General features: G+C 42.4%; 1 protein-coding gene and 1 long non-coding RNA gene across 3 annotated transcripts; one reads left to right on the top strand and one right to left on the bottom strand.

The window, feature by feature from the left end:
• The first annotated feature begins 37,766 nt into the window (after nucleotides 1-37,766).
• Nucleotides 37,767-90,827, top strand: PRIMA1 (proline rich membrane anchor 1). 2 transcript variants are annotated; one of them, XR_014693390.1, is made up of 5 exons: nucleotides 37,767-37,973; nucleotides 44,047-44,197; nucleotides 65,840-65,969; nucleotides 83,578-83,805; nucleotides 86,306-90,827. XR_014693390.1 is itself a non-coding variant. In XM_084520284.1 (4 exons), the coding sequence occupies exons 1-4, from the start codon at nucleotides 37,881-37,883 to the stop codon at nucleotides 86,403-86,405; spliced, it is 474 nt and encodes a 157-aa protein (XP_084376410.1). In that variant the 5' UTR covers nucleotides 37,767-37,880; the 3' UTR covers nucleotides 86,406-90,827. The 2 variants fall into 2 exon arrangements, 1 of the variants encoding a protein (XP_084376410.1); XM_084520284.1 differs by lacking the exon at nucleotides 83,578-83,805.
• On the bottom strand, nucleotides 66,373-86,295 carry LOC311437258. The gene is made up of 2 exons (XR_014693391.1): nucleotides 84,709-86,295; nucleotides 66,373-81,565 (listed from the first exon to the last, which is right to left on the bottom strand). It is a non-coding gene; the product is annotated as an uncharacterized lncRNA (long non-coding RNA).
• Nucleotides 90,828-107,228: the final 16,401 nt, after the last annotated feature.

The following is a 107,228-nucleotide window of genomic DNA, read 5'->3' as shown; positions in this document are numbered from 1 at the left end:
ATTTGCAGTCTTATACCTTCCTCTGGTTCAAAATCATCTTTGTTATAACTTCAGGAATGAGAAAAATTTCCCTTGTAGGGAAGCATCCCTGACTAATGGAGATATCCTAGGGATGAATTTGATGGCTAATGTGTAAGGGCCAGACCACTGTGCTTCCAGGAGGCTACTGCCCACCTGATGTAACATTTTTTCTTACTCACTGTTATCTTTAGCTTCCATTTCAGACAGAAAGTGCTGTAGATGTCTTGCTCATTACCAATGGAAATGTGATGGTATGTTCTCAGTAAGGCTCTGAGTGTGCTTATCTACAGCCATTTGAGGACACAATCCTATTGCTGGAGAAGGGCAATCCCTACACTAGACCACAGCTGCTCAGAGTGATAGAGTATCATAAAATGCAGACCACAGTAGTGACTGAGAAATTGCTATTCTTTACCCAGGCAAAAATCAGTCATTTTGGACCTTACTTTATACATGAAAAAGCTATTATGGAAAGCATCCTTTCCCTGTTTTCTAATAAATGGATACCAGAAGTATCAGGCAAGTATAAATCATGACAGGCAAGGAAAGCAGAAGGAATATTGTCCACAAAAGGAAGCACCCCATCCGTTTGCAGAACATTTCCAAAGATTTATTTTCCAGTGAAACCAGCAACATTCATTTCAAACATTAGAACCCACTTGCCATCTTTTCAGGCCTTGATAACCCACACGTTGTAAGTTCTCCTTCTAAACACACATTCATGTCTTTTTCTGTGGTGAACTGCAGCAGATCCTTGAAACAAATGTTTTAAGAGAGATAAATGGCTATGCAATGATACAGCTTTCTCTAAAACATAGAAAACCTAAATAAGTAAGTGATATCAATCAACCAATATGCACAAATTTAACATTTGGAAGACTGTCAGAACAGATGGAAATTTATCAACTGTTCTTCCAGGTATAAAAGTGTTGAGAAGTGACCAGCCAAGACCTGGTAAAAAGTCTGCAAATGGGAATTTTATTTCAGCAGAATCTTTATTTTCCATGGAATTTCCCATGCTCTTCAGGAATTTGCTTTACTTATAGTTTGTATAGATTTGCAATTACTATTGTTTTTTGTTTTCAGAATCAACAACATGATTGTCATTCTACAACATCACTCTGAGGGCAAAGCAGACATGGATTGATTTTTGACAGAGAAGATTGTTCTCGAGTTTTGCACACACCTGGTATTTTGTGTACTCTAGTTGTGATTGCATCCAGATACAAGCTCAGAAAAGCAGCACAGATACCCATGTGTCCCACACCAGCTGGGACTGCTTCACGTAAAGGTGGCTGTCTGCACCAGACCCTTGCCTAGACCCTGTTCTCCATGCAGGGTCTCTTCCAGTGTAAGCAACTCAATGAACAAAACTGGGGATACTGCTAAATGTGTGTTGAGGGAAGGTGTGACAGATCTGGAAAGGCTTATTATGTCATCTGAATTGACCTATAAGCATAGTGTTCTCCTACAGTATCTAGGAATAAAACTCCACAAACTACTTTGGTTGTTTAACTTCTGTATGCCACCTTGAGAACAAGATCAGCTGAATAAGGATTTCTAGCACAACAGTATCTGTGGCTTGATACAGATGCATTAGCCTCTCCCTTCTCTTCTTGCTATACTTTTAGATCATATTTATGCAAGTACACTTGTCAGAAATTCCTTGAAGACTAAAATAAAGCTATTTTTCCTTCTAAGAATTATTCATTACTTATCCAGCTATGATTTCCTGAAATGTTTAGGTAGCCTAGGCTCCAGCTACTGGGTTAATTCATTTTGTGTCAGTTCAGCTGGGTCACACCATGTCATCTTTGTTTCTTGATTGGGTGAATGAAACCTTTAAAATGGGATGTAGCAAGTAATGAATACCCTGTTCATACAGTAGAGTAATTCTCGGTTTTGTGTGTGACTGACTACGCAAACAAGATTACATCCAGGCCAGTGCAGCCAGCCACCACGGGGTGAATGCCGCACGCCAGCTGCACAGGCAATAAGTAGAGTTTGAAAATGCCACTGCAGACCTGGTCCAAATACTTTGAATAAAACGGTCCCCATTTACAAAGCTTTTCTAGGAAAAAAATATTAATAATAATAATAATAACTGTCCCTACAAAATGATCAGCACCATTATCTGTGGGGTTTTTTAAAATTATTATTATTATCTAACAGCGACTTTTAAAAAAAATTAATCACCTGTTATCACCACTGGAATAAGTAATTTTGTTATCCGAACCCATTTCCCAGAACTAGCTGTTGGTACAGAGAAAGAGAGAGAGAGAGAATAAAGAAAAACAGAAACATAGTCTAATCCAGCAAAATTTAAAAAATAAATAAATAAAAAAACAGGTTTTGTTTTTTTGTAAAATTGCCTTTGTATTTTAATGCACAAGCATGCCCATCAACAACTCAGCATTATTTTTGATACTGTAGTACACAGAAGCCTTAACATACCAGGATCTTATTGTCCTTTTCTTCAGGCTTCTGTGTGGAGTGAGTCTCAGTCACAAGCATCAATTTCTCCAATAATTATAAAGGCATAGGGAAAGCTTTCCAGCAATATATGAAATAGCAACTGATGTATGGCTCAGGAACATGGATCAATCCAACAGCATTTGGAGGTTCTCACAAATATTTACAAATGCTGTTTGTGGTGCGCAGGCAGCCCTAATCAGCAATACAAAAGCTGTATCAGCCTGGTGTTTAGAAACTGCAGTGAACATTAAGAGGCTGAATGCTTGTTGGCTCTGGAGAGATTGCTTGGTAGTGGAAATATCAATTTGCAGGAAGATGATTTAGATAATCCATTTCTAGGAAGGCTTGTAGGAAAAATAAGTTCTGATTGCTGTGTATTTTACATGAAAGAACACTGCACTTTGGTTAGTTGTATCTGCATTTTACACATCAGAAAGTGAATAGCTTTTTTCCTTAAGAACTACCATTTACCAGACTTCACACTGTTCTGCTTCAGGCAGATGGAAGCAAGGCAAAAGGTTGCAGAAATTTATTATATCAGTGCAACTGGTACTTTTGGGAAAAAAAAAAAAAAAAAAAAAAAAAAAAGTAAGCTTTTGAACACAAAAATCTTTTTTTTTAGGTCTGAAAAAAGGCATCAAGCTTCACACTGAGTTTAGTTTAGTTATGATAGTTATATAGTTATAGATAATCTAGTTGTTGATTTAAAAACTGTGCTAACTGATTATGAGCAAAGGATGCCCAGTACCCATGGAGCAGGTGAATGGAGAAAGCAAGAGGAGATATGAGGAAGTCCTGCAGCTACCACCTGATGACATTATTTTATACCACTGAAGTGATGTCTTTGTTCAGTTGGCAATACCTAGTGCCCAGTAGAGCTATGAATTTCTGAAGTAGGTGAGCTAACCTGTTGAGTACATATCTGCTGGTGATGAGGAAAAGGGAACAGATCCTTTGCAGTGCTCTATCAAGATTATATTAAGTGCACATGGTCAATGAAATACATCCAGACTGCCTGACAAATCTCTCAAATGCTGAGGTGTTTATTCAAAACAAGATTGTGGGGCAGAATGAAAGACCAGTGGGAAAGTATGTGGCTAATATTGATTGGGCTATGAGCTTTCTATAAAGCTAAACACAATAAGCTTCCAGTGAGTTCAGCTGTCTGCCTGCATGTCCCAGTCCCTCTGGTGCTGCTCTCCATTAGCGAGTCTCTTTTAGTGCAGGGTGGGGTGTTAAAAAGGCTTGACGCCCTCTGGGTCAGGGCTGCAGGTCCCTCTTTCTGAGCTCTCTCTGCTCTCTTGCACCAGAACCACTCTCTTTATGGGTCTTTCTTGTCTTTCTATTTTCATCTGTCACAGATTGATATTACTCTTATCATCATATTGCTAACAGCACTTATTTAGAGGTAGAGGAAAGTAGCATCTTTCACCCATGTGTTTATCTTGCTAATAGGAATTATCTGAATAGAAAATGAGCACAAGCAACACTCATTTACCATGAAAAAAGCAAGCTGGAAAGTGTCAGAGAGATGCAATGAATGAACTCCTCTTGCTAATGGCTGACTGGCCTTGTTATTAATATAGATATAATGATGTTAAGCTTCTCTATTAAGTCAGCAGACCGGGGCTATTGGTTACACTTCATTTCTAAGAAACAGACTCATTTTTCAATTACATTATAATTTACAGTGCCTTTAAGTGCCTGGAAAATGCAAGGAGTTCACGAACACCTTACAGAGGATTATGCAAAGTTTTGCTCAAACTGAAAATTCAGTACAGAAAGGCCACATCTGCTGGCTTGTGAGTCACTTCTTCCCTGTGCTCAGGTGAAAGGAAGAAAGGAGCTACAGTCATGCAGATCAGGGTCCAAGTTTATAATAAATAAAACTCCTTCCCTCTCCATGCCCTTGTCTTCATCCATTTGGTTTTGTGGTGTTTCAGTATCTCAGAGCTGGGAATCCCAGGGAATGCTGCTTTCTCTTGGCCGGAAAACTTGGTGCAAAGGAGGCAGTTCATGGCTGCCCAGAAGGGTGAAGCATGAAAGCTGGAGCAGCTGGCTGTGAAGACAAATGTAACAGTGGTTGGCAGGAGGAGACAGTTTCCCTTGCCAGCACCCTGCCTTTGCCAGTGCTCAGGGGCACCAGACCACACACGAGGCCTTGCTGGGCCTCCACGGACCTCTGTGAGAAGTGTGTTACCAGAGCACTGAGGGATGCCCTCCTCTCACTGCTGCTGGCAGAGAAGCCTGGCCCAGGCCCTCACAGTCATTGCCTTACTCCTGCTAAATTTCAGCAGCAGTACCTCTCCATGTACCATTTTCTAAATAGGTGCCTTTGCAGTCCCAGCATGCCAGGGCTATCACCTGGAAAGGTTTCTTCCTCTCCTGACCCATTTCATAGCCATTTCACCCTTCCTTCACGCAGCAAAGTGATGTCCTGTCCTGCTGCCCTTTGGCTACTCTGGGAAACTTCACCTTTCAGAGATAAAACACTTGTAAAAGTGCCCTGGCCACGGATCTACCATGTTCTCAAACAAGATCCTATTACCTGGTTTTCACAGGTTGTCCAGTTCAGGCCAGGCTAAGGTAAAAGACAAGTAATTTATTCATAGCCTCAAAATACAGCAGCACTGCTGTGAAAACTGGCATCTGCCAGCAGCACGGCCAGGGCAGCTGGTCTGCAGACCAAGCAGGAGAAATTTCAGGGCACCTGACTGACTTCCATGGCTTAGCATTTACATTTTAAGACCTGGGGCTCTTAGGAACATTGCAGATAGAGTACAGCAGCTTGAAGTGACAGACAATGGACATAAACAGGGAAGGTTATCAGCAACACAGCCAGGTGCAGCACTGCAGGCTGCCTCTTGCAGGCCAGCACAGCACCCAGGCCTCCTCATTGGGCCTGCGCCAGTGCTGCGGCATGGCTCCTGCCTGGTGTGGCAGATACTTGTCTTGAGGGCTTGGGTGAAGTGTGTGCGGCAAGGGAACTGCTTCTGTCTCAAACAGGGGGAGCAACTGTGTAAGATCAGCTCATCCCTGCAAAATTCAGATCCCCCTAACACTCCGAAGGCCAGAAAGACCTGCTAGGCTGGGCAAAGAACGGCCAGGTGTCTGAAAGGTGACACTGAGCACCGCTGAGTGCTGCACCCACTCTGCTTGCAAGGTCTGTCTGGCTGCACAGGGCCTGCTCCTCCAGGAAGCACCACAGCCCTAATGGTGAGGCTGCTTTTGTAACAGGATTGCTCCCTATTTCCCACTGGGACAAACCCTCTCCCAAGGGCCCTGTTGGAGGTGCTGAGCAATTGGGAATGAGCCCGCCTTGGGAACAGGGAGTGACCCCAGGGAAACAGTGGTTGAGCCAACATGCTCTGTGGATGGTCCCAGCATTTCTAGTCTGTGGAGCAGGGAAAAAAAAAAATAAAAATCTTTCAGTGTCCATTTTTCTGAGTCTCCTGCATCCCACCCTAGTTTCACAAGCAGGCTTTACTTTTGAGCTTTATCCCTGTTTCACCAAGACAGCTGTGTCCTTTGTAAAGCTAAAGCCATGGTTACACCCTCACAACACAGGGGGATGAGGCTGAACTTTGAGAAACTGTTGGACAAGGGGCAAGTTTAAACTTGAATTTGATCCAGTTGCACACCATATCCTTCCAAGTATTTATTCATTGCAAACATCTACTGCAAGCAGAAAATTAAGTACCCACTCTGTAACATGGGGGAGACCCAAGTGTAGGGTCTTCATCAAACCTTGGCTGCGGAACAAAGGCAGTTTAGGTTTTTTTAGCTTTAGCTCTTTCTTGCTCACTTTCTATCACTCTGGCAGAACAACTCAGCTCCTGCCAGCATGGCAGCAGTGATTTACTTCCCACAGTGTGGGTAGGGTCAGGGCCTGAGGTACATCCCTTATTCCCTTGTCTCTTGGTCTTTTATCTCCAGTGACTTGCGCCACACTGCAGACAAGTACAGGACAAGAACAGGCCTTTGCCTGGTGTCCAGCTCATGGGACTTCTAATAAGAGACCTGGCCCCAGATAGTGAACCCAGTTCATTTTGGGGGTGTGCATGATGACATTGGGCATCTCTGAGACCCCCAAAGCAAAGCACTAGATTCAGAGAACAAACAGAGACATTTCACCTTCCTGATTAGGAAGAAACAGCCATTTGAATTTGAGAGTGACTGATATTCATGACCTTTTCTTCCTAGAAATGAAAAACTGCCTTTAAAATGCACATTGTCTGTGTCTGGGGATGTGCCGTGAGCTGAGCTGCTCTTGAAAACAGGACTTGAAAGGACTTCCCTTCTCAGGGACTTGGTCCGAAACCAGGAACTTGTCCTACAAAGGGAGGGAGGTTGAGGGCACTCATTCAATGTCAGAAGCAATATGTGAGGGATCATGGTGAAGCAGTAGTGCATCCTGTCTTGCTCATCTGTGAGAGCTGGACTCCGAGCTGCAGGATACCCTGCAGCCCAGGCTGGTGATGGCAGAAGGATCGCTGGCTGGAGGAGACAGGCTGGAGCCCAAGTGCAGGTCCCACCATGGCCACCAGCTAGCTGTGGGGCCACAGGGAAGAACCTGTCTTTTTGCCAACTGGGTGACAATTGCTTGTTGCATCTTGTGCTCTGTGTTAGCTCTGGGAGGGTTTGAGAGCTAAAGCTGCAGACAGCTTGTCTTGCTAATGACCAGAGCTGCCAGGAGGGTTTGGAAAGCTAAAGCTAGGCTTTGTGGATTTGGCAAGCTGTTGCAGTCTGCAGCTTGCACCCTGCCTGAGACTGGAGAGGAACCTACAGTGTGGGAATGAAAATGCTTCCTTAGTAGCACAGGTGAAAAGTTAGATGAAGACATAAGTTATCTTCATGCACAAAAGTATAAAGACAATATGCACAACCAAACAACGGGGTGGAGATATTTAGATCACAGATACATGACTCTTTCTTGCTTTCCTACATACATATACATCACCAAATATCCAACAGACCAGGTTTTGATTCTGTTTCTTTGCCAGGATTGTTACCTGCAGTCTTATCAAAATCACAGCAAGATAAAATAATCCTCTACATGATCCCAAACCACAAAATAATAATAAAATAAAATAAAAAAATAAATAGATAAAGCCAGAGATTCAAACAAGATCATAACAGTCTTCTGAACATAGTGAACAATTTAAGCTTCAAAATTATGCTATATGGAAAGGTTATTTTCCATGCAACATAAGAATGTATGCTTATTGCTACAGCAATTTATTATTATAATCTTTTTCACTGGTAAGCACTAAGCCAAAGCATAGTTTGTTTCCTGTCTACAGAGTGGATAGGAAGTCCTGAGATTTGCAGACCCATAACTGAGAGTTAAATTAGGCTGAAAATATTTTTAGAGATTTTGGCTTCATTTAGCATACCTCATTTTGCATGGCTACGCATTACAATCTCAAGCTCTACAGCTGTAAGTAGGCACTGTGAAAAACCCAGGGAACTTTCTCAAATACATGCATCAGAAACCAGTCCTGAGGCTCACCCAAGGCTGCTGTACCTACTTAGGCAGTGTTTGAAGAGCTTTCAGATCATAATGAATTCATGCATCCTGCTTTATTTAAATACACATAGACAACATTTTTCAGTGCATAATCCTGAGTTCTCCCATTTCATTTTGCATATCAAACAGGGAGGTGTCTGGGATCAGTCTGGTCCCACTCTCATTGCCATTACCAGGGCTCTGCCTGCCAGCCCCCACCCTAGGTGGCACTGCAGCTCCCCGACACCCCCAGCCCAGCAGCTGAAGACTTTGAGCTGCATCCCACCCCTTTTGTTCACCCACTAACCTTATGCAAACAGAGATATAGATGTTAGACTGTTTCGTGCAGATAATGAAAGAGCTCTTCTTCAGAAGATTGAGGAAAAAAATAAGAAAGACTTTCTCAAGCGTGGAGGAGTGCGTGTGTACTGATAGATGCATTATTTGCCAAGATTCACTGCAAATAATGGCTCTTACTTCCTACAGGCTTTCCCTCTGGCTACTTTTTTAAGGTAAGTAAGTCAGCTCCATCACCACCATTTCTGGTGGTGGACCTTAACATGCCCCCATACAGTTTTGGGGCACACATTGCTCTACTGCTTTCATGGCAAGGAAGCTCTCCCTGCCTGTGCACAAAAGCCTCACACTAAGGCAGAAAGATAGAGTATACAGAGTATACTGTGCTTACTTATTTGCAGACCTAACCTTTTTTTCTGCCTTTAGTTAACACAGGGGCACCTCTACAACCACAGGGCTTCTTGTGCACACTCTGCTTGTGTCATGGGGCTTTCTGTATTATGGAACTGGCTATCTGTGATATAGAACTGGAATAGGAAAGGACAGAAGAAAAAAAAAAAAAAAAAAAAAAGAGAGAGAAGAAGAAAAAAGAAACCCAGGGAGAAGAGATGCCTAGCCCACATGCAGATGGCCATAGCAGAAAGAGAACTACAGATGTGGAATGAACCCTAGCTTGCACTAGCACTGCTCCTGCCCCTGGGGGGTGGTGAGTGTAGATGGTACCCAGTCCACCCTTGGTTCCAGGTGCCAAGCTTCCTACATCCAAAACACTTTCAAGACTCAAAATGCCCTTCACCAGACCTCCTTACTGTGAACACTGCAAGTGTTTCAGACTCACCATTACACCTTTACATCTTCTTCAGCATACCACCATGCCCCAGCCCATAGCCCCTTCTCTTCAGGACCTCAGCTCCAGCATGCTAGCCCTGCTCCCACCTCAGCTGGTGCTTACCAGCCACAGGTCTTGGGTCACAAGCTCCCTTCTGGAATGCTTCAGAAAAGGGAAAATGTGCTATGCCAGAGGTACCTGAGCAGGTCTAGCAGGGCTAATTAGCTCTGCCGGCACCACAATGGCTTTTTGTGACCCTTTCTGTGCAGCAGCTAATACACAGTGGGTAAGGCAGTTGTGGGTGATGGAGAGCTGACAGCACTGCTCTCTTCTGTGCTGGGGACATCATAGATGGTGAAAGGGCTGGCAGAAGCATCCCTAGAGCGGCGTCAGCAGGGCCCGTGCACACTGCTGTCAGCTAGGCCCTTTCTGATCACGTACAGCCTCCAGCTGTTTTGCAAGAGTATGCACAATGGATGCAGCTTGGAGTATGAATCACAAAACATGCCTTCTCCTCTAATTTTATCAGCCATAAATCATGAGTCACAGCCAGGTGTGCTAAGTAGTGAGTTCTCTGCAAGCCCTCATTGTCCACACCTGGGAGACCCTGGCTTTACAGCATTTTGAACACAGTGTAAGCCACATTGTCCATAGCGTTGTCTTTTTATTTCTCAGCAACCTGCTCTCAGAAGTAATCTCAAGCACAGAAGATTTGCCCTATTGCTCTCCTTCCAAACCAGCAGCATCCAAGCCCTTCCAGTGACTTTTCAAAACCCTTGTCCCATCACAAGCAAGAAGGATGGGAAAAAGGCTGTGGTATCCCTTTAGATTTTAAACAGAACATGTGCATCTCTCAGCCTCATGCAGACTGCAGTCACCATGCACATCAGGCGCCACTGTCAGTCTCACAGGTTGATGGATGCAGATGAAGCCTCTCCTGCAGAGCAGAGGCTGATGCCTGCCTTGAAATGTGAAAGGAGTGAGGCCGGGAGATCTCCTGCAACAGCAGCACCAGGACCTGGCAAAACAGCAGCAAAAAAGACTTGCACAGAAGTCTGTGCATGCTGACAAGCTTTCCTCAACGATCTGTTTGAAGCCACCTTGGCCATGCCTAAAGGACAGAGCAGGCAGTGGGCTGGGCATGTTGGGATCCTTCAACTTCCTCTGAATGTGTAGTGGTCCCATTTTGCCCTTCAGTCCATGCACTGGCTGCCTCCCAGACCAAATACAAAGTCCTTTCACAACCAGACTCTCCTTGCCACTGCCCCTTTCCCATAATTAAATAGCAGTGGTCTAATGGACCATGGCATGATGGCAAGTGCTTAAAAGAATTATCTTTGTATATTCATTTAAGACATTTTAGTATCAGACACTTACCAGCTGTCACGGTAATTTATTTAAATGATTTATATGGAAAACCAAGACATTCCCCAATACCTCTAAGATGGCTCCTGGAGCTGTTGCTGGCTAAGATGCTTCAGGACTACCAGCCAAGATGTTGCTAAAGTGCCTCCAGGAGCAACAGCTGTGGGTGTTGCAGGGTAACACTGCCTTTAGGAGTCCCAGGTACTCATTTACACCTTGTACTTCACATCTCTGTTGGGGTGGTGATTATCCCCTGATGACAACACCCCCTGCCAGGGATCTAAGCATTTAAATCATGAAAAAATGTGAAGCTTCATGGAGTAATTTCCAAAGCAGAGTGCACAGGAATGACATGGGAAATCTTTTTTTTTTTTTTTTTTTTTCAGTGCAAGATGCAAAACCTGCAAAATGGTACATCAGGAAAAGAAACAAATATTGTAAACCCCAGAAAAAGATTTCCCCAGAGTAAAACCAAAACATATGTAGGAAATTTAGAGTAAATTTTTTGGGGGTCTGATTAATCCATAGGAGTAGTCAGACACTAGCTAGACACTACAGCATTACAGATCTCATAAACGTTGACTGAGAACAGCTGCAGAAAGTACATTTTTTGTTCCATAAAACAGCAGAGAGCCACTTCACAAAAAAATAAACAACCAGTTTAAAGTGTAACCATTGCCTCCAGAGCTGCCTGGTTTATCCATTTGCAAAGAAATATTACCAGTTAAACAGAACTGATGTGTATTAAGGGCTGGCCTAAACCCGAGCTCAGGTCAATCACCATGCCATTTTTGAAGCCTCGAGTGAGAAGCCTGGCCCTGGCTCTTCCTCCCTGGCCTTGGAGGGAAGCTCCGTCAGGTCACCATGACTTGAAGCCCGGGACTCCATCCCCCATCAGCTTTGGCTTTACTGAAGATGCCTTCCCAATACCAAAGGACATGGTGTATGTGGTAAACATGTATTACTTCCTTGTCTACATGCATGGGGCTGTGACTCCTGCTGGTCATGAGACACTCATCCAAAATCAAATTGAGTGTTCATCAATTTCTGCCTTGCAGGGATGGGGAAGAGGAGTAGAGTGTGACAGAGGCTGGCTTGCCTGCACTCACAGAGAGGAGAAACTGTGCTAAGCCTGGGACAAGGCTCAATGGGGCTGGGAGGCTCAGCTCACCACAAAATGCCAGGGAGCTCTCCCACTCAGTTCCCCTTACGTGTGCTTCTAGCCTGGCATCAACCACCTGGCTGCAGCATCCAGCCTCCCTTTGCATTGGCAGCCTGAGGCAGCTAGCAAAGCAGGAGAACTAGTCAGAGGTCTTCCAAGTATTCAAAAGTTTTTCCACTTATTAAGTAGGAGTTTACATTAAACAGAAAGTTATTTTCTCCCGGTAACCTCAAGGCCAGCTAAGCACTACAAAGAGTGCAGCATGCAGAGTAAATCAGCAGACACTCTGTCTGGCCTCAGCCTGCATGTGAGCAGGGGATCTGCAGGCCGAGAACAGAGAGCACGGCCCAAGGGGACTGTCCTTGCTTCCTGCTGGTCTGATGGAACAGCCAAAGCTGCACTGCTATAACCCAAGCCCTGCTGGTGTTTTATAGGCATAAAAGGCCCTGAAACTGTGCTGCAAGCATCTGCTGTGTCTTTCCCCATGTTCCCCCAAGACCCACTTCCATTTCTCTCTCTCAGAGAAATTTAAACAAAAGCAATAGCAGTGACCTGGTTGGATAATATCCATTTCCCAAGCATAAATGTTTGAAGTGAAGGAAGTTAAATAACTTTACTTATGTCCTGGGGACCCTGCCTCCAAAACAATCAAGGTTCAGGCGTTTGTTTTCATTATGCTCAGTAACATATTTCACCAGTGAAGGTTTTCTCAAAAGCAGTAAGTTTTCATTAGACTTCTTGCTTTGAATAAGCTGTGTTTTTTGATAAATAATAAAAAACCTGACTAAGGAATAACTATTAATCATTCATTGGAACAGCAGCTACAGCCTCAGTTGTGTCATGTCCCAAGCCAATGCCCCTAAACAAGGTGGGGAAGAAGGGGGAAAAAAATAAATCATTTTGTTTCCCTCTTTGGCTCCACAAATTACCAAACCTGTGGTCTCACAGTACTGCTTCAACTCACTGGGAATAGATTTATGCATTTAGCTCTGTTACAACCCAATGAAGTGAACATGCTGTTACCAGGTTAAGCAAAATTAGTTTTGTCGCCATAGCGAATCAGCGCAGGTCCCTGGTGATTAAAAAGCCACACCAAGGTATATCAGTTGCAGTCCAGCCTATATTACCCATATGAGCTCTTGCAGGAAAGGAAAACTGAACAAGCTCTAAATTCCCTTACATAGACTGTGACCACAGCCAGGCTGCAGTGTTACTTGAGGCAAGTCAGCAAAAAAACATCAAAACACTCAAGATGAAGTACTAAGAGAGCAGAGGGACCTGACATTTCAGGAGCATTCAGCTCAGTGCACACCATAGGCATGAATGAGTGAGAAACCCCACACCCTGTACCTAGTTAAGTTCATCCTTATTTACAAAGTTAGGTTTTGCCTGCAAATTATCAAACTATGGTAGTGACAAGCAATATCTGCCACTAGGCATTGGCATTTTTTTAAAATATTTTTTTACATGACCTCTTCTGAATGAATTTTTATCCCTAGTCCAGAAATGGAGGATGAAGCACTATGAGGTGAAGTGATTTGTACAAATTATCTTCAACAAATGGAAACCACAGCATTTGGTTCCTAAGCTCAGCATGCCCATAGGTCTTTCTCATAAACATAGGAAAGGAAAAGGTGAGTGAGGTAGGAAGACCTATATTACCTTTTTTTATAAGTTCTTCCTAATACCAAGGGAAGTTTGTCCTATAAAGCAAGCTCTATCCTTAGTTATTGCTCAACAATTGCAAAGTTACATGACTGTAGAAGTGTTGCATTCTTCACTAGTGCAGGGAGTGGGCTGGAAAAAAGATTGTGTTTCTCTTTGCACAAAAGGCTTCTACTGGAACCAAATCTCCCAGTTTGGTCAGAGACAGCAGGTAAAACTGTACCTGGGCTCATATGGTGCTGCTGTAGAGGCAGCCAGCCACTGTGTCCTGGTTTCAGTTAGCACAGAATTAATTTTCTTCCTAGTAGCTGGTGGAATGCTGTGTTTTGGCTTAGAATGAGAAGAGTGCTGATAACACCCCGATGCTTTAATTGTTGCAGAGCAGTGCTTATACTAAGCCAAGGACATCTCAGCCTTTGCTCTGTCCTGCCAACGGGCAGGCTGGGGGGTGCAGTAAGAGCTGGGAGGGGACAGACCCAGGACAGGTGACCCAAACTAGCCAAAGGGGTATTCCATACCATCTGACGTCATGCTAAACAATATATAGGGGTGGCTAGCCGGGGGGAGGGGGCCGGACTGCTCGGGGTTAGGCTGGGCATCGGTCAGCGGGTGGTGAGCAATTGCATTGTGCATCACTTGTTTGTACATACTATTATTACTTTCGTATTATCACCATTGTATCATCATTATTATTATTGTTATTATTATTTTGTTATTTTTTTTTTCCCTGTCTTATTAAACTGTCTTTATCTCAACTCACGGGCTTCACTTTCCATTTCTCTCCCCCGTCCCAGAGAGGGAGGGGGGAGGGTGAGCGAACGGCTGCGTGGTGTTTAGCTGCCGGTCGGGTTAAACCACGACACACTGAAACACTGTTGATCTTTCCCAGCTTTGTTCCACCTCTAATATGTTAGAGTCAGATGTTTCTATGATATGTTTGAGCCAACTTATAAGTCTTCATTTGCACCAGTTGTTTCTCTTGAGAGGGTAGAGGGCTTTTACTGATTTAGGCCTTTGGGCTTAAAAATTCTTACAAGCCAGTGCTAGCAATATTAAAAACAGGTATATTTTTAGCATGTGGGACCAAGATGTTGAGATGTATGGCTGAGAGCCATTAATAAAAGAAAGCATAGAAAATAAAAATAAATCTTTATCAATCAGAAACCACAACACCATGCTCTCTGTAGTGCCTTACCTGTCTCAAGGAAATCCACTGAGTGGCCTGAGTCTTTCTCTCTGGAGTGTGATTTCCCTCTCATTTACACAGCTGTAAATCCAGACTGATTCCTTTGAAGTTAGAGGAATTTCAGGAGTTCAAAATACATGAAGTAAGAGAAGAATTGATCTCTGTATAAATACAGACTCCCCAGCTGCCTAGATCCTGATCCTGTTGATTTAGTGGGTGTTGCCTGTTGAGTTCAACAAGAGCAGGAAGAGCCATTTCATTCTGCACAGTAATACTTGTAGCTAAATCTTCTCCTGATTCCATGCACTCCACTCCATGGAAGTTATGTTAGTCTTTGGTGCCAGAAGACTTGGGATTTGATTTTGTGTGTGCTGGTGTAACTCAGAATAATCTAAATAAATAGCTGAAATCCCAGTTATGTCTGTTACTTCCAGTGGTAAACAACTGCTTTACTAGTCATCAGAACATTGATTACCATTTTATAGCTTGAATAGTGCGAACCACTAGCAATAAAATATCGATAGGCCTCCAGCTGAAACTTGATAGATGATAGGCAGTTCAGAAAATTAATTTGTACAAACAAAAGGTAAAGCATCCTTAGAGGGATTGTCCTAGGGACCAATCTGGCCAGGCACAGAAAAAAGTCTCTAAAGAGGTGTCATATAGATATGAAGCAGGAGAGGTAATTGGCCTTGCTATTAGCAAGTATGTTGATTCAGATGCAGTAATAATATGACAGTGTCAAGAAGCCAGATAAAAATCTGAAGTTCTAGAATATAGTTATTATAGGTATCAGAAGGGCTCATTGATTCCTGTAAATGTCATATCCATTTGCAAAATCTGTCATCTTTAAATTGTCATTTTTTAACAAACACAAAACCCTTTTTCTCTCTTTAAACAGAATTAATCTTTGGTCTTTAAAGACTAATAGCTGATGGAAACCTCAATAATCTTTTAGAGTCTGTCTGGACTGTGGTGAAGGTGCAAAGGTTGAATCCAAAAACATGATTTATAGAGCTGAAAGTGCTGAATTTTGTTCTTCTGTGTGAATGCATGGCAGCAACTAACTTTATCTTGCTTTAACACACCACAGCCTACAAGATATGACACTTTCCTCTCACCATGCTACCTCCTGAGCATAGGTAATAGTAGCAATGATGGCTCTTCTGACATAGTCTAACAACTGTGGCATATTGAAATATTGGCAAAAGGGGCAGAAAGTCAGGTATGAAACCAGCCACCATGCCCAGCCGGCTGTTCCTGCTGGTAGAGTGTGGACTGACACAACCACCATAGGGAAGACCAACTAAGAAGCATATGATGAATTCAAACACACAAAAATATTATAAAATACCAGCAACATTGACATGTTGTCCAGTCTGGAAGGAAATTCTACAGCCACAGACTTGATTGAGCTTCTGCTGGTAAATCACTGTAATCATCACCTTCAATAGCAGCTATGTTGTCTGTAAGGTCAATTGTCTGTAGAGGTAAATTGTTCAGCTTTGGGTAGTTCAATTTTTCTTATCTTTTTGAAAAGAAATTCCTGAGGGTGTGTTTTATCACTTTAATTCTTTCTATAGTGCTACAGAAGACATTTGACTACAGATCTTTTGAATCCCTGAGTTCACAAAGTTGTCTGTTCCAAACAGTAGGTCCGGGGCTCATTGTATGCCATATTACTCTACAAGGACCTTTGGAAGCTGGCTAGAGATGGGCCAACATGAAAAAAGGTGGCAGAGATCTGCAGGGTATCATTGGCTTCAGCTGTTTTATCATCATATGTTGTACAAAGCAGAACTTGTCTTTAATATTCTTTTGCTGTTCTCACATCAAAGGGCTAAATTATGCCCCCTAATACATGTAAGAGGCTTTTCAGTTATCTTTCTGATGCAAATTATATCATTTTGCATTATTCACTGATTATCTGCAGTTTGAAAAGTACAGCAGATGTTGTGCAAAGCCTATATGTCAGATCTCTCCTCCTTTGAGAACAGGATCCAAGTAAGCAAAATTGAAAGAGCCCCATGGTGAATTTGTGTTTAGTTGTAGCTCAAGAGTGGAATCGGTCTGGGCTTTCAAAAATTTGTCAGGTATTAAGGTTCAAATGAAATTGGGTATGCCCAGCTCAGCACCTGGAAGTATACACGTTCTTTTCCAGCACGTACATCTTCTCCCTTTGTTAAATGCCTACATTTAGAGTGGAATGTCATTACATTTAACAGGCGCTTCAGGTCCATTAGATGACAGCCCAGTATGAGATCTGCCCTTAGCTCTCATTGCACTACAAGGAGTAAGTTGAATTTGATTGTGGCATCATGCCGACAATGCCGAGATTAATGAATTAAAGATGTATAACAAAGAATGCTTAATGAAGTCAAATTATAAGAGATTGTTTTACAAGGTGGCATTTAGTATTAATAATAATCATTACAAAGTAATTCCTCTACCCACCTCTGACTGGGCTCTTGCAGTGGTGCATCACATTTCAAAACACAGTTGAGTTAAGAAAAAGCAAATATTAAAAAGGTTTGCAAAGCATTATCAATTAAATGTGGTGTTATTTATTGTCATAGAACTGTATGGGGAGAAAGAAGGAACAGTATCATGACTCCTTGCCTTATAAATGTTATTATCATAATGTGGATAGACCATCATTCTCTCTGTTTTTGCCTGTGTTAAATCTCAGCAAACTGGCTCCTTTGCCAGTTCAAGGTTTTGTATGTCTATGGCATAGCCTGGGACTGTAATCTACAATTACTAATTGAGTGGTGTTTCTAGACTATATCTTGTTATCTAGTCTGATACATTAAATTATGACAGAAGACCTCTCCAGAAGCCCACTGAGGGCATGTCTTCAAAATAAGAACACAGCCATATGGTAGAGCATCTGAGACAGAGCTGTTCCCCCAAGAAGGAATGAGAAGAGCCTTTTAACTCAGTCCCATCTATCCTTTTGAAAGTCTGAAGTCTTGTGAAACTCACCCAGTCCTTCACTCATGGATGTTAAGGAAGATGGGGCTCTGTAGGCTTACCCTTCTTCCTCCTATGGTCAACCTACAAAATTGTAATGGGACCACGACTTGGCTAAGATAGGCCTTGACAGAGGGCAGAGCATGAAAGGCAGCTGTTGGTGCTGGAGAAATCAATGTAGACTTTTTCTCTTTGCCAAAAAGACTATTGATTCTCTGTGCTTGCTTCTGTAACTTGGCTGACAGGTCTGTAGGATAGCAAGAATCTCAGCTAACAGCAGTGCTGCTTCAGCCAGTTGTTCTTAATAACCCTGCAGAGGAAGGAGGATTTATAGACAGGCACTGAACAAGGTAAGAGAGATTTTGTTTGTTTGTTTGTTGTTTGTTTAGTTTGTTCATTTGTTCATTTTCATGTAAGCATATATCTCAAGACAATTTGCTTGTGTGTTGGCTGTCTTACATTCTTTTCCATAAAGTTTCAAGAATGCAGCCTGTCTAGGGTGCTTGATGGGTAAGAGGTGATAGATGCAGACGGAGTGAGAGAGAATATCCGTAGAGCTGGTTGCTCTGTGTTCCCTCGTATAGGAGCAGCTGTACAATAACATGGATTCTTAAATCATGACCCTCGAAGCTAATTAGAAAACTCTTGTTGATCTGTATGGGGGTTAAATGTTTACCACAGTCAAAGTTTTGTCCTCAGTATGTCCTAAGGCCCTCAATTCATTTCATCATTATTGCTCTGTGCACACATTCTTCAAAATTAATAACCAAATCCTTCCAAATGACCTCTGTGCTTTGCCAGGTGTCTAAACTGCGACCTTCTGTTTCATCTACACTACAAAATCTGTCACAGTGCACTGGAAAATAAACAGAATACAATAAAAATAGGAATGCAGGTGATTGGTTGGATGCTTACTGCTGTGGTAGAATATACATCAAAAGAAGGACTATGTCATGCTGAATACAGGATAGCTCTGATTTAATATTCTTTCAAGTCACACCTTAAATAACCTGTGTTTCAAGGCACACTATGTATTTCTTTGGAATCTTGCTTTAATGCAGTCCCTCGTATCCATTATTTTTATGAACCCTCTGTCCCCAAAGAAATACCAAACAGCACAAAGTACCTTCCAGGCTTTGTAAAAGCTTTTATGGAACTATAAAGAAAACACCAAAAAAAAAAGAAAAAAGTTAGATATCTGAAATAATGTCTGCACATGCTTGATATGTGACTTTATGAGTGCAATGATGCCACAAGATGGAAATAAATGTTTGTCAAGATTTGCTCATCAAAAAGAAGCAGAGAGAAGCATGAGCTTCTTTCATTTTGTTCTGTTTTTCTTTTGTTTCTGTAGTTCACTTTTCAGTAAAACATATGGGTGAAAGTCATATTTATTTTGATCTTTAAGTCTTAGCTACTTGTTGGGCAACACGGAGGACTTTTGAGGACTGAAAGCCCCTCTCTTTGGTCTTCTAGAGAATATATTCAATAATGGAGCATAAAACCTCTGTCCTTGACACTAAAACATCTCAATCATCTTGTCAAAAACTTTACCCTTATTGAATTCTGGCAGTGCACTGAGCAGGGAGCGAGCTTTTAACCTTGAGACTGTGAAGCATGCCTGGTTAGTTTTACTGCCAGCATGAGGAAGTCCCCTGGAGACCTAGTATTGCAGTAGGAGAATTCAATCACTAAGGTGTATCCAGGCTGGATTAGGCTGAAATACATTCACAAAATGTGCTGACAGGTTTTCTCTGAGCAGGAACCAATTATAAAAGAAAAGCCATTTGTTTCTGTAAGTGCAAATCTAATTTCTGGTTATTCTCTTGTATGTGCAATGTAAAAATAATTCTACTTTAATAGATAGGGATAGCTCCTAAATTGAGCCTGAGCCTCACAGTACTAAGCAATTATTTCTCCCTTTTTCTCACTCAAAAGCCTTAGGCCAGTATATTAAAAATAACAATACTGTTCTAAGATTTGACTGTCACTTTGCTGAACAGTGGTTTCTAGCTAATAGGACACAGTTTGCTTTCAAGCTTAAGAGGCCTGTGGTAGAAACTATTAAGCTCACTGATTAGGAATGAGATGGAGCATTCCCCAAGGGACCTTTGCTCTCTGATGTTCTCATTGCCACTGGAAGAATAAATAAATAAAAACTGTCATCCTAGCTAATAACTCCCAGAGATAGAGGTTACAATTACGCAATGGGAGTTAGCCTATGTTTCAACAATGTTTTGGTATTAAATTTGCCTCCCTAAAAGGCTTTTTATGACTGTGAGAGAAAAAGAGGTGGCAGACACAAAGCATATGACCCAGCAGTCTGGGTTTCATGAGGGCCAGCATTGACCAGGCATAGAAGAATTTGTTATTTAGCCTGTATGGTACCTTTACTGTAGAGGAGAATATAAATCAGAAATGTCCAGTCTACATGGGTACAGATGTCCTGGATAAAGCAATGTCTTGGACTACACAGGACTCCAGGGAGTGATCAGGTCCCAGTAAGTTCAGCAAGGAGGAACCAGGACCAGGACAAGGATTCAGCAGTACTGTGCCTGTGGTGACAAACCTCACATGGGGCATTTGAACCCCTCCTCCTTCCACCTGGATGTTCTTAGTGTCACAGTTGTGTTGTACCACAGTTTTGGTCACTGTTTTATGAACACTCAGATAAATGCAAACATAAACTAGTGCTCCAGAGATTTCTTTGAAGTGGAACTAAATTTATCTAGGATTGTAGTGATAGGGCAAGGGGTAATGGCTTTAAACTAAAAAAGGGTAGATTTAGTTTAGATATAAGGAAGAAATTCTTTACTATGGGAGTGGTGAGGCACTGGAACAGGTTTCCTAGAGAAGCTGTGGATTCCCCATCCCTGGAAGTATTAAAGGCCAGGTTGGATGTGGCTTCAAGCAACCTGGTCTGGTGGGAGGTGTCCCTGTCTACGGCAAGGGGGTTGGAATTGAATGGTCTTTAAGGTCCCTTCCAACCCATTCTATGATTCTATGAAATTTTATATACATTAACAGAAGATAACATGGAACAATTTGGCTTCAGAGACAGAATGTTTAAGGTGGAAGTTTTGCTGATGCTAAAGGACATATTAAGCGTGACATATTAAAAATGTTTAATGCTTTTGAGGGTTGTATATATATGCACAAATCAAAGTCAATGAAGAAGACAACCTGCGTTAAAATCCTTAGTGTCAATTACTAGTTCAAGGAGTCAAGAAACAGCAACGGAAATGAATGATTCGGGGCTTTTCATAACACAACCAGAACAAGTGAGCCACAATGCTGGTTAGAGCAACCAGTATGATGGATACGCTGGGAGGTTAGTTTTATAGGAATGGAAAAACTCCGGTTTTCTTACAAACATTTTAATTCTTTACCTCCACCATATGTCTTCTATTAACTTTCAAGTGAAAAAGGAGCTGGATATTTCTGTATGGACCTAACTGCAAAAGAAATATATAGGATGGCAGTTTTACAGGGTGCAGGGGTCCCCACCAGCTGCACTGTGAGGGCAGATTTACAATCTCTTTACAACACAGAAGCAACCAAAAAGGCCAAATCTAGGAATCTGACCCCCACTTCAAATAACAATAATCATAATAATAATTAGAAATGATAGAAGTGAAGTTATAACATTTCTCTGGCACCTTTTCCATTTGCAAACCTCAAAGCACTTTGCAAATGTTAACTTAGTTCAGTCCCCAGGAGAGTTACACTACTTTTCCCCTTCTCTCTACTTTACAGGTGAAAAAACAGTGAGGAGGTGAAATGTCGTTCTCAAAGTCACATATGGCTTTCCTTGGAACCAGCAACTTCTACTCTCCTGTTCATACCACAAGACCACAATGCCTAGTTAACGTGATAGTTCCCAGTGTAAAATGGTCTCCTGAGAATTAAATGTGTAACCTGTAAAATATACAGCCTGCTTATGTTTGCTTACTTTTTAAAGTACATCCTTTAATAATGTTTTCAATGAGCAATTTAAATAATTCATAATTTATAACATTAAATTATGGCAAGGTGGGTTGTGTTTTTTTTGAAGTCAGACCTAATGAAATGACTTAACTTCAAACAAGAAGTTGAGCCAGTGATTCATTGAAAGGTTTATCTCTGTCAGATTTGCGGTTACACATATTAAAAATTGATCCACTTATATATATATATGTATATAGATGTATATATATATTGTTGTAGTTGAAGTTATCAGGGTTATAAATTCTGAGTAGTTCCCAAGCTTGCAGTGAGTATTACCAATTTTAGGAGGATAATATTTATAACCACCTTTCATTTTGCACTGAAATGCGTTTTCCCCTGAAGCCTGCCTCTTTAACCTCTGATATCTTTCCCTTTCACAAAACACAAACACTTCTGTTTTACTTGTGTGGTTTAGCAAGCACTCAGAAGTAGTATCTTTTCTTTTCTTCATAATGAATAGTTCTTCAACTATTGATTGCCTTTAAAATCACTTTAAGTACAAGGCATGTAATATTTCTTTGTTAGTTTACATATTTTTTCCAGAAGCAGTGGAAATGCCAGACCAACACATTAGGTGTCTGATTAGGTGTGTCTGAACAGAGCCTGATTCAAAAGACATTTTTTTCAGCTTTATACTTGCTCCAAAATATCGTGCATTTTTACATATGCAGTATGTGTGCCCATGTATTGTGTGCTCTGAGAGGGTAAATCTGGTTTCTGCTGAGCATGTCCCCCAGCCCTGCTGAATGGAATCAGAATCACAGATTCTAAGTCCTGAATTTTGGTGAGACGTGAGCTGAGGTGTCCCATGTCTTCTGGCCATCACAGTGTCTGTCTCACACCACTGGGTCACCTCCCAGTCCACAGCTTCTCCCATTCAGAAGAATCAGCATCTACTCGAGCATTCTCTGTGGGAACTGAGATTTTTCTCTCACTGCAAATTCCTCCCAGTCTTCTATCTCCTAACTGCTCATCACAAACCTTCAGATTCTTCTCACTTTTGAATTTATTTTTAAAGCCTTTTTTTTTTCCTCTGATATATAATCAGCACTCATCTGACAGGAGAGTGTACTCAAGACTTATGAAAAAGCTGCTTTAAAACCACATGATAATAAATTCCCCCTAATCCCAAATATATATGAAATACTGAGCAGGGACCACAACAAGTTTTATAGAAAGCATTAATGTCATCAGTTTAAAGAGAATTAAAAGGAAAAATAACATTCCATCCCTGAGGAAAAATCCAAGTGGTACATAAGACTAAAACAAGCATTTCTATAGGGAATTGCTCATGAAAGAGTTTTTTAGTTCAAAATAAGGAAATCACTAGGCACTGCAGAAGGATTACATTGATCAAAAATAGTCTTCTGAAATACCAGGATCCAAAGAACAGCTTAAGTAAAGCCACAAATGAATTGAAAGTGAGCAAGCTCACATGCAGGAGAAACTCCATATTTCATTTGCAGCAAGGGCTGTTTGTGATCAGACTCCTGAATAAGACAGATGCTACATGTGGTTGGGAACATTTGAAAACTGACTTATAGCTGTGATCCATAACAATGCTAGATTTATTGACCACCTGCTGTGGAAACACAGTTGTGTTTTTTTTTTTTTTGTTTTGTTTTGTTTTGTTTTTCCCAGAAAGACCTCAGCTTGCCATTTGTGAAGTATCTCCTGTGTCCTTTTCACAATTTCCTAGAAGATGTGATTAACCAAGATGTCAGTGCTGCTCCATTCCTGCACACTCACCAATCAGTGCAGTGTTAATAAGATGCCAGGTGAGACTGCTGAACCTCCTGTTGAGCTATTCAAAGGAAACTGAGCATGCTAAAAATATTTAGAGAGATTTATTTGATTTCTCCACATGATGTCCTCTATAATTTATCATTTCAGCTCCTACTTATTCTGTTTTCTGCTCTGTTTTATTTTAGAAGGGGACCTTTCTTTCCTACCTTTTACGGTAAGCACATAAGGGATTTGGATCAATGATGTTTACCAGTGCACTTTAATCTCTGTGTTTAGGCATTTGTTCTATTTGGTAAACTAGCAGACTTCTCCAGTTATTTTGCTGAGCACTGAGAGGCTGAAATGATATACATCTCAAATATGTATGTACTGAGCAACAAGGTTACAGCATTCTCATTTTCACAAGTATGTGTGGTGTCCATAAATACCCAGATATAAGAATGGGCATGGCACTGGGGTAAGCAGGGGATTGATTCCTATTCTGAGCTGCAGAAGAAGCCTGCTCAGCTTCACTAAATCACAGTGAAACAACCCCCTCATCTAATGGTTTTTAATTTAATACAACAGGTCCCCTTGGAGCAGACGGGTTTTCTGTGAGAAGCTGAAAGCAAAATCAAACATGACATTTTGGGGTGTTCATCAAAGGCAGTGGAATGAATGGATGTCTGAAAATAAACACCAGTTTTTCTCCAATATTTCAATACCCAGGATTAGAGACATGAAAAATTTTAGAAATAAAAAGACCATTGTGTTTCCATTGTGAGCTGCTGACAAATTAAAGTCATATGTTAGGTTTACTTGAAAACTTGTGTTTCCTTGGCGCTGTAATGGAAAGTCTTATAAGCATAGAAACAGCCCCATGGAGTTGATGGATACCTTGCATACAAGAAAAGCAACTCTTTTTTTGCATGAAGATATGTCACAATAAGTACGGGCTGCAAAGTGCAAAAGCAAAAGACATGAATGAGCACACAGGTAGGGGATGAAGTTGTCATTCTGGGTGGGTCTCTCAGTGTGTTTACTAAACAAGGTAACACAGCAAAATTGTTTCTAGCATTTCTAAATGGACACCAAAATTGACTACAGCACAAGCACTAGGATAGATTGGTTGATAATACAGAAAAAAAATATGTATATAATTAAATATATATATATATATATATATATATATATATATATATATATATATGTTTGTCCCTACCAAGCCCCAAGAAACAGCTTAAGAGCCTGTGGAAAGATGTAACAGGTGAGCACCCCTGGAAGAGGGAGGCAGCATGAAATCACTTCTTGTACTGCTGCCTGTCCTGTGTATTCCTTTCTGCGCTTTTTCTGGTCAGTCTTAGTTTCACAGGAATTAACCCCAGGCAGAGATTATATGGGAATTTTTTATGACTTTAGACAAACTCAATGAGTCCATAGCGAGCAACAGGACATTGTCTTTCCAATGTGATTTTTCTCCTCTACGTGGCTGGAGCAATAAATACCCTGCAAATGAACTTCTTCCTTGCTAATAAAATAAAATCCATATTAATCTCAACTATCAGAGACAACTGTAAATTGAATGAGAGTAAAACAGGATAAAGAGGGTTTGGAAACAACAGCTCTGTCACAGGCAACACAGACACCATGGCAAAGCTGGCTGACCAGCAGTCGAGGGGCCCCAAAGAGCTGACTTCTGGGTCAGTTTCAATAGGTTGACATGAAACTTCAGGTCTCCAGGAGCCACATGCAGGTTCTGGAGGCTGCTGCAGGGGATAATGATCTCTGCTGTGCTCCAGCAAGGACACCGGTAGGAAAACTGAACTTTTCATCACTGAGAGGGCACAGAAGGAAGTCGTCGGAGAGAGGGAAGAGGGACATGGTGAATGTACCAGAGGCTTTAAATTTTAAAACAAGGCATCATTGGTCCTCACAGGTCAACAGAATGGAGCAGGCTCACCTTGTCTAGTGGATGTGTACGAGTCACAGGTGTATATGTGGTATGTATGAGTTGTCCAAGCTCTGTCTTTCTGTAGCCAGTCTTCAAGAAGAATTGCATAATTTAAGCCTTCTATAAAGAACTGATTCTAAATGTTCTTTCTGGGGTTAGAGGTCAGTGCTGTTCTTTCAAGGTGACTCTCCAGCTGGGTATGACAAACCACCCACATAACTAAATACGCAGGGTTGCTTCAGAATTGAAGGTAAAACAAGGAGACGGAGGGCAGAAGTCATTGCTATTTCAGACTTTTGGGGTGACTTTTTTGTTTCTTTATTGTATTATAAAATGTGGTGAAATACCTATAGCTTTCTTAGCCTGCGCAAATGTATTCTTTAGGGCTCCTTTTCATCAAAGAATATTGTCTGCATTTATCTACAGGTGCATGATCCCCTAAGCCCTATAGATAATACACACATTCAGTGTTATATATACATATACTTATAAAGCCACTTAAATGAGCACCATGTGCTCTCAGATTTGCAGCACTCAGATATTCTGTGTTCCAAATGAGTCCTGGGCGAATTCCATTTCTACAGCTCACCCATTTTTCTATTACAGCAAATCCAATTACCTCAGTCTCTTATCTTCCTACCAGTGAGCACATATGTCATCTTCCTCATGCAAGTCATCCTGTAGAAAAGTTAATGAGCATATTGATGTGAGAGAAGTTATGAAACAAAGTGTTTATGGGCACAGGAGTTTATTACCTTTGTGACCAGCAATGCAACATGTTGGTGGGCAAGCAGATGAGTGCAATTTAAACAAATGAAAAGGAAGCATGAATGAGTATCTGAAAAAGGCTAAGCCTCACCCTCAGATCAGAAATAAAATAACACAAATAGAAACGTTCTTGAAAGCAAAAAGTCAACACAATGGCGAAAGCTTTCAGGCAAATGATCAAGCCAAAGCTACAACTTGCCTGAAAACTGGTTCTATCTAGAACTGGTTGTGAGGAGAGGAGAAACTGTCTTTTTTTTTATTTTTTTATTTTTTTTTTCCCATTCAAGCTGGCTAGAGAAGTGAGTTTGAACTGTGACAGATGGAGGATGTTAGCAGAGGTGAGAGTGCCTGCAAGCGTCTGCACACTGGTGGCAGACTGCAAGGAGGTCACCCCTAACATGTGAAAATGCACCCAGAGAATTTGCCAGCTTTCAGCAAGGAAAAATCATTCAGTTACAATTATTCTTTCTGCAGCTGTGTGGCAGCTTATTTACTAGTCTGGCCATGCAAGTTCAGTTTCCAGATTCAAACAGTGAAATGGGATCCAATAACTGCTTGTACAAGACACTTGGGAAGGAGCCCGATGACTATTACACTTGGAAAGATGATAAGGGTGAGACCTGTATTAACTGAGAGTTAACACTGTTCCAGCACCATAAAATAAGGACCAATGTGCACCCTGATCAGTGCTGCCAGAGCACACCAGAAATGGCTCAGGGGGCATGAACAAACTTTCTGGGACTCTGGAGTCAAACCTCAGCAAGTGCCTTGGTATCACCAACACCAGTAATGCAGGGCAGAGGGAAGGTCAGTACTGGGTTAACTTATAGGATGAAAAAGGAGGAAAGAAGTGGAAGAGAACCAGCCTATTTGCTCTGGGACCCAAACCAGCTCTTAGCAGCTCTAAATAGCTCTGTGTGGGTTTGTCAGTGTTGCTGATGCTGGGTTATTCCAGCAAAAAAGAGCGTTATGAGAGTATATTAAAGTGTGGGATAGGGATGGGGCAAACCAGCATCTGACAAAACACCTTTGTTGTGAGGCAGTTCTCTTACTCAGGTAGAAACATTTGTTCCCTCAAGAAAGAAATCATCCAAACTAAAATTCCCCATGGAAAATGGGGAGGAAGGAGCCATATGATGGAAGGAGCCATAGGATATACCATCTTCAGGATCCTATCTCCCTCCCACTGGGAGGACAAGTTGCAAAGACTTTCAAAGGGGCAGAGGGGTTGCATTATGGAAGGCAGCACAGAGGGCCTGAGGCTTTGCCTGGCCAGGAAAGTCCAATATCTGCTAAAGTCCTTTCCTGAAGGCAAAAAAAGACAGCAAGCTCCTGCTTGTACTCTACAGACATGGGCAACATGGGCATATGTGGGCATTTCAGTTAAAAAAAAAAAAAAAAAAAAAAAAGTTAAGGAGCTGGCTAGATAAACAGCATAGTATTCCAGGAAAAAACAAGCTGTCCTTTGCAAAAGAAGATACTTCAAAGACAGAGAATTGTTTATCACTTCCCATCATTAATGCTTGCATTTGATACCTTCTTGATGGATGCCTGTTCTGCTCCTTAAGCCCGTAAGAGCATTGGGGCAGCACTGCCTGTTCCTCAGCATTTGCACAGGGTCTTATTAAGTGAAACCCCAATCTGAGCTCATCCCTTGGTGCTGCAGTAATATGTACAAGGAAATGATATTCACGCTAGACAAATAGCTGCTATAGTTTTGGATACAAAGAAAGCAAAACACATGCAGTTGTTCATAAACAAAGAAATGATTCCTCTGATTATGGGCTTCCTCCCTGCTCATTACAAACACTTGTCAACTACCTACAGGTATATCAAAATCACTCATCACCAACTAAACAGCAAGGTGATCCACAGTAGCTTCTATAATTTAGGTTTAAAATTATTACAGCAGCATAAATCAGAAGGATTAAATGAGAAGGAGTGTATGCTGAATCCAGGAAAATATTATATGCAAATTGTGATTATTCATGACTGAGTCACAAAAAGTATGTATTCAAAATCCATCATGATTTAAAGTTTTAACAATGCAATGCTTTGCATTTATGTAATGACTTTCATCGGAGGATCCTGAAATGCTTAAGAGGTACTGAGTTGAATGCAAAATAATGTCAGTCTTAGAGGATGCATTTCTTCCCAAATCAGCAGCTAGTAGGGGGTGATGCACCTGGGAATTGCATTGAGGAGTAAGCTAGAGGACATAGGAAGAGTCACCAGAGGCCTAACAGTCAATAAAACAAATCTGGACCTTCAAACATGGGGACAGATAAAAGAGTACGAGGGGAAGTCAGAGGCATAAGTACTACATGTTACCACATTACCTCCTGGGGAGCGAGCAACCCCAGCCAGCATTTCAGAGGCTGTGTGTGTCTGCGTGCTTAGAAGGAGTGGAGCCAGGGTGAGCTGCCATGTGTCATCACTAGCACACATTGAGGCTGCTGCCTCAATCATCTCTCCGCAACACCTTGCACACCAGTTATCTCGCTTCACTGCAATGGACAAATGGATGGGAAGGTTCCCCAAAACAATGGCTCCTAGGGGTTTCCAAGACATAAGAAAAAAAAAAATTCAAACTTCAAAAAATCACACAAACATGGAAAGAAAAAATAAGAACATCAACATTCAAAACCTAGATTATTTTGAAATTGAAAGCTGTTGTGAAAAGATGGCACAAGACAATACTTGGTGGTCTGGGGAACAGAGATAGATATGATGCTTCCTCTTTTCCCCAAGGAATTTCAGCCTCCATTGATCCTGTCAGATGCATTTCTAATATCTTTAAAAACATCCAGTGACAGGGTACTTAAAATTAGATCCAAACTCTTTCTTCTGTCAATTATCTCACAGTGACATCTCTAATATAAAAGAGCTTACAGATTTATATCTATATTTAGATTGTATCTATATTTAGATATTTATTTTATTATTTTAATATAAGTAAATTTGTATTTATTTATATCTTTTTCTTAGAATTTTAATTTTCTTAACATTTTCCTTTGTGTCTAGCTGAGAAAATTCATTGAAATATTTACATCACTAGGCCTACCACTGTGGTGAGCCTTTCTCCCAGAAAAAAAATAATAATAATAAAAATAAAAATAAAAATAAAAATAAAAATAAAAATAAAAATACAAATACAAATAAAAATAAAATCTGATCCTAGAAAACAGCCGAAGTGGACAATAGAAACCCACTGGACACTGCTGGATAGGACTGCTTTAGGAACACAAACATGGCTGGTGCTGGGAAAAGTATAATGCTTTGTACTCTCTCAGTTCCTAAAATATTTTATAATGTTGACTGTTGAAATTCCACAGCAGTATGGTCTTCAAAGGCCAAGCAAGGACTAGTACAATAGCCAGTCCTGAAAGACCTATATGTTTTGCTCTCTTTTGCCCAAGGAAGGTGACAAGTTATCTCAGGCAATATGTGCATGTGGCTTTTTGATAGTCAGTCCAGGTCCCAAGGAGCCACGCTCCCAGATTCTCTGGGCCAGCCTAATCTAAGACATTATAACAATGTCTTACCAGACATGGAGATAACCTATCACCTATGGACAGCCAACAGCTCTCAGTATATCTTCTGCCTGCCAGAATGCATAGACACCACTTCAGATGTCTTTTGTCTCTTGCTTCAGATGCAGACCACACAGGAGCTAAGAAATGATGGCCGTGGGCAGCCAACTGGATTGTCATGCAGTCCTCATGGTGACTTCAGACACATGATGCAAAAGGCTTACAGAGATTTAACACACTGTAAAAGCCTAGAAACCACTGACAAACTGATGGATCTTCCTCCCTAGCTGCAGAAAGAACCACAGTAAATTTTCAGAGAGAACAGACATACTGGACAGTTTTGAATTAATACCTGATACAAAAGCTTGTATTACATACCAAATAGAGACTGCCAAGGAGAAGTGGGAGCTGCTACCAATAATGTCACCAAGATGTGTCAGTGCTTATCCCAGGGCAGAGTCTGATTCTCAGCAATCAGATGTTGGAGAGAAATTCTCCCCGTTAACCCCAGTGCTATGCAAATACAGCAGATCTCAGTGGTGAGCTCTGATGTCAGTGGTGTCTTTGTGATAGCTCCCTATTAGGTAAGACTAATAACCTGATCAATAGCCAATGTTGTGAGACAGATGGGCCCATTACAATCAGAGATGTTCAGCGTCTGGCTCTTAACTCTTAACCTCACCCAATATAAAATATTCACCAAAATTCTGTGTTAGACATTGGCACAACCCCATTTTTCTTTCCCTGCCATTAACAAATGTCAGGCTGCAATACTGTATACCACATCCATCTCACCACAATAGATGCCACATTTGTTGCATGTATTGTTAAAGAAACAGTATAATGGATCTCTTTACAAAAACCTGTTGTGGGGTTTAAGAGTAAGTGAAAAAATAATAATAACTTGGGATGTGTTTCTACCATATTTTGCTACAACAGTTAATATCTCTTTGTGATTTCCTCTTTAAACCAAGGTCAGGCACAACTCACACTGATGAAGTTTGTCAGAATTTAGCCTTGTTTTGCTAAATGACAAAGGGACCCCTGAGTCTTGCCCGCCCAAAGAAGTAAAGTTTTGCATGTTTGCTGCGGGCTGGTGTGGAGGAGGCCGCAAGCCTGACCCCCAGGGCCAAAAGTGGCACTGTAGTGATGGGAAGGGGAGGATGTTTGCAGGGCAGGGGGTCTTCTCAGGGTGCATAGTTTATGTGCACCTTCAAACCATGGTTCTACATGTACCGGAGTGAGTCAAACCTGAAAATCCTTTTATTTCAGCAGTCCACAAAGGCCACCCTGCTGCTCTTCCCTGGGTACAGGCTACACCTCACTGTGGGATCCAAGCATCTCCAAACCTTCCTGATGGAGCTTTCAGCAGGGGTGGGATGGGGAATAGTGAATATAAACATGGCATACACATCTCAAAAAAAAAAAAATCATCATTATAAAGTTACTTCTGTCCTTTCAGTGACCATTCATAGGTGCACACACAACCTGGTAACTCCTTCCTGTCTGCACATGGATATTCTTCTCACATCCCCTTGAACTATGGGGTAATTTTTCATGCCAGGGAATCATCCAGTGCAATTTGCATAGAATTTTTCACAATGCCATCTCCAACAAGATATAGGTCTGGCATACAGTAGCAGAAGAAGAGCTGCAGGAGGAGGACCACCAAGAACAATTTTCCATCTATTTCTTCCTAAGTCTGGTCTTGCACAGCAGTGAATACAGCAGCACCTGGTTGCTCACCTCCTCACGTAATGCAGTCCACCTTATTCCTTCAGTCTCCCCATATTATCTTGCTGGCTAAGTCATCTGCTTGGATTCCTGTGGCAGATTTCATTTTTTTCCACACACCTCTCACAGAAATAGCAATTGCCTGGCAATAAGCGAATCCCTCATGCCTATGTCTCCATACACAATAAAGGAAGAGGGCTGCTAAATCAAAATGGAGGGACTGTTGCCATTGGGTTTCAAATGTATCCCACTGACCAAAACAACAAGGAAAAATAAAATAATGATAAGAAAATATGCACAAATATAGTTTTCAATTATGTTTCTGATTACTTTTATTAATAATTGAATATTTTCATACATAATTCAAGCTTTGCCTACAGTTTATACTATCATCAAAAACCCTTATGGACTGGAATCAGGCAGCACGTTGTGTTCACACCTCCTGTGTAAGCATTGCGCATTCACATAGCTAGAGAGGGGACTGCTGGGCACCAGGACTTTGACCTGCTGGCTGCTGGTTCTCCTGATACTTTGTGTCTGGAGCAATCCTTTCTGAGAAGTTCGCCTTGGATTATTTCCAGTCACTTTCCAGATCTCATTCAGCAGCAGCATGTACTAAAACATAGAAGGTGTAGGTATGAACCAGCTCTGCTCTGCTGTCTTTCATTGCACCTCCTCCAGGGATTTTGTGCCATGTTCCCCAGCCTCACCTGAGTGCTGAGGTCAAGGCATCCCCATAGTTTGGAATCCAGATCTGAGTCCAGATGGTCTGTGTGGCTGCAGCCACAAGGACAGGCTGGATGAACCACACCTCACAGCTTTTCAAAATCAGGTTCCCAGTTCTTCAGACTGGGAATCATGTCAGTTAGAGACAGAGATAAGAGATGAGAGAGACAGGATAAAAAAGAGTAGTGCTCTGTGAAATGGAACGTCTTTCAAGTTTTTGTTTTTGTTTTTTTAATAAAATGTCCAATAAACATATGTATAGACAATGATTTTAGTCACCAGAGCAATTCAACCACATTTATGCTGGGGATAGGAGTTCTTAGACTTGTAGTTTTGGGGAAGATTATGGGGTTCACTCTAGAGACTGACAAAATAAGACCAGCTTTCTTCTAATGAGATCAGATAGAGAAAACAGATGAAAATATGTGCAGGTTTCTACTTGCCGGGGGAGTTAAAAAAAAGAAAAAAAAAAAAAAAGAGAGAGAAAATTGATAGGGTTTTTCTTAGAAATTGTGATTCCCTCTCCTTCTCTCCTTGCTCTTCAGCTGGAGCTACTTACACTTTTTTGTACATATACACAGCCCCATCCTTGTCATCTATCCATTTCTGTAACAGTCTGGGCAATCACAGTTCTGTTCTTATTTCATTCTTTGTCTATAACAACCTCAAGGATAGTAAAGAAACATATTCCTAATACTAGTATGGAGTAAACAAAGAGGTACGTTTTTAGGGCTTATTAAGGTTTGATGACTTTTTATCATCTAGCTAGACATTTTCCAGTGGAGCAGCTACAGATCACATTGTATTAGTCAATTGTACTGAATTTCTGCAGTAAAGTGGATAAGGAATTCCTCCTAGAAATGTGTAACCAACCCTGACATCCACAAGGGAGCCAAATGGAGTCCAAGAGTAAATCTGAAGGCAATGTTTTCATGCTGTTTTTTACACATTTGAATAATGAGTATTTAATCTTCTGTAAAAACAGATGAAACCTAAGCAGTAATGAATACTGAGTGTAAATCTGATACAGCACTTAAATGATTTCTGCAACCTGCAGTCCACTCAGGATGTAGAGACTTCATTATAATAGCCACAATGGACTTGGAATGTAATATCTGTAATGAGAAATAATGTGATTGATATAGCTGAAAAACAGATGTGTTTGGGGCATACATGCTCTTCCTCTCATCTGGGATTTTTCTGGACATTTTTAGTAGCTAATACTATGCATTTTACCTTTACATTTTTAAACAAAGAACTATGATGCTGCTGAGCAAATCCATTTTCTGAAGAGAAAAAAAAAAAGTGACCAGCTACTGAAAGTGAGTAAGCAGGAGGCCTTTATCACTTTAATGTATCACTGGATGCAACATTTCAGAGCTAGAAAACTGAAAAAGCAAGAACAGGCTTCCGTGACATACATGTATAGTCATAATAGAGAGCATTTCTGGTCATGAATACAGATCTGAGGTATCCTATAATTTAAGGTGCTGGAGCACAAGCTAAAGATTATATGATGCAGTTTTCCATGTTTGTCTTTTTCACCCCTCACTTGAACTAACATGGATTCACTGATTTTGTTGAAGGTATTCCTCTTCTGTACCAACTCATATTTTTCTAGGGTCGATCTAGGAGAAAACTTGAGCTGAAAGTCTGACACTTTTAATATTTAAAAAAACATTTAGAGTATTTTATAAACTTTTCATTTAATATAATGAAAATAAAAGAATCAGATGACTTTATATTTAGTCTAGATGTGCTCAATGTTGGGAATTCTGGTTTCCACAAACTGGAATTATCAAACAACTGAATGATCAAGTCTTCTGAAAACCAAATCTATGTGCAAATACAATTAAGAGTCCTAAAGTTTTTGTTTGTTTGTTTGTTTTATTTTGTTTTTGTATCCTTTGAAATAATTGGGATCATCAGGAACAATCCCCTCCACTCCCTGAGAGTTGATGGTGGTATTTGGAGAACTGTAAATTCTTCTACTGTTTTCACTGTTGTGAACTTTATTAATCTGTGAACCCATAAAAATTCATCAATAAGGTGTGGGATCCTGTGTAGAGTCTTCAAATCCTTGAACAATAAACTTACTTTCTACTACTGAAAGCACTGCCTTAGATACATGAAGCAATAAAAATATCTATAAAAGAATAACAAGAAAAATATTTTGAGTGTGATCCAACATTCAAAGTATATTGATGCTGTGCATTTACCAGCCTCTTGATGGTATTCTAGACTCAAAACTAAGAATTAGTCTGAAAGAGACAGTGCTTTCAGGCAGCAGGAGGCTTTGAGGTCTCAGTGCTGAAACATTTTCTGTTTATGTTTTGGCTAGTGTTTCTCCGTGTCTAAAACTTTTCTCAAGTTCATTGACTTGCATCCAAAAATGTCATTAGCAAAAAATGCTTAAAAGGATTCTTCCTAGGCCTTCTTCCTAGGCCTGGCTGACCACAAAGCCCTGCCTTGAGAAGTGGTCACCTTGACTTCCTCTCCTTCTGGCTCCAGCTAAAATCACATCCCAAGGTATCTGAAGATGTGGGAACAAATCCTACCTAAAGACAGATTGGTGAGTATCTGTCGATTTTGATGAGGTTTTGACAAGGCAGCCTGGAAGAGCTGCCTTCTCATATTCTCTCATGCCCTCTGAATACTTGTACACATGGTGTAAAATCAATCTATACAGACAAAATAAATAGCCTCTTCGAATCCATTATAACCATAATGGCTTCTTAGACTAAAAGAGTTTGATAATGTGTTTGTACAGCTAATCAGTGTAGCATTCCTTACTAATGTTTCCTGAGTAGTTACTGTATTGGAGTGTTAATCATGATTGTTCTGATTATCAGGAATTGTTCTTAAAAAAAAAAAAAAAAAAAAAAAAGGTAAGATAAATACTTTCTTCTAATAAACAGACCAAACATGAAAAGAGAAAAAGAAAAAAAAAAATACAAAATTTAATGCTTTTTATACTAACAAGTGTTCATATTTGCTTAAAATTTTTGAAAGACCACTTTTCTGAAAAAAAAAATATTTTCAAATAGGTTAACTCTGTATTTTGAGCAGTGGCATTTGCTCATATGGGACTCTTAATCTCCAGAGCACCAAGCCAGAAAACATGGAACTGTGTTGATCCCACCAGTGAAGGATCTGGACTTGTTCTTGATTTTTGTGCTGTGATAGATACACCTAGGAAGATAGGATCCCGTTCCTGCCTCAGCCATCAAACACGCTGCTGCCATTGGGTAGCTGGATTTAGATGTGCTGTTTTGGCAGGTGGGGAAACTGATGCAGGTCATTTTAAAAACATGTCCAAGGCAACAGAGAAGTTGCAGTAGGATCACAACTCAAGAAATCTTGATTATGGTTCAGGGGTTGTACCCCAGTTAATATCCATCTCAACCTTTAAGTAGTGTGGCTGCTGCAGACAGATCATCATATTCTTCCTCGCACCAGTCCTGGTGCTACAAAACACTTACTGTGTTATTAAGGAAAATGTATTTAAAGCCTGTCATTGATTCAAAGCCTGCAGTCTTATGGGCACTATGTCATTTATCTTCCTTGTAAGTGGGAAAAATTCCTGGACTCTATTTTTTCTCCATAGAAACTACAGAATAGAAGTCAATGAAATTAATGAAAAGCACTGGTATCATGTGGACAAGAGGGCATATATTCAGCTCTTTCTTCAGCCATTCAGTCTAATGGGAAATAAGCCTGCGTGTTGACTGCATACTGCATGACTGGGGCCAAAGCTGGAGATTGGTTTTAATGCATCCACAGCCCAATCATTTCACTCAGGGAGCTGTCAGTTACCAGAGCAAAATAGAAAAGATGCTGATTACCTGGACCAGACTCTGCTCTTATTTGTGTCCAGCAATCTCCCTGGTTGCACCTGCTTCTGTGCAACTGCGGGCAGAGCTTGGCCCTGTGTCCTCAGCTCCCTGGGTTGTCTTTGAACCAAAGGAACAACACTTAGAGATGGGCATTTGGAGAATTGCTAATGGCAGGAAATTCCACAGTTCTCCTGACATTAAGGCATTGTAAACACTGAAAGAAAAGAAATATGTGTTGTGTGGTTTGTGGTTCTTTTTTTTTTTTTTTTTTTTTTCTTTTGGCGTGCAATGCCTAAAGCCTTATCTCTCATTCTGTCAGGAACCAAGGACTATGTATACAGATGGTGCAATTTATTATGTTCTGTACTGTGACCAAGTGCTGAAATACCTTCAGGAAATCACCAGAAAGCCTGAAAAGCTTTGCTGTCTCTTGTGACTCCAGCTCCGTAAAACTATAATTGAATGAGCACAATATATTAAGCACTATATGTTACACAGTAGACTTACAGAAAAGGATGCCATCTTTTTCAGCAACATTACAGAAAATATATTTGCTCTACAATTACTGCTTGTACCCAATGTCATGTTGTCTCTCTTTCTCTATATTCGACCCTTAAAAACCCACAAGATAGGGATTTACAAATAAATGTCTAGCCACAATGGGACTAGTTCAAGTCAGGTGTAACTCCATTAAATTCCACTATATTGTCCTCATTTGTAAGATGTTGCTGAGCCCGATAGCCCTGACATTTAAACCAGCATCTGTTGGGATTGAAATGAATGGAGATACAGTAGCGTGAAAAGAGAATTTTAGCCCTGTATTGGCTGAGGGGTTAATGCATTTTCATTCTTGTTCCACTGAGCGGGTTTTTATGAAACAATTTATGAAACTTGTCTCAGCGGGTGCCAGAAATAGGGGGAAAAAAATAAAATGCATGTCCTGAAACCCAGACATATCTGGGTATGAAATATAAAACTTGAGCCCAACATCTTATTTGAACCCATTTGTTTACTTCATTCACTGAAATGGATTCATTTACTCATCCACACACTAAAAACAGGACCCCTGTGCCACTGACTCAACAACAGACAGTTATGGTCATTCTGGTGCACACCAAGCTCAACTTGCAGCAATGGCCACCATTCACAGAGCAGAGTTTTGCTCATAATCACTTCACTGCAAGCAAAACCATTTCCATCTTTGATTTTCCATCCTGTTACCTCCCTGTACGGCCATGATATTGGGGGATTCTTTATCTACATCCCCACAAGTGCTATTATTTCAGCGTGTTGTGCTATTATTTTTTATTTATTATTTAATTATTATTTATTGAAACACCAATGCCACGAAGCATCTTCCTTATGACATCCCAAACCGCAGGCAGGGACACAGAGCTGACACCTCGGGCCTGTCACAGGAGAAGACTTTGCAACACTTTGGGGGAAAAATAAAAAAAATAATAATAAAAAAAAAAAACATAAATAATTAAAATCAAAACACTTTTAAACATAAAAAAAAAATAAATAAAAAATAATTAAAAAAAAAAAGCAGCCCCCGGCCCGGTGCAGTCTTCGGCGGGCGGAGGCCGGGCGGGAAGGGAGGCCAGGAGGCCGGGAGGGAGGGAGGAGAGCCGCGGGGAGCCGGGCGCGCAAGGGACTGCCTCGGTGGGCTTGAAAAATCACTGCAGCAGCGGCGGCGGCGGGCAGGGGGGCAATGCAATCCCCGGGCTGCGCGCTGCCACGCCGCTCTGCCCGCCTCTCCGGCAGCTCCCGGCCCCTCTGCCCTCCAAAACTTTCCCCTCGCCCCTCCCCGGGGTGCGAGCTAGCCCCGGGCTGAGCGGTGAGCGCCGGCCCCGGGAGCTCCCGACGCGGGCGGGCGGCCGGCGGAGCATCCCGGCAGGGGGCGGGCGGGGAGGGGCGGAGGCACGGCTCCCCGCCGGGCGCTGGGTTTTCCCGACCACCCTTTCCCCTCCCCACCCGCCCACCTCCCTCCTTCCCTCCCTCCCTCCCCTCCAGAATTAAAGTTGGGACGGTGGCGCTCCGGGGATGGGTGCGAGCCAACGCCTCTGCCGCCGGCTCGCTCTGCTCCGTCCCCAGGTCGCCCGGAGCCCGCTCCCCCGCCCGCCCGCCCAGGAGGGATGCTGCTCCGGGAGCTTCTGGGACTGCTCCGCTGTTGCTGGCCCTCCCTGCTGCTGCACTGTGCTCTCCACCCGCTCTGGGGCTCCGTCCAGGTAGGGCCGCGCTGCTGGCACGGCAAGGGGCCGGGGGGCGGCAGCAGGCAGCAGGTAGAGCCCCCGGGCGGACCCGAGGCGGGGGCGGGCGGTGGGGGGCGCGGCGGGAGCCCCCGAGGCGGGGGAAGCCGCGGCTGGGCTCGACGCGGTCCCCCCGCTGCCCGCGATGCGGGACCGAGCGCGCCGGGCAGCCGCGCCCGGGTGCCGAGACCCCGCGGGCGACTCCGCGGTGCGGCCGGAGCCTGGCGGAGCGGGACTTTTCTCGGGCCACCGGCTCGGACAGCGCCTTGCGCTGGAGATGGAAGAGGCGGCCGAAGGAGGCGCGCACGGAGCCCAGCTCCGGAGGGCTGGTGGTGGTCGTGGTTTGCCGTGGGGGTTTAATGACGGTGGGGAATCGGGGATTCTCCGGGCAAAAGCAGCCTTTTGACAACTTGGACACGTGTGACCTTGGTCGTGGTGCACAGTGAGCAGGGAGATGGACTGAGAGTGGCCATCCAGTTTGGAGAGCCAGACCGGCTGCAAAGCTCAACTCAAATGCGTCACTTTGATATTTTAAACTTTATTTGTAATATATGTCTTCAGAGGAGTGATTGATGAGCCAGCCAAGTGCTGTTCAAGAACAGAAGGGTTGCAGTTTCTTGGAGAAAACACAGTGGAGACTCCACGTCTTTGACTCCCTGTTCTAAACTTAGTGGCTCCCAAGAGATTAAATAGAGATGTTTAAATATCTTGTCTCTTGCCGTGAATGACAGAGAGGATTTGTGATCCTTGCAGATTAAAATGAACAGAAATACAGCAAAAACAACATCTTTTAAACCAATGCCCCTGTTGTAAAAACCTCTTCCACCACTACCACTGCTGTCCTGCTCAAGTATTCAGCTAGCTGGCCATAAGTTAAAACTGTAACTGCATCTCTAAGGGAAGTGCAGTTGTATAGAGATGCCTTCTGAAACCTCTCTTCTGTAATCACTCAGTCAATCAAGCAGATGGGAAAAAAAATAAAAATAAAAAAAATACTAAAAAAAAAACTTGCATAAATATGTCTCTGCAAACTACTTAGGTGATCTAACCTAATCTTTCAGAAGTAATTATGTTTAGTTTATAACAATTGAAACAGGCTATGAGAAATGCAAAAGTCAAGGGGTCCTGCCTTTCCATGCAAAAATTTGGAAGTTTTGTTGTCCCATTCTTCATCCATACCTGTGTAACTGCCTACTGTTCTGTGTAAGGGCAATCAATAAACCTCCTCAGTCTCAAGCTTTTTGCCTGCCTCTCCCAAAACTCTGACATATCTAAGGATCCCAGTGGCATGTAGCGATGGAAAGGACAGGTGTGGAGCACTCACCAGCATGAAGACCTTCCTGTGACAAGAACTCCCTTGTCTTTGAATCCCTCCCATGACTTTCTTCCCCATGTTGAGTCATAATCCTTACTCTTATCTTAAAAGTTTCGCAAGCCGTACTCTTCTCAACTAATCTGTGAGTGTCCCATCTTGTCACTCTCTGTCCCTGCTCCATCTACAGCAGCCACTGTGTTTTGTCACTTCTCTTCTCCCAGCCCCTCTTTACCGGTTCGTCTGTGCTATGACCTACGTGGGGCACAGCCTTCCCTACCACATCTTGGCACTCCCTCTTCAAGCCCTGCCTTGGGACACTTTAGAGAATCTGTCAAATGCTAACCAGACAAGAAACATTTACCTTATTTAAAAAAAAAAAAAAAAAAAAAAAAAAAAAAAAAGAAAGAAAGAAAGAAAACATCTTTAACATATTTTTTTATTAGCCTAGTAGCCAGAACAATGACAGGAAGGAAGGGATGATTCTGTCTGAGGCTTTTGACATACTTTTTTTTTTTTTTTTTTTTTAATAAAGTGTTCTGATAAATAATGGTGTCACATTTTTTCTGGTTTCATAAACGTGGATTTGGATTAAATCTGATGTGAATTATGCAGAGCCATTCTGGGATATACACGGCAGCATCAAGAACTCTTCTCTGTAGACTGCTTCCAAGAGACAAATGCTCTTGCCACATCAGCAGGCTTTTAGAGGTCTCTGTGCTTTTTCAGTCAATTGCACTTTTCCTTTCAAGCTTTTCTCCTTTTACCTGATTCACAAAATAACAAGAGGACCATGCTGTGGGGACCATATTAATCCTCTTTCCCCATTCCACTCTGTAGATCATGCTTGTGAACTGCTGCAACCCCGTGGGACTCTACTGAAATACCAAACACTTATGAAATACCAAACACCACATGCAGATTTGTTTTTCCACTCCATGCAAAGCAGGAATAGGACCACTGTATCTGCAGGATATCTTGGATTAAAAAGATGTATCACAGATATGAACCTCAACTGAAAAACTATAGAGGGAAACCAATGTTTACAACTTTTTGCTTGCTTTTCCCTGGACATTTGTGGATCAGACTTCCACTTCGATGAATATGTAAAGATGTTTGTTTTTTGCAAAGCATGTTCATATCAAAGGCACAAATCCATAAAGTCAACTGTCTGTTTTCAGAGCAGGGAAAAAAATGAATCTCCTTGATGTCCAGGTAACACATGTCCAAACTGACAGACTTCTGAGTGTGTTTAGAAAGCCTCATGCCAAACAATGAACGATGTTTTAGAGAGGCCAAGGAGACACGTGTTCATGGCACTTACAACAGCTGGGCTGGAAGGTGCAGATGTAACATCTGGGGAGCAAGACCTGTTTGGTCCAGAGATGAACCCTCACCAAGACAACATCTGTGCCACGAGCTGACTGGCAGCCTGGCAGGTGTCTTCTTGGTCATCATCTACAAAGTGCATCCAAAGCCATTCCAGGGACATACTGGTGTCTGGCAAAACAAATAGGCAATAAAGTCTGAGGACAGGCTCTAATTAGCAGACTGGTCCAGAGAGAGATTAGGCTCTTTCAACATGCTTTTTTCTCCTGCCATCTCCTGTAAAAGCAGTTTACCTTGAACTGCAGACAGTAGGAAAGAAACATGGAGTAATTTATTTCATCATCCTCCGCCAGAGCAAGATTGTTCCCTCAAGCGTATTTTCTAGTGATTTGTTCTGCTTACCTTTAGAAGACACAAATAATAGCCTTCATTCCTTTCATAACAAGACTAATAGACATCAACAGTGGGATTTATTTTTTTTTTCTTGAAAATGAGCCAAATATCTTTTCCTTTTTCTTAATTCTATCTTTCTACTGTTAGTTAATCTTCCTGAAACAGTCCTCCACTACTTCTCTCCCCCTCAAACTCAATTTGTGTCTTTTCTTTTCTTGCCAGATTTCAGCCAGTTTACAATATCTTTGTTCTTGCATACTAACCCTCTAAGACAAACCCCTGGCAAGGTAAAATCTGTGTTCCCAGAAGTATCTTCTAGCAACCAGACATTCTACTGAGTGAGAAGGGAAGGAAAACAAACAATTTTGGTAAACGATCAGACTAAGGTATGGGGAGACCAAACAACTCTATTTTCAGGAAAAGTATGCAGAAGCAGAGAGCAGCTGGACATGTGTAGGGTTAATCTTGTCTGCAAAGTAATTGAGAAAAATATTCACTGGTTTCTGAGGACACTCTATTACCAGCCTAAGGTAGAAGAGCCTCCAGGGATTTAAAAGCAGTCAATAGTCTAAAAAAAGACCAAGCAAGCCTTTTGGTTCTGGTTGATATTAAGTTAGAGCAATAAGTCAGCATAGCTTTTCCATACCAGCACGGTGTTCAGACTCATATACACAAAGCTGTTTCTGGTCTGCATATGAGGTCGGCTCCAAGCCTGCTGAATGTTATTCTTCCTCGTGTCTGGTCTCTCCCACTTTTCTGGCTCCTGCAAGACTGCAGCGAGCCATAGCATTTAGCAACCAGAGAACCAGGTAGGGAGCAAAAATTAGAGCTGGGTGTTAATACTTGCTTCTTTATCAGTTGCTGGGGCCAGTGGAGAGATATTGCCCTACTTGCTCTGTGAGCACTGCAGGTGCTGTCCCATGGGTCCAAGCCAGGAGAAGTCCTGGGTGCTCTTCCAGCAGGGCTCCTCTGCTGGTAACGCCACAGCCTGACACACGAACAGCCTTGGAAGAGCTGAAACAGTGTAGAGGATATTTTGCTGCCTGTGATCACTTACTTTAAAGATAAATATACCTACTTAGCAGACAGATTTATTACCAGCTATGAGGGATTACAAAGCCCAGTCAGTTTGATTCATTAGAGCATTCAGAGAGTTTGTATAAGTTCCTGGAAGCTGCCTGAGATGATCTTTAGCCATCCTCTTGCTGTTACCTGATGGTGAAGGGGAAAGTTGGAAGGCACTTGCACTGAATTTGTTTTTCCCTATGTTTGGTAATAGATTTTGACATGCTGTTTAAAGAACTGAGCCTTCTGCCTTGTGCTGTGCCAAGCCGTCCTTCCAACTCAGTTGCGCGTAGCTCTTTCTATTCTTTTATTCCCTCTCTATAATATTTAATCAACAAAGCCCTACCGCCATTTCCCCGAGGCCAGAGTAATGCATCTTTCTGCATTTAGAAACCTCCTACGCATGTGAACATGTCTTTTGTGCTGTGATGCTGTTTTAATTAGCCACATCTCTCTTGTTGGCCAGAAATACATGAAAAGACTGCGTGCAGCTCTCCTGCAGTCAGGAGGTACCTAGCTGTGGGCCATGGGAGAGGCTTGCTGACCATGCTGGGGGCTAGGGGATGAAGGGGAGAGGAGATGGGCTCTGCATGCCTGGAGCTGGCAGGGGAAGGGAGGCAACCCTGGGTGGCTGTGGGGATAGATGAGGACGCAGAAGGGGCCTACCTAAAGCAGGTCGGAGGGGCAGGCATGAGACATCCTCTGTGTAACGACCAACGTGCTATGGAAAATAGATAATTCAAGAATATGATGTTAGCCTAAAACTGTTAGGACAATAGCCCTCCCAACACCAAACTGTACAAGGCAACAGCTGAATACTAGTGTCACTTCCCTGCGCTTCAGTGAGACATGGGTCCATCCCAGGCGGGCTCTTAACCCTACATTCAAAGTTCTTGTTAGATAACGTGCTGCTTCATCTTATAGGCTCTGTCTCCTTAAAAGAGTATCCTGAGACTCTGTTAGAGTCTCAGTCCTTTCAAAAAAGCTGGCTTAAATACCTCTGAAATTAACACCAGTCAGAGCTCCTGCAATGTTCCCCAAATTTACTTTTCATTAGGGACTTACTCCACTTCATTTTTTAGCATTAGATCAGGAATTTTACAGTCACTGAATATTCCTTAAGTCCCCAGTCATGTAAATATTATTGCCAGTAAGAAAAATATGCTGTTAATAAGTGCCGCTTTTCATGATGAGATCAAGATATTGAATACATTGAATACTGGCTAAATTGTTGTCCAGGGCTAACCCACTTGGGTTCAACAGTATTTACACTTGGGCTTTGCAATGCCCCCTCTTCAGCTTTATAACTAACCAATACTGCATGTTACGGAGGCTACAAGTCACAGTTTGTGGCATTTCCATTTTCACCATGCCATAGATGTGGCCTATAGATGGCTAAAATGTGGGTTCCCTCTCACCATAGTGGGAAGTGAAGTACTCTGTGAAATGCTCTCCAAACATCAGAGGGAGACTAGCAAAACAGAGATCTCATCTGGCTTTCAGTTCTGCCATAAGGAAAATGAACATAATCCTGACCCTAAATGTCTTGTAATTTTTTATTAGCTCTCTTTGGCTTGCAGCAATGACCCTGTGAATAATGCATGCTGCTAGATGGCTTTCCTAAGGAAAGAAGGCTTACGCAATCATATTGTCTGCCACTACCCGCCTTCTCCCTACCTCATAATAACTCAGAAACCAGCTGTCCAATTTCAACTGCATTTGACAGAGGGAAAGAGGTCTTGAAGATACTATGTTAAGTAAAAAATAAAATAAAATTGAGACCACATGGGGAAGAGACCTTGTAGTGGCCTCAGTGAAAAGCAGGCGGTGGCAGGAACTCAGTTCTCACCAGGGGATGAGGTGCCACTCGGGAGCTCAAGTCCAAGAAGCACATTCATGGAAAATAAGTTTTCACTCTTTCTGCTGTTCATGCAATGACTTGTTTCTTCACAGATCACTCAGGGCGAGCCCCAGAAGTCATGCCCCAAGCCTGTAGCAGACAAAGTGACAGAGAGCTGCCAGGAAGTTTGCCAGTGCAGACCACCTCCACCATTGCCACCACCCCCTCCACCTCCGCCGCCCCCTAGGTTGCTGGTGGTGCCGGGTAAGTAGCCACTGGTATGGCTGTGGTGCACTGAAGGGGTGCAAAGCGATGGGAATACCTGGATAGATGGAAGGAGAAAGGATGTGGGAGAGGGCACAGCTAGCTCATTTGTCATTTTCCACTTGGCAAATGGAGGAAAAAATGTTCTCAGTGGAGATGGAGATCTGTTTTCTGATCAATGAATAGTACTTGTCTTTTGGAGGAAAGCCAGAGAAATTCCCTCCTTTTGTTGTGTTATATATGATTCCCTGGCTTTAATTGGTTTGCTAATGTCCTAGTCCCGAGAAATGCTCTCCTACGCAAAGTGCTGTGCTTCCCCTTGATTTGTATGACCTACTGTTTCACCAGGTACACACCTTGGAGGTCCTCATGGTCTGAGGCAAATTAATTTACAAGCAGGCAAAATTTTCATCATTCTGTCTAGTCCAACCCAGGAGGGAAAGGTGGAATTGGCAAAGAGGCTGTGTGGGGTCTCCATCTTTGAAGGTCTTCAAAAGGCAGACAGGCAAGGGCTTCTTTGAGCAGAAGACTGGAGTTAGTTCGTCTCCAATTTACTTCCAAATCAGTACTTCTGTGATCTCTGATACATGAATCCTTTCCAGAGAGTGGAGAGTCGCCTCGTGCACAGATAGTTGTGTCAGCAGTCCCCAGAGAGGAGTTCCTTGGCAGTGCAATGGACCTTGCTGGCACTACATGTACTAACTGGTTGCAGGGACACGGGCTGAACCCTGTGCAGGTACCTTTAGATCCCAGCTGTTTGGTATTACAGCAAATTTCCTTAGCACTACTATATTATTGCAAATTTGTCTCTCCCTAAAAGGCTGCTTATTAATTCTTCTCCCTGCTAGATAAACTCCCCTGGAACAGGGTTGTAAAGTAAAATGGGAGAAGAATTCATTAGGTAGCATCATTTGGATGTTTGTCTTTATCAGCTCCATCCCCAGATTTGCAGAAGACATGAGGAAGGCTCCTGCACAGTTTTTAGCCTGCTAGAGGACAGGCAGAATTTTGCAGTGTTTTCTGCCAGCAGTATGCTTCGTATCTGTGCCAGGCTGCAGAAATTTAAGGCAGAGGCAGGAAAAAAAAAAAAAAAGAAAAAAAAAAAACAGTAATTTGAAACACTTGGAAAAGGAAGTACAAAGACAGCTTTAAAAGCAAAGATGAAGGTTTTTAGTAGCAGGAGAAATCTCTTTCAATATTCAAGAAAATGTTATGGGTATTAATAGTAGAAATTGCCTTGATCTTTGTCTCACAGTCAGAAACTAAAGTGTTTGCCACTCTGCTTTCTTGTACTTGGGCTACCCATTGCCTTGGGGAACCACTCTTACCTGTTTGCGAAGTGGCAGAGCAGTGCCAGCACTGGTCCTCGCCATGGTGCTCAGCCGTTCTGGGAGGACTCTGCTTTCTTTTTTCTGGGCTGCTGCCAGGCAGCTGCTCTGCATGCATGGATTTGTCTACTGTGAAGTGGGAGGAAATCATACCAGAAAAAAATAAGTCTGTCACACATTGCAAAAAGAGGAAACAGAAATCAAACGGGCCTGTGACTGGGATAGCCTGATGCTTACTCAGGCTGGATTGCCAGGTGCTAGCCCAGTTCTAAAAATGAGCTGTATAAATCCAGATGACTAATATTTAAACAAGCTATTTCATTTCAAATGCAATAAAAAAATAGATTACACATTCCTTTCACGAGTAAGCTTTAGAGTAGCAATCAAATGCCTCATCTTGAAAGATGCTTTCATTATTATCATCTGTCTAGGCACTGTGATTTAGCCCACATGTACAGCAATCCCCATCCTTGTGAGAATGAGCAAGCCTTGTGGTTAAATATTGATGTTATGGACACTGCTTTTAAGCAGCATTCGGAGGAGAGGGCAGTAAAGGGACAAGACAAGCTATAATTAAATGGTTGATGCTAGGTATGCACTTTGCACTTTTTCAGTGATTAAAGTGTTGGAAAGACCTCAGCAAAAAGAAGAAGCAGCCCAGGAGGCACAAGTTTTTTACTTTTACATCTTTGAGAAGACGCTGTCGTTGCTTTCAGAGCTTTGTCGGCCCCAAAATGCTGCAGCCTGCTAGGCACAGTCCTTAACAGCTATTTGTGCAATTGCACTGAAAGTTGTTGGAGGTATAGATGATCTCCACATGTTGTGGTTTGGACCTAATGATGAAAGCCAGTACGTATGTAACTCCTGTCCATCCAGCTACTACAGACATTGACAGCTCAGTTATCTGTTAAATGAAGCCATGTTAAATGAAGCACTCTTTGACATGTGCTTTTTGGTCTCCAGTTGCTGCTACAGAAAAGCGGAGGACCCTCTTTGTGTATTCTCCATCAATCACACGTCAATGTTTTGCAAGCCCTACTTGGATGTATAGAGTGTCATTGGATACCTGCATGTGAGCAGCTGAATCAGTTGCTGATAAGTTTTTATTGTGATTGAGAATCATAGAATCATCGAACGGCTTTAGTGGGAAGGGACCTTAAAGATTACCCAGTTCAAACCCCCCTGCAGTAGGCAGGGACAGCACCCACTAGATCAGATTGCTCAGGGCCTCATCCAACCTGGTCTTGAACACCTCCAGGGATGGGGTATCCACAACCTGTCTGGGCAACCTGTTCCAGTGCCTCACCACCCTCTGAGTGAAGAATTTCCTCCTCATCTCTAATCTAAACCTCTCCTCTTTTAGAATAATTTAGGACTTTCAGGAACAATAAGATTGCATTTAGTATCTCTTCAGGCTGGTCCATCCAGTGACAAATCCTCAGCTCTGCTTCCTACAGATAATATTTAACAGATTTATATAAAACTATGAATTCCAGAATTCGCATATAATTGCTCATAAATTCTGTGTTCACTCTGATGGATAATAAGCTAATTCCCTCCACAGAAAATAAACAGAATCACATACAACTTAGCAGTCTGACAAAACAAATGAGAGGTGACAAAAACACCAACTTGTGTGTATGAAATGTATGGGTTGTGCTTCAGTGCACCCTGTGGAGATGTATCATCCATTCAGCAATATAAGTACGGGAAATTAAATTAGATCATTTGGCCAATATATTTCCCAACATGGATAACTAAATTACGGACTGGTGGATTCAGGGAATGTCTCCACCACCCAGACTGCAGGTCCCAGGAAAGAAAACACAGGCTATTTTTGTTCTCCTCAGCCACAATCAGAGGCCTGCTTTTTCCATGTTTCTAACTCCTTCACACAGGCTATTGGCATTTCCAATATCTCTTCCAAACCCTATTCTTGCCTTCACTGCACCTGCTCTGCAACTATTGTGGGACTTTACTCCACACCCTGCAGCAGCATATCCACGTTGAGTAGAGGACTCTTGGTCTGCTATAGTGAATCCTTCCGCTTTATGGTATCTAAATGAAGGCTGGGTCAACCACACTGGTTACTGTGGGTGCTGCTTCTTTCAATACTGTTAGGCCAGAGTTCAGTCCATTAATTGGGACATGTGGATCTTCACCATGATTATTTCAGTTTTGAATTTCCTGAGCTTCATGCCAAGTGCTGTTTGTTTATGTCTCAGATACTGCTGTTTGTTTTGGTATAGACGTGTGCCTTGCTGATGGTCTTCAAGCTGAGGAGGCCCAGCCATGTCAGAAGTAGCTAGGATGCTGGGGACTGTGTGGCAAACTGGTAAACTGGTGGCGGCTGTCAGGAGACATGGTGGTTGAGCCGATTACAGTTTCTCCAGGCTGTCTGGCATGTTTATATTTCCACAGTATCTCTCCTTATACAAGCAGAAGCTTGCTCTTTAACCCACGCCTAGAAAACTGCTGGATAACAAAGTGAAGGGAAAGCTCGTGAGGCTGTGAGGGTCTTAAGGCCCACTAAGTTTAGATGCTAACAGGAAAGAACATATGATCTTTCAATGAAATTCACCGTGTTCTCTAGACATGGCTTTAATGACCTGGAGGAGCTAGGGATTTTCAGAATCTGGCCATTAATTAACTGTTCCTTTCTCCCCCCCCCCTCCCCCCCCCCATCTACTTTCCTCCGTGTCTCTGGATTTCAGCCAAGACTAAGTAAGGCAAGGTGGATGGAGTACTTGTTTAGGCAGCATTTCTAACCCAGCTACACAGACTCATGAGATTAAGCTAGTTCAAATGATGTTGACCTTTCAAAATCTAAAACATTGCAGTTGTCAACCTTTAAATTCTTTGTAAGCACACAGTATTCTCCAGGGCCATGGCAAAGAAGAAAAGAATTCATCTGGAAGTAGAAGCTAGGCTTTCAAAATAGGGAAGGATTGAAGGCAGACATCCAAGTAGAGACAAATACAGCAGTCAGTATCAGTTTTAACCTGCCTAAGGTTTGAGGAAAAAACAGTTCAGAGGTGACTTATTCAAAATGAATCAAGGAAGGGAAAGGATGTTCAGCACAAACACTTCCCTCACTAGTTGGCAACATTTGCTGTCTCTTCTCTGTCCATCTCCTGCATTGGGTAAAGAGTCCATGGTACTGCCATCCCTCCACTGATGATGAAATTGTCAAATCAAATAGTGCTTCAGTTGAAACCTAGAGGAGGAAATGTGAATAAAAGCTTTTATCTGAGATCCTTACAAGCAGAACTAGCACAAATGAGTCTGGGTATGTGAACCAGCCTTTGACTCATTGGACACTTAAACATACATACACAGTTAGGTCTTTATAGCTCCTGAATTCTGTGAGTTTGCCTTAAGCTTTCAGTTGAGATAAAGCACCATCAAGTCACAGTGCAAAGCCAAAGTGAATGACATCATTGCAGAGGACTCTAATCTCAAGGCTGTAATGGTACAATTTGTTTTTTCAAGGTGAAATCTTAATCTTTGGAGATAATGCATCTAATTAACTAATGATTTGGTCTGAAAATGCCAAAACAAAAATGACCAGCTGTAGTCAGGGAGCAACTTTTTGGCAACTGTATGAGCACAAATGCATAGCTTAATTTTTCAGAGTGTGCAGGGTCCCTTCAGTGCAAATAGGAAAGCTAAGGACATTTGGATCTTTAAAGACAGATGGTCTCAGTGTGTGTAATATGTTGGAGCCTGAAGTACTGGAACAGACTGGAACTTCTTAAACTTTGAGGAGGTTTTAAAGCAACCAAATTTTGCAGATTCAGATTGCTGACCACTAGCAACATGGCCTTTCACAGCAGGAACTTGTTACAGAAATGAAAACCATATGGTTCTGGTACATAAAAGAATAAGAAATATTTTTTCCTTAGGCTTTTCTGTGACCTAAATGCTAGTAGTAGAATGGGCGGCGTAACCCACTGTGGATCCAGAGAATGAGTTTGAGCCTCACATAAATATGCTCTCCAAAAGGCTGTATAAGAAGGAGAGCTAAGCATGGTCCTGGTGCTCAGCACATCACCTGTCGTATTACATGGGCACAGACATTGAGGCGCTTGCCTACGCAAGACCAAAAGGACCCTTGGCCTTGGCCAATCTATGATTGTCCTCCAGGAGGTGAGGGGAGGTTGTGATTGCAAAACTTCATTTAAATCCTTCTGGAGGCCATCACATGCCTTAAAACATGAAGCACCAAAGAATTTGCTGCAGGTCATCAGGTACAGCTCTTGCAGTATGGCCTGTGTATCCAGCTTCTTTTGTGTAGGTCTTTTGTCTTTTGAGTGCTTTGCACCTTTCCAAACACGTGCTGTGACTGTAATTCTGACCCTAAGAACTTGTCTGGCATAACCAGCCCTTGCTCACCCCACTTCTGCCAGAAGGACTGGGTTTGAGTAGTTTTGAGATATGTAGGCATATTTTAAGAGTTTATGATTAGCTTCTCCCAAATATTGATGACCAAAGAAATTGTTAGCAAACACATGGGGGTGTTTTTCTATGATAATGGGGAAGAAGTTTTCCTCCATGCTTCATATGTAATACCTACTAGCAAAACTGAGCAGTACTGGAAGAGAACTACAGTAACACCCAAAGTGGAGGGGTACACAGACTCCTACATCAAGAAATTTATAGCAATGACATCTGCTGTGAGAGAACATTGTTTTAGCATATTGGTCTAGACAGTGATTTTTAAATGCAAGCAGAATGCTGAAACAGGGAAGCCCTTTCAGTTTTGATAACACAGCTGTTATACTGTGAATTACACTCCTGTGTGAGACTGTTGTTTATACTTTACAAAGCAAAACCAAAATCCATTTCTTGTCTTCTCCCAGATCACTTTCAGTTTATTGAAGGTTTGTGATTCTAAGAACTTACAGTATGATTTCGAGGCTTTCAAATCTAAATTGAAATCCAGCCATACAGCCTGGAGACACATATGAGAGCACATGCTGAGTTGAGCCCAGGTCCCTATCATGCTGTCTTTACGTCACAGATGCTACCTTCCCTGTTAGCACAGTGAACCAAATCATTAAGCATCCAAGGTGGGATTTAGGCAGAATTCACCCACCTAAATCAGAAACACAATGCTTAGATTTCCTGCCTCACACTCCAGGTGCTGGTGAATTAAACACCAAAGACATAAAGACCTCAATATCACGATTATTTTTTTTTCATCTAGCACAGTTATTTCTAGTGCAGGAATAAAAGTTAGAGGTCTTCACCTCCAAGTCAAAATGGGAAAAATGTTCAGGGTGAGAAGATTTCTTAAGCAGCAATCAAATATGAAGTTTGGATTAGTTTTGCATCTGGGATGTTGTATTTAATCTGAAGAGCTGGATTAGTGATTAGAAAGCAGGTAAGACTGGGAAAGGTTCATGCGAATACTTTACTCATAGGATTTTGCTATAAACTGTGTACGTAACATCTCATATTGTGCTGTTGTAAACTGTCTGTCTTTGTAAAATAGTGGTTAGATCAGACTGTCAATTCCAGCTTCTGTTGCTAAATTCCCAGTTCAGAGTTTTTCACCACAATAAATTCTGAAATGTTTTGTCAAGGCTAATTTTTATTTAGGCAAGTGATGAATATTCCCTCTGCTCTGAGACCTTGCAGATTTGTTTTCAATTTTTCATGCAGTAATAAATTCACGTTATGGAAAAATCCACTCTCTTGAAAATGTACTCCTTCATACACTTTCCAGTATTTAAAAGTAAAAGCCTCAGGCTGGCTTTTGCAGTGCAGAAATCATTGGGAGTTCTGTTATCTATAGATTAAAAGTATTGTCTAATTTTGAAACAAGAAGCATTAGATATTAAACTCATTCTGCAGTAGAGCTGTCCTTTCTGCTTTGAGATGTATACGCCAACAGCCTGATTTTTCTTCTTTTAAGAAAAAGGACTTGGCAAAACTGAAGACATTAATTCCCTGTGTGGATGGCAGTCCATTTGTACATGACTACCATTTCATTGATTGAGAAGATAACAAATCTTCAGTGAAGTTACTGATGAGTCAGAGCCTGCTGAGTTACAAATAATTGTAAGTTCTCATGCCCATGGCAGACTGGAGTTGTGTCTCATCTTGACAAGCCAGAAGCAAACTTAATTGGCACAAGCTGTCCTAGCAACAAAGGTTAAGCAGCTGACCTTGATAAAGCACCCACAGAATCATATGTTCTCATAAGGTTCTGGGCATTGTCTTAGTTAAAATGTGGTAAAAGGGTATTGTGTTGCCTGTATAATTGCAATTTACGGGGAAATTTTAAGTCATCATAGCAGATCAGGAAAGCAGCAGTCTGAACATTTTGGGATGTTATCCTGAAGTGAGTACATAATATCCATTAATGTAATAAAAATGTAGCTTAATAACTGATACCACTGCCAAAAATTATCATTAATAATTATGTGAGTTAAACATTTGCCCTAGTAAATCATATCCCATTATAATCGCATATATATACTAGCAAATAATGAATACCTAATTGTTATTATAATGAATCATTTTATAACTTTGAAGAGTGTCTTTTAAATGGAGCTGATATTTCATCACTTCATTAGTTTAAAATATTTTACACAAAGGTCTGTCCCTTGGCAAGTTATACTGTTAAACTGGAATGTTATGAGGGAGCCAGTGGAGCAAATTCTATTGAATCATCACTGGACATTTTCCTTTCCCTCTGGAAGGAAGGTATACTCTTATTTCATAGCTACTGTTGAAGGAAATGACTCTCAGTGGACCAAAAGGAGGGTTTGTTTTAACCCTCATTTTGATTTAGCAAGTTGCAGGTGCTGTTTCATCTTTACAGAGCTTTATTCTTTAGCACTGGCTGCCAAGTGCTATAGGCTTCAGGAGGGAGTGATGGTCAACAGCATCTCTGCAAGTGTTTGCCTACCATGCAGGCCTAAAATTCTGTGTGAAGACAGAGAAAAGTGCAGAGAAAAGACCAGTAACCAAGTGGCTTGCTTTTGTGACTGTGAGGTAGGTTGTACCTTACCTTTTGGCTTTCAGAGAGTTACAAGTGTACTCCAAGTGGTGATTGAGGACTTTCTGTTGGGCCTTTAGCATGGTGAAATGACTTGATCTGTTAACATGATATAATTGCCATTTTAACTATTCTATATTTTATGAACATTGCAAAAGAATCTATCAGTTGATAAATGGAATTTTATACTATTAGGATTAAACATACCTCTGGTTTGGAAAACATTTCACATTTTAGTTCCATTTCACTTCAGCCAGATCATCAATTTTAGCTATATTTCTCTTAGTGAAACCCAAATACAATTTGGAAAAGGAACCTGAGTGCACTAAGTGTGGGAATTACTAACTGGTCCCAGGGACATTTTCTAAATGATAGTTGAAGCCCTTCCAGCAAAAACTGAGCCACTGAAGTGATATAAGGAATAAACTTTGTAATATGTTATGCTTAGGTAGATGCTGTACACTAACAGAAGTATCTGCTACATAGTCAACCAGCTGTTCCCTAAAACTCAGACATGTGACTTGCAATGTCTTTCTTTGTAAACCGAACTCTTTAAAGCCATCTGTAGTTATCAATCTAAAGTGTATGTCTACTACAACCACTCTCCATATAGCATCTGAATGCCCAACTCACAATCCATTAATTTTTCAGAGATAGACACAAACCAGTGACTTAGAAACTGCTGCTACTAACAGATGAAGAAAATATTCCAAGTATTTCCAAGTCTTCTATTATCTGTGCTAGGAAAGTCAGTCTTCAGTTGGCTGAAGCTGTTTTTCTATTTGCTTCTCTGAAGGCACTAATTTGGAGAACGTTTCAGCTCCAAGCTATGAGGTTTGTCCAGTCTTCACTATTGTCTGGAGTTTCCTGAGCTCTTTAAAAAGCCACTATCTAAGAGATAATATCTTAATCATAGCAGTAGTACTGAATTTTACTTGCATTTCATAGCCTTATTGTCTTTGATGGCACCATTCTTGTGAATACCGTTCAGCCTGAAGAAGTTGTGCAGATCTGGACTTTAATTTGATCCGTATATAGAACATTATAAAGAGAAAATCTGTCATCTTTCTGTGGGATGGAATCTGCCAGCCCTGAGGTATCTCATTAATCATTCTCTGGCAAAAGACTGGTCATCGATGTAGGAGCTTAGACGTCCGAAATCATATTTCATCTGTTTGGATTTCAGCCTAATTCATCCCTCCTTTGAAGGCCTGTTGACTGCAAGAGCTGAAAGATGGATAAGCTTTCAGAAGACTTCATGGTGATGTACTGTGACTCTTGCAAAAGAGGTGCCTTCCCTCCCTGTAGGAACATCAACAAGAGAGTCCAGGGTGCTGCTTCTCCCTCTCCACTAACCTGCTGGTGGGATCCCACGAGGGCCAATTAACCCACCAACCACTCACCCCTACCATGTCTGAAACAGAGAAGCTCTGTAAAGTTTGGATCTGAGACTAGTGGATGTGAAGCACTGAATATTGTTAGTGTTAGGCTCAAAAATGAACAATAATTGCTACAGAAGTGATCGGCAAGTTCCTGTCCTACCATGCACTGAAGAGAATAAGGTGCTTGCCCTGCCAGGAGGAATAGGCAGAGCCTATGGCCATGCCATCACCACCTGGTAAAGAGAAAGGAGGCAGCCTGAGGTACCAGGGCATCACTATGTTCATTTCTTATTCTGTCAGTGATGCTACAGCTTCATCCAACACCTGACAAAAAAAAACGTGTATCAGCAGATATGGGAATTAAAAGTCTGTAAGGGCTATCACTACATGTACTTAAAGTGTCCATAGGGGTGGCACTACCTGCCACCTGATCTTACTTTGTCACTTTTTTCTAACCAACAGTTTCTCAGAGAGATGCTGTTTCCCCCTCTCCATCTGATTCTCCCTCAGCAAGAGGACAGAATTGTTTTTACCTTGATGAAATCACACACTATTGATTTCTGTCCCAGACAGAAAAGACCACTGGTACCTGATAAGGCTCAGACATACCTGATAAGGCTCTGCTGTACCTGCCTTCACAGTGCTGCTGGGGCATGCCTTTCATCCAAGGCTGCCCGAAGCTCAGTAAAAGCAACAGCCAGTTTTTAAGGGGTTTTTAAGCACCTAAAAGTGCAGATAGTTTCTCAGTAGGCTCTCCAAACCACTTAACACCGAGTAAGGGTGCTAAGCCATGGCCCACTCCACCTTATTTTAGGGAGGATGATGCTTTCTCAGTGCTTATTGCTCAATGGTTGCTTGCTGCTGAGCTGAGGTGGGTGCTGGCCAGGAGGTCATGAGGGAGGACAAGGATGATTTTTACTCTTACCTTTGCTCCTCAACACTTGTTTCTCCATGGCATGCCAGAGGTCCTGCCACTGCAAACACAAAAAACAATTGCCTTTGTTTTTTTAACCTCGTTACGAGATGCACGTATAGATACTTGCAGAGATGCATGTACATGCACACGTGTATGTGGTTGTTGAGTATTGATGTGGAAATCTGTTAATCAGGTATTAGAGCACCAAAAAAGCAAAGGCAGACTCAGCACGATACTTCAGTGTTTTCAGGCCTCTTTCCTCCAGGATGCTCTTTTCACTGCTGTAACGTGAGGGGGTCCTGCAGTTTGCTGGGGCAAGCAGCTGATCCCCAGCACTTATATTCCCTTCTGAAGAACAACCCGTGCTCCCTGCATGCGTTGCTTGCTGCTGGAGAGCTGGGCTGTGTGTTTGTGCAATGAAGTGGATGGCACTGCGCTGGCGCATGTCTGTGCCTCTCAGTGGTGCCACTGTTCAAAAGAACTGAGGATCACTGTCCTCAGGTCAGGGCTGTGCTGTTGTTGTCCTGCCCCAGTCCGCTGCCTTGCTGCTGTACTTGCTTGAATACATGGTCGATGAGAAAGCCAGGGAAATACTAGAAAAATACAGTTGAAGTACTTGTAAGGGAAAAGGTGCAATTTAAAGGTAAAAATTATTTACCTTATTACAGAATTGGGAAATTAATAGCAACGGTGCTAACACGCAGCCTTATGTTGCACATTTTATCCTTATATCTTGTACCTGTTTGGAAAGCTGGGACAACTGTCCCTGTTCTGGAGGAAAATTGGAGGACCTATGTCCTCAGAAGAATTTCTGTCCTCTACCCAGAGTGACACGCTGCCTAAGTAAAGAGAGGTTGACCCTTGTATCATAAAACTCATAAGGTTAAACTTAAGCTTGCATATCTGTATTCATGTTAAAGCGTCCTGGCTCTCAGTGCTCAGAACCTCTGGAAATCAGGTCACCTTCTAAAATGAATTCCAGAATACTTATTTAACAGCAAATTTTCAGACATTTGTGACCTGTTTCTTGAAGCCACCAGATACCTACTAATCTGATCGGCTCCTCCTGCATTTCGAAAAGCAGGCCACCAGACACAGCAACATGTGCCTGAGCAATGGCTCTCAGACACTAGGGATATGTGGGGTGTCAGCTCCCTCCATGCTGCGAAGTCTGGTGCTGGTTCAGATCACAGACAGCAGGGAAATGCAACAGTGCCCACCAGGCTTTCCAAAAGGACTGTACTGTTGCAAGGAGGAGACTGCCTTGCAAGCCACAGGTTTCAATTCTGATTTGCTTGGGACAGAAATCAATAGTGTGTGATTTAATCAAGGTAAAAACAATTTTGTTCTTTTGCTCAGGGAGAGTCAGAGAGGGGGAAACAGCATCTCTTCAGAGACTGTTGGTTAGAAAAACATGTGACAAAGTAAGATCAGAGGGCAGTGGCTGACGTGAGTGTCTGTTGTAAAGATAAATGCCAGAGCAGAGTGTTAACACAGAAACTAGCTATGATGTAATCTCCTTAAAAGCCTTTTTTCCACAAGGCCTCTAAGTGCTACTGCTTCTCCAGATCATGCTTTAGAGAACAGACTCTCCCTCCGCGCTCACTAACCCCACTGTCCTCCAGAGGACCTTGGCAGCTGAAACCATGTTTTGCTCCTATTTAGAGTCGTACCTCAGTTCTGCTGGGTCTCATCAGCTCCACCAACAACCTAATAGGATTAAAGCTGGCAGATCTGGTCCTCAGCAAGTTGAGTGCTTGGAGCACAGACTTTCTTTTTCTAATTTTTTGATGCTCCTCTGTTTGCTCTGCTGTCTGCATCATCATTCTTCCACAAGCATGTAGGACTTGGAACTGAAATACTGTTCTTGCTCTGCAGCGATGCTGAAGCCAATATGTTATCCTACAAACTTAGTACCAGCCCGTCCTAGGAACACGATGGGATGCCACCTTGGCTCTGTCCATGGGTCTCGGCTGCACAAAGGTGCTGGGCATGGCATGCATGGGGCAGAGATCTGGCACCTGTATGGGAAGTCAGCCAGGGAGCTTGCTGCTTCCACCCCAGTCATGTAGTTATGACTGAAGCCAGTGTTTCCCTCTGATCCCCAAGGTGGAGGCAAAGTGAGCCAGAATGTAAGACTGCTCAGGAGTCAAAAGACATTCTGTTTCCTTGTTTTTTCACAAAGCTGAGATGACTTCAGGCAAGCCGCTTTGTTTCAATGTGCTTCACTTATGCCTGGGCGACTCATACTGTCATCTCGTATTATTTTTATTTTGGTATTAATGACAAGTTTCATTTTCTAAAGGACTCTAAAATCTGCCAGGGGAAAGCAGCTCATGAGACCTTCTAAGGTAGCACAGCAGCACTGCTGTCACTCATGACCTCCAGAAAACTGCAAAACTGCCCCTTTTTTCCACTTCTTGCTCCATCCTCCAAAACCATGCACAAAAATTAGCATGTTTCTTGTTTCAGAAGGAAACTATTTTTCAAAAGGGGGAGAGAGGTAAAGAAAGGAGTTAACTGAAAGTATAGAAAAACAGCATCTACAGTGTAAAAGCTGTGGGGGAGGGAATTTCTCCAGCATCATCCCACACATGTTTTTATTACAGCAGAAGATCCCACTGCACAGTGATAGCAGTACCCCCTTAAAACTGTAGTAGGAACATATGCACAGAGCAGCTGCCTGATATAAAGTAGTCTGCAACATAATGTGATAAACAGAAGTATCATCTGCTACAGGAATAGCTGATATCCACCAGTGTTATTTAACCTAGCTACTCAAGGGAGGCAGTAAATCAGGACAGGCTTTTTGCTGAGCACACCACTATTGCTTGGTAGTAGTTGTTTACCTGAGTAGTTCATGGCTTTCTGGAAATGGCCCTAAGTTTAGAAGCAACAGGAAAGGCACAGGACTAAGAAAAAGAAAGAGGAGAGGGGAGGAGAGACCAAAAAAAAAGGAAAAGGAAAGAAATAAAAAAAAAAAAAAAAAAAAAAAAAAAAAAAAAAAAGAACGGAAATTGACATTTGGGTTTTGTTGTTTGTTCATTTTTCTCTGTATATGTGTACCAAAAAATTGCTGCAAATTTAGGCAGTTCTTATTATATATAAGCCAGTCTATTCACATCTTGTACAGCTGCAGCCATACTCTGGAGGTGAAGATGGTAGGATAGGATATTGCTGGTCTAAGAGAGTTCTTCGGACTTTCCTCACTGGGCAGCATCTTCCTCTGGTGCTTGCTCTCTGTGGCAGGATCTCAGGGAACAGGTCCAACAGAGTGGCTTTCTAGGTCAGTGCTCTTTGGGGACTGTCATAATCCAAATCCTTTCCATGATGTTTGGATTTACTGGAGATGAATTTGTCCCAAACTGACTTCATCTGTTATTGAAGTTGTGATCCGTTCCTGCTTTACATTCCTGCTGTGTTGGCCCAGTCCCTCAAATTAATGATGGATGCTAATGGATCTGGCTTTCTGTGCTGCCCATCCTCCACCACATCCCCCCCATACTCTCTGAACAAGCAACAGCATGTCCTTCAGCTCAGGAAAAGCCCTGAGAAGTCGTGGTGTTCTGAGAATCTTATATTTTATTGCATTTGCTGGATTTAATTCACTCAGTAAGTACAGCTTTAGCATTTGGAGCTCTTCTTCAGAGCTTGCTTTGTTTCTGCTTCTCAGGGGGAAGCAAGGGAGAATCAGCAGCAGAGCCAGAGTCATATCCTGAACATTGTGCCCAGACACCTCCATGCTGGACATTTGAAAAGCCATGCAAGCGTACTACTGCGTATTGGGGAACCATCTTGTTCCTCCAAGGTGGTCTGCTCCTCTATGCCATTTCTTTTCTCCCAGGGGAGCATAGGTGCCGTTGGGGCACCAGGAGGGGTGCAGTCTGGCCAAAGCTCTCCAGCCACCAGCTAGATGGGTTTGGTTATGACCATGGCTCACCACCGGGCAAAGGAGTGGCCCCACAGCCTATGTGGCCAAACCCAGGTTATGTTTCTGCTGTGCGGTCTGGAGTCTGATCAGAGAAGGTGATGGCTGTCTGCAGGCTGTCCCCAGGGCCATACCCAGGCAGGGAGGGGGCCCAGCCTCCATGGCCTGTGCTGATACCAGCCCTGCCTTTGGCCTGCAGTTTGATGTGCTCCCGCAGCTCCCCTCCGGCTGCTCAAATGTGGCCTGGTGGTGTTGTTCACAGGCAACGACTGTGAAGGGAGGTTGATGAGGTGATTTTGGGACCTGCCAGGGAGACAGCGAAGCGCATCCATTCATATCTTATAGAGCTCCTATATCTTCAAAATGAATTGTTTTAGACTCATGTGGAGGTGCCCCAAACGTGAATGTTTGTGTTTATGTTCAGCTCATGCCAGGAATCTCAAGTGCTGGGCAGAGGGAGCAGAAACAGCAGTGGAGGACCCACTGCATGGTACAAATATATACCTACTGCTTTCTGCTTTGGGGAGGGGGCTCCAAGGCCCCCATCTCCTGGTCAGCCTCATCTCACCCATCCTCACAGGCAATTTTCCCCCTCAAATCCACTAATTTTTTTGGATAAGGCCCAAAGAGGACACATACTACTCCTGTTCCTGAAATGCTTTTTAAAACCAACAGCTGAAGATCTATATTTGTATCAAAGTCTAACAGTACCCCACATTTCATTAGATGGCTCTTTGTGAGAGATTTGTTTTTCCATGCTGGCCACCTCTCCCTCTTAGCAGCTCAGCGTGCACAGTGTGTTTGTACCACACAGGCTATCCAAACACATCTGTAACTGTTCCTACGTGATGAAATGCAACAAACAAGCAGGGGACACTTGAGCTGATGCTGACTCATGGATCTCTCTACATTGCCTGGGGTTAGGTAACAAAATCTGCACCCAAAGAGCCCAGAGCCATCAGGGGACTGAGCTCCCCACCTTCAGCAAAGTTTGGAGCTGTGCTTACAGGCAGCATCACATGCTGGGAGATGGTGGGAGAAGGTCCTCAGCTGGCACCAGTCTGGGGACTCAGTGGACTTCCACCAGTTTACATCACCTTAGCTCTTTCTCCCCTTTTTTTAATCTGTCCAAGGGTTCATTTTCATGTACAATTAAGTCAATTGTCAATTGTACACTCACTTTGGATTCATTTACATTCCTGGAGGGAGCAAGGAGGGGCTACAAGAAAGTAGGTGGGAGACCTCAGGCCCAGCACTGCAATCAGCTTTCTCAAAAAAGAAGTGCACATGTGATGGAGGCTCTCCTTGTTTTTCATCTGTTACACAACACAGTGCTTTTGGAGTCGGTGCCCAAGTCCCGGTGTTTGTGTGTGTGTAACTGTTGCTCTGCAGGGCTCTGTAGGGATTCCTGCCAGCCCCAAAGTGTTTCACATTAATTAGGAGATGCATTGGATCCCTCCATTCCATCAGGGTTTGAATAAGACACCTCAATGTGAAGAGACCCAGACTGCTGCAAATCCAGCATCTCTCTCCATGTTTAACCAGACACGAAGCATCCTGAGAGACATACGTGACATATGTATGGGTCAGCAGTAATGCATTGCCTGTATCACCAGTTCCTTTCAGGTTCCAGCCAAGACTGACAAAACACTTGAGACCCTTGGAATATGAGCCTGCCTTCAAAACACAGTCCAACTTTGCTTCCAAGCAAGCAAAATAAAATTGTGTGGCTGATTCAGACAGCCCTACAATAGCAAGAGGAGTGCTGCAGGCGTAGAGATGGATGGGTTTAGCCTGTTGTGAATATACAATATTAAAAATGGGCAGATGTCTCATAAAGATGATTACACCAGCACTCTTGACCTTTCTGCAAGAACAGAAATAAAAGCGGGAGGAAAAACAATAACCGGTTTTGATTTATCTTGAAAGTGCTCTTCCTTTTTTAGGCATGAAGTTAGTGTTCTTGTAGGGAGGTGAGGGGGCACCGTCACCCCTCCACATCATGTCAGCATGTACTCACCAGCTGCTTGGGACCGAGCCTGTGGCAGACTGACACGCTCAGACCCTGGCCAGAGGATGCTTCCCCTGGGACTTTACGTGGGAGCATGGATCGCTGCCTCCCCTATCTATTTGCTGGCTCATGCCTGTGTTTTGTTTTGTTTTGTTTTGTTTTGTTTTGTTTTCTTTGTTTTGTTTTGCTGGGCTGACTGGTGAGTGATGGCCAGGACAGAAGGGATAAGCAGTGCCCTGGTGCTGCCTCCCTTCCTCTGCCCCTCTGGTGCTGTGGAGGGCTGGTGCTCAACCCAGCATGGTCCCTGTGTTGGAAAGTAGCCCTTACTCCCTCCTGGCAGGCTCGGGGCTGTTAATTTCTAGTGTAGTGTCATTCCCATGCAAAGAGCGATTAGTTTACAAGCAATATCGCAATGGAAATAGTAATCCTCAACAAAATAAATAATGGGAGTGCTAAGTCTCCAAAATCTAAGCTTTATGAAGCACAGCTGTGATCACTGAAGAAAACCTGAGGATGTATTCAAGGATTCCAACTCCCATCTCTATATTCTGTTGCAGGCAGTACAAGTACATGTTGTTTGTATAACATACACACAAGCACTTAATGGTGATCCAAAAGACATGACTAAAAACAGCTTCATCACTGACTGGTTGTTCTGTTTAGTTTTTGTTTTGTTTTGAGCAACTCAGGACAATTCTGAGAGTGATCCACACTGAGATTTGCTAAAGAGAAAGTAGATATTTCTTTATAATCTTATGGAAACTTTCTTTCCAGTGACGTGACTATTATTTTTGTGCCTGGACATTCAGGGAAACCCTCTGTTGCTGAGCTAATCTTTCCTGGCATGCACGTTTCTGGCTAGACCCATTTGTATACAAATGCTTGCTAACATTAGAATTGGAGCTGTGTCTTTATGCTGAGACTCCAAAACAAATTTAGTCAAAGAAAGCGTGTGAGTTTTATGTCGCCACAAGCACCCTTGAATGTACTCTAAACTTACTTTACTCTAAATGTACTTTTTCATGAGTTAGTTTTCAAGAAATTGGATCCAGCCACCCACAGGTCTGAGCTGCGTCTCAATCCATTGTATTGATATGTTGTTTATTTAGGCTTGGTGCTGTTGGGAGTAAGGGAAGGCACTGCTCTCTAAAAGTAAACGTAACCAAAATTTGTACTTCATGAATTTTAAGGCCAAGGGAAAAAAAAAAAAGGCATTGTGCTCTTCTGTACTTCCCAGAAGCAGAGCATTTTCTTGACTTAATGCTTCTTTTGAGTCAGTGTCTGCAGCTGAATTTAGATTTCTTTTAGGAAAAGTAAACAGTCTACCTTAAACTATTTTCTTCAGTGAAATACTCCACCAGACTTGATAGAGTATTGAAATGGATAATTACCCTTAATGATAATAATTATCTTATTTCTAAACTAAGTATACTCAGTCTCCACTTGTAGTTGAGTACATTCCTGAGTCATTTACAAACTCTACCAGTATCTAGCCCCATATTCTGGGGGGAAGGAGGGAGTCACTGCTGAAAAACAAATTCTCCCAGTAGTGACTTTCCATGTATAGGTAGACTTTGAGACATAACAGGCCCCTGGCTTTTAAGTCAGTTCATCTGTGCTAAACTTACTATGTAGCATTACAGTTTCATAGCTTCAACATCATGTAGAATTGCATCAAATGTCATACCAGAGTCTAAGTTTATCACACCAGCACTAATATATGTATTTACCAAACCATTAATCTCCTCAGAAAATATCTGGTCTCTATGCTGTTTAGTATCAGTTACTTACTTTAATACTTTATTGAGTGAGATCTTCAATATTTTGGCAGGATTTTTGTCAGGATGACAGACTGCAATTACTTAGCTCACCCTGCTTAACTTCTTTAAAATGTCATCACTTTCCTACTACTTCCCACCCAACAGTTTGTTCAACATACAGACCAGTGCTTCAGGGCTTAGGAGAAAAAGCACGTTTTCCTTGAGTTGCTTTGCACTGTGAAAGTCACTTTCTTTGTCCAGCTGGCAGATCTTGAGACCAATGAAGAGCAAATGGGAATGAGTGGAATCAGGAGCTGGTCATGCTGTGAGCAGTTGAAGCCACTTGTGTGAGGCCAGTGGTGGGGGCTGAGGGTATAGATGTTGTGGCCACACTGGCCAGCCCTCAGCTCTTGGTAGCCCCATGGTGATTTTTCTATATTGCAGGCAATGACTTCAGAGCTGGGATGCTGGCATAGGATGGAGAGCCACCCCAGCACGTGGGCATCACAGGGAGCAGGTCAGGACTTCAAACTCCAGCCCAGAGGAGTGGAGACATCAATGTCTCCCTAGCACTGACAGCCAAATGGGGGCCCTTCTGAGGACATGGCACTTTCCTGGGCACCTTGCTGATGCTTTGGGAAAGTTTGCTCCAAGCTGACTTTCTCAGCTGCAGCTCATAGGCATGCAGCACTCCTGTGCCTTGCGCCTGGCATATGGGACATCCAAATGGGCCAGGCTTTGTCTTCCCATTAGTATGAGAGGATTAAAGCAGCTCTGTTCTTCCTCAGAGGGTAATTGTGAGGAGAAATGCATTGAAGATGTAGAAATGTCACAGTAATGAGGGCTGTATGAATGCATACTGAGGAAGGCAGAAACTAGCACACAACCAGAAGCTTATTGGGAAGAGTGGATGTGTCTAAGGAAAACAAGATTACCTAGCGTTGCAAGAGTAAGCATTAGAAATAGAGGATATTTTTTAACGCTGTGTAAACCACCAGCTACAGGCTTTGACTGCTTCCACTGTGATTTCTTGCGCTTCTTTCTGAGTGCCTGGTGTGGACCACTGAGGAAGGGAACGGAGTTGTGTGAATTAGGGGTTACCTCTACATCAGCAACTCTTATTTCCTGTCGTCAGTAACTACATGTAGGCTGTCAGGAGTCATATACACTATTCTGTTCCGAATGTATCTATTCTCCATGTAAAAATCCCGTGATAAATCATGAAGGAGCACATGCTACAAAGGCACACGAGAAGTGTTGCTTTAGACCCTTTCTCTGCCATTTGTCAGTCTCATTTGTTGTGCTGAAGAGCAGTCCAGTCTCACCATCTTGGTTTGCTCTGTGACTAGTTTGGTTGATCCTGCACTGGAGGAAGATGAGCCTACCAGTCCCATTTTGTATGATTGTATCTAATTGTATGTGGCATCTGCTGACGCATGTGTTTCGTTTGATTTCAGTGGAATGATTTTTGTTTCTCAGGGCAACATCAAGAGGGTAGAGTTGGCCCTAAGACTGCATGCTCCTTCATACAAACATTTTCTCATCTTTGAAATCCCCTCTGTTATGTTAGAAAATAACAATATTGAAATAATTCAGAAAATATCAGCTCATATCACAACACAATAAATATTTCCATCTATACTGAAAGCTGACATCATGGTAAGAAAGCAGAAATTCTGTTGCTGAAGTGAACTCATTGTCAGAAGAGGATCCAGTAACCCTTAGTTCTACAAATCACTTGAAATCTCAGCTTTGTTTCTTTTCTCCTATTGAGGAAAACAAAACAAAACAGAACAACACACACACAAAAGAAGAGCAAACAAACAGAAACAAAGAAAAACACCCTCAGAGTCAATGTATGTATAGTAATTTGAAGTCAGTATTTGCTAGGCAAGTATGATCATAGTGATAGCATGTGCTGAAGGCTGATGCACCTGAGAAACGTGAGCACTTCATGCACCAAATGGTGAACTGCCTATAAATTATCAAGCTGATGGCTTGATTATTTTGATTGCTTCTTTATTGCACCAGGAGCTCTCACCTAGTCTAAGATGCTCCTGCAGATTTCTCAGGATTAATGTTATCGGTTCTTCTATAATCATACCAGTGGAAAGAAGTGCACAGTAATTGTGTACTTCAGTATTTACCTAGCAAAGTATGTCAATGTTTATTCCTAAACATAGGATGCACAGAGGATGTCAGCCCACAATAAATAAGTGTGATGACATATTTTAGTTTGTACAGCTGTTTGTGATGTGTACAAAAAGAAGTACAGAATATAGGATATATCTGATCATATAATTAGACTTAAAAAGTGCCTTTTGCTATATTTGATTCTCTTATCTGCTTTATGAACATGCAGATTTAGTTATTCCCATTAACTGATTTGTTATTAAACTTCCTTTAGCAAGACACAAATTCTCATGGAGGTTACGTGACTGTGTACACTGGGGGAAGGGGCTCTTCCACCTCTGCAATAACCAGTACTGCTCTTGGTGTTGTCTGTTGTTCACCATCCTTCAAAAAAGGTGTCCCTTAAAGCATGGGGAAAAAGAATATAACTCTGGAAGAAAAGATTTGAGCTAAATGCCACCAGTATTACTTCTGATGTAAAATAGTGCTTGTTTTGAGTAGTATTAAATGCACAGTTCTAGCCCTAAGTTGAATAAGAAAAATGCAATAACAATTACTTATTCTTTCATGAGTTAACATTTCGTAAGGTTAACATTTCTTAAACATCGGACAATTTAATTGGAAGGAAGTTTGATAGCCACAGTCCTCTAAAAGCAATTAATAAATGTAATAAAATTCCTGTTCTTTTAAAACAAATTCCCCCTCCTTGCTCCAAGGTTACAATGATAGCGGCTGTGATACTGATTGGTAGGCACTGCTGCTGCTCCCCGATAAACCTCCCCTAATGAGGTTTGAAAGCCTACCCTTATCAGCATGACGTCTCTCTAAGACTAAGGCTGATGCAGCAGGAGATGGCGACTGTGGAGGGGGGAGAGTTTTCCTGCGGGTAGCAGAGCTGAGCCTTTCTCCTCTGTGCTGGGTGCCAGCCTGTGAACAACGCTGGAACAGAGAACTCGGCCATCTGGATACCATGGCAAGAAATATCTAGTACTAAGCAGGGAGATAGACTGCTTGAGGCAAAATAAATAAATAAATAAATGTCCTAAACATTAAATAACCTCTTCTTATATATCGGTTGACCTGGCATAGTGCTATTATATGGATGACTAAAGTGTATCTGATTATACACTACATATGTGGGAGAATTCATGCATTTTTCCACACTCTCTTTACAGCTCCCAAGTCTACCTTCTGCCCCACTGAAGAGACCTGGTGGCCAGGCCTGGTTATTATCATTGCAGTATGCTGTGCCACACTAGTGTTCCTCTTTGTAGTTGTCATCATTTGCTACAAAGCCATAAAAAGGTAAGACTACAGATGCTTTTAATATGTTCTGTGTAATGCAAACCCACAAAGACTGACCTAAGTCTTTGCTAACACCTTGGTTTCTTCAAAGGCATCCTAAAGGCAAAATGCAGACAGAGGCATCCTATCTATGCTCAATGTTTTGGTTTTGTTTGGTGGTGGTGTGTTGTGTGTTTTTTTGTGAAAGTCTCTGTATGTACCTTTTCCTGCATGTGTAAAGGACAAAGTTCAATGCACAGCCATGGGCATGAAGAGGAGAAAAATAAATAAATATGGGACAGAGCCTCAATTTTCAGATTAATGTGAACGTTAATGAAGTTATAATGCTATAGGGTGCTGAGTAATGTCGATAGGTTTTTGTTTTAAAATGTACACGTGGGATGTGAGATTTTTGACCCAGACCCATCACTAATTTCAGCACTTCAAATTGATGCAAGCTATTCTAACCCAAACTCTAGGGTTGTTGGTGTAATTTTTCTTTTGGAGACTCTACGTCTTATTTATTCTTGCTTCAAAATGATCATCTACAGAATCAAATTCAAAACCTGCTTCCTTTAATTTGAAAGCCCATGTGAAGTCTATGTACAACACTTTGTGTAGCAACAATTTCAGCTCCCCTACCTCTCCCTCTGTGATAGATGTGCTTGCATAGATCCCAGGCACTTAGAAAGTATTGACTTCAGTTACACAGAAAAATGTCATAGGGGATCGTTTCTTTAACTAAAGATTTCAATTTTCTGGTAGAAAAAGTCAAAACTTGAAAATCTGTATGAAGACTCCAACTCTAAATCCAATAAATTGATTTAGAAAAGGAAGTACCTTGTGGGAAATGTATTCTCACAACTGGATGGAGTTTCTTAACTCCTCTATTGCTCTGAGTGCTGCTCTGAGGACACCCTACAGTTGTGTTTTCACTGAGTCACTGTTTCATAGAAGGGGGTCTCAGGCAGGGGTTGTAATACAGGTGGGTGACCGGGCTCACAGATAAGAGTGCAATATTCAACCCATAACTCTCAATAGATGCTGCAGTGACATCTGAGTCACAGGGTTTTTGGAGGGAAAAAAAAAAAAAAAAAAAAAAAAAGGAAAAAAGAAAAAAAAAAAAGAAAGAAAATAGTTTTCATGAAAAAGTTATTTGCATTCAAAGCAAATGCAAGACTTTTGACAAGCCCCATCAGGGATATCACAATGGTGGAGCATTGCTCATACTTTCTGGTTGTCTGAAAAGATTATTCAGGATTTGAAGGACAGCATGTCCAAGAGCATCAAAAGAGAAGAATTTAAACAAGAAAGTCTGCATATACTATCTTATTAAATTCGCGTAAGTATTCTTGCTATACTAGCTTAGTTTAAATTAATGCTTATTATTTTTGAGGAGTTGGTAAGCTTTCACTCTGTCTACTGCACTTCAAGAAAATCATCTATAGAGGACTGAAACTGGAGTCCTACTGGATTGGTAACAGTACAAAATTTCTTACTTGTAGTTCCTAATCTACCTAGGACTGTTCACAGTGGATTGTGGTTCAGTTCCAAGTGGGAAGTTGTATTTGTTTCAACAACAACTATTGTATTTGTCTGCCTAATGCCAAATTGTGAATGATTTCTGCCAAGGCTGTAAAATATGCCTACGGGAGCAGTAACTCTCCAGGGCAACTTGTGCCTAGCAAGAAATTGCTCTTCAGATCTGCTCTCTGCTGCTGGTAGATGGGAGGTACGGAAAAGAAATTTAATCAGACAAATTTAGAGCTGCCTTGAAAAGGCTGTGGGAGTTCACATAAACAAGTCTCTTGTGTTTCACGTCAGTGAAGAATAATACATGTACTTGATGAAGACACCAGTTATTTGTCAGCAGTGTGAATATCAACATACAAGTCTGCAGCTTGAACTGGCATTAGGCTCAGAAAAAAATGACAATTCCTCTTAGATCTTATTGTTGACATTCACACTGCTGACAAATGCTAAGCTGAAAACTGCTCAGATGTGGGATGGACGGCTATAAAAGACAATCTTATTAATTATATTTTTACAGACTAACTAGAGCATTGCTTTTCATCAATGAGTCCTTTCTTAAACAACTCTGTCAAATGGATGCCCTGAAGTACCTGGCAGCCTCCCACAGTAGTTCAGGTTCCTTGAACCATTGTAAAGTGTATCTATTGATAAGCCCTAGGAAATAAGATAAGACACTTCACAAGAGAAGCATATCTGTCTTCAACACAAAGTATTATCACCTACTGTTGAGCTGAATTGGTTTTAACTAGTGTGAGAAATCCTCCACTCTATCTTTTGCAGTCTAAGGAAGGAGGGAGGGGGTTAATCTGGCTGATGCTGAAGCTGAGAGTCCCTCCAGCATGTTCCTGGCCCCAAGCTCTGTAACTGTGCTCTGACCCACCCTTTCTCACACCTCCATCCCACCAGCTCTCCTTTCCAGTCCTCCCAGGCTCCCATCCCTGTGCATCTCCTGGAAATGGGGCTTCTGTCATTGCAACATCTCCAACAGATCTGGCTCCCATCTCCAGGGCAGTGTGTCTGATTACCATCTAGATTGGATTAGAACTTTTATACGGCACAACCCTTGCTCTCCAAGGGAAGGCACACTCTCTTTTTTCTTTTTAGAAACCAAAACGCAGCCTGAAGACCCCACCTTTGCCCACCCTGCCTTTTTCTTACCTCTGGGTGAGGATAATGTTGTGTCTCATCAGTGAACAGCATCCCTTCCTTCTAGTGCCATGTCAGGCATGTCTACAGGTTTCAGAGGTGGCACATCTTCAGTTCCTGGTCGCTGAGAGGGCAGTGAGGGAGACCAGGAGAGTGGCAAGGTTTGATGAGAAGGGACTGTTTACAATGCCCATCACAAAATGACCCTAAAGCCCATCTCCTGCTCAGTTTCCCCTCTCTGAGACAGCTATCAAGCCATTTGCCCACATCTCAAGGGTGTCACCTAGGTTCATCACCCACTGTCTGGTGAGCAGTCGAAATGTGGAAGTGGCAAAAATTATTATCCAGTCAAATACTCTGTAAAACCTTTCATGTCACACACCAGAATTTTTATTCAGGACTTTTTTTTACCTCTTCCTGAAGGAACCAGGGAAGGAGATCCACATCTTCACATCTGGAAACCTTCACTCTCATGAGAGCCTGCAGTACACATGGAAACTGGCTTGCCAGCAGCAGATAGTTCATTATCTTTTTTGGAGTATCAGAAAAATCATTTAAATTTTTTTGCCAGCCCATCAACTAAAAAAAGAGTTAAACCAAACTAAAAATACAAAGAACACACTGAACATGATCTCCTTGTAATATACACCTATCTGTGGGTAAAACTTGTACTATCATCCAATCTGTATTAAACTTTAGTATATATATATGGTATATATCTCCCAGTGACAAATTTGTAAGTATTATGAATAATGTATTGCAAATAACCTAACTGGAATAACTTGATAATAGGATTCCAGATTTCTCTGCTTGTTAGTCTTCCAAATAAAGTGGGGTTTACAGCCCACTTCAATGATTTTAATATCCTATTTAGCCGAAAGCATGAGTCTCAGCTTAATTAGCAGTATAAGCACTACAGAGATGCTGAAGAGTGAAATAATGGCAATTACCTGGTTTTGGAGGGTGTAGCAAGAGTTAAATATCTTAGCAAGAGAGTGCAGGCAGAGTTTTATTTCCACTGAGCTTGGATCTGTTGTATTAATCCCTCACTTTCATAAGAATCAAATTTGAAGTAGAAAGAAAAAGAAGAAAAATCCTATTGTGCTTAAGTTAAAATCTCATTTACTGGTTTCAAAGAGCCAGACCCAATCCAACTCTCTTCTGTCTGCTTTTCTATAGCAGCAAGAGAGGGAGAACTTGTCCTCAAGGTATCATAATTCAGCTCTATTTTGATTTGATCTGTTTAAAAAATGTTCATCCTGAGGTTGTTTGTTTTCCCTTGTGAAAGCTAAAACTTCAGCTTATCACCAATTTTTGACACTAAGCATTTTTGTCATAAAATACAACTTTGAGAATCGGTGCTTCTTTATATGAAATATCTACCAAATCCAAGCCAGCATGCTGTTATTTCCATCCCCATCTCTCCCCTGGAAATATTCAAATTCTCCAGTATGAAATGCTAATAAGAAATGCTGAAATCTGTTCCTGTGTTTTCTCATCCATGAGGGCACTAATATCAAAATATCTCAATGAGCTTTAATACTCAGAGCACTGCCAGACTTTTGGGAAGATGCCTATGGGACAGCTCTTCAAAGGCTCTAAATTGCCTGTGTATGATGCTGGGGTCAGCAGAGTTGGGTGCTGCATGGCTGGCACGCTGGTAAAGATGTATGCAGCTGCATAGATCAAGCACTCAAAGAGACTGCACGTGATGTTGTGTTGTGCTGCAGTGTGGTTATACACACGGTGACAGCATCCCCAGTTTTGAAGTATAGGAACAGATAGCTTTTTTGGTCTTGGAGGCAGAGAGATATTTCCTCTTTAAAAAAATGTGAATTTTCTCTTAAGAAACTTTTCCAAGGCACATTAGAAAAAAAAAATAATCAAAGGATTGGCTGAATGTGTGGCACTTTGTGCAGGCAGTAATCAGAGTCTGTGACTCCTTTTGTTTGCAGATTTCTAGGACAGACATAACCACTGGCCAGGGCTCAGACCCATTATAGGCAGTGGGACTTCTCATTTCAGGGGTAAAGAAAGTGCTCTCACAGCTAGAGATTTCTGTAGCACATACCATGACTGAATGAGCAGGTGAATTACTGGTTCCAAATCTGGACTACCTCAGGTATTTCTCCAGCATTTCTCCATCCAAAAATCTGCTGCCCTTTCTCTTCCCCTGGAATGCAGTCACCAAGAAGTAAAAGAAGGGGGTCCAAGGACAATTCATACTTTAGCACAGGCTGGGGGTAGCAATGTCATTTCAGTATTACATGGTTTATGGGCTGGACTTGGGCAAGAGCTCTATGGATGCAAGCAGCTCAAACAAATCTTCATCTGGCAAAAATCAGTGCAGCTTCTGAAACAATCTGTGGAGCTCTGTGCCTCTTAATCAGCTCTGGAGGTGGCTGCCTCCTGAGCTTTTTTCAACATCTACTTACCATGTAAGCACCTGAACCATGGTAAGACAGTAAGACTGGAGGGAAGTGGGAAGGAAACGCAGTAAAGAGGATTAACGAGGGTAGTTTGGTAAATAAACAGCTGAAACGGGGGAGAGAAGGACCTGCATTTTGTAATCCTATTTTTGCAGCTCACTGGTGTGTCAGTGTCTTGCTATGAGAGGAGTGAGATATTTACATAAAAGGGAAAAATAAATCCCTGGTTCTGTTTAATATTAAGATACTGGAGCCACCTCCCAGTTCTCGAAGGCAAGGGCAAAGCAAGCATCCAGGTCTCTGTGCCAGCTGATATGCAGGCCATGCAACCTGACAGGAGGTGTTTAGGATGCTTTCCAATATGCAAAAAACCTGTACTTAGTATCTCCAAAACATCCATACAGTCTGAGATGACCTGTGATCAGATCGTAGTGCCTAGGGATGCAACTCATTGGCTCTGCTGGGTTTTATGTAGGACGGATACCTCCGCTCCCAGCTGTACCACAGGGTTTGCTGACAGAGTCCTCTCGCTAAGTTGGCAGAGAAAGCAGGTTGATGATAGCAAAGTCTCACATAATATATCTTTTATTCACTATTCTTACTTTGTCAAGCCACAACAGCTTTGTATGTGTCTCATAGCCTGAGAGAAAGGTGCCATAAATGCCTACATATGCACATCCTTAAATAGGTGGTGAGTTCACCTTCAGATAACAATTAAATAGAAGAAAGCATTGTACTGAAATAAAATGACAGGCCATATTTACACTGTCTTAAAATTCATTGCTCAGGTATTTTCTAGGGTACTCAACATTGCCCTGTGATTTATGGATGCCATGTACTGCACAATCTAATTTCAGTAGTTGGAGCAGGTTTCAGGAGGTTGGCTTTGTTTAACAAAATGAAGCAGGTGCTTACAAGGGGAAAAGTCTTTCTTTCTTTAAGAGGACAAAAAGTGGGAGTGAGAGCTGTGATGAGCCACTGTGTGTGACAAATGTGTCCCACGGTGCAGAGGTGCATGTCCTACCCGGAAGGCCATGGCCTTCTACTTTTCCCCAGCACATTTTGTACCACTTGCACCCCCAAGAGCAAGGACAGTATAGTTCTCCATGTGGCCATCTCTTATGAGAAGCACTGAGGCTAAGCACAGTCTAGTTCGAAATTGTTATTTATTGCAACAAAACAATGTTTTTCAGTATGGGGAGAGCAGACAGAAGAAGGGCCCAGTCTACTTAGTTGCTGTAAAGTGGATAGCCGCAGTGTGATAGACAACGGACAGGTCAAGATGAATCAAGATTGCTGATCTCTTCTGTTCTCCCCAAAACATTAGACGGGTTTGCACTGAAATGGTGCCTTGATTTTCAGCAGATGGTTGGAAAGACCGTAATTACTCATTAGATGAAGTAGGATAGTTGGTGGAAGAGCTGGGTTAAAAAGTACAGATTGAGGGGAGGACAGTCAAAGGGAAGAGGGTCTGTGGGAGCAGATCTGTTTATCTTTGATGCACTTTCCCGATGTCAAATCAGTCTGGCACTGCAAAAGGGGTCAACTCCTAGGAAGTGCCCTTCAAAGGGCATATGGTCTTCATCAGAAAGGCCTGAGAATGTCACTAAGGACAGTCGAAAGAAAAACAAACTTAAAAATTCTGGAAGAGCAAAAAGACAGTCACGTTGTAGCCTGAGTACCCTTTCTGCTGGCTGAATGTTGATGCTTATCAGTAACAGGTTTGGTGTCTACCACTGAGCACCTCTAACCACAGCCAACCTCTCTGTGTGTTGCCTACCCCCCTTCCAGTGGTGAATTTATTCCCATTCTGAGATGAGGCTGCAGATGATCTACAAACAACAAATGAAATATTATGAGCAACCAGTCGTGCTGCAGGAGATCCCGTTTTTTAACCCTCAAGCAATGAGTTCATAGAATCGCAGAGTGGTTGTGGTTGGAAGGGATCACTTGAGATCATCTAGTCCAACCTATTGCTCTGGCAGGGTCAGTTAGAGCAGATTGCCCAGGACTGCGTCCATCCAGGTTTTGAGTATCTCCACAGAGATATCAATAGCTAACACTACTTATTAAGTGTAGTCCTATTTGATGAAATTTGGGTAAAAAAAAAAAGCAGTTATTCTTCCAAAGAGCCCCAAGCCTGCATGTTGGTTGCTCAGCAATTTCCAGGCTAGCATATTTGAGACAAGCTGCTGAACAGCTTCAAAACTTGACCCACGCCCAGTGTTGTTGCCAGAGCTCAGCTGTATTCATCCTGATGACTCAATGGCACCACTGGGGATTTTGAAAAGGGGCACTCAAGTTAGTACAGTCCAATGATTTTTAGGTACATCAAGACAAAAAAAAAGGTTGGCCTCATTTTTGAAGCAGAATACCAGAAGTATTGCTACTGCTTGTTAGCAGGTTCATTTGACAGATCAAGGACTGATGAGTGGGGTGGATAAAATAGCCTTTCATCTGGACAGAAGGCTGGGCCAAGCTGCATGGGCAGGGCTGTGCAGGAAAGTTTGCTTTGCTGTTGCCTGTGCACTATGTGTATTCATCAGGTAAGCAGGAGGCTCTGCTCTGGCGCTGTCAGTATGGGGTTTTTATAAGCAATGCATGTTTGCATAATTCTTACAGAGGAAGATTTCTCTGTCCATCTTTCTTTCATAAGTTATACCCAAGTGCATATTAGTAGGGAGAAGGTTTGCTGTCATAAATGATTAAAACATCCCCCTATTTCCTCAAAACAGGGATCATTAGAACCCTGCAGGAGGCTGGAGCCACCAATGTAAAACAAATTCCCCGAGCATTGCACAGAATACTCTCCAATGTATATTTTTTTCACTTACTCACTCCTAATTTGTGATGTACTGAAAAAGATGCCAACAGAAATCTGTAGACCATTATGGTCAATCCTGTGGTCATTTAACTTGTCACTGTTAACAGAAATGAGCCTGCCATTTTTCTGTTTTCTGCTGTGGATGAGGCTAGCACATCAAGTGGGCAGAAATCCTGCACTAGATGCAAGTATTTTACAGTAACTGCCTCAGCACAACTGATTTCACCTGTGTGATGCTCATGCTAGTCTGGTAGTACTGGCTGAAATATTTCTGAAATTCATCCCAGTGATATTCAAAGATATAGGCAGATACTGGAGCTTTGAAACCAACAGGAGATTTGTCAGTTTGGATGATTTTACAATGACTTCTCTATTATGTGGTGTTCTTCTTGAAGCCATAACCTCTGAAGTAATATGAATAAATATGAGATAGGGGTTTTAAATGGTGTTTTCACCTCCTCGTATGTTCTCTTCACCTATTAGTCTAAAAACTGACTTTAAACTAAGGACTCTTACATATTCAAAACCTCTCAAGGCAAAGAAATAAAGTTCAATTTCTTAAGAAATTCATTTACCTTTTAAATTTCCCCCTTTTCATGTTGACATGAGGGTGCTTGTGGCTGACCCCAATGCTGAAAACCAACAGCTGAGTCTGAAAGGCACCTGGGACAGTGTGCTGAGACATCTAGGGAAAGTTTTTGGCAGGGTTATTGGGGGCACCTGAGCTTAAGTCTGTATTTGTTACAGTCTGCAAAAACCCAGCAGCCTGGGTTGCCCAGCACAATCTGCTTTATGGTGCAGAGGAAATTGTACCCACGGCACTGCAGTAGGGTGGGAATCAGTTGCTCTAGCTCCGTATCACCCAGAAATTCTCTCTGCACAAAAAGAATCCCCTAGGAACCTGCTGGGTGCCTTTATTGCTTTATCCTTTTCCTTCCCACAGAGGATTTGCAGTGTGTCTGGAGTCAAAGCAGCAGAGCCTGTTTTCTCCAGTGTCTGAACAGCCGCAGCTCCCCGTGGCTTCAGCAGACATGGCAGGTTTGCAGGAGCTCTAAAACCCCAAAAGTCAGAATGAGAAAGCCAGGGAAGCATGGGCCTGATTCATCACTGTCACCCTACTTTTCTTTCTGAATAAGCCTACAGAATTTCAAGTCCCATCTATCTCCCTTTAACCAATTTACCAGGGTGGGAGTGCCAAGCCAGCCCAGCAGAGGGGAGGCTGCGGCTCCAGCATTTTCTGCCCCTCCTGGTATCCACCCCCTTGCTGCAGCACAAAAAGAGCCAGAAGAGCCAGGATTGTGCCCATCCACACACATGGGCATCATTGAACCCTCCCCAGGAGCACCCCAGCGGTTCCTCCATGGGCCCTGTGCCGTCCAAAGGCAGTCACACTGCATGGCTCCCCTCCTTCCTGTGGGGTTGCTGCCACAGAGCTGCACCACTGGGGTGCAGTGGGTGCAGACAGGGTCCCCCCGTACCCAGCTGCAGTCCTTCTTGGGCACAAATTGATTGCTCGCAGCCACCCTTCAGCCCCTTGCTGTTCATGCAGCCACACAGCCTGGTTCCTGCTCCCTCTGCCCTTTCCTCTCCATACCCCAGTACTTACTGCTAAATATTTATAACACTCCCAAGTTGCTGAGCAGCACACTGATCCCCACTCGGACGAGCCTCCCCGCGAGGGTGAGACATGCACTAGGTCAGCGTGGGCAGAGCTGGGGGTGGGAGAAGATGGCATTTGCCTGGATGGCCCTGCTCTGCCACACGCCTGCTTCGTTCCTGCGGTGTTCCTGCAGCCAGTGGGTATGTGGTCACCCCTCCAGTATCACCAGGCTGGAGGATAGTGCTGCCAGTTTGTCCAGCTTGGAGCATCGTTGGTTAAACATCTATGTCAGATGGTGTTTTTGGAGTGGCCTGTTGTCGGAGCATCACAGCATCTATTGCCCAAGCTAATGACAGGTGATGGAGTGAAGCACAGAGAGAAGTGAAGGGTCTGATCCCAACTGTGTGCAAGTTAAGAGTGGGGAGACAGGGTCATTCCTCTTTCTAGCCTTTGCCTTAAACCATCCTTGCAAAGAGGCCCCATATGTGGAGTATCCAATAGTGGAGTGTCTTCTTTGGTGTCTGCTTTTTGAGGCGGTGATGAGAAACGTCGTGAAAGACATTAATTCCCCCAAGCAGCAGTAACTGCACACAAACCTGGCTCTTTCCTTAGGTTGCTCTGGAGCCTGGGAGCCTTGTGCTCTTCTGAGTACAGAGACTGGCTGAACTCAAATCCTTCCTCAGAAATAGTCCCCACTTATAATTAGCTAAACCTACTTAGCTCCCAAACTACACAAACCCAGATCTTTGTGCAGACATTAAGGTGCATAGGACTTGCTGCTTGCAGTGCCCCTGCATGGGCTTGCCCAGTATCACACCTGGGGAACGGGAAGGCTGGGACCACTGTGTGCAGTCAGCTTGGTGGGTTTGTATTTTTCCTGCAAAGAGCCAAGTCTGGCTCTGCAGACTTTTCTTCTTGATAGGAGAAATTTAGGAGCAGCTGCTTGGAAATCAGTGGTGTTACTCTAGTTGGTGGCAGGGACAGATTGCTTCAAATGCAAAGTGATCCAGAGTTGCAGAGGTCAGCTTATTTTACAAATTTTGTTTTTCTTCTCAACTCTTTGCATTTATTTGCCTTGCAAATACTCTTCTATTAAAGACATTTCTACAACAGAATTTTGGTTCACCTGCACAGAATGCAAGTAACAATTCTGTGAATCTCTGCTCAAATGACTGTGAAATTACAGTAGCCTTTTTCTTCTATATGGATCAAGTCCATCACACAAGTTGTTGCCCAAATTTGCAAGGGATCAAATAGCAAGGTAGCTATCTACATTCAGCAAAAAATCTGGTCACAAAGTAGCACAGCAGATCAACTTTGTTTTGGGGATGGAAAAGTCCAGTGCCTAGAATGGCAATATCTGTAGTTTCTTGGATGGTGAGAGACATAATATCCTTCAGAGAAAATGAAAGAGCAGTGGAGAGCAGCCCTTGCTCATCTCTCTCTGCCACCTTATTATTCTAGCCCCACATATTTCCAGTACTGGTGGTCCCCCTGGCCTAGAGCATGGCACACCAACAGCCAGAGGTGGAGTGGGATTCCTGCACTGCCTCCTCCACTTCCCAAAGAGACGTCTTTTTGTAAGGACAAATTCCACATGGAAGCCCAGCTAAGTAATAGTTTATAAATAGCTTTTTTTTCTGGCCTCACTGTAGCTGAGCAGAGCAATTAGGTAGCTCTCATGTGTTGTTCAGTGTGTATGTTTAGATGTCTATAAAACAAGCAAGGTATTAATCAGGATTGATACAGCTGGGCACTTGAAAAGCATGTTTCTCCAGATTTCCTTAATGTTTGTTAAGCACGGAGGACAGAAAGAACTAAACAGTGATAAACATTGTTCTGTCTGCACCAGAAAGACTGGAGAATGTTATGGGACTAGGAGAAAGAAGGTCTTGAGTTTTGGCTTTCACTCATGGTTCTGTATTACCAGCAAGTTGTGGATGAGCAGAGCAGGGCTTTCTGCCTCCATGCCACAGCTGTGTGAACATGCATGGCTGAGTTCTTTGCGAGTCATGGAGAGCTCTCACAGGCATGCAGAAATCAAGGACCAAACCTCCATGTGTTCAGCTTCTGGACACAAAAGCCCACAGAGTGTGTACAGTCCATTTTGGGGGCAGCCTTCAATTTTTGTCCAACACTGCACAAGCCCCATGATTTTGATTTTAGTGACACCAATATAATGCCAGCAATGCATCCAGTTTGTAGGATGTTCACAGAGGGGGTCTGGGAAATACTATTGTGCCTGAAATGGGGAACAAACAACAAAAAGAGCAAAATGGGAGAGTCTGCTGCTTTTCTTATCCAGCTGAACCTATTCCCAGCCACCACCCAGCCCTGGCTGATGATGTGAAGCAACCCAGCCCATTTCCAGCTCTGGCTATAGGTATTGCTGTGGTCACTGAGTGTCAGCCCCTGAGTAACTGAAGCCATGTGTGAAGTAGTCAGTATTTCAGCTTTGCTTCTTCAGCATGGCAGCCTGAACATCGTAGTAACATAGCACTGGAACAAGACCCTCAGGTCTCCCTGTGTGACCCCAGTATTGTGAGCAATTTGGCATTTGATCTCTTCCATAAACATATCAGTCTCTTTCTTGAAGCCATGTTGTTTTCCCTCAGTCCCTGCTCCTTCCTCCAGCAATCCCTACTCAAACCATTATTCTTCTGAGGGCAAGAAACTTGTTTGCATCTCCAGCCTAAACTTACCTGTGTCTACTTCCCATTTCTTCTTTTAAGTAACTTTTTTCCAGTATTCCTTAAAACCAATCCCATCTCCTCTTTTCATTAGACTAAATAGTTCAAATTTTATTGTCTTCCATGAGAAATTTGAGCTGGCTGCTCTCTTAAAACTATATACTAGCTTAGGCAGACCCTGCCTAACACAACAGAGTTACTAACAGCCCCAGTTATCAGCGTACTATATGCATATAGACAGTATCAGGCAGTTTCTGCATTGCTTGATTGTGGTTTTGGCCATCTTCCAGATGTGTTTTGGCTTTGTTAGAAGCAGGGTGCCTTCATTCCATGCATTAAACCTCTCTTCTTTCTTTTTTCCATTTAGTGGCTTTTTGCCAGGCTGAAAGGCCAGCAACATGAGCTCATTGTTTCACATTAGGCCCATTCATTTTATTTCCTTTTGTCATCAAAACATATCGATGATGTATTCTGCACTGAAAACACCCAATGGATAACATCAGCTGTCATATCCCTCCAGTCAATAAAACCTTTTAAAGATCATTATAGGGAGCGCAAAGAATGAGGGGTGACTGAAAGTACTTTTTATCAATTACCTCAGTTAATAGTCCAATAATAAAGCTGCTTCTCTTCCTTAAGATAGGTTTTGTGTAGGTGATAAGTAAGGAGCATAATTTTGAAGCTAGTTTAATTGAAGGCTGAGTAGGAAATGTGATTACATCACTTTAGTCTCCCAGGGACAGATCTTTCTTTGTTGCCTCATAAAAAATCTTGCTCAAGTCCACCAAAGCCTGTGGAATTACTTTGACTTTGCACTACCAAAAATAAATGAGGACTAAACTCCACTTCTTAAATTTCATGTGTGTCTCAGCAATCTACTGCAATTACTTCCAATCTGAACAGGCCAAATCCTCCCTTCAGATAGACTCAGAGTGACTTCAGCAGGCTGGGGTAGGTACACCTCTGCTGCAAAAGATCTGCCCACTGCATTTTAGAGTCCAACAGCCTCTAAGTGCTGATGAACAGCTGCAGAATGGCTCTGTATGGAAATGGTTTTCCCTGAGAGGAGCACTCAGCAAAGGCTAGACATTCAATCTGAGCACAGTGAGAGGGATCTGACTATCACAGGGGAGTGTGAAACACCCCAAAATGGAAATCACCCACTTGCCTGCGGAGCTCACTTAAATATACTCCAGAAATTGGTCAGCTAAAAATGGCTGTGAGGGAGAGCTGAGACAGCTGTAAATTGCGGGCTTGAAAATGCTCCTGTGAATATCCAGAAAACAAAAAACTCTGCTTAGGAAATGGTATATTGGGGCTAGATCAAAGCCTATTGATGCAACATGACTGACAGTGCTGTGAAAGAGACTTTTCTGGTTTGTATACTGGTTCTAGCTCATGCACTTGTACAGATCTCCCCTTCTGCACGTAGGAGACTAATTGAGTAACATGTCCAGATGGAGATGCTTTTTAATATAACTGTAAAACATTTGCTCTGTACGTGGGAAGTAGCTGAACTAGTAACCTCTTCCTATGACTAATGAGTAGTATGCTGCTTGTTTTCTGGACAGACTGATGGTCCACATATGGCTGTTAACTAATTAAATAGAGAAAAACTAAGGTTTCAAAGAATGTCCGTCTTAGAAGCCTTAGGGCTTCTTCTTTGATTTCTATCTTTATATTGACAAATAAAAAATATCCAGATTGAACTTTTCTGATCCCTTTGAGACAGACAAATGGAAGTCAGAATGTGACTCCCTTTCCATGAGTCTGAAAACAATCTCCAGAGAAGTGGCCTTCCCGTTTATTGGGAGACACAGTGCCTGTGTGGCCAGGCCACAGCACCAGGCTGGCCAGCCCGGGTTAGTCACAAGGCAAGGCACATGGTGGGTGGCTGCACACAAGCTTTCTAGATTCGACAGCTGTGTCCCAGAAAGCAACTTTCTTCAGAGCATTGAGTCTCTCTAGCAGGGGTCCTGTTCACAAAACAGTCTTAGAAAGCAAGTTTGCTTCTCCCACCAGTTGCTATTATGGGAACTGATTCATCTCTGGTAGCTGATGCCCAGCATGAATCAAACTGCTGTTTGATGAACGCCCACAGTGCTGAGATGTAAACACCCTCCATTCACTTACTTTGCATTCTTATAAGTATTCAGGTTACTGAGACAGATGGTCTACTAACTGTGTACAAAATTTATTCCTCCATTCCTACCTGTATCTGCTAAATAAGGATTTTTTGAAGTGTGACAGTAGTCCACACATCATCCTGTCTGGGCTTCCAGCAACGAAGTCTTGCCAAGAGCTCTAAGCATAGCTGCCACAGGTATTGTTAACATCCGAGTCTGGGAGGAGTGAAACTGAGTGAAAATATAGTTACCAGCTATGTACCCCATTTCAACTCAAGAAGATGCTGCTACAGTTGGATCACTAGTGGTACCTAGACAGCTTGGATATAGTACACTGAAGACCCATGAGGATAGACCAATCCTATAAAAGCAAATGGATGTGTTGTATGAGAGCCAATTTTACTGAAAATCATTAATTTTTATGTGTTGATAGCTAATTAAATATTTATCCTTATAGAGAGTAGCTTTGAAGTCATTGCACGTACAAGTGATATATCTCGACTCCCTAGTATGCCTCTTCCCTTCTGTCGCTTTGCCCTGGGGAGCGACAGGCATACACACAACCAGTCACCAACAACACAGGAGGGGCTCATGAGTCATGGTGTCCCTTGTGGTAGAACAGGTCTCCAGCTGTTTATTTTGCCCTGTAGAACTTCTTAAGTGCATTTTACAATTTTGTACCACTATTCAGGAAAGACTTGTACTGTGGTCTTCTGAGCTTCTTCTACTGTGGTCTCCTCTCCTCAAACAACACACAGCAGGGAGGGCAAAGTGGCTTTTCTTCCTCTGACTGCTTTTTAAAAGGAAAATTATGTTCTTTTCCCATTTTGTAAAAAGCAGAGTAGACATTTCCCTCAGCAAATCCCAAGCAGAGGCAGGCATTCTGGCAGTGCTAAGTAGAGCATCAGAGCCCCAGCAGGAGATGAATTTAAGATTCCTACATTGTTCTGCTGCCAGCCTAAAGTCAACCGCTCTTAGCTGGGCTGCGTTTCCCTGGGATCCATCCTTCCTGAATGCTGCCTATGGGGCAACAGCATTCAACAGAGACATTGCAATGGAGGCAGGCAGTAGAAAACTAGCAGGGTTCAGGCTTCTTATGAAGTCACTTTTTAATTCTATAATCTCATCCCTTCAAAGCACAAAATAACTTGAAAAGTATGAGCATGTGGATTGGGATGTGTCTTTTAAACTCCATTGCAGTTTACTCTTTTGGAGAAAGCTTCTATTCCAATTTCTAGGTGATCTGATTCTCCTCAATGCTTCAAATGGCTATGAACAACAAGACATAATAAAGTCCTGATTAAATAAACAGTTTGCTAATCATTTGATTGATTTTCTCTAAAAACTCGTTTTTTTTTTAAATGTGTGCAAATGAGACAAATGAGAACAAACCCTCCCATAGTACACTACCAGCAGAACTGCATTACAAGCATAGACCTACATCTATGCCGAATTTACACCAGCAGCAAAAGCTAGGAGGGAGGGTTTGGTCAAACATGCCAGCTGAGTTTTGTGAGTAGACAGGATCATGTGCCCCAAACTGTGTTTCCTTGTCCTGGTTTCAGCTGGAATAGAGTTAATTTTCTTCATAGCGGCTGGTATGATGCTGTGTTTTGGACTTAGGATGGGAATAATGCTGATAGCACAGAATCACAGAGGTTGGAAGGAACCTCTGGAGATCATCTAGTCCAATTCCCCTGCCAAGCAGGATCACCTACAGCACATTGCACAGGATTGTATCCAGTCTGGTTTTGAGTATCTCCAGAGAGGGAGGCTCCACATCCTTCCTGGGCAACCTGTTCCAGTGCTCTATCACCCTCACAGCAAAGAAGTTTTTCCTCATATTCAGCTGGAACTTCCCGTGTTTCCATTTGTTCCCAATCCTTTTTATCCTGTTGCTGGGCACCACTGAAAAGAGTCTGGTCCCATGCTCTTGAGACCGTCCCTTCAGATATTTACACATTGATAAGATTCTCTCTTAGCATTCTTCATGCTAAACAGTCCCAGGTCTCTCAGCCTCTCCTCATATGGCAGATGCTCCAGTCCCCTGATCATCTTAGTTGCCCTCCTCTGGACTTGCTCCAGTAGTTCAATAGCCCTCTGGTACTGGGGAGTCCCGAACTGGACACAATAGTCCAGGTGAGGCCTCACCAGGGCTGAGTAGAGAGGCAGTGTCACCTCCCTTGACCTGACTCTTCCTAATGCGGCCCCAGGATACCATTGGCCTTCTTGGCTACTAGGGCACATGGCTGGCTGGTGGTTAACTTCTTGGCCACCAGGATTCCCGGGGGGGGGACATCACTAGCTGCAGGCCTCCAACTGGATTCTGCACTGCTGATCACAGCCCTCTGAGCTCTGCTACCCAGCCTGTTCTCAATCCTCCTCAATGTCCACTCATCCACCCCATACTTTCCGAGCTTGGTTATGAGGATGTTGTGGGAGAAAACACTGTCAAAAGCCTTGCTGAAGTCAAGGCAGACAATATCCACTGATATTGTCCCATCTACCCAGCCTGTCATCCCATCATAGAAGGCTATCAGATTGGCTAAGCATGATTTCCCCTTGGTGAATCCATGCCAACTACTCCTGATTACGTTCTTGTCCTCCACGTGCTAACACCAATGTTTCAGTACTTGCAGAGCAGTGCTTACGGAGAGCCAAGGACTTTTCTGCTTCTCATGCTACCCAGCCTGCTGGCTGGGGGTGCTGGAAGGGGACTCAGCCAGGACAGGTGATCCAGGCTGACCACAGGGATATCCCATGCCATATGGCATCATGCTGAACAATAAAACTGGGGGGTAGGGGGTAGCCAGAGGGGGTAAGCCACTTTTTGGGGATAGCCTGGGCATCAGTCAGCAGGTGGTAAGCAATTGTATTGTTCATATTTTGTTTTGTATTTTCATTATTATTATTATATTATTATTTTCCCTTCCTTTTCTGTTCTACTAAACTGTCTTTATCTCAACCCACATTTTTAACTTTTTCCAATTTCTCTCCCCCATACCACTGAGGGGGGAGTGAGTGAATGTCTCTGTGGTGCTTAGCTGCCTGCCAGGTTAAAACACAGACTTTCTCTAAGAGCTTTCCTAAAGACAAAAACCTACAAATTCTGTTTGACTGTGCATTGTTACATTGACCTTTACACAGGACTGCAGAGAGCTGGTACGAGCCAATATGAATTTCCTTGACAAATGAGATTTATCATTAAATGTGATCAGAAATGGAAGCTTAACTTGGGAAATGCACTATTAAATGGCTGTTTGATGCTTTCTTGATTTTAGGACTCATGCAAATTAATGCATACATGGTGGAGAGCTCGTTATGGACTCAGATGCATCATTTCAGGCGTGTACTAAGCAGTGCAGAGTTGCATTTACTTTTCATTCACAGATGTTTTGCATGAAGAGTGCACCAATTTGCTTGCTAAACATCAAAGCATGATGTGTAGCAAATCATACCGTAAATCAGTGCAAACCACTTAGCAAACAGCCTGTTTCACCTGCCACCAAGTGAGTATGCCAGATATGAATAGTTCCCTGCTCATTCCCTCACTAATTCGACCCATCCCTCCCTGCCAGTGAAGAGCAACCTTGAAATAAAAATGCATAAATGCAGGGCCACAGCATTTAATCTGAAAGGGCTTGGAATCCTACATATAGGAAGATCATGCATAACCTGCTTATCAGGCTCAAAATAGGGTAATAGGGTTCTCCTTGGTGTATAAGAGGAAAACTGTATACTGTGATCACAACAGCCAACAAAATCTGAGGGAAAAAAGGAGGAGGTAGTGATACACAGAGCTGGCAACACTGAAAGAGCTAGTGCCCTAATGCCAAAGCATGGTTTAAAAATCACAAAATACCAGAAAGATTCTAGGATTCTATATAAATAAACACCTCAGATTGCCATTTCATTGAGACCCAAGACAGTTGCTCTGTTTTACTCACACTGACCCTGAGTAGTCGATAAAGCAGAGGAGGATGTTGGGGCTGCAGAGACAGCAGAACCCCAATAAAATCTCCATTCTGCTATTTTCAGGCTCTGAAAAAAAATAAGTTCTGGTTCATTCTAGTATAGGTCATACAATATCACAGGGAGCCTCTTCAGAAGGGTCTCACTGTCGGAGGGCAGTCTCCAAACAAACAAATCTCCAGGCAGGGGAGGTAAAAGAGCTCCTGGAGACCAGAAACAGAAGTCAAAAAAGGGGAAGAAGGGAAACAGAGCAGAGTTTCAGGAGGACTAAACTTTCTTTTCTCTTGACCATTCTTGAAATCACTTCTAGGGGATAATTCTTGAGGAAAGAAAGAGGCCAGGCAGGAAATGAAAGGGGGAGGGGGGAGGTAGGGCAGAAACACATAGGACAGCAAAATAAAGAAAGAAGGGGTAAACAGGAGAAATGAGGGGAATATTACCTCTGCATTTCTGCTGAGAGATGTGGTGGAGTGGATCGGTGCTTTACAATGGTATGAAAGACAGAGCCTCAGGATCTCGTGTCAGATATAGGCAGGCATGGCATGTTAGCAGCTGAAAAGGGGTTCAGTAGAGTTCTTAGGCTCACCTTCCCTTCCATTTTAATTCTCTAACAGCTGAAACCACAGCTAATATTAACAAGCCTTAACCCTTACCAGGGAGTAAGATACCATAGTCAGAGTTATCTTCTTCAACATTACAAGAGAAACAATTTTATCTTCCTGTAGTCATTCTCCATAAACCTTTCACTAATGCCTTTATCTGCTGAAATTAAATGTGCTTAACTATTTTTATTGATTGATGTTTGCATTGTTAAATAATGCCAAGAACATTAGCAGAAAATGTTGCATTATATGTGTGTATGTAGTGTTCTTTTTGCTCTTACAAGCATCTTGAACTCAAGGCACTAATGGATGAGGTATCTACATGGAAAGCACAGAGCTTTTGCCTCTTACTGTGTATAAAACTTTGTCTTTAAATAAAGGCCATGCCACTTTTGAGGAGAGAAATTGTGGAGGAAACAATCCATGATGTAACAAGGTCTGTTATAGGACTTATGCTCAGGTCTTCCCTTTCAGAGTCACTTTAAAATCCCAAAGAAGATGCTTTTACTCAGTGATTTTCAGATTTTTGTTGGTTTTCTGCACTTGCTGAGCATTTGCTGAATTGCCTCACGATTAGCATTATTGGATCTAGACAGTGTTACCAAATGGTGCCAATGACCACTAAATACAAAGGGAAATGCTTCAGTGATTGGTGTTGGGGGACTGGCAGATCATAGCAGGAACTGTGTTTTCAGTCACTAGCTTCAACAACTAGATGGACTTCTCTGTCTGAACTAGTTAACTAGGCCTCCTTCACAAGCCATATGGAGAAACAGGAATGCCTCTGACATATTTTGGGTATCCACTTAAGATGATCAGAATCATGTTTTAAAAGTACCTCTTTCTGTCCACTGACTGTGAAGAGAGTCTAGCCTGGCCACCACAGATGTACATATTGACACCTGCTCAGACAAGTCCTCTCCTAGTGACTGAACACAGTGGTTTTATAAAGACTGCTGGGTGAGCTGGGTCCTCAGTGAACACGACTGGCCATCATCACAGTTTGAATGATGTGGCACTTCAAGGCAAAAGGCCCAGGAGTTGCCCAAGGCAGAGCCTCAGCCAGTGCCTGCGCTCCAGGGATAAAGGTGGCAGTGGAGAGCTGGGAACATACATGGCCCCATGCAGGAGGGCTCTCCGGGCAGCTTTCATTTCATTCAACACACACACCAGTATCTATACGTAAGCTGACATGAGGAGACCAACAGCCCAGCATGTGGCTTAGGACCAGACCCCTCACCTTCCAGCTGAATCATAAGGTTTGACAAAATTTAACTGCTGATTTGACCTGTGCTCAGAAAGGGAAAATAGAGGAAATATTCACTGTTATAATGTACTTTAAATTTCCTTGATTTTCTGTATTGACAATGTTTATCTGTGTCCTTTCTTCTCCCCCCACCCTACCTATACATCACTGAACCTGGGATCACCTAAGGAAACCCATGAGAAAAGAAGAGAACGGAACCAGTCGGGCTGAATATGCAATGACCTCCTCCCAAAACAACAAAACAGTTGACAACAGTGCGGTCGTATAATCCCTGAAACCCCACTGAGGTGCAGGAGGTGGTAAACTTTTAAAGCACACGCATGGAGTATGCAAGGTGGGTGAAATAAGGCACCGAAAGGGGCTCTGTGGCCACGGACTTCATTTCAGAAATAGCGCACGCATCAGTGACTAAGAAGAGAAAAGCAGGCTGCTCTTCAGGCTTGCTGCTTCTCCAAGGGAGGATAAATTCACCTGTCCAGGCTGCCCAGAGAAAAGGCAACACAAAGGCATAGGCATCGCATGCTGCACGTCGTGAAAGCAACGTCACGATGCCTCCTGCTTCCTCTCCACCCACTGTTTAGTTTGAACTGGGTGCCCACAAAAAGCTCCTTAAATAGGGTCTTTCAAGGAGAAGGTGATCTGCCAGAGTGGCAGCAGTTTATTATAAATGTGTCTGAGGGTCAAGGGTGGGAGCTGTCACCTACATGCTTCGCCAGCCCGTGCAGTGTTTTCACCTAGAACCTAGCAGCTTTGTATCCTTATACTTCACTCATTCTTATCATTTTTATTACTTCATTATTAAAAAGGGAAAAAAAATCTGTTAAGCCATCAAGGAACCAAAAGTTGGATGAACTTGTGACTGAACTTGTGACCAGGAAATTCATCTGTGGTCTGGTGACTATGCAATTTCCAAGGCTGAAGACGTTTCAGGCAAAATAAATCAATTTTAGCATTTTATTTTAGCAATTAGCATTGCTAATGAAAGAGAGATATTATTAAGAGGTGCTTTGAACATTATTACTTTACAGTTAGCCTCCTTTTCCACATCACATCCTTTTTATCTTTTAAAAAGTCCCTCCTTTGTGAAAGTCTACACATTTCCCTGTGTTTGCATCACACTGATTCGCCAGGGAAACCCCTACATGAAAGATTTTGTTTACATCTTGGAGTGAGCATTTGGGTGAGATTTTGTAGAGAGGATGAGCAGCCCTTTGGAGTCCTTTTCCTTCACTGATGAGTGTTGTTTCCTGAAAGTGTCAAGTCTCATGAAATGACCCACCAAGGATGCTGTAGATCTGGCTTAGAGGACCATTTTTGAGGGCCTTGTAAGCTGATTGTGCCCATGTTAACTCAGTCTCTGCCTCTCCTGGGAGAGACTGCCAGTCGTGCCAAATTCAGCATAATAGCTTAGTATTGTACTTTCCGTGACATGGATTGCAGACTACTTAAAGCAAAGCTGAATCCACCCAAATCCATTTCATTTAGGATCTCAGGTTAGACTCAGTAAGCAACCCTTAGGATAAAGGCAATTGGACTGGCCGAGCCACTGGTCTTTACCCACCTCCTGAAAACTTTTCTTTGTGTCACACCTCCACATGTATGTCTCCATTTACCTCTGTGCTGAAAGTAGTGACGCAGTGAAAGACAAATGTGCACCCTGGCTTCTTGTCTGGACATCAAGCACCAATACCACTGGGTCTCCGTGTCTGTGAGTAACTCTCAGGGGCCAACCCGCTCCTGGTCTGGGATGTGGCTGTTCCCCAGCCATCGCGTCCATCGGTAATGCAACACACCAATGCTTTCAGTTTTATGTAAGGATGTGCCTGAACTGCAGAAAGCAGATCTGGATTTTGAACGTGTTCCTGTCTGCATTTGGTCTATCTCTGGGATGTAGAGCTTGGCCTGATGGTAGAGGAAGACAATGTTCTGCAGACCTTCCCTGAAAAAGCTCCGGGATGCTTGAATCAGCATTTTCAGCTCAGGCCCATCTCTAGTTTTCTATTACCTATTGAACAATAGGATATATGTAAATATAAGTATCTTTTCAATGATAAAATGAAATGCTGCTATATACCGCTGTTGAGAAATTTATGGAGTTATTCATTTAGCTTTTTAGCCTGTCACCATTATGTAGAAGTTTAGCTACATAAAATTATTTTTAAAGGCTAGACCTTCTTGAGAAGTGAATTATAAAAGTGAAAGGGAACAAGTAACCTTTTGCCCAAGACTATGATCATTTCCTGCCATATTTATATTGTGTGCTTGCACAAGATACAGTGATATGCTCTTAGATCCAAAGTGGGATTAAAATGACAGAATTTACATTTTGAGTCTAGTATCCCAAATGTTGATTGCCTAAAGCACTTAGCCCCTAAATACTATAATAAAAATATTGCAAGTATATTTCTAGAATATTTTTAAAGCTATAATATTTATTTTGGTGTAGTTACCTATGTTTGCCTTTCTTTTTTTACTCCAGTTGTTTCTGCCTAAATGTGTCATAGTTTGAGACTGGTTGCATGTTTAGCTGAGAGTATAAGTATGAATGCAGATGAGTTTAGCATGATATGGGCTCAGGATTAGCACTTTCTCCTAAAGGTTGTTGATTTTACTTATTTCATAATAAAGCTTTAAAGGCATGTTCTAAAAGGCCAAAATCACAAAAGGGATTTGTAGCTCATTATATTCATCAAAATGTGTCTGTTTTTGCAAGAAAAAGTCTAAAGAAATGGTCAGTGGATTCTGTCTTATTTTCTATGATGTCAATGGTAAAATGTCCTTACTGAGAGAAAACCATGGTGTATGACATAACCCATGAGCAAACCTCCCCTACTGCCCCGGAGGTCTCCTCAGTGGAACAGGCTTCATGCAGAGCAGGAAGGCAGCACGTTTCAAGAAGCCACACATGGGGACTGGCATCTATTTCCAACTCTGCTGTTTACTAGCAAGTAATTTTGCCTCTCTGTGCCTCAATTTATCCATCTGTGTAGTCAAGATAAAAATACTTAACAGCTCTGTGGCAGTATTTTGAGAGATGTATATGTATCTTACTTGCATAGGCAGAGTTACACTGTCATCATATCCAACATGCTGTTATTAAATAAATGTATCTGGGCACATCATCGCCATAATACTCACACTTTCCAAGGTACTTCATAAGCAAACAATCCCCAGTGTGTTTCATTAATCCACTGGCCACAGAAGAGCAGCAGACAGGCTGGGAGTTGCTCCTCTGCTTCTCCAGAGTCCTTGTTCTCAGCACTTACACAGCTGCATTGCTGGCAGAGATGGGAAATTCTTTTTGGGGCAGTTTTGCTGCCATTATTGTAGAATTCTGTGCATACAAATACAGTTGAATGCAGTAAATATACCAAAAAATTAAGGTGATCTTCAGAAAGTCACTTGGAAAAGTATGCTGGAAGCAGATTAAGTCTTCAGAAAAGTGAGGCCAGAAAGGCAGTGTCTCTGAGGAATGATTTTTGAAGTTTTCTGATGTGGCTTAAGAGTTTGTTTAACACTCCACAGACTACTTGCTTTTCTAAAACAGCCTTCTGTGCTTCCTTATTGTACTATAATTAAATACAAAGGGAAAGGAAAGGTCTTGATGGATAAGGGCCTCACTGAGCAGTGACCCTGGATCTAGGGAACTGGCAACTCAAAATACAGCTCTACAAGCATTGCAAGTTTATTTTTAGCCACCAAAATATCAGACGCAGAAAGGTCCTGTAAAGCTCCATTCACAAAATGGCCAGATCCTTGGCAGATGCAAAGGTGGCCTGTTTCTAGACAGAAGTCGATTGCTGTGCTCTGACCCCTCTGACCACCACCAGGCAGCCTCACAAAATAGAAAACCGCTTTTTTTTTTTAAATCTGAGGGAGAGCATTAACTCAAAATTTCTTTTCTACAAGCATCACCACTAGCAGACACAAGCAGAGACTGCACTTTAAGGGTCTGAGCTGCCAAACATTGTTTCCTCGGTCCTCCACAACACCAGGAAGGCCGAGCTGAGGTGTCCGCTTGTTGCAGGAAGCCTCGGCCATGCGGCCCTTCCTGGCGCAGACCCACCGCAGAGGTGTGACCAGGAAAGCATCTCCACCTCACGTAGATGCTGCAAAAACAGACACGGAAGGAAAGAGGAGAGTTCTAAGATATAAATATGTTGATATATATCTAGGCAGAGACCTAATTGTCCAGTCTTGCATGCCATATGGTCATGCACAGCATGTGAAGCAAGCGTGGCCCTGCTGCTCCAACCAGGTAATGACCATAGATGCTGCCAAGCAATGGAGAATCAGGCCTGTGGTAGATATGTATTTACAATACTTCCTGCATCTGTACAAACAAAAATATATTATTTTAAACTACAAAATAGTGTGTTTAAATCAATGCATGAATGTAAATATTCTAAGATCTGCCTTCTTGACTGTGTACCACATGTACAGATGAAAACGAATATTGTTTATAGGAAATCTGTATCAGTGGTTAAATGACTAAAGAGAAAAAATATCAGAATTAATGTTGTCATGTTTCTCAAACAAGCCATTAATGTATATTTAGTATTTAAGGATATTGCTCAATAAGTATGTTCTGTACCAAAAACTGTGTTGCATATACAGATTGTGCAGTACCCTATTTTAAAAAGGCACCATAATTAATTTTTATTTTAAATAAAAATGTACTTGTAAAAAGTTTCCTGTGTCCTGTGGGTTATGTAGCTGAGGGTTGAGACATGGTAAAGAGAAACACTGCCGGGAGGAACAACTGCAGTGCCTGTTGAGGCACTTCTCCTGCTGCCTGAATTAAGCTTGCTTAAAAGAGCTTTCTGCTCTGGTTTCAGTTTAGCTTCTGGCTGCTGCTCATGCCAGTGTCTGGTTGGGTTCTGGGTCCATCTCATCCAACCCTGCAGTTTCAGTCCCAGACTCATGCACTGCCATGAGATTTTGGGCCCGGCCTGTTTCTCACCCTCACCCCTTCTCTGCCATGCCCCAGCACTAGCTGCATGGCCCAGCTCTCTGTGTCCCTGCCTACCCCATGCTTACCCCAGAGCCCTCCACTGAGCGGTGCTGGCAGAGGAGGAATTTACTGCCATCATCAGTGAGTGGCAGGAAACTGGGTCCAAAAGCCAGTGCTTTGTGAGCTAGGGAATTGCACTAACACATTCCTGCAGCACCCCCAAAGCTCAAGAAAGCCTCTCTCTTTATTATGCCTGAGGTGCTGCAAGTTTCCCTAATTCTCTTTTGTTTAAGATTTTTTTTCTTTTCACATTATACTCAGTGCCTGAGGGGGTTTTGATGCAAGAAATAATGTACAGCAATAATTCTAACTCATCATGTGGGCTTAACCTTCCCTTTTCCACACAAGAACAAAAGCAAATCATTGACCCAAGCTTCAAAAGATCCACTGGGACCTATAGGAAGCAAATGTGGATCTTTTAACCAGGATTCACCCCACATAATATTATGCCTTTAACAGACAGAGGAGAAGAATACAATCTGTGAGGGTTTCTAAAGCCATCACCAACCTGAGCCATCCCCTCACAGCAGGATTCCTGCTTCTTCAACCAACAGGGAGTCTAAAGTAACTCCCTGGGTACCTTCAGGTGCCTGAACGAGGTCAGCTGTATGTGGGCCTATATGGGGGAAATTTATTTCAAGTGTGGAGGCATCTTGGTTGCCTTTAATTCCTAAAATGGGATTTCCTCGTGGTACAAATATTTGTCTGCCAAATTCCTGGAGCTCAGTAGGTTTTATTGTTCCCTAGTAAATGATTTTATATCTCCATTTATAGGATCTCTAGATCTGAACAAACCCCAAGCCAACACACATGTAAATTGAGCAGGTGGCAGCTTAATAAACTACAGCAACAACCATTATGCCATGTACTGTGACATCCACCAGACTTTACTATCAGCTGTGTTCTGTGAAAGAAAGCTTCCACATTACAATCACCCTGTGACCTCTGAGAAAGAAAATGCCCCCAGCAGACATTTGTCTCTGCTTCAGGCATCAAAGCTGACAGTTCAACATCCATACCTCCAGCCTGTAGCTGAGGAAGCAGCATGTCACTGGGAAGAGGAAACTTACACAGCTGGGGAAACTGGGGAGAGACTGCTTGGACACCATTCTGCAGACAAAGGTGTTGATATTCAGGTGAGGACCCTCAAGTCCTAGTAACAATAAAAGTATCGACCCAAAATCCGCATTTGACTATTTATGTGCTCTAGTCCAAGTGAAATGGTCACATGAACCAAAGGATGAGCATCTTAAAAGATGACCAAATGACTGGTGCTCTTTGGTAAGTATTTGGTGCAAATCTGACTAGACTGGAACATAGTAGAAGATCTCCTAACCTAAAAACTGTGGGTATGTTTTGAGACTCACTGAAAATAAGAATAAGAGACACAGTAAATAACTTTCCATGCAGAAAAGCCTGGTGTTGCCTGGTGTGCTCTTCCTCCACTGGCCCACCACTGGGAACCAACATTATGATACCAAGAGAGTAATTAGATTACTGGGTTTTAATATTATTTGGAGAGGGAGCGAGAGATTTATAATGAGGGAGATGTGGTGTATTATGTGATTTTGGTAATACACAATCATTATCAAGTGCATTTCACTGGTTTCATCTGGACACATGCATTGCCAAGGTCTACATCATTTTAATAGATGTCCAGTACAATTAGTTTTAAATAACATCTTTCTCCTTTTCTGAAAGAGGCTCTGATTTGGGCATGCTTGATTCATGCAGGTGCAATCTTTGCCCCTCAAAACAATCCTGTGTTTTAAAAGACCTGATGTATTAGTCTTAAGTCATCAGTGTGTCAACATTCTTGTTAATAATAGATATTTCTTTGCTATCAAAAATACCCCTCAGAGATGGTCTTCCACTTAATAAAGATGATCTAAAATAAAGATATCTAAGCCATTTCCTTATTGTGCTTTCATAGTTATTATATCCTCAAACAGTTTTAAAGCACAAAAACAATTACCTAATTGCAAGCTAGCAGAGAAGTTGCCCTTGAAAGTGACCTGAATCTAATTAGTTTTGTTAGCATTCAGGCAAAAAATACTGGGAATATTAATACCAAGATTCCTGGCATGTTCTGAATTTATTTTTGGTCAGAGTTAATACAAAAGCACTCACTATCACATTTAAACATTTGTCATGTTTCTCCTGCCTTGCACCATGGCATGTGTGGCATAGCCACTGGGATTAGCAATTCTCCTGATTACTCCGAGCATGTCAGCAGTGCTGTTGCAGCATCTTCCTGCCCCAGCCCATCCCACCAAGAGAGTCTGCACAGCACAGTGAGCACCAGCAAGGGCTCTGTGCCTGGCCACGGAGCAGGGAGGCAGCAACGCCTGGGTGAAGCATGCAGCCCCTGAAGGGGGAATTCCTGGGGAGAGGGAGGGATGGTGCTGCTGCTTGGATCAGGATGCGGCACCAACACCCCTTAGTCCTGCTGGTACGGTCACTGAACAAGTTAAGTACAGAACTAAGGTTGCAGGTGAGCAGTCAAGCCTGCTTCACTGTATATTATAAAATGCCATAAAGGTATTACACCCATGAAAGACACATAATTGCATTGACCAGTTTCTGATTAGCCTCCAGTGCTGCTGGGGAAGGGGATGAACATGGTGAATGTGGTCCATGGGTTCCATGGAGACCCAGCTCTGCTTCTCCCAACAATTTATAAATGAAAATCCTATAGACTTTAGTTTCTACCTCACTGTATAAACGGCAAGGCTATAACAAGCTGATTTTATTATGAGTGCTGGCTAGATACATTTAGTCTTCTTTCTGACTTGTTCATTTCCTTAATCTGTAAGCATCCATAAAAAGCAGTTAAGTGGTATTTATATTTATCTGCCTGAAAGTATTTTATATTATATATCATAGTGGCTGAAAGAGAAAGAAAGTTTCTTTGTAAATAGCAGCTGGCTGTTTGCTTTCTTATGCATTGAAATAAATTTCATGAACTGGGTTTTGTACAGCACAAAAAGAACTTTGAGCCAGAACGTGAATAAATTTCCCTCTAAGTTCAGCATCACTTCCCCCTACACATGCACACATAAATGCTTTCAGTATTTAAGGTTTCATTTAACACAGCCATAGCAGGAAGTAAAAAAGAAAATATAAAGAAAAGCAGCAGTATGGCAGACACATCCAAGTGAGCGAGCCTGTGAGCCAGAGACAGCCTTTCCCATTTTGATTTGTAATTTGAGGATAATTCAATTAGACATTTCAAGCAATTTAAACATTCATGCATTGTCCAGCACCAAAGCATGAACTGTTCAGCAGCAAACTAGACCTGACAGCCTTAGCAGGCCAAGTACAAATCTCAATGTTTCAAATGAAAAGCCCTCACCTAATTGATGCCTACCGGAAAATTAAAAAAAAAGGGGGGGGGGGGGGGGGATTCAATGGTGGGGGCACGGGGGGTGAAAGAACTACAAATGGCAGAATGAGGCATATATCCTGATTAGGGGCTTCACACCTCATTAGCAGTCATTTGCTTAACAGAATATTTCAAGGCCTGTGTGTTCCTCGTAGAGAGAGATTAAAATCCAGATGCACCTGATCACCCATCTGCTGCGCCTCTCCAGCAGTGGCTGACAGCAGGCATTTAGGAGCAAGGTGGAAGGGACCTGTGCTGACTATTGCTGCCTGAGCCCTCCTGCTAGCAAACAGCAGCACAGGAAGCAAAGGTCCCAGTACCCACACAGCAGGAGAAATCCTGCCTGAACAAGCTTGCGGCCTTTTTGGACACAGCAAGGAGAAGTCAAGAGCAGGAATCGTTGTCCTCATGCACGTTTCTATACAGTAACTTCCCCAGCATCACGAATGAAGCCTGCCAGGGGCAAGAATTTCAGAGGAAAATTTAAGCAAGGATGTTTCAGAAACCTATTTGCTTTCAGTGTGTTGTTCCCGTGTGTTGTGACCACTGAGTTCGGGGAAGAAGCTATTTGTCTTCTCCACAGCAAGCTACCCTGAAAGCAGCAGGTCATGCTAACCTCTAGACTGGCTGTCTGGCTGGCAAGACTGTTTTGATGGACACAGGTTTGGGCTGCCCAAAGTCATTCTTTTCATTAGCAGCATTTAGAGGCAGGCTATGAAAACACCATGATTCGTCAAGTAAAACTTCTCTGGCAGCTACGTGCCTTTGGTATCCCTTCAGCAGCTCCTCAAAGCATCTCCGGAGCAGAAAACAGGCCTGAAAATAGTGTGGTACACTCATGAAAACTTTTCATGAGTGTACCACACTTCTTCCCACTTCATTTGAAGCGTTGTGCAGGATCAAGTTAGGCTGCTCAAAACCCAGAAAGTACATACATTATGTATGTGGATGTCAGATACAGCAGCAATTTTCCTTGTATCTTTCTATTTGAAGACCCAGTGTCCAGTGTGCTTAAAACATGTTTGAGTGAGAACAACTTGTGCTGAAATTTTCCATGTTGAAAGTAAGCTGCAAGCTGACCATTATATTTGTCTAGGAGCTGCAGAAGAACAATTCCACTGCTTCCAAGAATGACATTTGGGGAAAGTATATTAAAACGATAAAAAAAAAATCAACAATTTCTGACAGTCTTATTGACAATCGGTAATTCTTATGATCTTTGGAGAATGGATTAAATTTGATAAGCAGATCAATGCTTTTATGGTAGGTTACAAGCCTCTGGAAACTCATGGTTTCCCTTCTCTATAGGGCATTTGAACTGGACAGGTAAAACCTCTGAAAAGGCTGTCTGCATTGTTGCAGTTATCTGAGTTATCTGTGATAACTCCTGCTAAAATAAAGACACCAAATATCAGTCAGTTCCTGTCCAAGAATGAATCAAGTGAATACCTTGGAACAAAATCAAGGCTAGAGCTGAATAAAACCAATTCAACTCATCTGTTTTGAAAAATGTAGTTTTGGAGGATTTAAACTATTTGCAAATTCAGTTCAAAAATACCAATGAGTTTTACTCATAAAATATTTGCGATAGTTGGGAAGGGAATGGGGAAGAGTATACTCTAAAATGGCAAAACATGTATTTTGGAAGAAATTAAAAGGCTATTAAAAGGCTATAAAAAAAGGCTATTAAAATTTGCCAGGGTGTAGGCACACCACCACTCACATGCAGATACACCTGTACACATGGTGCCTGTCCTGGAGCGGGCAGTAATTATTTGAAATTTTACATGACAACACAGCATGCATTGTTTCAGTGCATCTTTTGAAGCAAATGTTTCTCCATGCCCCAACTGCTATGGCAGAACTGTTATAACCCGATTCTCCTTTGAAAGATGACAGTGGCAAAATGGAGCGGGAAATATCTCCAGCTTTATCCCTTTTCCCAACGTTTTGAATACTAATTGTGCTCATCAGAAGTTAATGAGGTTTTACAGGGATGGAGGAATCTACCTGAATGAAGAAATCACAGGGTCAGCAGGTATGTTGTTTGTTTGTTTTTTCACATGCCTCATCGCCTGTAATATGAATTCAGGTCTCCCAGCTGGGTTTTTGGCTGTATTTGAACAACTCATCACTTTCTAATTATGATCTTTCTGACCCCTAGCTGTGTTAAGGGAGTTTGTCCAGGAAGAAAAAAAAATGCAAATTTGGCAAGCAATTCCCTAGCTAAGACATGAGACTGTGTGGTGTTCATGAGGTCACTTGCCATTGTCACAGTCTCTACTAAAAGCAATAGAACTACTCTGTAAGAATAGGAGCTGGGAAAAGAACCAGAAGTTTGTTTCAGTAATTGCAATTTCATGTAGGAATTATCTTGTTAAGATACCGCAGAAGATGGATACAAGCACTTTCTAGAATTAAAATTTACCAATTCTAAGGAAGAAGAAGAAAAAAAAAAAAAAAAAAAAAAAAAAAAAAAAAGGCTTTTCTGAAATTCTATTTGCTTCACATACAGAAAAATGATCCATCATAAGCTTGACAGTTGTTCTAAATTTAACATTCCCTTTAAAAAAGTTTTAACTTATGACAACAAGTCCTCTGATGAAATCCCATTTGCTATTTGTACTGTGCAGGCTGCTATACAAACATGGTGAAGGATGGCCTCTGCCCAGCACCATGTTACCCAAACAGGCTTAGTTTTTGCTGTCATGACCCTGAGGGATGTCAATAATGTTGCAGTTTCATTTCTCACCTGAGAGAAGTGATTTATTCTCAACAGCTACGATTTACAAAGCCTGATTTACAAAGCCACTGACTACCTGGGGCAGGATTCCTCTCACCTGATTTTAACCAAACTACAAACTAGGCATTTAAAATACCTAAATTGTCTAGAATCTTGTCGTCAGTGGAGAAGGACAGCACCCCCACATGGCAGCCCAGCTTACCCTGAAATAAGTACCCAAGCTGGGAATGCAGAACAGCCCCAGGCTGCTTGGTGGTGCAGGGACAACTGCTGCAATGTGGGATGTGGCTCCCAGGGTCTAAATCTATTCCCGGTGAGAGGGCAGGCGCTGCTGCATGACAGCATCTCAGCAGGGGGCTATCAGCCAGTCCAATGATGTCAGGCATTCCCATCCTAACGGTAAATAATGCAAAATTAAGTATGAATAATAATCCATAATCAGAGTAGGAACAGTCCATTCAAAACTGAATATACTCATGCCAAATTCTACAGAAAATCCCACCTAATTATTGAAAAGAGAATGGATTTATTAATACAGAAAAGGACTTCAGAAAATTTATAGAAAAGCATCTTGTGTGTATGTGTGTGCGTGCATGTGTATGTGCACACATGCGTGCAATTTAATTCATCCTGAGTAGAAAAACAAATGTTGTTCTGAAAATAGTAGGTTTTGGTAGACAATAACTTTGAGGTCACTTGAGCAGCCTGGTCAGGATCCCCTGAATGGGATAACTGAAAAGCCAGTGGCACGTCCTCCGCCCTCCCAGTTAACACCAGCACAAGCAACATGTGCTTTGATGGTGGCCGCAGGGTTGTGGCCGCTCACAGCTCAGCTTCCCTCTCTTCTCCCCAACAAGGGTTCACGGAAGCCTGGAGAACACATGGGAGAGGAGTCTGGGGTCCCAACCAGGGCCTTCTCTCCAGTGTTGAAGTGAACATGGAGATACAAGTTACAAACATACTAAAACGTGAAGTCCCCCGAGTCAATTTTCTTTTTTCTGGGGGCTAAGACAAACTGCAGCAGCTGTAGGCCACTTCCTTCAGATCCATTTCTCCTGTTTTTGAGCAGTTTCTTGTGTTAGAGAAAACTCTGCAGACACATCAGTGCAGAGGCAAGTGCCCTCTGACCATCAACAAGAACAAGCAGAGGTGCCTGGAGAGCCACCTCATCCCTTTTGATGGCAGCAGCCTGTCAACGTCCCCTGCATTCAGCACACGTAGCAGAGACGTGTCCTTCCTCCAAGGGAACTGAGCAGCTGAAGCTGAAATGCTTCATCAGCTTGTGAAAGCTTGAAAACAACCAGCACTGAATTTATATCTGTGGGTTTTCAGGGATTTTCTGTCTGGACTTACATTGAATCAGCAGAAGTAAGGAAAAAATAAATAAATAAAATCTAAAATATACCAGCTACCAAACCACCTTTGCCAAACATTTCAAGCTCTCAAACCCCATTTATTCCTGAAAAATACACCTTTATTCCAGGAATACCCCTGATGATGCTATTTGCATGAACAGTTTTTAAAAATAGCTCTTTTCAGAACTGCTTTTCAAACTCAGTCCCCGCTCTACACAAACAACTCGTCGAGATCTGCTTCAGACCAGCTCATCTCAGTCGGATTGAGTCGGTACCTCTAGAGTTTGCCTGGAAAACTGCTGCAATTTAAAACCTTGCTTTGATCTCTATTAATTTTCAATTGTAGCCAAATTAAGCCTGTAAATCTGTAAATAATGTGTATGAACAGTAAGGTAGATTATCACCTGAGGCTGCAAGCCTGTGAGGCTAGATTGGAGAAGGGGAACCCAGCTCCCAAATGCATCACCAAAAGTACGATGCCGAGGGGGTGATGCTGGCTGCTGACAATTAATGATCTGCTGGTGCTGACGGATCCAAAGAACTGAAGAGGGAAAGTGGTCTTATGTGGTTAATGCTTTTAATAGGGTGATGCACTACTTGTGCTGATTTCAGGCTGGACTCCCACGGACTTACACAGCAGAGAAACTGGCTGCTGATCGGTTCATTTTCAGGCTTTCAAGAACAAAGAGAGCACTGGTGCACTTCATGCTGAGTTCTTGGTTTTGAAGTAGCTAAGAGGATGTTTGCTGAAACCGAAGTATAGAATATTTGTCTGAAATTTAATTTTGCAGAAAGCAACACGTTTTAAAATGACACTGGAGATGAGAACAGCTTTTCCATATTATGTTTTATACACTTTATCCCATACTTACACAGTAAGTATGGCCAGGAGACAAAACAAGGAGGTGCAAATCTGATTAGATTCTTTCTGATGAGATTCTTATTTGCGGGGGGGGGGGAGGGGGGGGGGGGAAGGAGACAATTTGCCTAAATATCATATGATCATATGATACATAGACAACTATAAATCAGATATGACTTTTGGATGCTAAAGCATAGCCTACATTCTGCATTTGTTGTGATGATTCACAGCAATGAACTTGACCCAAAAAAATGCTGCAAAAGTGCTCAGTGTTATTAATAATAGTCATTATTCAGAGAATTCCCAGATGGATTACTTCAACTTCCTTTCTGCAACAGCTCCAGTCTCCTTTTATTCATCATGTGCATTTTATTCCCTTCTAATTAAATGTGATTTTCTCAGCAGATGCTTTTATTTTTCACCCCACCTGCACCCACAGACCAGCTGTTGAGGCTGCCCAGTGGCTCAGGGGAGCATTAGCAGCTGTATGGAAAGGGAATTTACAAAATTGGGGGCTGTGTCAGGAGCTTTTCCCTGCAACACCTGGCAGGTAGTGGGGTATTTGTGTGAGGCTGTAACAAAGAGCTCTCCTGTATCTGCCTGGTGACACATGAGCCTGTGGACAATATTAGACTCTGATGGGACTACAGCTCTTATGTCCATAAGAAGGACATGGACCTGTTAGAGCAGGTCCAGAGCAGAGTCACAAAGATGATCAAGGTGTTGGAGAACCTCTCCTATGAAGACAGGCTGAGAGAGTTCGAGATATTCAGTCCTTTCAGTCCTGGGGAGAAGAGAAGGCTCCAGGGAGACCTTATAGAAGCCTTTCAATAGATAAAGAGGGCTTATAAGAAAGATGGGGAGGGCTTATAAGAAAGATGGAGAAAGTGTTTCTTTTTTGCCAGGGCCTATGCTGACAGGACAAGTGGTAATGGTCTTAAACCAAAAAAGGGTTCATTTGGATTAGATATAAGGAATAAATTCTTTACTCTGAGAGTGGTGAGGCACTGGAAGAGGTTACCCAGAGAAGCTGTGTCTGCCCCATCCCTGGAGGTGTTCAAGGCTGGGCTGGATGGGGCTTTGGGCAACCTGGTCTATGATTCTGTACTACTGGGATGGATAGCACTTTTTTTCCTCACAGAAAGCAAGGTAATGGAAAGAAGGGCTGGCATATTATTAACAATAAAGTTCCGATGAAGAAGAGTCACCCAAGAACTGAAATTATGCACAGTCTTGCCCCACTAGTGACTGCATGCTACAGTCTGTCCCTCCAGTAGATTTACACTATTTCATGCAAAATAAAGCAGCTGCCATAAACCTGCTCTGTTCATAGAAATGGGCTGAGATCTTCAGCTGGTAAATAGTCATGCAGTCCCAGTGGATTCAAGGAACTTCAGTTTTATCGAAAGCAAAGATATATCCCTTTCACTCCCTTTGTCAAGCAGCCAGAAAAGGAGCAGTTCTGCTGTGAGCTGATATTCTGCCTGGCTGCCTTCCCCATCTGTGCTGCCTGTGGTTGCCTCCGTACAGCGCTGCTCCACCCGCCTAAAGCTTGAGGATGGTTTCCAGCCTCCCTGAGCATTTCATTAACTTATCTCAATTTTTTAGACAAATACAAAACATTTCTCCAGACAGGTTGCAGGGCGCCAGTTTATCTGCATTAATATAATAGTGACCTTTTATCCACAGTATCCAGCCTCCCCTTAAAAGTCAATCCCTACCCAGTGAATGTGCTGTAAATAGCAGGATCTACACACGACAGTGCTAGACATACTGCCCTCCTCATTTGATCACGCTCAGCTGTGTTTCACTGCTTTGCTTTTTGTTTTGCTCTCCTGAAGTCACCTTGTTACTTGCCATTTAATGCTTATTGTTAAATAACCAGTTTGAAGATTCATGAGCTAATTAATGGGTCTTATTTTACACATGCAAAGGATCTTAACCTTAAAGCATTTACCTGGCTGAGTAGGGGCAAATGGTAGCAGCAGTGAACTGGATAATAATGATAATGATTACCTTTGTGCTGTCCATGAAATCTTGCTATGGTCAGGACGTACCAGGGCTAAGCATGATACCATGTAATTGCATGGAAGGAAAGAGAACCCCATAAGAGTTATATTATTCTGGGATTTATATGAAGCTATACTATAGCAAATCAGTCAAGTGATACAGACCTTTTCTCAGAGTAGCTACAGGGCCATGTATTTATTTTACATGCCCTCTTAAGGACCACTTATTATTTCAAATGCCAGGTTTTTAATATCAATCAGAGAAAGACAAAGCTTATGCTCAGGCTTCATATAATTTGGAAAATTATAGGAGGACTTCTCAGAAACATAATCCTATAAATGTAGCTATATGTGCAAATAGCATTTCAAATGCTTTCTTCTGGGGTCTCTAGCCCACACTCCTTGAGATGCCTGTCCCACGTAGTGAGGTGGGGACACTCAGCGAGTCCAGGAAGCTGCCTCTGTCTTCAGAAAGAGTCGAAGCAAGTCAGCAAGGCCCCAGCCCACCAGTAAACCACCTCTGGGGACAGCTACCTCTAAGCTGCAGTGACCATACCCTGCCACGGTCTGTGGTGGGAACCACTGCTTTTTGATCCTGCTTTTTCCTTGGCATTTTTCCTTTTTGAGAGAAATGCCTTTTTCTTTCCAATGGACAGAACAGCTCAAAGGCAGGCTATCTTCCCCTAACTTTCCTGAAGAGAAAAATGAGGTTATATATACTGGCATTTTCTTGTACCACTTTAAATAGCTACAGACCATCGCAGTTTGCTTGCCCAGAGCAGTTAGGACTGGAAGGTTTCTTTTTTTTTTTTTTTTTTTTCCTAGCTGGGGAGAAAGTTCCTGAAACAGAAGGAACATGCCTTAGAGCAACATTTCAAACAAAAATTATCTTCCCTGAAGATCTGAAAAATGATTTTGCTATATTTATCAGTTTTATAGCAGAGAAAGGTCAAAATGTGAATTTATCCAGCAAGTTCAGCAAAGCCTCTTTTTCTTCCACTCTCCCAAAAGGAATAAAAGTAAAATTACATCTACCACTTTAATGCTGGTGCGTCTAGGTTTTCTGTTTTATATGAAAATGTTCTACAGAAGATTTGGGGTAATGAGATAACACAGGGTCAGAAAAAATCAGATTCAAATAAGCAGTCCGCAAATGTAGAATTCAAAAAAAAAAAAAATGCAGAGACACTTCTTCTCAAGAGAGAGACAAATCCATTAAGCTAATCTGACGTTCTGACCTAACGTTTTTTCTTCATTTAGGATCTTTCATCCTTCATGCAAGAAGATCTTTCATTATTTTCTACCTAAACAAATCCCAGAATATGGGCATTCTTCTGCAAATAGTTTGCTGAGAAAAAATCCTCTAAACGGTCACAGTCTGAAGTTTGAACAGTGAACTATTGCATGAGTTTTGTTTTCTCTTTTCTTCTGAGCCAATGACCTAGACTTTATAAACAACTTCCTTTACCCTCCCTCAACAATTACTTTCCATCCAAAAGAAGTTTCCTTTCAAGATTTTGGTTCTGAAGAAAAACAAGAGGGATGACAGGACACTTTGATGCAGATCCCATTCTGTCACATACTTCTTGTAAGACACGGACAAGACAAAGCCTGATCTCCAGAAGACTTCTGACATAGCTATCCAAACAACTGGGTTTTCAAGAAGTTTGGTCTCTCAGGCTGCTTCCCCTGCAGAGCAGCTCTGCCTGGGGTGCATTCATCTAAGCAAAGCTGAGTGACATAACACTTCAGGAAGCCCAGAACAGTCATTTCTCCTGCCCTGTCCCAGTGGTCCTGTTCCAGCAGGACAGGCTTGCAGTAGGTGCAGCACTTCCCCAGTCAGGGGCTCTCTGGGATGTGTGAGACCTGAGCTACAGCCCTCCCCTCGGCTCCGTTTGTGAGCAAGGTCTCAAAGCTGCTCCCCGACTCCCCACACAAGACAGCTGTAGAGGCACCAAGGTGCTGTCACCTTTACCTGCTGAGGCACCTTCTGCTTTGTATGCAGTCACCATTCACCAGGATGTGCAGAGAGGCTCCAGCCTATCAGCCCGCCATCACACACAGACCAGAGGCAGGAGGGGGCCACAGTCACTGCCCTGCACCAGTGTGCTGGGCAGGGAAGGAGGGGAAAGAAAAGAGGGAAATCCCTACCCAGCAATGCCAGGAAAGGCCACAGACTGGATGGGACAGCTGGATTCAATCAAATTGGCAAAGTAACTGCTGGAGGAGAGGGAAACGTTTCACCCTACTATGCCCCACCGTGGTGGCTGTACTTGGTACAAGGAGCACTGAAATGAGTTAGGTACTCAGCTGTGGCTTTCACCAATACTAGCTCCTCGCTGAGGAAGGCAGGTAGCTCTGGCACACCCTTAGGCAACAAAGTCCCTTGAGGAGAGAGCTGAGAGGTGAAACCTCGCTCAACATCATGCCGCCTCCTTCCCTCCAGCTGCTGACAGTTCACCAGGAGCCACCTCAGCCACCTCCTATAGACACCTGCAGTGCTGGCACTGGGCAGTGAGTGCCTGGGCAGTCATTTCTGCTTTGTGGACCCCCGTAGATAGCCTCCTCCAGAAATGTCATATGTACAGGTTGCAGTACATATAGTTGAGCTTTGCGTGCCAACATCAGCTCTCACAGTTTCCCAAGAGGCAGTCTGTAGGCCCAGGGAGTTGTACAGCATTAAGTCAGAGACCGAAAGACATGTCTGAGCTCCACACCCAGCAGTACACCAAGGTACCTTAGCTAACACTGGGTGACTCATCAGTAAAAGCAAGCATCCCCGTTTTCATTGCGGAGCAAGAGTGGGCACACATAAAAGCTGAGGTGCTCTTGCAGTAGTAAATATAAATATGTCCTTGCAATAACTCATCCATGCTTCCATATTTTGTATAAATAGCCTTATGTTGCAATAGCACATCCATTATCCCTCCTCTCCATCCCATATAAATAGCCACCACTGAAGTCAGTGAACACTGACCCACTTCACATGACTCCAAACTGTCCTTCAGGACAACTCTTCCTTGCAGCAAGCTGGCAAGCAAGGTAGACCCATGCTGAGCACCATGCCATCACACTGCCCCACAGCCAGACCCACACGTCACCTGCATGCAGCCCCTCACATCTCTCTTCTCCCCCTGTCCCATAACACTTGCCATCCTCTAAACATAAAGAGGGAGAAGAAAGCTGAGAAGCAGGGTAGGTACACCAAAGATCATGGCCAGACTGGGCAGCAAAAAAATTGCTACCTCTTTAGCATATATCAGTTCTTTCTCTGCTCCAGAGGTTTCTGAGATTAAAAGCCTAAAAGTCTTGAAGTTGTGACAGGAAAAATGAGTACATTTCACAGGGTCCCGGTAGCCTCTTTGTGCCAGGATCAGATGAGAGAGTACCACTCATGGTTAGCCTGGAGCCTCCCTGTGATCTCTGGCAAAGTTTCTGGTCCGGGTAATTAAATTGTTCCAGCAGAGGCTCGCAGCCCTCCGGAGGCTTTCACAGGCAAAGCAGGAGCGTGGTGCTTCCAGCCCAGAGGGGTTGTGTTCTCATGCTTTTCCTACTTCATTGAGCTCTCCAGAAAGTGAATGAACAAGCCCGACTTTTAACAATTTAATTTCCTGAGTGTGTTTTGGCATTGATGAAGAAGCTGTCTGTTTTGGACTGTAAGTGATTGTCTCTGAACTGTTACCCAATATATACGCTTGCAAGTATGGCCCCCTGTGACATTTTTGCTAAGCTAATCAGTTCCTGCTGCTAAAGCTTAATAAATGTTACTCCTCTGCCATGCAGGGCCTGAGGTCATTCTGCTAAGGAAAAGAAAGGTAGAAATTGAATTTGCAGAGGAAAAGTTTTCTGCAGGATCATAATTTGATACAACCCTTAACCCTTGAATATTTTGCACTAAAACATCTTATTAAAACTAAGAAAATGAAAACAGCTTATACTTTTGTAAGCAGGAATTACTTTTTTTTTCCCCCATAACTCAGCATTGAGAGTTTAACCTACCCTTCTTGCATCACAGGTATATGGTCTTGATGAAAAACAGGGTCAATGGTGCTTTTATTACCACCTTTCTTCAGAAATTGTTCTGGATACTCTTTCCAAAGCAACTTTGTATGTTCTTAAAGCAACCCTGTTATCCTTAGAGAGAGGTCAGCGGTGAGTTTCAAACGCACAGAAGTGCTTATGAGCACCACTGAACTACCTAAACCTGAGGAAGAAAAAACTCTGTTCCTCACTGCCACACTTTACACAGTGCTCTGCTCAGAGTCTTGGACTTTGAATGGTCAGTTTTGAAATTTTCTGATCTCTGAATGTATTTTCTAGGTGTCATATATACTTCAGGCATATAAACTCCCTAGAGAGATCAGATGTACACTGTGTCATGTATGTCCAGAGCTTAAAAGGTAAACTATTACCTAAGGGATCAGACCTTCAGAACATTAAGAGAAATCTCTCTAGGGAAAATACAAGCTATTCCAACAGTCTGTTGTGTTGTTGCCAATCTCTTTCTCCTTCTGCCTTTTTATTGCTAAGCACTTTCTTTCCCACTTTCCCACTTTGTTTAAATTTAATAAAATCTCTTTGCTTCTTAACAGGAAGAAATATTTCATCCCAGAAATGTTTGTGGGTCATTGACAATGATACACAATTTGTGTTTTGCTCATTAAGGACTTCCCAGGCAAACTTCAGCTCTATCCTGTCTATTGCTTCAATTCATCTTTCATTTGGCATTTTGGCTGCCTATTAACACTAACAAAATATTGTTATGAAAACAAACCAAGTTGCTATTCTTTGATTACAATCAGGCTTTCTGGCTCGAAGTATGGTCAGGTTCAATATGAACTTTAAATTCATTTCTAAATTTCAAAACATGATGCAATCTGTAAAAGTTATCCATTCCCATCTGCTATGTGAGATGATCTTTTTTTGTTTAATTTTGGTATGCCCTCAAAACCAGATATCACACCCAGAAAAAGAAAAAATATATTTGAAATGTTTCCTGAGTGGGTCATTTCCCTTCCATGAGTACTGAAATCTACTGAAAATTGTCAAATGAACTTTTGTTCTGGCTTTATTCGTTTTGCTTACAGCTCCATGTGAAATTTCCTCCATGGTTTTTGAGACCCCATAGCTACCTCCTCTGATCTCCCTCCCTTTGGCACTTCAATTCCTTTTGGACGTGCACATCGTCTTTTGTGCACAGATCTTTGCACATAGACACTGGGGGTGGACAAGTTCCTTTTACATTTCTCAGGAGGATTTGTAAATATAAATATGGTTTTACGAAAACAGAGGAAGGTCAGCCTTACCTCCCTCACAGTGCGAGGAAGGAACTGAAACACAGATGCTTTGTCTAAGAGTGGTCCCGCTCTGGGACCAAGGGAATGGAAGCCAGACCTCCCTGCTCCACGTCCAGACCCAGGCATTCCCTCACAGGCTTCTTTAGTTGCTGACAATTACTCAAGTCAATGCAATTGCTGTATCATTTTTAATGAATAATACAGATTAAACAAAGGGTGTTTTTGTCTCTGACCCACACACACACACACACTATATACATATAGTGGTTCTATACCAGTACCACATTTAGTTTGCTTTATGAAAGCATAAACCCACTGTTTCAGTGCCTCAACGACAATATAAGCCTGTGTATGCTGGGAAGGAATATAATATCAAAGTATATACATTTGAAAATATGACTCTCCATGACAGCAAAGGAGACCAGA

Source organism: Aythya ferina (genome assembly GCF_964211825.1).
Source record: "Aythya ferina genome assembly, chromosome: 5".
Lineage (NCBI taxonomy): Eukaryota > Metazoa > Chordata > Aves > Anseriformes > Anatidae > Aythya > Aythya ferina.
The sequence above is the reverse complement of the archived record's forward strand: the minus strand, read 5'-3'. Positions and strand labels throughout refer to the sequence as shown.

Bases quoted from the DNA above. Each gene is read 5' to 3' on its own strand.
- PRIMA1 (XM_084520284.1), top strand. From the start codon at position 37,881: ATGCTGCTCCGGGAGCTTCTGGGACTGCTCCGCTGTTGCTGGCCCTCC. The intron at 37,974-44,046 runs GTAGGGCCGCGC...GTTTCTTCACAG, and splicing joins CGCTCTGGGGCTCCGTCCAG to ATCACTCAGGGCGAGCCCCA. The intron at 65,970-86,305 runs GTAAGACTACAG...GGATCACCTAAG, and splicing joins TGCTACAAAGCCATAAAAAG to GAAACCCATGAGAAAAGAAG.